The sequence below is a fragment of the Megalops cyprinoides genome, chromosome 25 (assembly GCF_013368585.1).
Source record: "Megalops cyprinoides isolate fMegCyp1 chromosome 25, fMegCyp1.pri, whole genome shotgun sequence".
Lineage (NCBI taxonomy): Eukaryota > Metazoa > Chordata > Actinopteri > Elopiformes > Megalopidae > Megalops > Megalops cyprinoides.
In genome coordinates, this window is record NC_050607.1 from 12584790 (window position 1) to 12709296 (window position 124507).

Sequence of the window (124507 nt, forward strand, 5' to 3'; positions counted from 1 at the left end):
GCAACCACAAAATGGTTCCTCTGTTTCTGTGTGTTTTTGCATTGTGGTCATTGGGATTTGCTTCAGATGTAAATGAGCAAGTCTGAAGCTTGGTTGTGTAAGGCTTCAGCATTAGAGGGCGATTAGTGAAGCATCAAGCAGTACAAGTAAACACACCAATGAGATTTTATTTTCTATGGTTTTACATTCCACAGTTGAACATGTCCAGGAATTCTTTTTTATTTTTTATTTTAGTTTACTCAACAGACACAGTACTGATGTAAAAGTTTTGACAGATCCTTAGTTTTAAATATTCATTGAAATGAATGCTGCAGTATCTTTGCTTATGTGTACCTCTTTTGCTATTTTACATCATTGAAAACAACATATTTCCCAATGTTATGCAGACATGAAATGTCTCGGACTGGATGCGATTTCACTTTAACAGATTGAGAGCAATTTCATGAAGATAAACTCCAATTATGAATGGGATTGAGGAGATCTTTGTCTTAAAGGTGTGGACCTTGGAATTGATTCATGAAATAATCTTTTATCTGTTGTCTCCATGATTTGCTATTTATTTAATGTCCTGTCAAAGAAAGGGTTCCCTCCTCAAGTTAAGTATATTGCACATTAACTGTGTGGTGACAATGAGTATCTCTCAGTGCTATTTTTGTTAGACGCTGATGTCAAACAATTTAGGCCAGGTTTCAATGTCCACTGCGAGAAATAAATATGGATAGGTCATTTGTCACTAACTTGACTTTGAAATATGTGCCTTGCTTCATAGCCCTCACAGGCTGAGCCATTTGTTACAAACAGTTGCTGACGTGCTAGAGCCGTTAGGGGTTCATTTTTTTGGGGGGTATTTTTTGCTAGCGCACCAGCAATAGATGAAAATTGTTTTGATGATATATCTTCCAGAATGTTCTAATGGGATAAGCCTGCTTTTATCTTCTGCAGTTGCTTCAAGGAGGAGGGGGAAAAAAATGCAGTTTGTGAAGTGTGTCCAGTTATGTTATTGTAATTTCACGCCCAATTGCGTTCTCCACCCGCACCCAGACAGGCTTTTTTTTTTTTTTTTTTTAAATACCCAGCCCATGAAATGCAAATTAAAAAAGGGGCCAACTTCTCAAAGTACCTCTTAAATTAATTCCTCTATTTCTGCTTGCCAGATGACACTCACCTTATATGAATGTTATTCACAATTTGTGAACTGAGACTTTGGGGAGAGGTGCTGGGAGTGAAGATATGGTTCAAATGGGTTGAAGATACAGGCTTAATCAGAGAAACCTGCACTCTGAGGGGAAGTCCTCGCTCCTCAGACATTGATTTGATTTTCAGCCAAACACCCATTAAGAATCATTTTTCAGATTACCTTATATTGGAAGCCCAAGTGCAAGCAAGTGCCTTTTTTTTGTATAGTGCCACTCCTCCAATCACAGAAGAGGCAGACATCTGCAAAATTCAGTGGCGAGTTGCCCCAACATTTGTTTTCTCTCCTGGTGTCATAAAACCTAAAAGTGCTGTTTTTATTAGATAGTTTTCCATACATAACCTCAACTGTTTTTGCTATTGTGTCATGGTTTGGAGTGTCAACTGCATATTCCTTTTTAGGGGCATTGTGAAAAGGGGTGTGTCTTAGAGTTTATTTATTCTTTTTTTTTGTGGCTCTTGATTGGATATCAACAGCACAGGTCTCCTTGACCTGTTATGAGCAGATGGCTAAAATGCAGCTCTTTTAAAGACAAGAGTGATGCACACTGTTACATCACATAGGGAAGGAAGAGGCAGCCAGGACAAACTGTCCAATATCTGAACCAGGTGATGAATATTCTTTTTTCAGTTTTCAATATTTAGTCTGTACAATGAAAAATGATCCAAATGGCATTCTGCTTGAAAGTGGCGATACAAATACGCCATTTCCCAGAGAATTGTCAAATAAATTCTGATCATGCTTCATCATCCCAGCTATTATAACCATTTATAAATCACACTTGTCAAATCATAGCTGACGGTTGTATTAGGTAGTGGGCTTTTGGGAGTTACAAAACTGGATTATCAGTTTTGCCAAGTGAACATAATTGATGATGTGATGAAGTGCAAACAAAAGATCACCATGGATGCTATAAAATGTGACGGTGTGCGGTAATGGGATGCCATTGCTGCGTCAAGACGATGGCAGTTTGTAAACATTGGGAAATATGTCTGGAGCAGGCGTCCCCTGTTCTCCAATCAGGAGAGCCGTGCTGTCAGCAGGTCTTCTTTCAGTCTGAATGACGTACCTCAATGGATCAGTCTTAGGTCATGCCATTGTTAGAGTCCTTCCAGCATGAGGTGGTGGGGGAAGGGGCTTTTGATCCAACAAAGAATCTGAAGAACCAGGGAGGTGTCCCTTTTAGACCTTAGTGGTTTTGGGGGCTAGGGTTGGAACATAAACCTGCTACATTATCAGAGGCTGCTTTAAGAGGAACTCAAATTGTACACCACAGAAATGTAAAAGAAAAAAAAAGGAGTCCCCTGTAATACATGGAAACATTTTAAAAACGGTGTTGGCCCACCCATGGTGGAGGGAAAGCCCCATGTTCTGACTGCATGGACAGAGCCGCCACCTCAGCGGTTTGCTTGAAGCAGCGATGCCATTACACAGGTGTTATTTCTCACACGCCATTTCGGTCCCCAAGAGATGAAATGAGAGGTTCTGCTGTACAGCCAGGATACTGCCTACATACTTTCCTTTTCTGTTCATGAAATGACCCTACCTTCTCCTTCAGGCAGGTGTCGATTTAATATTTTATTATCAGCATTATCATTTTTACAACAGGTTTTTTTTTTTCTACAGAGATTGTAAAACACCCACACACACTTACCTCTATGAAATGGTAGTTTGAAAAAGAAAAAAAAATGCCTCATGCATCTCTCTCACACACAGACACACACACGCATGCGCACATGCTCTCTCTCCCTCAGTCTCCCATAGCACACATCCTGGATGGGTTTCATTTTAAAAAGAGAAAAAGAAAATGACAACTGACAACAAATAAATATGATTACACAAAAAAACCCCTGCTGTTCCCAAACAGGAGCAGGAAGAAAATGAGATGTCTTCTGAATGTGAAAATTCAAACATGGAGTTTCACATCTCGATTCTTGGTAGTATTCTGTACAATTTTGTACAATGGTGGAGATGCCCTGGCATGTACAGTGACTGTTCCTGTTGAAGGTAAGAAAGCCCAGCTGTGCACACCGGGGGTTCAACAACAGCCCAGGAGGCTCACAACGGTCTCTTGGGTCCCACGCCTGCTTTTTTGACTCAGACGAAATTAGGTTTTTTATTTTTGTGTTAATGATTTGGAGAAACCCAAATCCTTTGAAACCCTGAGGCTTATCAGTCTGTCAGCACTGGGGAATAGCAATGTTTTGAGCAAGTTATTCACAACCAGTACCACACCTTTTCCCTCTGCCCATTTCCAGCACTCGCCTTCTGTCACGAAGTCTGCTCTGCTGTCAGCTAATTGCATCAATCAGTCGCTATCCGGGGGCTGGGGAGGCGGGAAGGGGGGGAGGAATCACTGCTCAGTGCGCTACCTCCGGCCCGAGGAAAAACGGATGTGACAGAGAGCCTGCCGTAGCTTCCTGCGCTAGAATAGGCGGCGTTTTCCTAAAGACAACTGCATTGATTTCCCCGTCACCCCGCGACAGCACTCTTTCCTCTCACGCTTCCGTTTCTTGTTTAAATTCACGGGTGGCCAAAGTTCTTCTGCGTGGACCGCAGACTCCTCCGGCGTTCATCCGAGTATCTGTACAACTCCCACACAGGCACAGTACCACTTCCCTCCCTCAGTCTCTGTTTCACACTTGCCTTGGTTTCCTAAAGTCTAGTGGGAGGAACCAAGAAATTGCCATTGTTTTAATGGTTTTTTCTTTTTTTTTTTTTTTTTATTTTACACACATTAGAAATATAGTCATCGTCTGTGGCTATTTAAGATTGGAAAGGTTTGAAATGGTTGTCGGTGTACACGAGCGCTCCTCTTCTCCCTCTCGCTGTGCTGTGTCCTCGCCGGGTCTTAGGCAAGGCCTCCCGCGCACAGAGCCGCTGGGCACCGGCGGGCGTCTGCGAGAGGGGCGCTTAGCACACTGTGCCGTTCTCAGGCCGGGACTTGGGGCAGGTGGAGCGGGGCAGGGGCTGGACAGAGGGGGCCAGGGTGCAGAAGAAGCCGGCGATGAGGGTGAGGCCCAGACCCCCCCAAGCGCAGAACATGGACCAGCCGTACCCGTGGCCGATGTCGTCGGGGAGCCCGTACAAGTAGCGCGGGTAGCGGGAGAGCTCGAAGTTGATGCCGGCCACGCATGTGCACAGGGATATGATGCAGAAGGTGCCTTTGGAGACAGAAACAATACATGATTACCAGGGAATAAAAGAGGATGCCCAGTCATCAGAGCTTGTGGTGTTGAAAACACTTTTGCTTATGTTTATGATTATGGTTATGTATATCCTTATGTATATGATGACATGTGCATGATGAATTGTCCACAATGTGGTGGAGTAGAGCTGATAATCAAATTTAGAGGAAGGTAGCATGATGTTGGGTTAATACATTGCTTGACACGTTCAAATTTGGGAAAAGAACTCCTGGGATGTATTGCTCTGTCACAGAAACGTTGATATTGAACTGACAGCATGATTGTTAAAAACCAGTGATTAAATTTAGGATGGGGGAATGACGTGCTGTGATATCACACTTTGCTTGTTCACATGTACAAAAAGAGTGTGGAGACTGTGCTGCTGTTTGTCACAGACCCTGCAAGTTATAATGTCCATTCTACAGGCAAGCTGTTCATGTCCTGAATGCCAAAGTCTTTTTTTTCTTTTTACATTATTGTAATTTTAGAATATTTTTACATTCTGTACAATTCTGTAAAATGTTGCAGATTGGGTTTGACTAGTATAATCTGACCCCTGGACTTCCTATACTTTTATATTATAACTTAGCATCTTCATTGGCTTTTTAATTGCCTATTCATTATGCATACACTGGGAATCAAATTAATTCAGTGCACATCTTAATTGCACCTTCTCTTACTTAGCACTACCAAGCTGCATATCCCACCAGGGTTCTGAATTATATGCCACAAAGGCACCACTTTTATGTATGTTATAAAATGTCAAGCTTTGAGACAGGGAGCCCCATTTTCAAGCATTTACCAAGAGCAGTCTCTGCAAAAGAAACATCCATGGTGCCGCTGCATGAGCCTCTCGGGCTTGTGCCAGAACACTAATGCATATTCCATGCAGTGTCATCTACTGTGTGCCCTATTTGTCATCTTGCTACAACCTTTCCAGCATATCTGAAAATGCCAGATAAATTTCCACTTGACATGCACTGATATAATAATTAGTTTAATGTGTTTGTCCTGGTGGCCACCCTGACTTAGGTAAATATCATGGACATGGCGGTATGATTTTTTTTTTTATCATTTAAGTACTATGTGGGAGGTAAGAGGTTAGCTAATTTTACATGTAGTTTCTCCTGTAGCTAGCTATAGTGCGAGATTGACTTGAGTGGAGCTTGCTCCTTTGTGACATTCCGTTTTCTTCAGATACAGTAGATGGCACAGTGTAATAGGCCATCTGGCGGAGGAAACGGGTGCAGTCTATATAACGGACAGCGTACTGCACCGAGCGGAGATTGGGGTCGTTCTACAGCGCAAGAGATGCGTACTCAATTTAAAATGCACGTGAGCCTGTAGTTGACTAGCTGACGGAATTAAGTTGGCTACATATATGGGTTAATGTTATGTTTTTGAGAATGGCGAGGCAATTATTCAACATACTAAGTTACTTAACTGATAGAGTCGTTGTAAAAAAAATGAATTCATAGCCATGTTTTCTAGAGTTTTGTTAAACGTGTTTTAGACAGCTAACGACATATAGCGCTTCCGTTTGAACAACTGGTAACGTTAACTTAGCAAGCTTGCTAATGCCTGAGGAAACTGACAGCGAGGACCTCAGGTAACATTAACGTCAGTAGACTATCAGGTAGATAGCCGGGTAGTTTAGCTACCGATAACTTTAGCTAACGCTTTCAGTCATTAAAAGTACTTTTGACAGCGAATACGGCACAGAGACTACATTACATCAGATACTATATATGTGCCATTTTGTACCAGTGTATTTATCATAGTTATATATTTATAAATAAATAAATATAAACGATGGTATTAACATTATCCAGTCATGCTGCAAGCTGTTGTTAGTTGAATTGTTTTTCAGGGAGTATTAATTTACGGTCACAGCTAAGCAGTCAACTAACGTTAAGTAACGTTACCAAATGGTTAAATGGCCATCAGGCTAACACCTGTCAGCTATGTAGCAATAACTCACATTTATTTGATCCGTCGGCAACTCTGTACCATTAGACTCACCTCCCATGAGGAAGAGCAGACCGGCCACATACTGCATGAGTCCCCTGTCCCAGCAGCAGCCCAGCACTCCGATGATCCAGCCGAACAGGATGATGGCCACTGCCATGCCCATGAAGCCAGCTGTCATCCGCCGCAGGTCTGTGGGTAGGGAAATTAACTCAGATTTAAAGGAAGCCGTTAACACTGGCTTGCAGATCATAATACAGTGCAGTGACTGAGGAGTCTATAGTTAGCTGTTGCAAGAGTGTATCAGAAGACAGCTATTGTAGGCCTGTTCCCTGTTCCCTAAGATGGTTTTAAAGAGCAACACAATAGGTTTAATGTCCAGAACAGGCATTTTGCTCCGCGAGCATCGACATTCTGCCTTTAGTCCCAAGGATATCTAGCACTGTATTAGACATGGTCTTGAACATCCGGTAAGGGTCTCAGCTTCCACTATAAATCCTATATACATGAAAATTAAGTGGAAAAAACTAGCTTGGAACACCAAACCCTCAATGTATTTGGATTCAGCATGCTTTCATGTTGACACATGAAAGTAATATCATTCCTGTTTCATTTCTGGGTGTTACACCACATATTTAGTCACACAGCACACCTCAGATTGAGGATGTTCCTTTGCTCTCACTGTCGTGTTCGTGTACAATCAAACTCATTCTGTTTTAACTGAGCCACGTCACAGTTAAAAGCGCGGACTGATATGATTGCCAGGCTCCACCGGGTCTGGCCTTGTTTTTGTCCGCGCCAGCTATGCCTGCAAAATGCGATCCAGCCGTCGGGCAGGTCAACAGGAGCCTTGTCACGAGTCAAGAAGGGTTTGGTTTGGAAGGGCTCAGCTTTATTAGCAGCTCAGCCAGGTGTGAGGACACGTTTGGCTCTGGGCCTCTGGTGGCCTCTGATGCGAGCGTGCGGAAGTCACGGGGGCCAACAGGAACACATCCCGCGGGGATGCAGCTCCTCGCGGTGGGAGCTTAATAGCAGCGACAGCGGCGCTGAAAGGCATCGCCGTGGTTACGCTGTCAAAAGCACCACAGGGCAATTTGGAAAACGCGGACGCTCAATGTGTCACCTCCCACAGCGGGTGGCGTGCAGTTGTTACCGATGCCATGGGTGAGATGATCTGTCAGCGCGGGGAGAGGTGACCTGCAGGAAGAGCTCGGAGGTGAGCCAAGGTTTGCTAGGTTGTTAGGTCTATTGCATCAGCCTGAAGAACACAGGCACAGAATTACTAGAATAGACACATACGTGGAGCAGCAGTTGAATGTTGAATAATCGCAAGGTGTACAGCCATATGCTGCAAGAATCGACAACCAAATCTAAAACCTGCTTTTTTTTCATTTACGTGTTCTGATGGACTACTATATCTCATCTAGCTCCCTAGGTCTATATCTGCTTGAGTTCCACAGGGAAACCACCAAAATAGTATCCTGGAAAACTGATGTAGACTCTCCAGGGGGACAAAAATGTCAGCGGTGGTCCCCTCCACTGTGACTAACTTTGTCAGTCTGTTAGGGTCATAGTGCTGGAACCCTCTGGAGAAAATCAAACAGGACGTCATTTCAGATGGAATGGACCTGGATATTTGGCTTGACAGGCTTTGTCCCTCACTTTTAGGGTTTCAACATCCCACAATGCAAAGCATGCTGAGTGCCTGTCATTACTGTTAAACATCTGATCATGTGGAGATATTCCCTAAGTATTGTGATGTGGTTACATATGATCAGTTATGATGCACTGCACTAAAATATACTGTCTTCAAATATACTGTCTTCATAGGAGCATCACTTTTTAACAGCAGTCTATGAGTCCCAGCGTCTCAGATCAAAATCGCCGATCCCTGCACATTGTCTTTTGTCAGTGACATGACAGTGATGAGGGCTTCCCTCCGACCGGGAGGCAAGATCCAGTGGGTACGCCTGTCAAACTGCTTGATACTCTTCAGCTTTTGGGGGCTTGACCTTTAACCCACAGCATATCACACACAGGAAGGGCGAACTGATGACACCAGCAGGGTGATGAGATTCATGCATTTACCGGTTCTGAGAAAACTTTCATGCTGACATAGTGAGAGCACCAGCGGGATAAGTCATAGCCAGCAGAGGTGTAATCCCTGGTGTTATCCTGCCTCTCGTGCATGGCAGCCCTGGCAAAATGTCTAGTTGATTTCCAATTAAAAAAGCTTCCAATTAAATGCCCCCCCCCCCCCCCCCCACCCACCTTCACACTGTCTGACTCTTGGCATCTTGTATTAGTAAATTCACTACTGTTGTTTTTTTCTCATGTTTATAGTTTATTCCTTTTTAAACAGGTGGGGTCTTATGAAGGAATCAAGCACCTTAGCATCTTTTTTACTTGTACCTAACTGATGTTCCACCTGAGATGGGGAAGGATTTACATGTTTTTTCTGAGGAAGACATGTATGTTACCCTCCTTTTGAATTCAAGCATATGACTCCTCATGTCCAACCCAGTTTCTTAAACACACCCTACCTTTCTGTTCTCTAAGCCTGAAGAATTTTGGGTGTCATTGTGACATCTTCCAGTGTGTTGACCTCTAATGAATCCATTCATCAAGTACATTTTCTTAGGTTTAGTGGTTTTGGCAAATGAATGGTCCCAGAGCACTTCAGAATTTCATTTCAGAAACAATTCATGACAGGCCATAAAGGAACACCTTACATTTTTATATATTAAAATGCTGAATAAATAATATTATATAAGTAATATAAGAAGTTTAATTTGAGAGAACATCAACCACAAAAACAATTCTCAAATGTAAGATCGTTAAAAAAGTAGAAAATTCCCTGCGGGTACTCGAGTGGCAACTAAAATAAAAGTTTATGCGCAAATCTGCTTCATCTATTTGGCTGGATAATGTAATTTAGCTGAGTTGAGAGGAAAGTAAGTTGCAACAGATGCAGGCAATTTGCAGCATTAACAGCTGAAGCAGAGGAAATCAGGCACAGGACCCAATCTGGAGCAGGGCCTCAATGCACTGCTCTGAACCTCCACCTGAGAGCCCACCTTAGCTCCCCTGCCCCAGAGGGCCCCTTCAGTATGTGCACCCATGTACAGCCAGATGAAGCCAGAGAGTTTACAGGCTGAGGGAGAGTTATATGGAGGGATAGCTAGAGATCCTTCACAGCTCACTGCAGACTCCTGGGGTAATTTTCCCCCACATCCCGGCGGTGTAATTATTACCTCCCACCTCCAGCTGCACTGGCTTTGTCCGCCCAGGCGAGTGTAAACAGAACGCAGAGAGGTCACTGCAGCCTGAGACGGATTTTCTGCCGGAGCTTCAAAGCTTTACGAACACAGCCTAGCGCGACACAGTAATTCTTTGGGGTGCGGGTCACGTTGTGCTCTCCGTGTGATAAAAAGGCCTGGTTTGAGAACGTCCTCGTGGTTGTGGGGGGTTAATTTAACACGTTTTTCCGGCTACAGTAAAGAGACTGTACACGCTGTGCCAGTAATTGATAATGTAATTTGTGACAGCGAATAAGGGTGGACACAGAATTGTCTGTCTCATTTAGAGTAACACACTGCATGCCTTGTCCTGCAGCTCACAAATTAATTGCCATTACATCATTGAGAGGATGTTTCGGCGATTGGTATTTTCTGTCACGCTTCCCCTCTCTAGAAATGAGCGAGGAAGTAGAGCTGGCACAATGATGACACACAGGTGATAGAGAGCCGAGGTCTTTGTTCCACGTTTTGTCTGATTCAACCTGGCCTCAAATGAAATTGATCGACTCCAGCTGCCGTTCCCCATGAACCGATAATTTACAAATTCCAAAGCCAGTGCTTTCTCATAGCAGACCGTGGTCCTGTAGCTGTCTTTCACTGATTCATGTTTTTATTAAGCTATGAAATATTATGTTTATTATGTGTCACATGATGGTAACACTTTTCTTTAGTGCTTGATGATTAACACTTTATAAACTACTAGAGTAATAGGAGTCCTGTGAATGATCAAATATGCAGACATGGGCAGGTCAAATCCTGCAAAAATAACACACAATTAAATCTGATTTTCCAGCATTTTTCACCTTCAGTTGCAGCAGGTATAGGATAGAAAATACACACTTCAGTCCAAACCCTTCTGGATTTATGCCTCACTTGAAGTGCTTTTCAGTCTCCATTCTTTGATCTGGTCAATATTTGTTTGTATGTCAGTCGACTTCTGGATAAGTTTTAGATTATGCAATGAATAGGCTGTAAAAAGCTATTCGAATTTTACTTTTACGCCCATCAGTTCTGCCTCTCTGAAATAGCTTTTGATAGCTGTTGAAACCAGGGTTTATTTTTTTTTTACTGTCACTTTGTTGCAGCCTTGAGAGGAAGCAGTTTTGCTTTGGGCAAAAAAACAAAACAGAGAAGAGAAAAAGACATCTGCCTGAGTCCCTTTTCACGCGTTGGTTAATGACGTGCCACTTATTAGTACGAAGGCTTTCAGCTCCGCGTTAATGAGATGCCGCTAATTGACAAGCCAGTCTGCGATCCCGCCACGTTTCTTTTCTAAGAACGTCTTAAGGACCCTCGCATGGCTGCAGCTGTTCATCGGTCAATCACTCACGGGTCCTAACGTTGACTGTTGTTTTTTTTTTTTTCCCTGCCTGCCATTCAATTTCCTGTCTTCCGTTAGTCACGATTTCTTGTCACGCTTTTCCCACTCTGCTTGATTGACCATTCGCTCTACCCCCTGAATGCTGTTTTCCAGATTCTACCCCAGACGTCTTTCTGGATGACTGAACTGTGTCAGTTTGCATCACACTGCCTCTGATTTCCTGCCCAAGTCCCTGAGGCGGGAGGGGGAAGTGAGCTTACTAAATACAGTGATGGAATGATCAACCAATGACTTGTCTCTGACTGATTGGCTGTATGCAGAGGTCTGTAATTGCATGTACATACAGCTCCACTGTGGGGAAAATTATTTGTGTGTGTGTTTGTTTCTAAAAACAGGAAGTAAATCTTCTGCTCTTGCACAGTATTACCACTTCCCTTTGAACTCTGCTTGTTCTAATGCCAAGTATATATGTGTTGCACCAAGTGAGTTTGGAGCTCTCAAGCCTTCGTATCAACCTTTTGGATTATTTGTTTACCAGATGGTCTCAGAGCATTTTACATGTAAGAGTGATATAGCAAGCATTGTATCTTTTGACCTTTAAGTGTGGAGAATCACGGAGCACGTTCCCTGATTAAAATAAATGTATTCCTCCTGCCTCAGACGAATAACTACATAAGGGCACATTGTGTATTTACATTTATAAAAAAATGTCTCCATCTTCTGCTCTGTGCCGTTTATCATTGATGTTCCATTGGATAGTCTACGGTGCAGTGATTACCGCCTACAAGGACCATGTTGTGCTCCAGACACTTTCAAACACGGAGGTGTTTCATCACAGCCAGAGATATATGGCATTTGAACAAAAAATTTAAAAAAGCATGACCCACTTTAAGAAAAAACTGTAATATACTGCTTGCTGTTATAATCCCCAGCTATGACAAATTGATAAAGAAGCATGATGTCATTTGAAATTGAATTTTTCAGCAGGCATCATGTTTTGATGTTGCTGCAAATGAACAAAATGGTGGTCGCTAATTGAAATGTCACTCTTGTTTCATGAAAAGTAAAGTTAGTGAAGTGGGAAAGAGTTGTTGGGGGTTTCTACAACTGATGCCCATAGACAATTAGTCATTGAAATGGCCCCTCAGTCAGAGGAACTGTGTGGACATGGTTGGAGCTTCCCACAAAGCTACAAAGCTTTATTGAAAATGACGGTGTTGCTGCAGTTGTTTTGCAATTCAAACCACTGAATCCTTGAATTTTACGCATTCAGAGTTTTTCAGTGCCAACTGCATGATGAAAAGCCTATTTAATCTCTCTTGTGCATGCAGACCTACAAATTTCAAGGTCTTCTAACAAATACTTCTGATTAACTCTTTGTCCATAATAAATTATAATAATAAACATAATTTCAAGTTTGGATTTAAGGTGATTGGATTGAAAAAGACCTTCACCATTGTAGATGCCTCCCAAGTGGTAAACAGTTTGGCCTTGGTAGATACACTGCAGAGTTTAGATAAGGAACTGGGAAGAGCAGTAACTCATTCACTCCTAGGTTCACCACATCATTGTAGAAAGCATTTCAATACAATTGTAAATCTTGTTAATCATTACAGTACTTTTGAATTGGATTTATAATCCTCTCAAAGACACTAATGTATTTAGGAAACTATTGTATCAGCAGAAGGATTATGAGCTGTAACAATGAAGCTGTCTTTTTACTTTGTACTTCGAACTTACAAAAGCCTTTGTTTGTACGTTTTATGCATATGTCTGTTTTTTCAGTTTGTTCCCTTGAAAGCCTCTTTGAACTGAAGCTTGCCATGGAATGAATCAAACTGACTTACAAAAGGATGGCAAAAAAGCATTATTTTGGACTCGAGCCTTAAGGAGACATCAGTGGTCTAAGCTAAATATCAGTGCTTTATCTAACACTTACCATTTAGGCTGCATATCCGGTCTGATTTCTGAGTTTGATGTCAGTTGAATGGAGTAATAGGTCAGTAGACATATTATTACATACTGAATGTACAACAAAAACTACAGAGTAGTACATTTCTTTGATTGAAAAAAAAAGACAATATATGAATATAATAATGAGACATGACACTTAGTTTTCACATATTTGAGATTCATATTTAAATCATATCAAAACATGAAATACGAAGGGGTCCCTTTTTCACTGAACGAATTCGGTGTCTTGTTCTACAGTTTCTGCTAACAATGCCTGCACTTGAAATGGCATTGACATTACAAAAGTACTTATTTGTCATCAGTGTTGTACACAGTAACATGGCCAGGGTCATTGTTATGGAACCCCTACCCACTACATAAGCTGCATGAGGACAGGCAGTAGCTTCACGTGTCTTAATTACTGGGGTTTGCAATAGAAGCACAACAGTATACAACAGTATTTCCAAAAGGTTAGCTCGCAAGCATGCATATTGTAGCTAGCTATAATAGCTAAGGCACGTAGCTCTAGCTAAAATGTAGAGCGTAGAGTGTGGTAGGCAAAACTTTAACCCTGCCCTGGTATTGCCTTAACTGTGACATCTGTGGGGCAACTTATGTTTCAACAGAACAGAGCACAGAGCACAGTGTATTATGACAAGAAATCTTTACGGCAAAATCTGCATTTGCAAGTCTAACATTTCTATAAAGTGAAATTCCAGGTAGTTCAGGGGAAAAATCCTGGTAACGCACATATTTTGCATTTTAGGTTATTATTTTCTCATATATAACATTTTTGAGAAACCTTTCCCCTCAACCTCGTTAGAAAAAAGAACTTGTGTGCAATACAGATTATAGCTAAGTCATTTGTGAACAGTATCAGCTGTTACCAGACTGTTACGTTATTTTTCTTATTGATTGTCGTGTTCTATTGTTCTGGTTTTTGGCATTATTGCCTTTTAATTATATTTCGAAGCTTGAGGATAATTCTGCTAGTGAAAGCTCTTTGGAAGGGAAAATAGCTTTGTGACTGTATAGCAATGCTTTTTCAGATAAGAAAAGGCTTTCGAACAAACGTTCCCACTGGCTGCTCATGTTAATGGTTTCTGACAGCCAACCAAAACCATAACCACATGCTGAATTTTATTTCAAACGGAAAAGTTAGCTTCCACTTGAAGATATGAGAACAGGGAGGGATTATGATGCCATCATCTTGCATTTCTGAGTGTTTTCAATCCTGATTCACACTGACTCAGTACCTAATGGAAAGCCTTTTCTTCCCCAAGGGTTAGAATCGCTGGCTTAGTCAGCCTTTTGTCTCCATGTTGTCAAGGAAGCTCCGTTGTCATAGCATACCAGGGGGAATAGAGCTTAATTTCATTAGCTGTGTCAACCACCACCAAGAGGAAGACAAGAAGGAAAGACGTTTTGAGTTTCAGGCAGTGGAAAGCAACTTTTTCATTGCCTTTATCCCGTTGGGCACATGTGCTCTTTGTTCTCTGAAGAGACCTGATTGCCGTACGCTCTCATCCACCTGACCTATGAGCCAGCCTTTCCTTTCTTTAAGTCATCAGTCTCAAAGTGAAGTCGGCTTGTCCAGCCAGGCCCCCTGGTGAGGCAGGGCATGGGGAAAAGCTTCTCCTAAATTTTACAGACAACCTGCCCAGCCTCTTTGAGCAAAGTCTCACAATTCAGAGAACAGGCCAAAGGGAGAGAGATAACTGTGCCCTTTGTTGACAGCTGACATTCGCTGTCTAAGTTGTCCGTCTTAGGATACACGCCTGCCATCTCACAGGGTGCATCTGAGTTGGGGTCGTGGGGGATGACAGGGTTGGTTGGGTGACGACAGGAAGGTCTCTGGCTTTGTTGGTGGCAAGGGGTGATCTGTCCGTCACCCGTCACTAAGGGGTGCTGGAAGCCGGAACTGAAGGGCACAGATAGGACAGCTGACAGATGGGACCGTCGCTGTGGTAATGCGCTCTTATCCCCTTGTCCATCAGTAGCTCCTGAGTGACAGCGTGTCAGGACACAGTGGGACTCACTACATGGGAGCCCCATGTGTACCAAAGAGCTTTTTTAGGTGGGAAACGGGATCCTAACACTGCAGCTGGCCTTATAGTAACAGCATACTGTACCTGCAGTACTATTTAAAAGTGACAAGGGGCATTACTGCAACGTCTTAACTTTCCATTAATTTTTGTAGCATTACATCATCTCCTGAGGCAATTTTTTCAGTATTACTAAGAAATAACATGTAAGGTATAGGGCAACCAGGGAATTTGTTTCATCTTTGGTAGAGGTGTTGTCAACAGGATAGCATTTTTCATGTCACCAAAAAAAGGCTTTAAAAGTAAAGTCTAACAGAAGCTTATTTCTGTGAAAAGACCAGCTGGTAGTTCTACCACCCTCCCACACAACTCTGCAGGATCAATATAAACACAGGAAAGGCTTTACATACAGTTAGCTGTGCTCTGCACTGGCATGTGTAACTGCCTGACCATCTTCTTGATTGGCCTTCACAAGTTGGCTGTATAAATGATGAAGGCTGTGTCTAGTGGAAGCCTTCATTTTGAATAATGTGCCATCTTGCTTTGGAGTTGCAATCTTAGGTCAAATGCTTTATTATGAAGTCAAGGTGAAAACCACATCAGATCTAGCTATTGAAACTGTAAAAGGATACATTTTTATCTGCCCATACAGAGAAATTTCCACTAGATTGGTTTGTGTTGTGGGAAAATCAGAACCACAGAATTTCAAAAGAGTTCTACAAGCAAGGCCATGTTTGCAACAGAATGGTTTGTACATTATTGCTTGACGATGGAAGTTGACAAAGCATGAATATTATAGTTTTAGCTGCTTTTCAGAATATTTCCTATTCCTAAAACGTTTGCAAATAAGTTTTACTATATCTCTCTGATGAAGCCGTGTTCCCCTTATGAGATCTTTTTAAATTAAATGTAGAGGTTGACTGGTTTTATGGAGATGCTGGTTACACAGATACTGCTGATTGCAGAAAGAGCTGACAGCCTATCCGTCAGGCAACCGCGACATTCTGCATTACATCATTAAAGTGTCAATTTGTGTAACGCTTGCTTAACGATTGTCATTTTCATAAGGACGTGCCCTACGGCAGACACTGCAGTATCTGTGTGATAAAGTACGTGCACACTCAGCTGTTTTCATGTGTTTTGCACTCAAGTGCCCAAGACCGAGGGAATGCTGCAGTGTGAGGGTGACCCTGAAGCAGTTCAAGGAAGTGTGAATGCTGCAAGCTAGTGCCCCTTCAAACTAGCTCACGACACTCTTACAATCGACATACTAGCGGCGGAGATCTTCCACAAGCATTGTGGAAACCATCCTTCTCTATGGAGCAACATGCTGTTGAAAGGGGCATTGACATCTTAGTCACATTTCTGAAAGCAAAAATATTTTGTGGCCTCTTTTGCAGAAACACAGGACAGAAAGGCATTGTGCCTCAGTGCATTAGCCCTTAATTGTAAAGGGGGCATGGGAATGATTCCAAGCTCTCCTGTCAGGGACTGTGAATGTCCTTCATCTGTGTGTGCATTGTAAGCACACCAGTAAAGGAGACACTGCAGTAAATGGACTGCAGCATCAAACTGGACGATCACTCTGTGTCGTTTTAGGCTGCATCTGAGGCAAACCGCTTCGGCGTGCGTGCGACAGCGCCGTTAATTTGTAATTATTCGTCTGCAGGCTGGTTTTTGTGGCAGGGAAGAATCTGGACCGGTGCAGCGTGTTGCGATTGGTCTCGCCCGCATGTCTGGGCTTTTCGCAAAGGACAGAAATGTAAGCTGGGTTCTGTCAGTTGACAGGGAAAGATTAAGCGCCGCGCGTATGGGAGGCTTTGTCAGCCGCGCCGACGTCAGAGCTGGCACAGTCAGTGGATTTGCATACAGAGCAGCAGTGTGCAGGGCAAAAGCAGCCCTGTCCAGTGGAGGGAGATTTTCCCTGTTAATAACGGGATCCACAGAAGACACCAGGGAACCTTTTCTTTTTTCGAGGGAGGCTTAAGCGCAGAGAAAAAATGGGAACAAAAATGAGGTGGGGGTGGGGGTGGGGGCATGGGGTTTACGCTGAGATGAAAATTCCGGGCTGACTGGGAGCATGCGTGCAGGGCCTTGCCACTTTCGTGATGATATTTTAACTCCCTTACCTCCACTGTTTGTACATGTATATGTACCACTCACAGTGCACCAACAGCAGAATCCATTCAGTGATTACCAGATCATAACATGCAGGGTCTTGAGCATTAAGGGACAATAAATATAAAGGTCAGTGCCAGCTCATGGTTTACATCTAGTTAATAACTCAGTTTGATGACACACAGAGTTCAAGAGAGGGTCACTCAAGGGAGAAAAAAGTGCCAGTAAATTTGCATTGTTCTTGACAGAAAAATAGATATCTGTGATATATGAGCTCCAGCACAGCAGCAAGATAGACAGGCTGTTAGCCACTCCTGTCAGTGTGAGTGTATTGCAGTGAGTGATTCTGAAGGTTTGCGGTGGAGATGATGTAGGCGAAGGGGGCGGGGGAGAGAATTCAGCAATGCAAAGGGCCATTTTGCAACAGCCTCATGGTCCCATGGACGGAGCTCACTCAGGCTTGGCTACCCCCCCACCAGTTCCTTAAGTTGTCACCTACTTATTTTCTCAGCAGGGGCAACAACCTGGGAGGAACTCTTTTAATGAAGTCATGTTTGGTGAGGTGGCGTTAGTTGGGGCACCTGGCCTGACAACAGCTTTTATTTAACCACAGGGTGTGCTTATTCATTTTTTTTAGCCTCTCATGGCTCACATTCACTTTCCCAGCTCTTTCTAACACAGAAATTCACAGCACGCAGCCCTTGTGTAAACTGGCGGACATGACATGAGAGGGGATGGGTCGGGAGAGTTGTCTGGTCTGTAAGGTCTGTAAGCCTTTGCACAGAGATGGCCAAGCCGATGCACTGGCTGAGAAGATGTCGGACCCCGGAGTCCTGAGACGCTGGGGGAGCTGGTTTGAAGTTGTACAACCCCTGTCAAATGTTCCTGCTCCTGTTATTACCCCTGTAGACCCAGCCAGACCCAGCCAGCCAGACAGATTCCCTCGGCATGATGGGATCAGTTTTGAATAAGTAAATATGATTGTCTTGCTGTTTATAGGTGCCTGGATGATAAACAACATCTCATTGTGTGGTTTAGTGCTGGTGGAAAACTGTTCCACTCACATTACGTTTATGCCATTATTTGTTCTGCATCACTTTATCTCACATGAAGGTGTCTCTGAAGATGTTAAGATAAATATTTCTTAAAGTTTGTGGGAAAATATTAAGAATTGAATTTTGAAACTTTCTTAGGAACATCATAAATATCCTCACAAGAATTTTTATAAGATCTACCACGCCCCAGGGTATGAGTTTCACATCAGAGACACTGTCAGGATTGTGCTCTGCAGTAAACTGTATCGGGTGTGAACCAGGCCTTCAGGGTCTAAAGCACCTTCTCAGTACATGCTCCCCTCCTCAACTGAAGTCACTGTTTGTATCAGAAATTTAGTCATCTGTATTTTCTTGTTCAAGGTCACTGAACGATTGAACAACATCAAAAAAATCCTTAAGAAGACAGAGCCTTGAAGACTGGGGTTGTCCATTCTTCCGAAAACTAACATCTTCACAGCTTTAACAGGCAACAGGAACACTGAATTTAATAAGCAACAGAATGCTCAATTCAAAAGAGAATTCCACTTGAATAATCCTACCAGACACAATGTACTCATTTTTTTAAAACCAATTTTTAGGTCCATTAATCCACCTGTACCCACCCAAGAATAGCTGCATCCTGCACTCATGCAAGCTGCAAAAGGGCCCGCAATCCTGTGGATTTTCCCATATTACGTGATTACAGGGAACCAGAACTAATGGGACCAAGCTGGCAGAGGACTGTTTAAGAAAAAGTAATTATGTCTAAAGTTTCATGAGGGAGATTACAGGGCCAAGCACTGAAGAGCGAATCCCTTTGGCTTTGCCATAACTTAACGCCCTGGATTTTAGATAGACGTCGCCTTCCACAGTTCATAGGTTGAGCTAATCAAAACCGCGCCATTCAGCTTGCTGATAAGTTTACGCTGCAGAAATGGCATAATTACGCTGCTGACTAATTAATCCTAAGAACGTTATTGGCTCTTTGTGGGCTCTGAATCTGCTTAAGGATTAGAGGTGCTGGGTACACGCCTGCCTGGCGGCAATGCAGAAGCAGGTTTGTCACTTGGCTTGTCATTAAACTCCGAGGCTATGTCACGCTGTTCGCACCCCTACACTCCCCAGCACCCCGCTCCTGCTTTAAGCCTTTGCAGATGCACTCAGAGAATAATAAGCTCTTACATTTTGGAAAAAAATACATGAATGACTCTGTCACTATGATTTGTGTGAGATGTTTCCATTCCTTTTTTGACATAGTGGTGCATTGTGGTGTAATTCATAGCATAAAAGGTAAGCAAGGTACAGTGTTGTTAGCTTTCGCTGGATCTCACTTGAATGACCTTGATTTACAGATTGACAGTGGTAGATTTATGCCATGTAGCATGTATCATGAGGTCACCACATACATGTGATGGTTGCATCATTACATATTGTATAAACATTCATCTGTGTCTGTCAGTCTTTTAGCTAATCAGAGTCAGAGTAGAGGGGAGTCCTTAGTATACAATGACATTTGTATTTGCAAGCAGTCCAAAGTCCATAATGAATGGCACAGATGTGGTGTGGAATCAACCATCTGCACTATTTTGGTTAAAATACCCATATGTGGTCTTCAAGCTGATATTGAAATGCCTTACATTTGACACTAGCTGCTTTTAGAAAAACAGGGCTTAACATTCTCTAAATCCAGAGACAAAAGTGCTAAGTTGGCAACCCTGTCAAGTTGCTTGACTCTCGCTTTGAGTTCTCTTAAGCTACTGGAATGTGGGTTTACGTGAAATGCAAGTACTTTTTCCCCTAGAAGGTCTGCATTTGGCTCTGTCTTTCCAATTCAGTTCTCTTAAGGCCTCATTCTGCCCCCCCCCCCCCCCCCCCCCAAAAAAAAAAAAACATGTTGCTTCGTTTGACAGATACCTGATAGTTGCATTTTATTGTGGCTCAGAGAGCTTAGTCATGTTTATATGACAGTTTTATCCACCACAGATGGTAAAGTGAAGAGCTGAGACATTGATCCTATTCCGCAGTGACACCGCTCTGCCCTTTGTCTGTCACTTGTCTCAGTTTAAATTTGTAAATTTAAATGGCTCGCAGTAAATAAACCATGAGCATTAATATACACTAAAACATCTTGACAGTGCTTATTCCAATGTTTATGCAAAAAATGCATACGGTTTTCAAACGCAAGAATTTTCAGGATTTTTTTTTTTTTTTTTTACATCAAAAGCAGCTGGCTCTCACAAAATGTGTTTTGCTGATCAATGTTTTTAGCTATACCTGCATGGCCATTTGGCCAAGGAACAGAACCGAAAAGCCAGGTCCCTTGCTTTGAAGAGCTTGCGGCTCATGTGTTTCACCCATTCTTGCGGCCGTGCCGGCTCCTCTCCTCAGACTGTTGTCTCCTGAAAGAGTTGCCAGCTGTAGCCAACAGGGGTGCAATACCGCTCCCCTGTCTGACCGGCTAAACACGCAATCTTCAGCTCAGCCTGACACCTGTCACCTCTTCTGGCTACAGGTGGCATAAAAATGCCAGCGGATGATCTCCGTCAGGTCCCGAGTCCTCTTTATGTCTCATCACATGTCAGAAACACAGCTGATTTGCTGGAGAGCTTTACCTGCGCGCCTCAAAATCCTTGACAGATACAGGACTTGCCTCTTTATGAATTCCTTGTTCCACCCTAAACCATTAAGTGTGAGGGCAGTGCCTTCAGGGACCAGAGCGGTCTCTGGGGAACATCTGATGCTCTACAGTTTCCCATGGGTAATACTGCAGGTTAATACTCCAGGGACAAAGGTGTATAATTAACTTCAGTTCTCCATAGCTGGACTGTGGTTATTTCCCTTCCATGAACAGAAACTGAAAAAGGTTTTAATGCCATGAGTATTGCTAATTAGAACATGCTGAATTTGGCCACAGGAAATTGTTTTCTCAAAGGAATTTTATTTATTAGGCCTGTGCATGTTCAAGACTAGGGGTTCCTTAATGTTGGCAGCTCATTTTAGCAACATTTAAAATCCTTTGTACCATAAGTACCATCAGTGATTTGCATGATGTCGTTAGCACCATCAACGACACTTGCTGTTTTATTGAGAAAGGTCTGAAGGTTTTTATAGAAAAGCATTTTAAGGATAATTTAGGTTTAGTTGTACATTGATTTGAGTGGCCCCAGATATTTTATTTTGGCAGACAAAAATAAAAGTGCAGGAACAAAATATACATTTAAGGCTAACTCCCAGTGTAGTGGTGCTCACAGTTTACTTGAATGATGAGACTGCTGTGGACTGTTTGCCAGTGTCTTGCAGCATGGAAAACAAACATTAAATACATTCAAGAGTGAGTCTGACAGAGAAAAGCAAAGGTAGGGCCACGCATTTACACTCCTGAGGCGCCCTGCAGACAAAAAGCTTTTAATCTTTCAGCGACGTGACTGCATCAGTGTCCAAACCAGGAGGCGTCTCTGCAACCCCTGCCTCTGTGATGTGGAAGGCAGTGACCTTGGTTTCAGACATTCCTCCGGACGGTTGGAACATTCTGGCATGTGCAGAGCTGATAAGGAAGCGGCTACGGACGTGCTTGCCAGTTGGTTATGAAACTCGGCTTTGGATAGGAACAGCAAGCCAGGATTTACACCCAAGGAATTTAGGAGAAAGGCCTATATGCCAAGCCCCTCTACAATGATTTTTTTCTATTTTTCATGACTCTGCACTGTATGTGGCCAGATTTCTGGCCATCATTCCTTTATTATGTGCTAGTCTGTTCTTACACAGGAAGAGCTTTAATGGAATTGCACAGTTTGTAATCAAGGTGCCTGAAGGAAATGGCCAAGGCCACTTTTTCAGTGCAGTCGGGCAAGATGGCATTATCTATGGAAGGAAGACCTGTTTGACCCCTGTAAAAAAGAGTGAATGGCAACATAGAGTAGAGTCCAGTGCAAAAACCCAGTGATCATATTTAACACGGTAGTGGGTTGTGGTCTGTAGGTAAGAGCTTTACTAGTAGATTATGGTAGATATATACAGGCTTGGATACCATTACTGCAGCTACATCAGTTTTCTTTTCCACAAAGATTCCAGGGTATGATGAATCCAGTTTCTGTACAGCCTCTCACTAATTGTTGTTAGTATTACCACAGTCAGCAGAAATGTATAACTGTAACCACACTTGCTTTATCTGCTACTGTACATCATTGGATTTTGAATTTGATCTCATGTCCCCTGCAGAGCTTCTGGAAGCTCAGCTTCTGGTCGCTATGGCTTTAATAATGTGGATATAATCCCTAATCCACAGACTGGTTCATGGCCACTTCAGTGGCCAAAGAATTAATATTTATTTTTTCAACAAAAATATATGAACAATATATTTGATCCTGTGCGTCTGCCTCAGACTCAGTGGGCTAACATGATGATCCATGATATGGCACAGATTTCCCTCTCACACAGGGGTCCTTAGCCCACAGCTCTTTCTAGCCTGCTTTGTTTCATGCTGTTAGAAAGACAGCTTGAGAACAATTGAACACCAAGAGGATTAAGCCATGTTGAGACATGTCAGGGTGAACTGGAAATATCAGCATCGAATCAAACAGAAGCCAGACAATGTACATTGAATAATCCTGAGTATGGTTTTGAGAGGGAACTTCTACACCCCCCCCCCCCCCCCCCAGTACTCTGACTGCAGATCCAGACTTTATATTAGGGTGTCACACTGTCTGCACCGCTTGCCTGATCATTTGGGAAAGTGATTCTGGTGTGGAGCAGTGCAGATGTTCCTCTCCAAATGGATCTATTGTCATGTATGCAGTAGACCATCTGGAATCTTTACTCATTTCTTGTCTTTTTTACCCCTGCTTTGTTTCTTCCAAAGTGATGTAATGTCTCTGAGTGGGGCTACTGAACGACAAGTTCAGCAAACAAACCTTGTTTTCGTTCTCAGTGATCTTGATTATTTATTTGCTTCGTAAACACTTTTATATAGGGCAGTCTACAGTGCCACTAGGACAGCTAGAAAATAAAGGGTTCAAGGGGGGTTTAGGATAAAATGCAATGAAAAAGACGGTCCCTTTCTGAAAGATTTTCCCTGCACTTCTCTTTGCTATTAAGCATTATGGAGCCAGACCTGGGTACTGTAAGGAGGGAAAGCTTCAACAGCAAAGATTCAGTGTAGGAAATTATAACTCCTAATTGGGGTGTTATATTTACAATGCAGACTTAAGTGTATTGATTACCTCCTGTAACACCAAATTAGGACTTAATATTAGCAAGTTGGATATACTTAAATTTTTTTCATTCATTCATGAATGTAAATCTATAGTATAGACCCTGGACTGCACTTATGTAATGTTCAGATGCCTTGCATTATATGCCATGTATCATGGCCACTTGCAACACTTGCATTTTATTTATTAGTTATACAGCGGGAAGCAATTCAGTTTTCTATCATTCAGTTGTGACTAAACATGAAACAGCAGCATTGGATCTGGGGTTTGAACCATGCAAAACTCTGGGAACAAACCCAATTTCAAGTGGAGATGCTGTACATGTTCATCCGGGTGCTTCATTTAGCCCTGAAGGGTTAAGCACTATCTCAGCCTTACAGATCCAGCCCTGATTTCTGAAATGTGCCCCTGCAGTTTGCTGTTTTGCACCACTTCTGATTCCCCCCTGTCGATTGCAGCAATATCCTCTTGGATGTAGGGCAACTTCACAAAGTATCCCCACTGAGATATTGTGAATCGAGTTCAAGAAAATCAGACACGGACAACAAGACAAAGTATTCTGGTGTGAAATTTTATAAGACGGTAGGTCAAAATAGACGCTACCATTTCTACCCTTTTAATCCCGTAAATTACTTTCGGATAATCGAGTGAGAGGGAACAGTGGTCCCGTAGTGTGATTATCCAGATCGCCAGCTGGCTTCATGAAAGGCTGAGCATTGTAGAGCCACACAAATTGGTGATCTCAGAAGTTTAAACATGCTCAGTTCAGAATGGATTGGAAGGGGGAACTGTATTCATTTTGCTGTCAAGTGTGAGTTCAACCCATAAAAGAGATATTGCAGTGAAATGAAAAAAAGGGGTTCATTTGGCTGCCATTTGGAGAATGTGGTCTCCTGAATGGGGAGCAACAACCCTGCTGTTTCGCTCTGTGTCAAAGCTTTACCTTTGTAATAGATCAATACAGCACATGAACATTCCACGCAGTGAGGGACTTGATGAGTGGAGAATAATGAGAAGCAACCATGGAAAGCCAATGCTGTTATTAATCACCACAATGTATGAGGAGACAAGTTAGCTCCCAGCACTCACAAGATCAGCGCTTCAGATAGGCAAGGTTCTGCCTATGACCACAAACACCTTTTATTCATAGAGATCCTCTTATCCTTTCATTCTTTCCATGGCAACAGAAAAGAAGCACCAATTCATTCAGGTCCCATCCAATGCAATCAGGTCCCTTCCAATGCCAATGTGTTGGCTAATGGTTTCACCACTGGTCTCAGATTGGTGATTGTTAAGTTTCTTTGATGTATATAAATAAGGAATGACCCCATTTACAAATTTCCCTATTTACTATGTTCATTGCTTCAATACACATGCACATGAATAATTAAATATGCATCCAGGCTAAGATGTATGTTGACACTAATTCTCAAACTGTTTGAAAATTGTGAATTTCTTATGATTGGTCAGTAAATCCAAGGCATATGCTGTAAGCACCGACTGACTTTTTATTTTAAGTTGTACAACATATATAGTTTTCTGGTAAATTTGGTCCTCTGCTCTGGAGCATAATATGCTTTGGTCTCAAACATAAATATAAAAAGTTAATATTAAGTCCAGAACATACAGTTTCTCACTGGAATTCTCCTTTAACTTCAGATTTGTTTGACTGCTGATCTTGAATCCTTGAATAACAAAGCTTTACAAGGGTACATGCTAAGTTCCAGAATGAATTGCTGAAGGAGTTTTGAGAGTCGTTAATCTTCTTAGCTGATGTTTTTATCTGGAGTGATTTACACTATCAACAGACATTTTACAGCTTACCAGTTTGTACCGCTGGACTGTTTTTCACTTGGAGCAATTCGAAGTTCTAACCCAAAACCCCAGCCCATGAGTCTAGGATCCAAAACACTACTCCACAAAGCTGCATGATGGAATTGCAGAAGCAACATCATAATACATCCACTCACCCACCCTTTACAGTAATGTGATGTCAGGAACACTGAGCCAACTTGGCAAGGCTCCAAGTCCCGAGTACTGTGGTGATTGAGGTGGTTTGGCTGTGCTCAGCCTGACCTAAATCAAAGACCTGCCTTTTCTGAGGGATATTATTACATTTGTCTGACGTCCTCACAAACAAGCAGGGGCATTAACCCTGTGTTAAGGGTGTACCTGATATACATCACCTAGAATTGACATTCCAAATTGCAGAGATCCTGGTGAGTCCAAAAATCATTACATTAAATTTGATTAGCAGGCATGCTTATCCAAAGTGACCTAGATAGTTTACATTTCTTTTTACATGTTATTCTTGTATAAAGCTGGATATTTACTGAGGTAATATGGGTTGCCAAAGAGTACAAGGATAGTGCCTCACCAAGGAATCAAACTGGCAACCTTTGGGTCATGAGCCCTGCTTCTTACCACTACACCACACAACTGCCTATCCCCACCTCTGGATGCCTACAGAATCCCACCACAGAATACATTAAGGGCTCTGTGCCCTTGCCTAGACATAGATTTAAAAGACCTTTTTAGGGCCATCTGTTTTATCAGCGGTTTTCTTTAACCCCTATGCAAACTCACAGAGCCATTGAAAATGATAAATTACACCCTCAGGGGACAAGCATATGAAGGAGCAATAGTGACTGGAACATACGGCACAAGCCGCTTGGAAGCTTTGTTGGATTTTGTTGGTAAAAAATGATAAATGGAATGAATAAAAAATTGTTTTTTGATTTTTTTCATACCGTGTAAATTAAACATCTCCATTAAAAATTGTACTGACATTAGCATCTAGAAAATTTTTCCCAGCCCATAGTATCTTGGCCGAAAGACACAGATTCCAGCATAACTTATTACGTCATGCTGCATATTGGTTGTGAATTGGCAGTTGTACAATGATTGAATGATTCTCATACCCTTAACATACATTTTATTAATCTTGACATACAATATTGATAAATAAATAAACTTGCATATTAAAAATCTATGATTTGTTTGCTCATTCCAAGATGTTGCAAAACAGGCAATACGTTGTCAAAAGACGTGATGAAAATGTTCTATCAAGTTTCTTTCAATGTATGTAAAATTGATTTGATATCTATGGTTAATAATTAAGTGGTGAATGGTTAAGGATTCATGCTGTTTCATGGATACCACAGTTGGCACGTCACTGCTCTTAGAGAGTACTACTAATATAAAAGCAGCCCTCATAAATACAAGATGCGACCCACCACTTACCAAAACAGTGCAACAGACTGAAATTCACTCACACAGAATGAGCATGTTTGGGTTTTAAGCAGAATCCTTTCACAGATCTGTGTTACGAATTTAATGTATTGGCCACTGTGAGTCAGAGGCATTACTGCTGGAGAAAGAACCGCAGTAGGATGTATTTTCACATATTCTGGACAAATGCAAAAGGACAGGAAAATGCTATTTTTGGCAGCTGGCAGCAGCAGCTCTGATAGTCAATAGGATTATTCATATGGAAAAATATGGAGCAGCATTTCATGAATTAACGAGCAGATTATGTTCACTGTATTGGTAAGATATCATGTGCATTCTATGCAGTTGTACCTCTCATGTTTTCCATTATTATCAACATTCCAGAAACATTAATTTTTAATATTTTAACATTAATAAAAATACAATTTTTAAAGAATGTATTGTGAACTTCATGTATGGTTTTGCTGGACCTTCCAGTGTTGCATATTATCAAAGAGTGGTTGGTTGAATTTACAAACAGGCAATACAGCAGTAATTATGAAAATATTGTCTGTAGGCTATATCATGTGTCCTCATTCCGCATAACTGGGGCAGTGCTTTTGTTTGTATTCAACAAAATTCATTAATAGAGCTTAATTTTAAAAGGGTACTTCATAAATATTTAAGATAAACACTTGACCACAATAATTGAATTTAACATGCTGCACTTTGGTAATTGTGGCTGGTAGTATATGAAATTATCTAAAAATGTTATGTAAAAAGCCTTTGATAAGGAAAGGCAGTTTGGTTGGTTGACTAACCAGGCATACTCACAACTGTAAAGTGCAGAATGATAAATGTGCATACATGCACAATATGCAGTGATAACAGCAAGGTCAAATATTGATCATTCTTCAATGTCTGAGAAAAAATAACAGGCAAGAGACCTTGCTCAGGGGTTCAACAACAATGTCCCACCTTGGATTTGCTCTTACAGTGGAGCTCAAAACCATAAACACTCCTACACAAGGCTGCCATATTCTGTGCAAAGACATAGGAAATGCTAAATGTAATCTAAATACCAAGGTCCCTAGTGATGGGAACTAACAGGACTAATTGGTCTGACTCCATAGGGGTGATGTCTTCTTCTGTAGTGGACTTTCACATGGTCATTCATGCTGCTGAACCTCACCACACATGCATCTGCATCACCTCCTCAGTGTTCCAAGCATTTTACACAAAGTGAATAACATGAGAGCGTGATATTTTACATACTGGTAGTAACTTGAAGCCTTTCCATGTGCATAGTTTGTTTTTCAGGAAAATTACAAAATGTATTTGTTCAGCATAACTTTGTTGACAGAAAAAGAAATTACAGCCACTTGCTCCAGCAAGTCAGTGTTAGGGTGAATCCCAGGCTGTGGAATCCAAACAGGCTCTAAGAACCAGTCCTGTCCAGAATAACACTGTTTTCTCCATTTTCTCTTCACAGTGTGCAACCAATTTTATGTGACCAGGAGATCAGTGTTTTGGTCAGTGGGTCCAATCTGAGACTAGAGAGTGAACAATACTGTATGTGCTCAGGAAAGAGACATAAGATTTTGTTGAGGGCTGGACAGGTAGTTGTAAATGTTCTGTTTATCGTACCCTGAAAATGGTATTTCATAGACTGTCATTTTGCACGCTTTCTCATGGACATATTTTACATGAAAACACCACTTTTATGAAGTTATTTTGTGTGTCTTAGTCCTGATTGCTGTTTGTGTCTTCATCAACATCACTCATGCCTCTGCCAACCCATGATTTTATAACAGTAAGCTCTACATTTACAAGTCTGTCTTATATTAATAATTATACTGGCTTGCAGGATGTCCAGTTTTTTTACAGAGTAAAAAGGCATTAACCAGAGGGACTTCTTGAGCCCAAACAGATCAAGAAATTCCACTCAAATTTCTCATGCTATCTCATGATAGCTTGTACCAAGAAATACTTTGTCAGGAGTTATCCTGCCAAAAACTCAATGAAAGGATTGCTTGAGAGAAATATATAAGCAAACACAAGTTTTGAGTGGCAGCTGCTACGCGTGCAGGGTGCTTGACCACCCATTGCAGCATAATTGCCTTCTGTGCATAACTTTGGGCAAACTGATAACATGGCTGTGATTAACTGACTGCCACTGAACAGCAACGCGAACTCGGAGCACCCTGGTCACAGACGAGCGAGTCACAGTCTCGACAGAAGCAGTCACGATCACACGGAGCCTTAGCCACCTTTCTTGGAGAACGGCGATTGCACAGGCCAAATCTGCCAGTCTCTCTCTCAGCAGGTGCCAAGGTTCCCCTCCTCTCGGATGGGCCGAAAGGAAGAGGCGCTGTCTGCCCTTCTCCCCTGGAGGTGCTTGGCAAGGGCACCGTTGCGGCCGAAGGGAATGAACCTGATGTGCAGCACATTAAAAAATCCCTCCCCGCACAGATCACAAGCCTGCTGTCAGGCAGCTTGAGCTGATAAGAAATTTAAGGCATCAGTCTGTCTACAGTTTTTAAAGCCAGGATTTTCATGAATATTAATAGCTGCTCGGCTCACTATTGGATTTTTCATGGTGGCCTAAATATTTACTGCATTTTTTTCCTCTGCTTACCAGTCATACCTCAGAAATTATAAGGAATACCACATAAGTTGCAAATGGCACTGGTCTTTAGACTGTACAATTAACTTTAACCCTGTACCCTGTGAGTCTCACTGAAGCACCCATAGATCCATACAGATGTGCTATGCCAATGTAAGGAAAGATGAGAGGAGCCTATGGACAAAGGTATATACTGATTCTGAACCACAGATGGATATAGAAAACTCAACTGTGTAAAGTTAGTGAATTGCAGAAACTTTGTCTTAATTAGTCCGTGTCAATTGATGTGTGTTAAATGTCACCCAGGTCAATAAAAACAAAGCCTCCGGCCTTAAAACCGCTACGCTATAAAACACAGAACAGCTTAAACAGTGAGGCATACAACATGACCTCATTCTTGTCATGTTTTAGGCAAAGGCAATTATGTTGTATCCCTGACTTAATATAATGAACAAATGTTCTGGGGTACAAAAGGGAATCATGACCAATAGCCTGACCCAGTAAAGACACCATAGGCAATTGAATCAGAGAGGACCAAGAAGTAAACCCAGAAGGATTCCTAAGGACCACTGTCTATTATAGAGAAGCTCATCATCTTCTAATTTGTAATTTTGCAATTAAAAATAAACTGTCTGACAAATATGGACACAGATGAATGAATGATCTACCAGCATTTTGTCTCTTCCACAAAATAAGCTTAACATGCCCTTGCCTGCGCAAGCTTCATCATGTCTGAGTTAAGACTAACTAACCTTTATTATTGGATAAGGGTCTCTCTTATGCACCTTCATTTTTAATGCCGGCTATTAACACTGATCTTTTCTGCACCGGAAACAAGGTAATGCAATTAGCATGCAATCAGTTCTTTAAAGCCCTCCTTGACAAGGAGAAGACAGAGCCTAATCCATTAATTCAACTATTTATTTGCAGAAAATGAGATAGAATCAATGTATCTGGTCTGGTTTTGGGAATTATATAAGCGCTGTCATTCAAGGACATAAATCCCACAGCCTGTAGGGGTGGAGAGTTAGGTGACAGAAATATACAGAAGAAAGGCTGAAGACAGTGAGAAAAGAAGGAACAGCCGGTTGAAACTGTGTCAGGAAAGAAATGCACCATGAGCACATTGCTTAAATGCAAATTCATTCAGTGATCTGGAGAAATCAATATGGGGTTTACAACCTACCCAACCACACACAAGCAATTTTATGCTGTCTGCAGCATGGAGAAATTCCAAGATTGCGGAACGGATATCACAGCTGTGATCCAATCGAGTGTGTCGTGGGCATTTGGTCAGAACTGAGGGCCTGACGATCGTTTCATCTCAGACTGGAGATCAAAGCCTTCCTCTGCCCTTGGCCATGTACTTGTGCTTCACTAGCTTCCAAGTATTGGAAGCATGCTCTGCTGATGAATTATATCCCTCCCACGGCAGATCGACCCGATTGTGGCTCATCTTAAATGCTGGGAATGCATATGCATAATGAGCAACATCGATCCGAGCCAGATACCTATGTATTGTTTTCCTGTTAATTACTCTTAATTGTATTTTCCATCAATCATTTACAACAAGGGGGCTTTAATTCTCGCAAGGTCTACTACTCTTTCTCCTGTTACAGGCTTTGAGGAGGATGTTGTCAATAAGCCTGCAGCATGGAACATGGCTTCTGTAAGCAGATGAAAAATGTGCTGGCTATTGATGTCAAACTGGATTTTCCTGAATTTAACAAAATTTTTACCAAAAATAATACTGTGTTGTCAGTATACACCATAGGAAATCTCAGCTTCTCCATTTTAGTCAGTGTATGTATTCAAACGTGCACTGTCTGACCTGTTCTAGACCTCATTTTTTACTTTTAAACCAGCTCTAACCTTGCCAAATGTATCTAGCAAGGTCACTTGTGCAATATTAACGAGCTTGGTGTCTTCGTTAGCCTACTCAGTGGTATCAAGTACCACTGGGTAACATCTATCCTGAAGAAAGGCCCCCAGGCCCCAGTTCGCCTCACCTAACTGATCCCTCTCTCTCTCCCCCATTTCTTCCCTGTCTGCTCCTTAATGGAGATGATCAGTGGAGGAGAGACATGAATACCTTCTCATACGTCCGACATGGAGCCATGGATCTATCATCAATTAAAACAAAACTGAATAACTGATAACCGGAGGGTCTATGGTTGTGAGGTTGCACTCGCAATCTTGTTTTCTTTGATTTTTACTGACCTTTCTGCCTTTTCTGAGAAGGAAAAAATGCACCACTGAAAGGAGAAGACTCAGAGGAATTGTCACTCAAATGTCAGGGCCTATAATTATTGCTGTGATCCTTGCTGTAAGACTTGAAACATGACATTGAAGGTGTGAGGCGGCGAGGCGTGCGTCCCCAAGCGGTTCCAAGGGAATATCATGATTAGGAGTGTCAAATGCTGCATTACCCACTGGAAAGATTTCTGTATCATTGCCTCCATCTCGGCTCCCTGACTTGTTTTTATAGCTTGTGTTGGTTTAGCAAATGTCAGGCTCTGATGGCTTGTGACATTCTGCAAATTCAATTAAAAAGTCACAAGTTAGAAACAAAAAAGGAAAGAGATGGAATAAATCTTTTGGAGTGCACCAGAATGTGGAAATCAGTTATTGGCTGGGCTCAGGCATCAGAAAAATTAATCTGACCATTTATTTCATCTGGTTGTGTGTATGTACATAAACATATGTATATATAGAGAAAAAGAAGGCTGCATTGCTTATAAATTACTTGGAGGATCTGGTATCCAGGAATATACCACTACTGAAACACTCTGGCCTCCAAAAAATCCCCTTGACTTATTTTTCTTTGGTGGCATTATGGTGGGTTGCAAACAAGCTCATTAGGTGCAACTGGCCTCCTACTTGAATGGAAGGTGGAGGTGTAAAATCCACCTTTTCAAAGACATGAATTTTCAGATGCTAGACCTCTGTATAGCTGTGAATTGGTTATGAGACCAGTATTTTCTGGTAGGCTCTTGTACAATTACACAACTACAGTCACAAACATCAACGAGACTGGGTACACAGTGTGTGGGATGCAACACACAGAACAACCTATCAGTTCTAAAATGATTTAGGTGTACAGTTCTTTTGAGGTCATTGTCTGGTGTTTGTTCATCTTGTGGTTTTCCTTTTGATGTTACAGAATCCCTAAACAAGGAATTATTTCAGCTATAGTTGCAAAATACCTCCACATAAAAATAAACAGGTTATCAAGTGGGAGAGGACTTTAATGTATTGTGTGCTGACATCTTATGCTTTGATGTTTCAGCACAATGGAAAATGTATTTTCTTCTCTCAGTTTTTCTGCCATAACTACTCTCCGGTTGTTGATGGACAAAAACCGAATGAGTTTCATGTTCGTCTCGTGTTCCCTGAAGCAGTGATGGATGGTAGTTTTTCACTGCTGGTGCACCAAAACCATCCAACCAAAGAAGCTGTCCTGGTTGTATGCATTTTGAAAATAGAATATTGATTGATGTAGATTAAAAAAAAAACATTATGCAAATAGATACAGTAAACATAAGTGTTTCCTTTTCCTAAAAAACAACAGAACATAAAATGCATATCTGCACTATATCCTCTTCTGTCACCGCATATATACCCTGCAGATCAGTACTCTTCTCTGTGTCTCTTCCCCTGCATGGTGTTTATTTCATGGGAAATGCTATCTCATATATGTGTGATGCTGTGAATTTCCCCCTCAGTTCATAACAATCAGAACATGATATAGGTTGCATACTGTACGACCATGGCATCAGTCAGTGACACCGAATAAAATCAGAAGGAAATTGCTTCCTCACAGTTACCTCCGAAATTATTGGCAACTTTAAAGATGAGCAAAAAAGGCTGTGTAAAATAAATAATACCAGCACGGAGCTACACTATAATTGTCTAATGTGTGAAATATAATTTACTTTATCAATGATTTGGTGGAATTAACCAAAATTGCTAATTTCTCAAATTAGAAATAAATAATCATTATAAATAATTTAATAATTAAAAATTAAGTGTCAGAATTATTGGCAGCCTTTGTTTTCAGTACTTTGTGCAGCCTGTTGGCAGATTGTGCATGCCAGAAACCTTACAAAACTCATATTTAACAGCTTACTGCAGACACAGAATATCTATAATAAGTGGACAACTTCTGTTGTAGGTATAAGGTTTTTAAGTAACAAAGAGCAAAGGTATTTCTCAACCCTGAGTCATTTTCGTGGAAGTGAGAAAAGTCAGACCTATACTGAAGTTTCAGCTTAATTGGAATATAACAGTAGCACTGTGGGACACATATACAAAGGTACGTCACCACTGTCACATGCTCAGAAGGTTAAGGCCGAGACATAATCAAAACGTTGACCTAATGTTGCTAATCACAGATTATACACCTAGCACTGGTGACTCTTTTGCTTGTCAGAGGCTTTCACTCCCCTGAGGGGTTCTGGCGCACAAATCGGTATTAGTAGGTTGGTCAGTTTAATCTGAGCCCTGGGCTTTTATATTGATTTGTTTAATTAGAAATTAAATTTATTGATTTGAGAAAGTGGAAACAATAATGCCGTCTATCTCCAAGTACGATGCTTAGTTTGTTCATTAAAAAGTAAATTTATCATGAATATTTATTTTTTACATATATTACTTGTTTTATTTTGTTTTGTTTGCCCATGTGATAGAATATTGGTGGTGGCAGCTGGTCTTTTCAGACGTACTGTGGGACTCATGCCAGCAGGCCTGATATGATGCATGCTTCACAATTCAGATAGATGGATGTCATAGTGACTGACCCTCCACACTCAGTCATATCATGCATTTGCTTTACTGGCCTCTCTGATCTAATTTCCCTGCCAGCAAAGTGGAAAACAGGAAACATCCTTCCAATGTGTCATTTTATATGATCATTTAGAAAACCGATTCACACCAACACACAAATGCTCAAATAAATACATGCAACACAAGCAGATTGCACGTTATATGTTAATATAATATAAATATCCAAACTATCATTAAATCGTAAACTTGTGAAAATGTACCGTATGTAGTGTAAATATGTAAAATTAAGTGGCATTTGTGTGATGCATTTTCAAATATAATTAATACACTGATAGAATCTGTTGCTAAAATGGTCACACTATTTTAAGGACTTGTTTATTGTTTAGCTACTTACTAGATACTTAATATGTAGTGTGTTCATTCAAGTGGCTGAGATAGCATTTGGAAACTGGCTTTCTTTCAAGCTGAACGTCTCAGCCAGTGTGCTTTTCAAGCCAGTGACATTCGTTAGTGGAAAACCGGTCAGAGGATGCAATGCAATAAGCAAGCCCACCCACGTGTATTTATTTAAACCTGCAACTTTCTCACTCAACAAAAAAATCAAAACCCCCTTAAAATGTTGTGGATGCTGTGCAAAGCATTCATTTTTCATCAGCAGCACTTGACTGTGCTGAGCTTTTTACAAACGTCCATTTATGCTGTAGCCTCTTACGTAACCCAATCTTGGAGCGAGGCCTCCCGAAAGGTTTGGGTTAAAAAGTGCACTTTCCCTGTCACCTGACAGAGCGCATTTCTCCGGTTCACTGACTCACGAATCGCTGACAGTTTCAGGCCATCCGGCATACGGCTTGCTGACTGCCTACACTCCCAGACTCCCCTTTCTCTGCACTTCAAACCTGGGCTTTTTCTTGGAAGATGGACTAGACTGGAATAAATCATAACAGGCGGATATTCTTGTTGTTGGTATGAAGTTATTAGACCGGACACAGCATTGTACGCTGATGCTTATTTCAAATTCCTCTCCAGGATGAAGCTCCTGATTGGAGCAGGTCTGATGTTAGAGAAACATGGATTAAATCAAAGCAACTTCCTCCCTAGAAAAAAAAGATTTTTCCAATCCAGCATGGCTGGTCAGCTTGCATACTTTTTTGCACACTGCTTGCAATGCCAGTTACCCCTCCAATGCCAGTTATGCGGAAAATAACCTCTAGGTCTTGGCCACTGAGCCATTTCAGTCAGTGTTGGGGAACATCATTGGCATATCCCAAACATTAGTGCTAAAGCAGAGGTAACATTTTGCGGTCCATACTGGTCAGGCCAGTGGTCTGGACCAGGTAGTTAGCTAGCTAGTGGTCTGGACCATTTATCTATGCTGTACCTGTTCCTCCATGTAATTCCCTTTTTTATAATCAAACTTTGAGGAAGTCTTTTCGCAAGACTTTTCGTTCTCTAGCATCTGGAACTGTAATGCAACATCTGAGTTCTGTGTCTCACTCACGCAGAGAGTGCCACTCATCCTGTTGAATGGTCTTTGTGATGTTGTAGGAGAGGTTCTTCGGTATTGTGGCCGAGGAGTAATGGTACTTGATGAAGGAGCATCTTGTGATGGCACCTGTAGACAGAAAGAATATGCAGACATTTATTAATCATGTTCTATGTTGTGATTTCAAAACATTCAAATCTATGGGACATAAAAGGGAATGGGGGTACACTGGGGAACACTGTGGGACTCCACTAAAAATAAAAAACTGATTTTTAAACACATATTTCCATATTTTGAATTCTGAAGGTAAAGTTCTTGTTATTTTAAGTAATTGTGAATGAACCTGAGGAAACTGGCTTTTCGTATGTCCAGTCAAAAAATTTACCAAAAATTGTGACCTACTTCTCATGTGCCGACACAGCAAATAACCTACACAGGGTGTTTGCCTGTACGCAATATGGTTTACATTATTTTCCTACAAGGGGAATGCTCCATGAAATGTGGGGCCTCTGTCCCAAACAATGGGCTCCCTGCACAAATCGAAAAGAACCGTAGCAATGAAATAGCCTGTTTAAACCTGTTAGAAGGTGCACCATGGCCCCCTCCACATCATCGTCATGGCACCCTCAACCACGCTGGAGCCATGAGTAAATCCAGTTGTTCTGTGCCTAAGATTGCTCCAAGCTCCCAGCACAAATCCGTGATTACATTACTAAAGGTTAGATAAGATCCGCCTGCTAGATGCTTCATGCAATCTTTTACTCTGCCTTTACTGCTGCTTAGCAACTAAGGTCCCACGAGGTAACACCTCTGAGCCCTTGAGATTTACTTGAAGGGCGATGATCAAATTTTTCCAGGAACAAAAGTCGAGGACTCATCCCGTTTCTCATGCTGTGTGTTGTATTAATCTTCCCCGAGCCGCATTGTCTGTCACTGTACTTGGATGCATGGATTTCCAAGGTCTTTTCTATTAAAAAAAATGTAACACTCACCTTTAATGCTATTACTGTGTGTCATTTCCTATTATGTCAGCCAGGGGAAAAGTGAAAACTACATTGGATCCTGAGACACTCTTCACTGTGTGAACAGAGAGCTGTGATAACCCTATCAACAGTGAAATACACTAGACTGTCCAGTGGCCGCAGGCCGCAAGGGAACGCCCACCGTCAGGGTAATTATTCATGTAGTGCAATCTACCCCAGAGCTGGCAAATTAAAACATCACAAACTCCATTCCGCCTCCAGGGGTTGTCATGCATTTGGTGTAACGGACTGCAGTGCGGAGTGGGGATTAGGGGTTTGGATTTACCAATGGAGGACCGGGGTGGAAATCCCAAGTGGGACAACTACGGTGTACAATTTCTCAGTGCAAGCCTATCCTTGTAGAAACCTAATCAATTTGAATGTAGAGTATTCATAAACAAAAACAAATTCCAGGGAAGGGGGTAGTCCCGCTGTCATACAGCTTGTCAGCTGAGGAGGGGTATGTACCAAGACACGCTGACTCCTATAAAGAATTCAGTGCAGATGGAAACTATCCTCATGAAGCCTATCCACAATATAAGAGTCCATGGCTGCATGGCATGTGTTATCAGGCTGACTGCTACTCTGGCACACCCAGTGCCTCCACCATCTGTGAATTACACTCATGTGTCACATGAAATTTAGCTCATTTCATCTGTGACTCGTTTTTATCTTGGATAATGCAAGTTACATACTTAAAGCTTCCAAAGACATAACAAGTTATATAAATGCAACTCATCCCGCTCTTGCTGTGGGCCCTCCTACTAGGCTATGTCAGGGATTTAATTTAAATGGAAGACAGACTTGGACAACTACATTGCATTTTTGCAAGCAAACAGCCGCAGCCATTCTTAATAGAATTTTTGGGATGATGCTGCAAAGTTGCTTAATTTATCATGAAAAGTAAAAATATCCTTTTCTGATGTCAGCGACTTTTGCAGATAGTGAAAAGATTATACCTTCCCTCAACCACATATTTACGGATCAGCGCATCGGCATTACACAGAGAGCATGTTAATCCATTGACGATCCACAATTTAAAGCTGTATTTAGAGTGAACCAACAAGAACATGCCTTTCTCAAATTTGTGGCTGAATGTCTGGGGCAGGCTTATATTGTATTGGTTGATTATTAATCTGGCATGGTTTTTATGCCAGCCATTGTATTGCATTATCTTCAGTGCCATAATATGTGTTTGCTTATTATGAAGGCAGGACTTGTTGGCTCTGCTGTGTAAACAGTTATAAATATTTGTAAATTCTGCTCATGAAATATGTGCAGGCCTCCTAATGTATGTCTTTATGACTGTCATTAATACAACTCATTTACAACCTTGATGTAATTGAGATTAGGAAACACTACAGTGGAGTGATTGCTTAGCAGTTGGTGGCTTGAAAAGTTGATGAGACCCTGGGGTAAGTCCACCTTACCCCAACAGAACAAAACCATTAATGTTCTACTCCGTCATTTTTGGCAAATGACAATGCCAAGCCTGCATAGCAATAGCCCCTTTACCGGCTGAGCCCCTCCACAGCCCTGAAGTGAAAAAAAACTGCACATGCAAAATTCATGGTCCTGCAGAGACGTTATAGAAACATATCCACACACAAATGACAGTGCTTCAGAATCCCAAACGTCTATAAGCATGATTCTAGACAAGCCCATGTACAGTACAGACTGCTTGTGCAGTGTACTGAAAGCAGTGAGAAAGCACTCTGGGGCAGATTTTGTGTGAATAGAGCTGGACAGTGATCATTCTCCTGCGGTGAGCATGGTTTCATCTACATTTTCTGATGGCAAGAGCGCCTCCACAAGCTGGAAAGATTTCAAATTGGGCGATAAAGCTGAAGACTTGCCGCCGGCCAACGGATTCTTTAATCTGATTGCTTTTCCGAGACAACGTACCATTACAGTATTTATAGGGTTCTTTTTAATACATGTATGTAATAACTAGATTACATCTCAGTTTTAGAGGTGATTATGCATCTGTGCTTCAGACTTATATTTCAGCATTAGAGTGCGGATCATCAGCTGTCCCTGAGAGGAAATATAATTCAGTTCACATTATTGCACCAGGAATGAAAAGGGAATATGGATCACTGCTGTAACCTGCCTTCCGCTTCTGACTCTCCACCACAACTGATTGTTGCGTTAATCATTTGCTTGGCAGTTTGAATTTTACTGAAGAGATTCACAGTTAAAGACCCAGCTGTAAGCACTGATCTACTTACTGGATACAGCCCCACCCCCTTTGAAAGCACAGCTCTAGCACAACCTTACACTGAAAGTGGATCTGCATCGCAAAAGGCATTACTTTTACATAGAGGTGTTCCAGTGATGCATTTCTCTCCTCTCTGATCTTACTGTTAACATAACTATATTTTATATTAGAGAGGGAGTGAGTGATTTTATATTCGAAGTGTGCGTGTCAGACTCTTTTCCTACTGATGCACACATGAAAGAACGAATAAGGTATATGTGCCATTCACAGAGCAAAGCTGGAGTCAATCTTCCTACCAAAAGGAACATTCACAGTCTTCACCCTCCCTGTCACAAGGGGAAGAAGATCTAGGGCTTTCCCAGGTCTTTGCCAGCGAATCAGCTGACATTTGTTGCAGGTTGAGCTCCAGAATAGCTCCCCGAGATCTGAAACCGGCTCTTTGTTCTCACCAACGCACCCCAGACATCTAAATTTCCCGGAACGGTTGTTTAAGTCACCCTTGGATGTGCCTGCCTTGGGGTTTCATCTACCTTATTTATATTTCCAACAGAGACTCCTCCAGTGTCAGTTTATGCACATATTTCCCCATGGGGCTCGGTTCCTGCACTTTGTCAGTGTCGGGATTGCCTCTCGCCCTGCTTTGCTAAGAATATCCAATGCTTGTGCTTTTTATACTTCAAAAATTTTCTCTGAGTTTCTAGAAATGCTGATGTCTCCTGTCTCAGGGCAGGCTGAAGGAAAAGCAGGCCTGTCAGATGACCATGTTGGCTGTATTGGGTTAAAATAAACTGTAGCATGTGCGGACATAACCTTTTACTGGGAGGTACCACTACGTAGTTGCAGGAGAATTGAACTTGTAACCAGAAGGTAGCCTCAGTTAATATCATGCTGTATTAATGGATAATGTTCATAAATTAAAGCTGCAGTATGTAACTAAACCTGTACAGGGGTATCTGTGGTCAGTGATGTAATCTAATCCCAAGGCTGGTGTTTGGCTGGCAGTTTCTAATACAGCACAACCTTAGTGTTAACACCTCGTGTTTGTCTGTAAGCGTTCATACCAATCTCAAGGAGAGTCCCAAGTGTTCAGCATATTGAGTACACAGTGATTACATAACGTGTAGAAAGTCTGGAAGCTTTCAGCTCTACTGGAACTTGTTTGAATAGCATGCTGCATGTTGTCATGAATCCTGGAAATCCCCCTTCTATTATGGATAACAGTGAATCAGTAAGGGTTTTTTATTTTGATTTCATTGTTTGATTTTTGTTCTTTGAGGATTCGTTTTATGTTGCCTCTCTCTTCATTGCAAGCTGCTGCTTGTGAGGGGAATAATAGCCTGACCGTATAATCAGAGAAAAAAAGTAATTGTCTGCACTTCATCATATTCACCATGAAATGTTTTCCAAGGAGCAGGCAGGCGGTTTGCACGTGATCAGACATTACAGTTAATCATCCTAGCACCTTTGTGTTTCTCAAAGTAAGATAATGGCATTATGTTGGGCGTATTGAAATCCCTACGAAAGTTTTTAATAAAGAGGATACTTAAGTCACTGTTTGCTTGGCCCTGGAAAATTACTCCTGCACACTGAGTTATGCTGAGTGAAAATACCCCTTTTCCACTGTAGAGCTGGAACCAGGCTGATTTGCTGTGTTCAGGTTCCAGGTGGTTTTTGATCATGCTTTTGTTTAGCCAAACTGACCTAACTGCGTCAGCATGGCTACACAGTCTGTCAGGTGCTAGCCTGGTTACAAGCACACAGGGGTAAGGATTAGTGACCTGCGTGCCGATGTTGCAACAGTCAGCTCTGACGCTGTCTGGAAAGAGGACGATGTATATGCTTAATATATGTTGGGGTTTGCCACAGATGAACTGGCTTTGGTCAAATCAATTTGTGAAATATGCATAGTTGCAGTGGAACTGGTTTAGGCTGCTCTGAATAGTGCATTTCCTAAATTATATTCAAGCCCCAGGTATATATGACTCCACATTAAAATATTTATAGAAGGATCTGGCAGTTGAAAGCAAGCTTAAAACAAGCACTTACATGGATTGTATGAGTCGTGTGATCAGAGAAATTTCTAAATGTAGCCGCAAGAAAATATTTCCTCATCTGCAATTGTTTTTTAATACCAAAACAAAGATTTTTTTCACAGACAACGAGAACACCTGAAAGCAGTGCTGGTTTTGCATCCTGTTATAGTACCTCACAGACATAGCTCTAATGCCCTCCTAAAGTATCTCGTTAATCACCATGATTACTACCTCTTATTTGTGGGCCATAGAACACTAGCCAAGTACAACCAAATCCAAAGTTTTTGAGTTCATTTACTCACATATTGCATGTATCATCCATTAATGCCAATGTTTACTACCAGTGTAATTAAATGTACCTTTTATACACTTGTTATGTATCTCAAGGGTAAAATTTCTATCTCATGGATCTCAGGATCCAAACCTACAGGCTTCTTTACAGCTGTAGTGGCCTAACCACAGGGATAATACTACTCTAATCAAGAAGCTACAGGTTTTCCAAGCCTACATTAGTTATGCACTCTTGCTTATGAGAGTCCAACTGAAGCCAGAGGAGACAAACCAGTGCCTCAGAAAAGTTGCTTAGTAGACTGGCACACCTAAGTGCTCAGATTTTTATACACACTGAATTGCCCTGAATGTCAGCCACACTATATGATTTTACATGATAATACGATTTTAAGTCACCCCATGCGATTTAAGTCATCCTTTATGATTTTAAGAACACTTAGAAGAGCTGTCATGTCTGACATCAATGCCAATTAATAAGCCATTATGGTTACTACATGACACAGTACAATATTTTGTGGTTGAAAAGCATTCTTGATTGTCTTAATATAATAAAAACAAAATCTTGCCATTTTAATTGAACTGATTTGTAATAGTCTAATTGGAACTTTAAATTATTTTCAAGATCTATTTAAAAATCTAGTAAATATGAAAAGTAAATGTGGGCAAAGTTTTTGGCCAAGGCCTTGCCAGGACCTGCACAGGGCTAATATGTGCATAGCTCCAGCCAAACCCTTCAGTGGGTTTTTTCCAGAATAGTACTTTCTGTGCCCTTGAAACATTTACTGTTTGTTACATCAGTTTTGAGGTAGAAAACGCCAATATAATACCATCTAAGGCTTTATTGTTGGCCTGTGATTACTGGCAGGCCAAAGTTCTGATTTAATCTCACCCCACGCATCTCTGGCTAATTGTAAATTATAAAGCACTACTTGATTGCAGGCTTCTTTATGGGAAGATAAAAGCTTCAGATGGAGACAGACAGCATCATTAGGAATGGATTATGACTTCGGAAAGGTAATGAGTCACTGTTTCAGCTTGCTCTCGAACACATGGTCAAAGGAACAGTGGGATGTCTTTCAAACTGAATAGTGAGGAAACACTGATACATTTGAATTCACTGTCATTGCCAACCACAGGGGGAATTAGGTGATAGAACTTGACTCTCCAGTTCAGCAGTACATTGGACCTCAGGACTTGGACAATGCTTTTTTCCATGATTTCAGCTACTGGGGAATTTTTTTCCTAGGCCATTAAAAACCTGTCGAGCCTTTCATCCATTAATTCATTGTGAAATGCAACCTTCTCCAGGATATTTAGCTCATATGTTTTATGTGGATAAACAACCACTTTGCAAGCAACAATTTAGATTTAAAGTGATAAAACAATTATGCCTAGATTTTCAGTATTCTGTCTGTTGAAATATGGTACAAAATTTGACTATAAATATATAGGTATATATATGCTGAAATCATCAACACTTTAAATGACTGAGGAAACAGAAGGCCTATAAAAGCCTGTAATTCTTCCACCATTACTTAATGCATTGTTCTCTCTTTTCCCTAACAGCCTGTTCCAGCAGTCAGAATGCTTAATGATTCAGTTTTATCTCATGTAAATTACACAATAATGTCTCACACACTCCTGTCACGACCACTCTGACATGATAATGACTCTCAGATGAATGCTGCAATCCTCTTCTGGGATAACCAGCTCGAACAAGAGGCAGCAATGCTCCAGCCTTTTCATGTAGGACACCCACAGACAACTTCTGGCAGCAGTCCATTGTCCATCATACACTCGTTTAACATGCACTGGACATGTATTTGCAGCTTGAAATTAATTTTAAGTTTTCCGGAACAACAAAAAAAAAAATCAATATTCAAAATGAACCCCAAGCGAAGTGTTCAGTCTGCATGCAGCCAGTGAATGGCTCTGCAAAGGCAGGTTTATAGATGCCTGGTGCATGATTTTCTTTGTTTTAATTTGCCAGCACAGGTTTCATTGAAGACACTCCACACAATTCACTGAAACGCAAAGCTGGGTGCTTGCATCGCAGGCAGGGGGAACATCTGTGTGGCTTCTTTTTTTTTCCGCTCTGTGCATTGCAGGCAGATGCGGAGCGTGTCCCTGCCAAACGGGTCATCCACTGCAGCTCCCGTCCCGGGCTGGCTAATTTATGACCCACTTCATCCCCGCAGATTAATTGCCTGAAATGCGCCGGCTCTAACGCCGTCCCGCGGCGTTCCGACAGAGAAGGCGGCAGGCCATTTGCATTCACAACCCCCAGCTGGCCCGGAACATTCCTGTGGTGTTTGTTAAGTGTTTTCCTAACATTGACACAGGGATGTTGTGAGAACATTAAGCATCCACTGGGGGAGATGAGAAGTGCTGCCTCAGTCAGTGTGGATTTTTGTCTTCCTTCATGTGAAAGAAGCTTAGGCGTGTTTTACAACAGGTTGTGGCATACCATTGTGGTCCCTCTGTTGTTGGGGGTAGAAAGTCAATCTCTTGTGGGATACTGCATTCTGTTTTAAACCTTAGCAGTAGTAGTAGTAGTAGTAGTAGTTCATTTAGACCGTGAATAACAGGTCATCTAACCTACTGACAACCGCTGTAATTAAAAACTACCTTGGCCATTTCTATTGAAAAATATCTCTAGGTCTCATGATTGTATTAACAGTTATATATCAGTAGGAGATTGAATGGTCTTTTGGACGCTTTAGAGCGACAAGGAAACCCAAGGAAAGCATTTGGCTTGACAGTACACTCTGCAAGTAGATAAGCCTTAACACTGCAGATTTCTGAATAGCTGGTGTGTCCTTTCATGCTTTTTAAGTAAGATGAGGGGGAGTGAAATCCAGAACAGTAACAGCCCTCGTTGCCTTCCCCCACTCCATATGACCATCTGTGCACACCACTATTTGCTCTCATTTTCACATCCTGTATTCAGAGGGAATTACCAGTGCTGGGCTGAGCTGAGAGTTAAACCAAAGGCCTGAATCATTGGCTCAGACTGTATCACTACCACTGTCCTTATCCAAAGCGCAGAGGAGCTGGAACCTATTCCAGCGCACTAACTCTCTGCACCTTCGTGAGCACAGCAGCCTATTAACACAGCAACCTGAAGCTGCAAACTGGGGAAACCACTCAGACTGCATAACATCATTCTTATGTTTTGTACCTCTGCATGTCTCCTTGTAGCTCTTGGTTGTAGGTATATGATACAGCTGCACACTTCTGGAGGTGGCTGGATTCTGAGTAATCGCTAATTACCAAACAAAACAATGCACCTACTCACTTCTCCCAGTGGGCATTCAGCAGGCTTTCATTTGTTTTGAAGTACTGGAATGCAATTTACAAACATAATCCAAAAGTTAAAAATGTCAATTTTTTACAAATACCATTAATAATAAACAAGCAAAGAGAAACAACACTATTAGTGTTTATTTGACAGCACAATGGAAAGAATTAATGGCGATAGAGGGGCTGTCATTATCTATCAAGGGGAGTTAACTTAGCCTAAAGGGGACCATTATGTTCTGATAGTATCTGAGGCTGGAGAATTGAGCATTTAATTAAATGTCCATAAACAACTGCAAAATGGGCTGTTGTTTGCCTGGAAAGGATTTGGCAGACGCCCACCCAGAACATTCTGGTGTTCTCATAGAATCCATGGATTTTTATGCCTTTGCATCTTCTATTTATAACGTCCATTTTTCTACAGATGGCGCATGTGACATCCAACTGAAATTTTCCCAGACAAAAAGAAACATGCAGACACATTAGGGCTGAATTCTAATGACTGGCTTAAAGCTTATTTTTGAGTTACATTTGAGTTTTCCACACGTTCCGTAATTTCAAGGTTCCAGAATGTCCTCAGATCTAAGAGGGACAGAATTTTGTTCTGGTTGTTTTATGGTCTTTGGAAATTTATGCTGCAGTTTGTCTGCATTCATTGAACACCTTGTTTCACCTCATTGAGTAAATGACCTATATACTGTATGCACCTGCAGGGTAAGCAGCTGTTAATTAAACAGCAGAGCGTAGCTCCAGGTCCTGATTAAAATTTCTTTTGCTGCACATGAGTGTGGAAGCTTTGGCCAGTATTGATACTGTGCAGTTACAACCACGTTTTTTGACTTTGGTGAGTTATACCAGGTTTTTATTTATTAACCGTCCTCTAAAAGCTATGGCTTCTTAAGGAGATTTCAAATAAATGGCACAACACAGAATGATGTTTCATACCTTCAAAAGGAATAGAGATTACAATCATTCCCTTTTTGAAAGAGGGGAATGAAAATGTTGCAGTAACCTTTGTACTAGTTAAAATCATTCTTGTCTGTGGTCAGAGTTCAGTCTTTGTGTCTAAAGGTAATAATACATTGCTGGCCACAAAGGATGACCATGAAGTGGAAAAATACATTTCATTTAACAGCACAAAAGCACACCAAAGTGAAAACTAGAGAAACGAGCAGTTTCAGTTTCCCCATGGCTTTGAAAGGACGTGTATTAAACAAGGAATATGTGTAGACCGAGACCATGGAGTTAATTATGAAATAAGGAGTATCCCCTATGTCATAACTCCAGTGCTGCTGCACTGCTGGGAAGCTCTGAGGTGAGTGTGGGTGCATAGGCCTTGGACCTGCCAAACAGTGACATTTTTTACTTGCAACTAGGAGTAAACTTCACTCTAAAAAAAGTGTATGCAAAGTTTCCTTTTCAAGAGTTAAGTCTTATGAAACACTTTCTTGCATGTTTCCTTCTGATAACACTCCAAATAAGCATTGTGAAACATTTCAAAGCCTCCTTTCAGAGGGGAAAAGTAAACTCAAAGCCCACGGTTTTGTACAATAAGTGAGTAAAACAGACAGTAAACACAAGCGTAAAGCACCCCTTACGTGGAGCAGAGAGAGCTGTTTGACTTAGGAGAGTTGATCCGGTGCTAAAGAAGAACTCGCAGACATAAGAGCGAGATGTGTGAGACTTTGAAGAGGTGGATTCACAGAGCTCTCGCCGCTCGTGTTGGGATGCACGCGAGCGCTGGCTGGCTTTCCGTCTCACCTCCAAACCCTGCCACTGAATCAGTGATGATGGTTTGGAGCGAGTTTCAATTCTTGTTTCCCAGGTAGTATCCACGAGAGAGTGCTCTCGGTTAGAGTGAGCTGAAATGGCCCACCCCGGAGCTGCTGTTTGAGCTATGAATAAAAGAATGCCCAGCAGGCGTTGTTTACTCACACAACAGCCTTTGATGCGGTTGTAGTCGTGCGGGGCTTTGGGATGAACATGGCCTGTTTGACTCTGTTTTCACTGCAGTCAACATGTTCGGCTGTAATGTATCTGTGCTGTTGTAACACAGTATACATTTTGTAAATGGCCACAGCGCCGTGCTTTAGGGAATAGATGTGAAAAGCCTGCAGCAGGTATGTCAGTTGCAACCCTGTTCCTGGAAATGGCCAGTGTGCAGATCCTTCTGCTTATTATGTATGTTGACAGTTGGACAAATTGAAGCAAATTACTTCTTCACATACGGTGTAGATAGATGGCTTGAACCCCAAAACGGTTACGCGGTTTCATTTGATACCAGTGGTTTAACTGTTTGAACAAATCATGATGCTTTGCTATGGAGAGCAATGCATTTTGATTGATTCATGCGATGGTACATGGTATTATAGGGTTGCTGAAGTCTCTCCCTCCCATTGCTAAAACATAACAAGCGTACACTGTGACTCTGGGGATGGGCTTGCCTATCCTATGTTCACACATAGATGCCGTTCCCTCTGTCCGTTTCCCTTTTCAGTAGACTGGTATGTCTCCTTACTGAGCTGTCTGCAGTAGTAATGACAGCACATGTTAACACCCCTTATCAGGAGAACAGCTGTGCAGTGAAACTAGTCTCTAAGAAGCGGTCCATTCTTACAAATGTAGCATCTTGCATCTCTTGGTGTCATGATACTTTAAACACGTCATTCATTTAGCTGTTGTTTTTATAAACAGACCCAGCCTGGCAGTGTCCGTCAGTGAGTCCAACACTGGCAGGCCTCCCAGCCTCTGGGCCTGGGCCTCCCTCCTGTAACCTCAGCAATCATCAGCAGTCATCCTGGGAGGTGTGTTTTATAAATGGGCCCTAAATCTTCAGGCGGGAGTCTGGGGGGGAGAGGTGACGGATTGATTACAGCAAAGAGTCGGTCTCCCCGATAATGGATGCCTTCCACTTTCTACATCCCAGCTCACAGAGGACAAGCTCTGGCGCATGAGGGAAAAACAAGATGGTGGAAAGTGGAGGCTATGTGTCGCTTCTGCTGACTCCCCTACATCTGGGGAACTAAACTCAGAGAAGAGGGGGGCAGTCATTCAGGGACAGCTGGTCATTTTAAGATATCATCCAAATGTGTCTTAACAACGTAAATCATGCTTAGGAGTTTGAATAGTAGCCAAAGTCAAAAAAACAAAAGGAAAAAGCCATTTTGGCTGCAGTGAGCCATCACTGCATAAATAATTGCATTTTCTTGCTGATGCCTTCCAGGTTATCTCCTTCCATCCACAAAAAACCCTACACATGAAACACACATTGCTTTGCACGCTAGGAGCTGTTCGTGACAGTAGTAAAATCTCCAGCCTTTTGAAATGCTGCCCAGATCAATGCTGAGTGTACCATCTTGGTTGACATAGCAGGATACATTTCTTCCACCCCACACTTGCCTGTGCCTGCCAAATTTTAAATGTATTGGTTACATGCTGTTTGACCAAGAGCAGTCAGATACTTAAGCAGAAAAAAAAATAGTGAGAAATTCCCCTGCAAAGGATTTGACAATATATTTTCAGGCATGCAGACTCGGAGCCTGCCTAAATGAAGTGAGGAAGCTTGGCGAGGGTGATTGTCTGCGTTTTTAGACAGGAATGTCAAACCAGGCCCTCAGGTAAAAAAGCAGAGCTTCTGCAGCCCTGCCGGGGTGCAGAGGAGGCCGACTGCTCAGAGGAACATGGGCTTAGCAGAATAAGGAGCAGCACCTCCTTTTCAGGCGTGCGGCTTCCAGATGCGTGCCTTCTGAATTGTTACTGCAAAGTCAAGGTAAACAACCCTGGAATAACTCCAGGAATACTCTGCAAAGGGCATTCAATGAAAACATACTGAAAATGGGGTTTGGCTTTGAGTGTTCAATTACATAAAGAACAGGAACGAGGCCAGTGACTCATCCTCCCTGGTCCCCCCACCCCCACTGATTTCTCAGCTGTACAATAAGGTAGTGCATATTACTGCAGTTAAACATGTGTAATTCTCTCCTCTCTCCTTTCGCCAGTGTCACTTCCTTAATGTCTGATGATTTATTGTTTACTGCGGTATACAAATCCGTGCGCCAGTGTAGCAGTAGTTCAGTGTCACAAGTCCATGATTTGCAGCTTGGAAATGCACAGCTGTTGGGGCCTTTGGTGAAACCCGTTGGGGTTTCAGCTGGGTCAGATCCAAGAGTGCAATTGGAACGAAGTGAATGAATAGCGTATCCCCTCCATTTTGGCACACAGCTGTTGTCTTGAAAAGCGCATCACACACTCCTCTCTCTTGTGCAGGAAAACGGACACAACAAAATACCAGGGAAAATGCTGTGGTTCAGAACAAATGTGTCATTAACAAAGTCAAGTCCTTCCTGACACATAACACATAATATACTCTCAGTTTTTCTATAATATATGCATCATACCGTCACTGGGTTAGCAGCAAGTTTTTAAACCTCAGTGGAATGCAGTGGCATTTGAAGTCCTACCTCTTTGTAGTTTCCCAGCTGTGGGAAGTAGTGGTTAGGGCATTAACACCCATGACCAGGGGTTTGTGTATTCAAATAGTCAGACACTTTACCTGAAATACTCCTGTGATAATATGCATAAGTGGGAGAAACCTGCATGCAGAAATTTAAGGTGTATACAGCAGTGTGAGTCACCGTGGATAGGGAATAGATAAACACTGTAATGTAATGCAAATCCTATAAAGACGCCCATGTTATCAAAGGCTCCCGGCTTATTTTCACAGGAAAATCTGACCGGTCCATTTTCATCTTTCACATATTCAGAGCTTTAAGGCAAGACCCTACTCCCCCGTCCATGAGGACAGAGCTTGGCTGGCCATGACTGTGGCAGTGTGCAAAATCTCCCTGCAGCCCCTGCTCCTCTGCAGACAGCCAATGGGCAGCCTGCGCTCGGGGGCTTATGGAAATCAGGCTCTGCGGTGCAGTGTTGGATCATGGGAGCTTTCCACTGAGCAGGACTGATGGCGAGTTTAGGCCCATCGCTCATAATTAAAATTTAAATGAGAGGCCTGAGGTGTTGAGCGGGCTCCAACGCAAGCGCAAAATGTGCTACCAATTTCACATCCCAATTAATAACGCCTTCCCCTGGAAGGAGGCCACGGGGTCCGCAGTAACAGTGGCCCACAGCAAAGACGGAATAAATGGCAATCCCCATTACAAGCAGGCAAAGATCCGATTTCTCTGTGTGTGCTGCACTCAGTATTTCTGCATCTGGGTTACAGAGCAGCATAGTGCTGAGGGAACGATGCTCGCAACCTGCAGGTTCAAATCCCAGGTGGGACACTACTGTTGTACCCCTGAGCATCCTGCTCAACCTTAAACAAACAGCCAGCTGTGTGAATGTAAAAAATGTATGCTGTGTAAGTTGCCCTGAATAAGGGGCATCTGTTAAGCAAATAATCAGAACCTAACACCCGTGAGGTAAAATGTTTTTATTTTTCAGTGCATGCAATTCACTCTGCTCTGTTTCTACATGTACATGTGGACAATGCTTGGCTGTGCTCCGGGGGGTGGAAACTAAGGGCTAAGTCCTGGGGAACAGTTCCATCAGTTTGGGATGTAACCCTTAACCTGAACTTTGCCTACAGCAAGTGTTTAGAAGCTCATTACAAACTCACCACATCCTCACCATTCATTGACCTTTTGTGTACTCTTGCCTAGGAAAATACCATACTTTAAAAGCAATGAGAGCTGTTCTCTGGAAAAAAAAACTGTCCAACCAAACAGATTTCCAGTGCTCACAGAACGACAGAAGTGCCTTTCATTTGATTTGTAAACTGATACGAGCTTCAGATTTTGATGGCGGTTACTGCTGTCTCGCAGTAGTAAGACGTATTTACAGATGTTCATTTGATTGTATACAGTGTTTGTCTGTTCCAGTGATGGAGGTATGTTTTTGGGGAGCTGCTTTCTCATGGGGTGGGCAGTCTTGCTGGGATTGGTGGAGAGCTGCTTTTCTCCAAACAGCACGATTCCCTTTCTCTCAGATGACTTGGAAAAACTTTATAAATTGATTGTCACTTATTGTGGCATGAAAAGGGTAATGACCCTGCACAAAAAACCAATTGATTTGTTCTATAAACGCAACCACTTTTTGCAAAGCAGATGGCATGTGGGTCAAAGTGTGGATTTAGTTAACCTGATCTTTTACATCAACCTGATATATGACAACCTGTTTTTCTTTGTATGGGTGGAGGTACTGGTTTGGTTCTGGGTCCTTCCACAGTCCTTGTTACTCCAATATGTTACTTTCCTCTTACATGGACAGATTGTTCCCCCCTGCCAGATAATTCATCCCCAGAAATGAAGGCACTTCCACACAACGCAAGGCTGGCATAAACGAATGTCACGGTAATTTCCTTCTTGTGGAAGACGATTGATTCGCTTATGCTGGTGGAGGGAAGGGGTCGTTTCGGGTTATTCTGGCCTGGGTGAAAGATGGCGGTGTATCCGCTCTGCCATCGCATGATTGTATTGTTAATGAAAGGAGCCCTGAGCTGGGGCTACCCCTGCCTCCGCAGTCAGGAAATAAAAAAGCCCTCACTGGCCTAACTGAGGCCTGTCCACTGTGGGAGCTGCAATTGATCGATTCGTTCGAAAATTTCAGGAATGAGAATACTGACTGGGCTGCTCAATCAGCTCTCCTGACTGCCTGCCCGGGGAATTGGCTTATTTCAACAGAGTTCTGCAAGCCCACATACACTGAAGCTATTCCCCTACCCCCAACCCTCACAGACCCCTCCCACCTGGGTCACCCCCATCTTTGCCTGCTGGGGTGAAGGTGTGGGGAGTTAGTCTTACTGTATGTAGTGACAGAGTATTCCAGTAATATTGACTGACTGCGTTCTGGCCCCTACATTTCACTGATGAAGTCACCAATCTTCAGCTCATCACATATATCTCATCTAAGCATGTGAATACAGTAACGACTCTGGCCCTTTGCCCTACATAATTAAGAGCTGTGGCCTTTAAAGGGCACCTATATTTTCATTAATTAATCATGAATTAAAAATAAGTTCATGCTTCTGTTGAGAAATAAATACAGAATGAGCATAATAATGTGAACTAGTGGTACTGTTTTTCAGAAAAATACCCTAGGTGCACTTTAAAAAACATTTTCAAAGAAATACTCTTTGTAATACATCACTGGTCTCATGTGGATCTCAGTACTGTACATTAATCACTGATCAAGCCATTTAAAGTCTGCATGCTCTCCCTCCCCTCTGACTGTTGGAAAAAAACACTCCCCATATAAAAAAGAAAACGAGCCAAGCAGATGCTGCTGTTGCATTTCAGGGCCTGTTCATATTGACTGTAAATGTTAATTCAATCCCAATTATTAAAGCTTTATGCAGTGGAAAATGAAGTTGCTTTTCATGAACCAGGACTGCTTTTTTTTTTTTCATTAGAATCACAGGCGTCGTTAAATGAATGATCCCTTTTAGTACAGCAGCTCATTGGGCCAGTGTTCTGTGGGGGTTGCAGCGGTTTGCGTTTTCCGCCGTCTCATTGGCTCCGTGTTTGCCGTGCTGCTGCAGAGGCCACTGTGTGATCAAAGCAAGGAGAATTTGTCGTCTCCAGTCACCTTCCCTGACGCAGTGCTCCCTTTGTATCTGAGAACAATACAGATGAAAGACGAAACAGACAGCACACAGCAGCGCGATTGCCACGGCTCCATGTTCACAGTGACATCGGTACTCTCCCCAGCATGCCTGGAAAACTAGAATTCCTGAGTCACGATCCTTGTTTAATCTAACCAAAGAGCGACTGGTTCTCGGCTCTAAATCGCGAAAATTAAGATCATGTTGCTCGAATGTTTCTAGCAAAAAGGTTTATCGATAATTTCTGTGACTCCGGAATGCATCGCGTTCTCTGAGAAATGAAAGCAAGGAGTGCTTGCTTAATTTCCTAATTCAAACTGGAGAGAGCGAAACCGCATTGCGGTCACTCGCCCATGTAAGGCATAATGGCACAATAATTGATCCAATTTAATAATTCAGGGTCTGAATCAGATGAATCTGAGAGCGCTGCAGCTTTTGGAGGACTCGGTTTCCTAACTCTGCCCTGCCCTGTCCGTTATGGCTCGGTGTGATTAAATGATGTGCATCTTGAGGAAAACCGACATCTCATGTAAAGCCTGGGCTTTGAAAAATGAAGTCCTGCAGTGTGAAAGTCTAGTTTAATCTTACTGGAAAGTGTTGGATAATTGTATTTTTAATGCTGTCTTCAACAGGTCAGTAACAGAGGGACAGCTTTCTAAGTTTATCAAGCTCAGCTCTTCAAGGCCCAGGTATCACCACTACAAAGAAATACCTGAGCTTGTCTCGGTTCTGCAGATGCCCCCAGTTTTATGCTGCACGGTGCATATTTCCTCCGTTCGCCACCTCATGCTTGTTCAGTGCCCTAGTTGGGTCCGGACCATATTAATGCAATCTTGTCTGCCAAGTTCTGCATGCGTCAGGAAATGAAATTCAATTATATGCACAGTGGAGTCAAGACCATTTAGGCCAGTGGGCTGCAATGTTCTGAGTCACTTCAGGGTTGGACTTAATGAGGCACGCGCTGCAGAAGAACCACTCAAGAAGAAAGAAGGGACCGTAAAAACAGAGTGCACTCTAGCAAGTGGAAAGCCGTGATGGAAAAGTAAGGCTCTGTCAACCCCAAAGTTGGAGCCATCATGTGATTTCACAGGCTTAAACCAATAACGGTACTGTGCTGTGCGCTTTTAAATTGTTCATGCAAATGAGTGATTGACAGTACGTGGCTGCTCCACCCACTATGAGGTTCACACAGCCTCACTTTCCTACCTGTAAGGGAAAGCGAGGCCAAGCAGAACCAATGTCCTGCCATGCAGGATTATCCCATTGTTTTCTGGGATGCGGTGTGATGAGGTCATTTGCCACTTGCTCCCAACTATCGCACGACATTCTCGCAAAATCCCTGCAATAGCTGTGGCAATGCTTCAGCAATGTGGAGACAGATTTGGATCAACATTATGTATTGACTGGGAAGGTAATTAGACCCTAGGGCGATGCTGACACTACAACACTGACACCACTACTATTTGCAGAACCATTCTCTCTTATTACTCCATTTGGAGCCCTCAGAATTAAAGGGGAATGAAATGCCGGAGATCTGGTGGAAAATGCTTCCAACTCCAAGCTTTGAGTAAAATTGTTAGATTGTCATATTTACAATATTTGCTGTCTGGATACCCTGTAATATTAGCTTTGTAGGAGAACTGCTTATCTCTGTTAGAGAATGAATTGTCATTGATTATGGATTCAAATGTTTTAGTTTCAAATGTGAAAAATAAGTACTCTGTGTACCTAATGAATATGGAATATCTATCTGCCCTCCTGTCTTCTAGACAAATTTACATGAAATACACCAACAGAACAAAGGGCCTGCACCCCTCACCCCTACACAGGCATTTTGGAAATTTCAAATCAGACGTCATCACATAAAACACCTCTGCTCTGGTCTCTGCCCAAGATGTGGGAGGCAGTTACCCAGGGGGCAGTCTGGGCCCAGGTGATATTGTGCTTAGAGCGACAGAGGCAGGCCTGGTTTTATCAAACTCACTTCTTTATCCCTTTGGAATTGCAGAGAGAGATGCCCACGCCTTAGAGACTACCCCCTATCCCGTCGTCTCCCGCTCTCTCTCTCTCCCTCTGTTGCTCGTCCCCCCCCGATTTATTGCCATACAGACACAGCGGACGTCGGCAATGCCATGTGACTTTCATCCATTCATGGGTAATTGCTAAATTAGGTTTTAATAGTGGATTGCGACTGATTGATGTTTGTTGGTTTATCAGACTAGGAAGGCTGGGTGCGTGCTGCTGGTGGTGAGGGTAGTCTGGTCCTGACGAAGTTATATGCTTTCAAAGGACATGCGTGTCATGTTTGCTTCCTGGATGTTTATTTATCTACAATAAAGCCACTTCGTCCCTAATGGCTTGTTTAGCAAGCCCATCTTTGATATGCTTAATGAGGAAGGGTAACCATTGTATTTGAAATCATAATATGGTTTTGTGCTGTATCAAGTAACATCCCCAAGGATGACATGACAAGAAAAACTCCCAAATATGACAAATTCCTTCCTCTCTTGCATGAAATGTAAATTCCCTGAGCTGCCACCTCTTTGTAGAGCAGAAAAAAGTAACCATGTGTAACCGTTTGCCCTTCTTTTCGTAATTCACTCATAATAAATTCAATACAAGTCATCTGGAAATCGACAGAGCATTTGAGAGATGAGATAAGCAGTAGATTTCCCCATGAAAAAGACTGGAAAGCAGTGATGTTTGGGCTCGTGTCAGATCCCCAAGACTGGACGTGAGGGGGTAACACGTGATCACCGGAATGTAACCAGACCTGTGCCAGATGGCCAGCGCAGCAGTACAGGGGCCTACAAGCAGAGCATCACCTGGGCGTGTGTCTTATTAGGATGGGTTTAAAGTGCCTGTCAGCTGGGCTTCCTCAGGAAGAGAGACATCATGAAAGAATGCTTCTGGGGGGCCAGTTTTTGGCAGGTCAGAGGAGCACGAGAGGGATGAAGACACTGATATAACACAAGCAGCAATGGAGCAGGGTTGCAGACATGGAACCCGGGCATAGTGGATTTGAATATCAGGCGGGTCACTGCTGTTGAATGTTCGTACAACATATCTTGCCTCCTTTGCTATACTGAAACCCAGGTATCTAGGCACATGATATGTACATCATTTTCTACACATAGCAAAATGTTTGCATTTTTAGAAACTCATAAACAAGATGTATGTGATTTTTGGCTTTTCTTCTATCCTCTATCAATGCTATCCCCTGTTTACATAATAGACATGATGAATTATTTGATTGAACACATTTAGATATTTTCATTTACAGTGGTGGAATGAAGAGAAGACCCAAAAACCTGCCTTCAAGTACACAGAGTTCACAACTTCGTGGTGAAAAGGGAGCTGTGATAACCATCGGCGTTCGATCCACACAGTACTTCCTGTTACTGATACAGAACTTCTTTTCACCCATACTGAACTTCTTGTTCAAGGCTTCGTCGTGCTGTTGTACGTTTTGTGGCCTTGAAGCTTATCAGCCTGGAGAATGGGGCTGAAAGGCAACTCCAATTGCTCTTGAGTGAACGTCCTCATTATACATTGTGTCTCCTCACACTCTTTTGAACAAGGAGACTTCACGGGATGAAGAATTACCACCGAGTGAGACTGGGGGGAGAGGGGGGCATTTAATGCATTCTTTCAAAGAGACAGGGCCCAAAAATCTCCCTGTCTGTTCCCTGTAAGTCTTTGTTGTGTCTCTGTCTGTTCTCTGCTTCCTTCTCTTTGCGCTCACTTTACTGCACAGCTGGCTATTGAGAAGTAGCAGTCGTACTAGTCGATACTTGAAGTAGAGTTTCTACAACAGTTGCTCATCATCTCTTACCCAGCTCCACTTTTCCCTCCATCAAGCTACAACTTCAAGGTGGTCCTTTAAAAGGCTGCTTTTTCCATTTCTGTACAATCCTTGGTTAACCTCTTGTACTGGTATATTTCTGTACATACCCATTTCAGGACACACATTCTTTCTTACAGCACTGTGTAACACAAAAATTACACATGCATTAACAGTATTTCTCACGTGGAGGGCCTTTTGTCATGCAGACTGTTGAGCAGGTAGTTTTTTTTTCAGCTGTGTAAAAACTGACCTGTGTTTTGTTTAGGTTGTATGTTTGCTTTTTTTCCCACCTAGATTTAATTACTTTGGTATGCAGTGAAAATGGAAAAAAGCTTTCCTCTGTTTAATCGTTCATCCCTAATTGCACAGTGCTTTGCCTTAGGCGCTCAATCTCCAAACAAAAAAAAAAATCCATGGCACAGAATAAATTCTGATGCCCGTTTCCTTGATGGAAGAGTATCACTGTTTCATAATTTATTCGGACGACGGAGAGGAGTAGTGAGGCATCCAGCAGGGCGAGCTGTCCTCGTCTCACACGCCATCAAACAGACTGGAGAAGCAGCTGCCGTGGAGCCGAGCTGGGGACGTACCGGAGGGAGAGACCAGCCCGAGCGAAGGAGAGAGCGTCACCGCCGTCATCTCCATCCCCCTCTCGCTCACCATCGCATCACCCTCCGCCCGGCACGCTCGGCTGGCGTCATACGCACGCAGCGGGGTGAGATGCAAGGCCCTTCGCAGTGGCAGTGTGGTTTAGCATAAGGTTTTAAGAAGACTTTTGGAATACCCCTTCTCTTTTCCTCTCTGCACTGAACTTCTGGTGACTAATGTTGTCCTTCTACCAAGTTGGCAAGAGCATGAGCGCTCAGTTGAGCCCATGTCGCCCCCTTCAGCCCAGACCCAAAGGGCATTACCCATACATCTTTCACTTATCATGTCTCAGTCAGGGACCTCACAAGGCTGGATTGGTATGGAACTTCTGTTTTCAGTGGGGTGGAGCGTTTTCGTTTGGAATACTGTGAAGACTGCAGTGAAAACCTAAAATATAAGTAAATGGCCTTTTGTTCATTTTAATATATGTTATATATGTATAATACAATGCATATTTTAAATTCTCTTTTAGACACTGAAAGATCTTGGGAGACTGTTCTCAGATCCTCTCCAGCAACAGTACATAATGTATCTTGCAGTTAAGCAATGAGGAGAGTGGTTGGTGTGTTTTGAAGGAGCATAACGTAAGGTTAAAAATGCAGGCTACTCAAGGTCTCAGTCTTTTTATTCAAAATGTCTACTTTCCCCTTAAAAATAATCGTCTTGGTATTTAATGGTTGATAGTCTGGTTCATATCTATTGAGTGTGTTTGCACGTTCAAGCTTTGGTGGTACCAAAAATCATTTTAGATTCTTTCTCTTGTGTCCCTTATAAGAGAAAGAATGTTGATAACACAATGGAATTATGTAATGTTCTACCGCTGCAGACACAGACAGAATGCACAGCAGATCAACCACTGAACACCTTCAGCAGAAAAAAAATGTAAAGCTCTATCAAGGAGTTAAACAATGGTTCACGCAGGAAACAAAAACGGTATTCATTTTAGTGAAGCCATTTCATAAACGTTCAAAGGTAGCTGAAGGGACCATCTAATTTGGTTTGGAATTCATTCAATAGTTCTGCCGCTAATGCTTGCAGAAACACCCACGAAACATATTTTCAGGACAGAAATAAGTGAAGAGACTCAACACCTATTTCAGGCTGTCTGGAGTGCGGGCTGATCCCATTATTTGAGCTAAAATGGATGTCATTCAAATGTCAATACCATTACAGTGACCTGCTCAGTCTTTGCACATGCTCGCGTTTTAATTAAAAACATTTCACGCGAGTATAAATCAGACTCTGAAAGCAGCGTGTATGCGTGTTTGTGTGCGACGGCGTGTTTGTGTGTCTGTGTGTGCGTGGTGCGTGCTGTATGTGAGATGAATATTTTGTACTTGAGAGAGAAAAGGCTTCAGGAGTGGATGCCACCGAACTAAATGGCTGGTCCCTTTAAATCCCCATCAGGGCTTAGCATTATCTCATACTGCTGGCGCTCTCTCACCTGCAAGTTCATTCTGGCAGCACACTCAAACGCTGTACAATTAATGTGAGCTGAGCAAAGCGCAAAGGGGCTTTTGTCTGTCCAGCCACGGCTTTTTAAGAACTGTTTCCATGCAAAGCCGTTCTCCACTTCTCTATTCTCCCAGGGCTGGGTACTAGGATTTTTTTTTTTTATGGTGGACATTCGACTTGAATATTGAGCCACACAAATTAGCAACGTCTGTGTGAACACAGTTAAAAAATACACAAGGTCAAACCGGTTCTGACATCACTCATTTGGTGTCATGGTATTGGTGTTAATTTGCATTCTTTGTCATCTCATGGTTTACCCTTCCCTCACCTCCACTGTGAACCGCTGTGAGAGGCAAACATGATAGCATTTAGTGTTTCTGTAACACTTCATGGCTTGATGTTATTAATGAAAACCTTGGAGCAAAAAAAAAAAAGACACGTTTGGAGTGCAGAAATAACATCTGTCGATTAGTATCTTTGGGTTGCCATAACAACACAAAGCGGAGAGAATTTTTTTCTTGCTAGCTGACGTAAAACGGCCTCTCGGAGACCCATTTATGGTTTTATTTAAATTGGAAGCTACCGGTAGGAATGTGAAAGAGGCATTAAAGTCTCTCTTTTGGCTGCAGGGATAGTAACATAAGAGCCCAAAAAGCATGCTCAGGGAAATCACTGACCTAATATAGCTCCCGTTTAACCTTTCTGGGTCATAATGCTGCCTGCGTTTTAACCGAACCGTGCAGCATTCCAGTGCCCCCGCTGTTCCGCGACATCTGCAGTCAACACAACGCTCCTTTGATGCCTCGTCACCGTTTCGTTTAACAAGCGGCTAGTCTTCAGCTGCATCAATAGGGAGGAGGTAACTGGCTTAATTTTTCGCAGCTGGGCAGGGTGGAATTCACATTTTCTGATTAGCATTTGATCAAAAGGCATGAAGGGAGAGATGGAATCTGCACACTGCGAAAAAAAAGAGGGCACACTGACACTTCTGGGATCAGCACAGTTTAGAGTTATTCAGAAAGTGCTGGAGCAGGCAGAGAGACCTGTGCAAAAAGCGCTAAGATGCAGCCGTCTCTGCCCGCCAGCCTTTTCCCAGCGCAACTGATTGGTCCTTCGGGAATCCAGCCAGAGATTAAAGAAGAGCCGTCTCGGTTTTGACACTTTGTGAATTTAAGTCCAGGAAAGGTTTAGGCCCGTAGGGGGTTCCACTACGGTAAACACAGGTCCAGTATGACAGCTGGCTCAAAGCAAAAGTTGCACCTCTGTCTGATGGCCTGTTTTTTCAAAAACAGCACTGGAACTGATGTGTCATTATGCTAAAGGGTTAGGAATGAAAAGGGAGAAATACTTAAATGAGATGTCATGGTAGAATCGTGGTTACGGAGCTTAACTCATGATCAGCAGGTTACAAGTTTTAATCCAGGGTGGGACAGTGCTGTTGTACCCCTGGGTAAGGGATTTAACCTGAAATACTTAAGTAAAATATCTGTATAAGCAGGTAACTTTGTTAAGCATATGCTGTGTAATTCTCCCTGGATAACAGCATTTTCTAAGCAAATAAACCCTTTAACTTAGTAAAATGCATTTTCTAAGACAGCTCATAGATAACAAGATAATCAGAGCTCATGGCCTGGTAATGTTACTACAGGGGTTACACCATTGGCTGATAATGCTCCGGAACCACAGCTGCCAATCGGAACCCTGTTCACCTTGTTACCATGGCAATGTCACACTCGCATCTGCTTTTGGTGAAAGAGCTGTAGAGTGAGGAATCGGGGGGTGGGGGGAGGGCTTGTCATGAAATGCTTACTGATTTTAGGCAACGCATCATAGAGAAAAGTAATTTCCTCAGAGGTGCAGCTGCTGTTCCTTCTCCCTCCACTTCTCCCAGTAATTGCACAAACAAGCGATGCCTCTATGCGCGTTGCTAAGAGTCCCAGAGTACATTTTTTTGTTTGCTCAAACCAGCCGCCTTGCACTTTGCCGTTAGTTACCATATGTTTATGCTCCTTCGTTCAAATAACTAATCAGTGGATCGGAATATCTAACGAGGTGCTGGCTTGTAGCGTATAGCCTTTAGAGCGTAGGAGGCTGGAGGTGGCAGCGGACAGATCTGGACAGAAATTATGCCCCCTCTTCTCTTTGAATCATTTGGCCTTTGTCTTAACACAGTTACTTGGAAATGTGCTCTCCCAGGAAAGGATGAACAGGTGAGGCTATTAAACATTTATGTGCATTCATTCTCTGCCTGAGAGCTGTGTGGAACAGCAGCATTAAACGCTGTGTCTCTACCCCTCCGTGTCGCACTCAGCAGCAATAACCCCAACACTTCCCTCTGTGCTCACACAATGCTGGCAGGTGGCTTTTCACTGACAGGACTATGCCTCCACTGGGTATGATGCAAGGTAACACTGTCTATTTCAGTGTACGATGTTAAATGTCCTCAAATAGGTCACTGCGAACACTACAGATGATCGTGAAATAACAATTATACAGTTACATTTAGACTAATAAAGGCATCTTATGACAACATTTACTTGGTTGTCCCTAATGTATGAGTCTTACTTAATTTCAGTGCATGTATGTTTAACAGCGCGCTCTGGGCTTGTGATCCCATCCCTCTAATGATCTAGGCGCACTCTCTTGTAAGCGCATGTTGAAAATCAGGTAACCAGGTTTTGCTTCCCGCTGTAACGTGCTTCTTATTAAGCGCTGTGTACTGAGCTTTGCTCCTCAGCTTCAGCACTGACCCCTGCGCTCTTGCAGCACTCCCACATGCTGACAGGGAAGTCAATATCAGCTGTTCATAGGCTTTATGATTATATTTGCATAATTTCAAAAGCACAGAAGGGATTTCCATCTGTGTTGAGGGACTGGGTGCTGATGTACTTGTGTGATCTTTGCAAACAATGATGTGCCATCTCCAGCTCAGTGTCTGGAAAGGGCTTTAAACGGGCCTTGACAGATTCCCTTTCCTTAATGGAAAATGCTGTTTGATTTTTTTTTATTTGCTGTGGAGCACAGGCAAGTCATTAAGCATTGCACAGAATATATGCAGCCAAACTATGACTTGGCTATTTGTGTGTGCTAGGCTGGTGCTCATCATGCGAGAGTAGAGGCATTAATAATCCAGCACATGCCTATTTTAATGCTGCAGGGCAAAGTAAAGCTTTTACCTTTACCTTTACCTCAGCTGTCTGACATCCCTACAATATATTCCTAGACAAGCATTTTATGTGCATACCTGCATCTGAATCTCAAGGAAAAATATACAAATCCAACCAGCTTTTGAGGAAATAAATTACATGGCAAGACTGAAATACAAAACTTATCTTGGGTCATCTTAAGCAGAAAGCTCACCCCACTAACCACAGCAGTAAAACCAACAGAAAAATCAGAATATTCCTCCCACCAGAGCATAGGCACTTGATTTTTTATCTTCCTGTACAGTTACTGTTAACTCACAATAAAATAAAGATACAGATCTGAAGAAAAGTTCCCCAAAGCTTAACTGGACTTATTTCATTAGCCAGATCATTATGTTCCCGCTGAGGTTTCATTTTTGAACCGGGGGGCTTTGCCCTCCAAAACTGTCCAATTCAGACCTCCAGCAAGGGAGCTGAGGTCCCAGGGAGAGCGATAATCCAGTCTTGGGTTGACCAAAGCACACTCTGAAGCTAGGGAGACCAATATGTCTCTCATCCCATGGTGGTTGAGGGAGGCTTTGCCATGAGATGGATGTTTTCCTAGCAGCGTGGCGCTCTGTCTTATTGGGTTTTATGTTTCAAATGTCTTGCTCATTGGCCCGATAGACGTCCCCAAGGGGGAGGAGGAACAGATGGCAGGGGTGGGGAGTGTGGGGGGGCAGAACAAGGCAGACTGGCGAGTGTGACAGCCAATCCCCTTATCTGTTCCTCTCTCCCAGCGCAGGCTGCTGGCGCAGAGGGCCGCTACGTCCCGGGCTACGGGGCGGACGCGTGTGCGCCGAGCGCCGCTGCTCCTGGGGGAGCTCAGATACCCTGTCAAGTCGCGTCAGAGGAATCCGAACGAACAGATGCCGGCTGTTCATATAACCCCCCCCCCCCCCCCCCAATGGCTGATGACCTGCCTCTGACACATATACACACACACATGCACAGGCATACACACCCACATCAACACGGAGCCAGGCCCTCACCAGCCATCTAGGGCAGCAACGGTCACAGCACAGGATTCATAAAAGAATCACCTGGGATTGGGTCCTGACCTGGGCCCCTTGGTTATACCTTTGGTTGAGGTCTGTGAAACAAACTGCTCCGATAAGCCTCCAGTTGTATAAAGGAGAAACACACAAAGCAGTACGCACAGCAGTCGCGCTTGATGAGGGTTTTTACTCAGCACAGCTCCAGCTAATCTTTGGGAGTGCACAGAGCAACAGCGTCACTGCTATCAAGTGTCCTAGAATGCATGATGACCTCAGAGGCGATCACATTACCAAACACCACTGAGACATCAGAGTCTGGGCAGACGCTTCCTGGGACAGAAACTACTATTGCTGTGAGCTTCCACCCCCCCCATCCCCCCCCAACCACACCCCTCCCCTTCCCAAATCACTACCCATAGAACAGAACACGTACTGTAAGAGTAAGGACTCCGTTGTCATAGATTCACCGTTGGTCAAGAAGCGCAGGGTTTTCATTGGTGAACAGAGTCCTACAGAATGCCCAGCACCTCAGATGGCTGCACATGGAGACCATTCAGCTCCCCTCCACAGCTGCAGTTTGCCCTTTCATCACATCACTCACTCAGAATCAGTCGCTAAAGCTAATCACTGTCTCTATTCACATTCGGATTGGGCTGGGTGGGGGGAGGGGAAATGTTGACTCATAATTGTTTGTAAGAAACCTTGCACTCCACTGATTTGATAACAGGGTGATAGAGGGTAGAAACTGGACCATAATTAAAATGGCTGGAAAAGCAAATGCTACCCCATTTTTTAAAGTAGAATCAATGGACACCCATTGGCAGTATTGCTTTGCTTACTGTATATAAAAATAAATATAACGACAAGGTGTCCTTCCTAAAGGGGAGTCTATGGATCCTGCTAACTATTACACTGACAACTAAGAGGAAGGCCTACCAAATGTTGCAAAAAACATGGAAATCTCAAAATGAAGAACTGTGCATTGTCACAGTTTGTCCTCTTGTGCTGTTATGCATATGATTAAAGCGCCGATGAAATAATTACATATTCTAAACGGCGCTGGTTTTGAGGCAGCGATATATGTACTCTATGCTTGAATCGTGTTACTTATTGTTAAACTTTATATTCTGAGTGATGGTGCGCGATATCAATATCAAACGTGTCTTATTTCTATTCCAGACCAGCAAAATAACCATCGCGCGGGGACTGAATATTTTTAACATGTAGTTTCCTCAAAAGAATAATAACAACCAGTTCACAGCACTATTTTCACTTGACCACCCATGCAAACAGAAACCGGCTCTCCATACCTTTACGAATGAGGTTCTCGATGTCCTGGTCGAATCCTAGCCGATGGCATTTGCTCCACAGCCCCATGTTGGTGGAGTTATACTGCCTGCTGCACTCGTCCGCCGCGCTCATGGCAAACAGCTGCCGCCGGTTCCGTGCCAGCAGCAGCTTCTCCTCCCAGCGGTCCAGCCTCGACCTGCTCGCGCGGAGCGGGAGGCTGTTATTGGGGATGTAAATAAAGCCCGGGTCGTTCCTGCGGCTGGTGAAGCTTCGGCATCGCTCCCTGTATCTTCGCGCGTCCGTCTCGTACCAGTGGTCGGAGCAGATAGCCACCGCCAGCATCCCCAGGGCGCACAGCGAAAGTGAGAGGCCGGCGTACAGCAGCAGCTTCCCGGCAGCCATGCTCGCTTCTCTCAGAGCCGCATCAGCACCACAACAGCACGGACAGCTCCCGGACGTGCACCCGCATTGAATTATTCAGCTTACATCACCTCGCGGGACCAACTGTAATACCATCATCCAGGCGGTAAACATACAAGCTAAGTTAACTCAGGATGCGATCATAAATTTCTGCGTTAGACGCTCGGTAGTCCGTCTACAGGCTCTCTCTGTGTATGGGAGAGAGAGCTGCTGCAGCTGTGCGGATGCTCGCCGAGTGAAAAGATGCTTATCTCATTCCTCGTTTCACATCCATCCGTTGCCCTTCCCTTTCAATTTGTCTGAATGTGGCGAGATGGGAAAATCCAGACGCATAGTTTTTAAAATCTCACTTGCTTACAGAGAACCTTGAAACAAAAAATAAAGGAAAAATAAATCGTTAGAATGCATTATCCATGAAAGCCTGTTATTTTGTTTAAACTATTTTCTCTTCTCCTCCTAAGTTTACACGTGGAAGCTCGTCATATATATGAGCATAGCTCTTCTGACAGTGCATTGAAGTCTATTGTCAGGCGGAATCCCGTGAACGACATAACATTGTGATAGATTTCCGTTTGCTAAAATAAAAAGCTGTACAATACGACCATATTATTGTTCTGGAAACATTAGCTTCGGTCTTGCTGTGCACAAAAACGCTCATGTTTTGCTGTCAGTAGATGCTTGCCCGCCGCACCCCTTGCCATTTTTTGCAATGCAGCCCACTTTACGAGTAGCGCTTTTTCAATTTGTGCAAAGAATATTGCATGAACGCATTCAAGCTGTTGATTTTAATACCTGTTCGCGTTTGCATGAACATATAAAACCAGTGTGGCCAATATGGTGTACAGGACATGCTGTGGTCAGGCAGCGATCATCATGAAGACGTTTGGAATCTATTGTACATGTTTAAATGTTATTATACAGGTTTGAATACCATTAAGTACGGACGAAACAAATTTGCATTTCATATTTTAAGAAGGCTGGCATGAACATATTCAGCGTGGTACCCAGTCTAGAAAAATCTATCAAATGGGTCCAATTTTGTCTATTTTCTTTTGTGCACATGCTTTTGAAATAATAACAAAGGCCGGAAGTGCCGTTCTTTGACAGTATCAACACAGACATACTCACCACCAGCAAGGAGGGTCCCAGTGATGTATTCCAAAATAATGAAATACAGGCCTAGGTATTATATTTTTTAGAACCTCGAGTTGCTGGAATCCATGTCTTTTCACGAGACGTGTATTTTCTATAGGCTAACGTGGAACGTTTCTAACAACAGTGCGTTTCTCTCAAAGCACTTAAAAAAAGTGGTGTCGTTTACTTTAAAATATAATTATGTGAGGGTAATTAGATGCATCCTTCTTGCTAACATTATACTGTAAATGCGGCGAAAAATCGCTTCCACAGCCCCCGCAGAAATAAATGAGCTATTCCTATTTTTGTTTGTTTGTGCAGACAAATATTAGACGAGGATGTCGGGATATCCAACAGCTCCGCTTTGTCGCGCGAAAAAAGAACACATTTGAGAAATACAAAAGAGTTATCATGTAATCGTTAAACCTTGCAGTCAGGCTGCGCGCCTCTGTATAGGTTCTGCTCGGAAAGATACAGTGGTGATGTCACACTGACAACGTGAGATTCATTTTTTATTAAAACACCTTCTTAAAGCCATACTACTGCAAGCAGGGAGGAAGCCCGCTGATGCACTTGTATTGAAGGCACTAAGATACAGCGTTGTTCCGTTGTTTTATACTCATGTGGCATATTGCATGCCCACGCCCATGCAACGCAGCATCTGGTCGCTTTTTATTATTAATTTGTCACTGAAGCCTGGGGGGTTAATAATCCTGCATTATTGGAAACCCTTGGCAACGTGAGTGTGTACCTCTCACTGATAAAAGAGCCACTGAATTATTCATTATACTTGCCAGAGCCCAGCTGTGTCAATAATGCAAGTCGATTGTAGTCAAGTTCACGAGGTCCAAACGAGGAAGCAGCCGAATACGTCTCTCAGCTTAATACATGACGTTTGCCATTTTATGGTATGAACCATGTCTATATCGACAGCAGTAACAATAATCCCTCGCATGTTTTTTTCCTTTTATGGAGCGGGAACAATTCGTTCTTTTGAGAATTGTCTGGGGCACACTGAAAGCAATTCTTAATGCATGGTGTTTAGTCAGCGGGGTGCGATCATGAGCAGGACTAACGAATTATGTACAAATTCAGAATATGACTGACTTTTGCAAAACAATGTATTAAGCACCCTCCAGCTGTCAGCCTGCAAACACGTGACACGTGGTCTTTTGCCCAAAACCATGGGATTTTCAGGCTTTTCATGTTTTGTCCCTTTTTGGCTTGTTGTCAGATCGCTCCAGGGGTGAAATTGGTGATTTAAGACAAGCAATGCTGTCAGATGACTTCAACAGTCAATTTAAAAAAAATGAATTCTGAAGAGAAGCCTTCTAAGAAATACTAAGAGAGGTATAGATGTAAAGATGTATATATATGCTGTTGATTCCTGGAATGTTCCATGTCATTGTCTGGCTGTTAGCTGAAGTTGCAGGTCTGGCAAGTGAAGCCAAATGAAAGGTAACTCTGGAACCTGCAGGACTCAAACTCTTGGACTGGAATCGTCTATACCCGGGCTGTGTTCCAAATCACATAATTGTATACTAAGTGCTTGGTTACTTGGTAGTATGTATTCACAGTCATACAACTTAGCATGTGCCACCGGTTATGGGACTGTGCAGTGGGAGTCCATGGATATCTGCTCTTCCTTATAACCAACTATAACTATAACTATAACTATAACTAACTATAACCAATAAATTAAAAATGGCTAAACTAAACATCATGCTATGCAATATCTTGCATGTGTAAATGCTAACATTAGTACTCTGAATTTACACTTTGTAACAGCATCTGGCAGAGTTTTGCCAATAAATATTATACTCTGACAAGTGAAATGGCCAACTGCAAAAATGCAGTCAAACAGAAGACTTCAGATGGATGTAAAAATGAGTCAAACACCACTCACAGACACTATAAAGAGGAATAATTTGTCTCCCATTCTTTAAGAAGCTGTATTTTCCTTTTTTGGAGCAGAATGTTCACTCTCGAGTGACATGGAAATTCTAAACACATGCGACAGACCCATTTGCTGCAGTCTGCTTCTAAGCTTTCAACAAGCTCTCCCATGATAACCAGAAATGACAAACATTCTAGAATGCCAGAACTAGGCCACAGAAAGATAAACAATATAATTTATGTACATTATGTGTATTTACAGTCGCCTACTTAAAGGAATTCATGATATAATAGTACTTATTTTCCTTGTTAAAAAAACACTCTTTCTGTGACTCTACATAAATTGTGATACACTACCGACTGTTACAGATGGACCTTTACTGGTTCAAATGAAACTCACTCCAAGGGTGCAATTGCTATCCTCCAGTCACAAATCTGTTGACTGAATATCTATCATTCCACATCATGCATTCGGGGCATAAAACATGCCCCACACTCTCAGGATTTCTTGGCGAGAGAAAATAGGCAGGAACTAACCTTTTATCCCCCGTATATCCGGAAAGGAATTAATTCACCTTGGATTACCCCATGCAAAACTGAGCACGGGTTCACAGGAACAGCCTTGCATACAAAGGTTTCACCAGACTGATATAAAAGTGTCATTGCTTTTCTGTCCAACAACTGAAAAATAATAATTCCACCTTTTGCACCCCAGCAAAGTGAGTGTTTTAGATATAAACAGCATAAAGGCAGACAAGACAATGGAACAAGACAGGTGTGTAAAGGTGTGTAAGACGTGTTTCCCTAATAGAATTTACCACAGGATAGCAGTACATTTATTTTGTATCATTCTTATATTTCCATTTGGAAAACACGGAGTGAAGGAGAATCGAATCCAAGATGTTAAAAAGAAAAGTGATTCTTGACCTTATCTTGGAGTAAGTCTTAGAGTTTTAGAAAAACCTTGATCTTTACAAAAGCGAAGGATCTACGGTTGGGAAGAAGATCAGTTATTTATATAAAATGATCTTTTCTTTTTTCAATATTTAGTCTTTATACTCATTGTATGTTTTCCTTTCTTTCTTCTTTCCAGCTTTTGTCTGTTACATATCTACACATTCATGCAAGTGCCTGATGCATGTTAATTACCAAATTGGAAAATGTAATAATTGCAGAAGACCTGAATATATTTTTCAGGCAAGCCGATTGGACATTATGAGGATTTTGTCATCATGTCTTATTTCTCTGTTTCCTGCCTGTCTGTTATGGGTAGTTATTGAATTAGCACACGCGCACTTCCCTTTTTCATGTTAAAACAAGGTCTACTCTTCAGGAAGATTTTACAGTTTCTTGAGGCCTTACATCATGCAGACATTCAGTGCACTCTCTAAATTATACCATTTTTCTCTGTGGTAGATTTGCTAGTTTGCAGACTTTCTAGGTGACATTTCTTCAGCCGAAGTAACTTTTTAATAGCCAGGACCGTGTTTGCAGCTGATTGCTGCTTTCAGTCAACACCCAGCTTGTCATCTCAGAATTTAGATACACAATGCATTAACTTGTCACTTGCTATTTGAGGACGTGTGTTATCTCCTTTCATTTTTATCTTCTGAATTGTGTTAATGGATACATTCTGTGCTTGGAAAGGAAAGACGTGCCCGGAATGTTGATGCGCTGACGGTTGACCCTGACTTTTCTGTTGCCACACTGCCACCTAGTGGAGCAAGATGCGACAGAACAGAAGTTAATGACGTCATCCCCAACAAATCTATATTATAATGGTGTGCATCATTCAGAATGTGTGTCCAGCTGAGCAATGTATTGGAATTATTGTGTTTCCAGCACCCCCTGCATTAAATTGCAAGGCTAAATCTTTTTGCAAATGATTTCACAGATGATTGTGCTCTACATTCAGCCAGTAGACCTACTGCAGTAGCATGTACCCAAGCAAACAGGCCCAGACAAACAGAAACAGGCATAGATGGTAATGGTTTCATCGAGATATAAGATTACACTACAAAAAGAGAACATATATGTATGTATAGGCAATTTCATCTTTTACTTTTTCCCGTTCTCTTGCATTATTACGTAATGTTAGCATTTCCATGTTACCCTCGGCGTCCGACTGGCTGTCATAGGTGCGCTACAGTGGGGAAAAGTCTCCTGACATTTATTTTCAATGTTCAATCACAAGTATCTGGTGAGATGTAACAAGAGTAGTGGACATGTACTACCTTATAAAGGATGTTGTAGGATATCTCTTTATATGTATATACAGCATTGTCAGAAGTGGAAAGAGTTAATGTCTCACACCAGACATATGTCTACTAGGCAAGACTAGGGTAGAGGACTTTCATTGGCACAATCAAGACAGTAAGTTGAATCAAATATCACAAAAAACTCAGTCTGCAGCAAGCCATGGCTGTCTCATTATATATATATATATATATATATATATATATATATATATATATATGTAATTCCCTGGCTTTTTCTTTTTTCCTTTTTATCTTTAGTAGGAGAGGGAGGACATTCTAGCATAAAGGGCATTTTGTTGAAGATTTTTTTTTACAAAACTCCTTTTAGATGTCGCCCCCTGGTGGTATACACCACTCAATACAACGACATCATTTATATCGTGTGTCGATATAAATGTTCGTGACAGAAACACGGATTTCTCTTCCCACCACAGAATAAACTGAAGAATAAAATAATATAATAAAATAGTATTTGTCATTAAATATATAGATTTATGTATCTTTTATATACAGCAAACTGGATTTTCTACGCAATACTTGAATATAACGATATCTTTATTATGGAAAATTGAGAGGTAAAAATAATTTTTTAAAAATCTAGAAGATTTTGTTTGGAACCTTTGGTGATGATGCTGCAATGTGATGAAAATCTCGTTGTACCTGGCGTAGTACTTGTGTTGAGATGGAGTAAATGGAACTAAAGTGAAACGAAAATGTGAGTAGACGGAAGATATACAGCAACGAACCGCTACATGATGAAGACTTGCATAAGGTCAGACAGCAAGCAATGTAGTTGATATGGGTTTGGTAGGATGACTTATTTTAATTGGATGTCCTTGATACCGTAATATTGATACACTTCAGAAATACCAGTTCAACGCGTTGAATGGTAAGTTGATTGCTACGGCACATGGATGCCCGCATTAAGACGTGTTCGCTAGAACATCTTGGCCTCTTCTCCACAATGTTCGCTAGGTCGCTAGCTGCTCTGTCAAAGTAGGAAACAAATTAACCCCGCTAGTTGGTTAATTACCTGCTTTTTAACTCGTTCTTAAGTCTGAATGTAGCTGCTTAGCTACCGTTCGTTCTCTGAGTTGTTTTGATTTACCATGAATAGCAATTTTAGTGTTCTTTCTAATGCACAAGATATCATCAGATAGCACTGACATGTGTTGCTTGAACAATGTAAATGTCGTGCAGGTGCTGCGATACTGTATGCAGGAGTTCGTAGTGAGTGAGTGTTCCACAGTCCTGGTCTTAGGGTACCCACGGCTATGCTTTTTCTTAGTGTTCCAACTGACTTCTTAAACATACCAGGCTTGATGAGCTGTTCGTCGTTAACACTGCACGGGATCTCCTCACATCTGTTTGCCATTTATAAAACAAGTGTGTAAGGAAAGTGTGCAAATAAATAATTGCACTAGCATAACTCCATTATCTGTGCTCTGTGATGTTCCTATGATAGGTTAGTTTATTACCTTATTAATATTAATTATAAAAGTTAAATGGTAATAAGCATAAGAAATACCTTAATATAATACACCACCAGTAGCATTCTGTTTTACAAAGCACTTGGAAAAGACCACAGTAAAGAGAGCCATAATTGTATTGTATACTACATCCACACAAGTATTGTTAATAGCTCAACCAAACCAAGGGAACCAAAAACTGCTCACACACAGATGTTTGAGGACCAAGACTGGGAAAGCAGACAGGTAAAGGTTTAATGTACATTATTCCTCCTGCCAGCATCAGTTCTTCCTCTCTCACTGATGGCCACCCTGTCGAATTACGCTGTGCGCATGGCACGCCTCAGTGCCCGGATCTTTGGGGAGGTGGTGAGGCCCACGGACAGCCAGTCCATGAAGGTAGTGCAGCTGTTCAAGGAGCAGCCACTCGCCAAGAGGAAGGAGGTGTATGACTGGTACCCCCAGCACAACACCTACTATGCCCTCACCAAGAAACTGCGCTTCATGGGCCTCTTCAGGTACCCACCATCCAAGTTCTTTATGTACTTTTATGTTCCATGTTTTACTATGCAGGGATTATTGTTTTGAGGGTACTGATATTGCAGTGTGGTTGAATGAGGGCAAAGGTGCCTGAAATGGAAGCTCATTGCATACGTCTCAGTAGAATGATGATAAAACAGCTGTGGGAAACTGCCTGTTCCTTTTGCCCCAAAGAACCAGTTCTTTCCCATGTAACCATAATTACATGGCGAGAGTGCTGACCTTACACTTTGATGTCTGCGAGACAATCATTCCATCTTTAGTTGAATATTTTTGCAAGCTGTTAGCATAAGGTGTCGGATATCGTGTGATCCTCCTTTTATGTACTCTTGTTTGTTTGCGCTCTAACTAGAGATGAACACGAGGACTTCAAGGAAGAGATGCGCCGCCTGAAGAAACTTCGAGGGAAGGGCAAGCCCAAGAAGGGCGAGGGGAAGAGGGCCGCAAAGAAGAAGTAGACAAGTGTTGATCCCCTGCCCCCTCTTCTGGACCAGGAACTGCCATATACTGCAGCGGGCATCTCCAGAGAGCAACGCCCATATTCAGTCTACCTGCAGTGCTCTTTGGTTTCATAAACATTTTCTGAAATTTAGGGAAAAAAGTAGACTCTGGGCCAAAGTGTGATTCAGAAGTCATATTGTAAAAATAATGGGGGTTTTCACTCCAGAGCCATGGACTGGACATTAAAAGGAATGCAGTGTCAGATGTATCAATCATTTTGGTTGAGATCTGTATTATGTCTTTTGTTTATAGACTCAATGACCATGAAAACCTCTTTTGAGCTATTACCATGTGAGGTGTATGTTTTTCTTCAAAATAAAGGTCTATGAAAATCAATGAGCAGGTTCAAAAGTTCAAATGTATTGGTCTCCTACTTTCCGTGATCACAGAATGTATGGTGTGGTCTTTGATCACACCATATAGAAGCAGAGTGCTGCTTCTATATGGTGCCATTAGACATGGAAATGCTTATGTTCAGACTTGGTAAAATGTCCATAAAATGTTGGATGATTACAAATGGAAATAACTCTTGACTTCAGCTATCAAATAATTGCAATGAATTTTTTATGAAACTATCACAGCCTGTTTCTCAGGGGGAAATTGTGAAATTATAATTGTGCCTCGTGATGCCCTTTTTTAAAATCTGACATGACAACACTTGTGGGAGTACTATGTGTATAGTGCATTATAACACAGTTTCAGTAAATGGACCATCCTGGTGATATTTGTTTCCATGATTTTCCTGAACTATCAAGCACTGTTGTGTAAGCTAAAACAAAAGGACAAAGTTTGGTATTGAAAATTCAACTCAAGAAGCCTTTAACAAGTTTTTTTAATGTATGTATGTGAGATATAAAGTAGTTCCACTAATCTGTATCCTCAGAGGTGTTAAACCGCATTCGTTTACACACTTGAGAGTACCAAACACCTCTTTGAAATCTGAAATGTAAAGCTTCATTCAAATTAAAATGTACATTATCATACTTTAATGGTTATTATGCAGGCATCCATTCTGATTTATATTACATCACTCCCTTTACAATTAAACAAGAAAACCTGGTAAGAAGCCATCCATTAATGCCAACCGTCCCTTTCATACCTCTCCTAGAGCACATGGATGCAATTTTCTTCTTGTTTGTCGTGCCAACCCTGACCTGTAGCCTCCGAACAGAAACATACAAAAGATGGATAATTTATGTTAATAGAAAAAAACAATCGTAATACTTTGTCTAATTTTGTAGCAATAATGTCCAACAAATAACACCCTCATTGTCATGGAGAAACCTTGTGGATCAGGTAAGTACAGAAAAAAAACATAATCATTTCTATTTTTAAAATCTGAGTGGGCAAACAGAAATTGAATATGTGCAGCTCCTTATCCAGCATCTTCTCATAAACTATGTACTTTTAAAGTGAATATACTAATGTGTACAGGAAGTAATGGGTCAAACAGAAATAGCACTGCACCAGGTAATAACAGACCTGAGAATCTACTGTTCTTTATTTAGATTTCTTAATGAATCACTTGGTGCAGGTGTGACCAAGAGACAAGCGTGGCTCTGAAAAATAACTTGAATTGCACATCTGTTCAACATCAGATGTGTTTATAAATTAAAAAAAAAAACATTTTATCTGCAACATAAATAGATGCTCTTATGCAAGTTTATGATGTCAAGATCTGGACTCCCATGTCAGCTCATATACTCAGTGACAAAGATGGCCACCTGCTTCTCCAGTTGGCATCAACTCCATCCAGTCATCCCATTCATTCAGTGCATGAGAAATGGCTTTCTGGAATTTTGCCCAGTGCAGCCCTTAATATGTCTGAAGACAGTTATCAATGGATGTTAAGTGATGAATGGTCTTTTCCCTTTCATGGTGTGCACAGGACAGGTATGCCTGTGCAGAAATCAACTCGCAATACTCCCAAGTGTCAATATGAATTGTTCTGGAAGAGAAGTGAGTGTAGCTGAAACTGAATATCCAGAATCCCTCTTTGTGTCACAGAGACTGATGTGCCTTGCCTTGACTAGAAAATGAACTTATTTCACAAATCTAGTTCCTCTAAATGTCAGTTGTTTAAAAAAACAGTATGTCATGGGGTATATTTATAAAGGTCAAAAGCATTATGTGTTATTCACAGACCGTTTTTATGTGAGCCTGGAAACATGGTAATAATGATTAAGACTAAAATAAATCTACAGTTGATATATCTACAGTTGAAAGGTTGCCGGTTTGATCCCTGCTGGGACACTGCTACCCTTGGGCAAGGTACTTAACCCACAGTTGCCTCAGTAAATATCCGGCTGTATAAATGGATAACATTGTAAAGAACTATAACCTATGTAAGTCGCTTTGGATAAAAAGCGTCTGCCAAACGAATAAATGTAAATGTAAATATGTCGGACGTCACCTTTATTTTGGTTATTGTTATTATTGCTATGCAATGGTGCATTTGGGTAATTGAAAACAGAGGACACGTATTACTTTGCTGACCTTATCATTGGTGATAGTGATAGTACTTTGTGGGCACATGCCGCAGGAAGCACTTTAAAATGATTTTGACCATATTGGTGGATTGGTCCCTATGTCCTGCTGCCGTCTCCCGATTCTCTCTGTCTCCCCCTCCTGTCTCGGACTCTTTCTTTTCTCTATTATTTTCTACTCAGCTTCTCGCAGTTTAAAATGGCGGCGTTGAGCAGCGCCGAGTCTCCACCGCCCGTCTTCAACGGAGACGCCATGGACCGTGATTCCGAGCGGGAGAGCGGACTGGACGAACTGGGTGCCGGGCTCGACCCCATATGTTCCGGAGGGATCCCCGAGCGTCAGCAGGACATTCCAGAGGAGGTATGCAGCGGGAGACAGGGTAGAGAAGGACGGGGGGAGTCGGACACCGAGCGGAGATTGCTGGATGTGTATCTTCAGGAAACACCGGCTGTAATAGCTATGAAGCTAGCTCGCTCGCTGTCGTGGGGATGCATTGCAGGGGGACGGTATGATAATGAAAATGCAAACGATAATATGATATCATGTGCATAGGCATATATTGCATATTAATTTGCTCAAGAAATATAATTTATACCATGGTATTTAATATTTAGTTAATTTCAACTGATGTTCGCGGACCCAATGTTTATTACAGGGCCTAGCTAGCTGGCTAGATGGCTAACTATATTTCATTCTCTTCCCTGTGTTTTGAACCGCTTGCTTCAGATGTAGTTATAGCTAGCTACTTACCTACCTGCTAGCTAGCACTAGGTACAGTATTGGCAAGGGGTGTAGTGCGTCCAACTTGGTCTGCTCATTTATTATTACTATTTCTTATACATTTAATGTGCAAATTTAACTTATTTTCCCTTTTGGATTAAAGCTGACACGTATACATACGGAACTAGACATGTTTCAATATTTCCAATTGATTTACTGTAATGATAACTAGCCAGCTGGCTACGTATGCGCATCATATATTTTCATAATTTTGTTTTGAATCGTTTTAGCTAGATGTTCGAAGTAGGGCAGCTGTCTGGCTAACCAAAGTAGAGTATGGTTCCGCTTTGTTTTGTTTGATTCGGGCATGCATTATTTATTTTGCAGTTTGAAATATTAATAATATGGCTTGTGAATAATAATGTAGCTAGCCATTTAGCCACAGTTATTGAATGTATTGTAGGCTACAGGGCCTGTGCTGGTCTTAGGATTGTGTCACAGGAAATTAACTAGAAACCCAATGAAAATATAGTTTATAAACGGATCTCATGTATCTATGCAGTTGCTACGTATTATGTAGGTATTTTGTTTACATGCGAATCATGTCATGTTTTGACTTGACATAGCTAGTTAGCTATGCAGGCCTAAGTAATTAGCTACAATTGTGTCATATAACATAGTATATTACATTTACTTAAACCATTGTGTGAATGATGTCTAGTTTATGCATGATAGAAATACAGTTGTTGAAAGTTCTGTTAAAATGCTACCCAGATCTTGGAGCAGGAGTCATAACAGCACATTGGAAGCAAATGCTATTCTGTAAAACCGAGTAAGTAGAAGTAAATCGCTCTTGCTTTTGTATTATGAACATTTTCTGTGTATAGACAGAAATTAAACTGTCTTTCAAGGCTCCCTGTAGAAACCATTGTTCTTTTACATTCCAATCATTACTTCCAAAGCAGTTCTATTACTTCCAAAAGTGTCACAGTCTGAAGTTTGTCATCAAGTTTCCAGAGTTCACAGAGCTTAACCAAAACTATGTTCCCTCGTGAGCAGAGTAAATAATTGAATACCACTGTTATGCATAACTTGGCCTTGAAGTTGAATTCTAATTTGCACTTCAGGTTGCAGTGGATAGGCTAAATGATACAGCATCCATATATGACATTGTTTTTTTATGTCCATGGCTTCAGACACTGTGGATGGCATGGTCCTCTTGCCTTAAGATGCTCTTAGCGTTCTCTGATTGTTTTTATTGTCATAGACAATATGGGAACTTTGTTTGTTCCTTTTAAACCTTTTAATTGCTTGAACGGATCAGTTGTTGGCTTTAGATAAGTGGCCTTAATGTGTTCAAGGTATTAAGTAGTTGCCCAAGAGGTACCATGTAAAATAGGTTATATACCATTTCTCAAACTGTGAAATTGTTAGACCGAAATCTATTGCTTTTAGCAGTTATCCAGTTGGAAGAGTTAAAAAAAAGTGTTGACCCTGTTTCCGATGCAGAGTTTCAGGCATGGCAGTTGAAATGTTAGGCTGCATTTTCTTTTATTTAACCAATGATGTATAATATACCAAACATCCCAGTCCAGTCCCGCCTTTGTAAACATCAGTGTGCACTGCAGATAGTGCCTTTCGGTCATGTCATTGCCCTGTCATGTTGGAGTCAGTCAAATGCTTTAAGATTTTACATGTCAGGTGTTGGGCTTTGTGTTGTGTTAGTTTCATTGAAAGTTGTCCATTCTCTACATATTAAAGGCCTTTCAGACAAAGCAGACCTCATCCACTACTGTTTGGCATGCTGTGACACTTGCACTTCTGCTGCTTGGAGCAAAAAACTTCAATTCCATGTGCCTTGGATTTTTACCTTGTTATGCAATTCAAACTCAGTCACTAGTGTGTGCAATTTATTAGGCTGTGAAGATCGTAACATTCTTTCTGTCTTGTCTGTCAAGTTCAGCGTCTAAATTTCGAAAGGAATACCATTTGTGATGTGGCGGGTAGTTCTGAACCACGTTATACCTCTGTAATGGCAACATTTAGCCTGTTCTACAGGGAAGGGTTCTCTTATTTGGATTAATCAGATTCTCAACATTTTATACAGTAAAAACAAGAGAGAAGTAAACTCATAATTTAGTGTGAATTAATTGTTTTCTTCTGATATAACACCTCGGTGATAGTTTCTGGGCAGATAAAGCTTGCTGTATGTCACTGTCCTAGGAGAGTAGCAACACAGATGACAGATCCAGTCAGTAGAGTTTGTCAGCCCTGGTTGACAGCCATTAATCAAAAGAAACAGGGGTACATTTTCATGGAAAGGACTGGTTTGCCATTCCTGCATGGAAAGGGACTGGTTTATCATGCTCAGCACTATTTGCCTCATGCAAGAATGTGTTGTTTCCTTATAAAAGTGTAGTTGCGCCATACTCCACTGTCCCAATAGCTCTCTGCCCAAACTTTTTTGTAGTCCCCATCTTTGAGTTGCTTCCTGACCTTGCAGCCGGTGTATGATTGTTATACAGTTATCAGGAAGAGTGTTGGTGCAGAAAGTGTAAAGTTTTGTGGTTAGGGTTAGTGTAAGTAGCTGGTCGTGTGGTCTACCTCAAGGTATTGGTTCGCTGACGGATCAGAGGTCCCTTTTGAATTTCAGGAACTTGCAAAACACCACAATACCTTGTGAGCTGATTTCAAATGTATCATTTCTCAATTGAAAAAATCTCAAGTTCTCAAATGCGTGATGGGTGTGCCAAGTGTGCATGCTGTTGCAGTGCAGTTTGTGTGCTGTCCTTTACGAGTAGGTGGCACTGTTTCTTCAGTTGCTGATTCAATTATAGTTTCTGGCTAGCTTATCCTCGTAAACTTAGACAACAGAAAAAAACTAAGAGACGATTTACAAGGCCGTTTATTGTGAATTGCATTTGTAATTCTGTCTTTTGGAGAGAGGCATCTTCCTTAAAGATTTGTGTCACACCTTACTTTATGGCAACAGGAACATGATCAGCTTTTGATCATAGTTAAAGCTATAACAAACTATACAAGCAATATGAATCAGTGATGGAGAATGATGGAGAAGAATCATTATGTGTATATTAGTGTATCATATCATATGAATCATAATGTATGTAATTATTGCACTACATGAGTTCCCCAAACACTAACATGCAGTTAAAAATAATTTTACTTCAATACCATGTTGAAATATTTAGCTAGTTAGCTGAAGTTAGTGAAGTGTGTCGGGTGTTCCCTCGGAAAAAAATTATTATGTAATGGAATTAAGTGGGTCCCGATTATTGAGCAGAATATGTTCACATTTGAAAGTGTACATGTATAATTATTTACTTTAATGTGAACTTGAACTTATTTCTCTGAGTTGATGGTAAATGTCGGTCTTTTGCAGATATGGAACATCAAACAGATGATCAAATTGACGCAAGAGCACTTAGAGGCGCTTCTGGATAAGTTTGGCGGTGATAACAACCCGCCGTCGATATACGTAGAGGTGAGCTGACATGAAGGGGTTTACTTAGTTCTGACCTTGAATCTGTTTTCCAGCATCAGCCAGCTGTGATTTACTGAAGAGTAAACTGTGGATAGATTGTGTAACTGTGGGGTAAGCTGTGAGTTGCCCCTCTCCCTCCAGGCTTATGAGGAATACACCAGTAAGCTGGATGCCCTGCAACAGAGAGAGCAGCAACTGCTGGAGGCCATTGGGAACGGTACCGACTTCTCCTGCCCCTCTCCTACCCCCAACCTGTTGGAAGTGAAGATTGGCGGGGCGCAGGGCTTTCCCCAGGCCCCCACCACCCTGGCCGTCCTGCAGACTCCTGTAGATGCCGCCCGCGGCAACCCCAAGTCCCCGCAGAAGCCCATCGTGCGGGTCTTCCTGCCCAACAAGCAGAGGACGGTGGTGAGTGCCGTCGAGAAAACTGTATCTTTTGGGGGGGGATCGAGGGCACTGCATGAAGAATTTAGGCAAATATTTGTGTGTGTTTGTGTGTGGAGGTGGTTTCGAAATCAGATTAGAGCAGGCAGACCTGCTTTTAGGCTGCTGGAAATGAATAGTGCAGTGCGAGGCTGTGTTTGTTTGGTAGCCAGCAAGCCGGTTCTACCCTTCTGCCAAGCCTCATCAGCGTCTTTTTCTTTTTTTTTTTGACAATACTGACCTAGCCAGTTTAAACCACGCTACCTTCTGCAAACACACCGTCTCCCCATTTTGTAGACCTGTACATATTGTTCTTTTGTCGTCAGAGCTAAACTGTTGAATCAGTTTGACCTGAAGCATGAAAGGAAAAAATGAGTGTTCCGCTTCAGGAAGACCACCTTAGCACAAGTTTACTTGTGTTAATGCTTGAATGGTGTTGTGCATGCATTCGCAGATCTGGGAGTGTTGTTAACCACATCTAGCACTGTTGCTCATATAAGTTGGATGGATGCATATCTGTTCTCTTGTGCTAGAAGTCACTCTGGGTAAGGGTGTGTTCTAAATGACTGTAATGTAAAGGAAGGAACACCTTGCTAGGGTGGTAGTCATGAAGCATCCATACACGGGTTGCAGCACTTATACCCAACCAGGTGTGGAAATCCAGGCCCGTAGCCTAAGAGGTTTTGAGGTGTTTTCTGAAGAGAGCTTTGAGCAGCAGTGAGTCCAGGGGAAATCAGAGAATTTAGGTGACCTCCTTTCGCGTTGATTAGCCGCACAGTGTGAAATTGTTGGGAAATGGCAAAAACTGGGCCTGGGAATGAGTGCAGAGTGAATGGTGTACGTCTGTGTAATTACCGTGTATGTGGGACACGCTGGGGCGTCTGCTGTATTCGTCTGCTGTATTTCTTGGGGTTCAAGCGAAAGGAGGCTCCAGCATCAACAACAAGTGTCTTTCCTAAGCAGGCACCCAGATCCAGGGCGACCCCGGTCCTTACTTTAGTTACCCCCATCCTGCAGTTAGATTTTACTCATGGAGCATCCGTTGTCCAGTGTCTCTCATCCCAATGTATTTTCTTCTTCCAGCCATTGATCTAGGATCAGCTTGTCCAACTTTAACTCTAACCCCAGCCATTATTTTACAAGAGAGGCAGACACCTGTCCCAACCTGGGATCTGAACCCATAATCCTGTGGTGAAATTTTCTGACACCACCCTTGTGTGTATGTGTGTGTGTGTTTTTTTTTTTTTTTTCTCACCCCGTGTGTGTTTTGGGGGCTCCCCCAGGTCCCGGCTCGCTGTGGGATGACGGTGCGGGATTCGCTGAAGAAGGCCCTGATGATGAGGGGTCTGATCCCAGAGTGCTGTGCTGTCTACAGGATACAGGATGGGTATGCTTCTCCTACCCAGAGGGCCTTGCTCTCCTCCTGCAACTCTGACATTTGATTGCCATTACAGAGTTAAAACCACTCTTTGAGAACATAAATCCAGGGAAAACACTCTGTTGTGCCCAGCAACCTGTAGGCTAAACTCATTTCCGTTGAGGATCATTGTCAACTACTTTTTGACCTTTTCCAGAAAGCAATAACATTTATTCACAGGTTCCAAGTAGACAACTATTAAGTGATAACTGGAATTTTAACTTTTCACAGAACTGCCCTATGAGGCTTTTAAGATATGCTCATGCATACCTAGTGCTGTCGAGGCATCTGCGCTTCGTGTTAGCCGATAGCGGTTATGTGTCAGGTTCATTGAAAAATGGCCTTATTCAATGGAGTCTATTCCAATGTGTAGGTTTTCTGAAAATAAAAAATGCATATTTTTTCGGTTGTACATCCAGTTATCCAATGTTAAGTTGTGTGCCTAGTGTTAAATACTTGACAACTGCATTCATGTTGTACACATTTGAAAAATATGTATCATTTAAATGTAGAATATTTCTTTTTAGAATTTGAATGTTTACATGACTTAGTGGAATGTAATAGCCCTGGCTTTGCCATTATGTAAATTTCTCACCGAGTTGCACCCATTTAGATCAAAGCCCAGACTTCAATATGTGCTTATCCTCATATAGCCCTTACAGTTCAATGGGGTTGGTATGCAGATTCTGGGCTTATAGAACATTAAGTTACCATATCAAACAAGGTTCTACATCAAAGCATTGCCTCCCTTCTCCTTCTTTTCAGAGAGAAGAAGCCCATTGGCTGGGACACGGATATCTCCTGGCTCACAGGGGAGGAGCTTCATGTAGAGGTTTTAGAAAATGTGCCACTGACAACGCATAACTTTGTAAGTATGATGGCGAGTGCAAAACTGGTAACGTCATAAAGCTTTCTCGTACTGAAAAAAATGCAGTTTACCAGTAACATCAGGATGCATTCCCTTGCTGAAAAAATACAGTTGTTTTTGAAAAGTGCATACAAACTCCTTTTTTCATTTCAGTCATGAGAATGGCCAGGTCATTTTTTGGCAGTCCAGATATATGTTGGTTTTTGTCAATCTTGGCAGGCAGACTTGAGCTGCTTTTGTGAAAATAGGCCATCTGGAAGAGTGTTAGCAATACTGAATGAATCCCATAGGTGGGTTTGATGTGTGTGTCCTTCCTCCGCCAGGTGCGAAAGACCTTCTTCACTCTGGCCTTCTGTGACTTCTGCCGGAAGCTGCTGTTCCAGGGCTTCCGCTGCCAGACGTGCGGCTACAAGTTCCACCAGCGCTGCAGCACTGAGGTCCCCCTCATGTGTGTGAACTACGACCAGCTGGAGTGAGTAACCGCCCGCACACCTCGCCCAAGCCACAGGGCACACGTTAGCACCGAGGGAAGGGTCTGAAGAACTGGGTGCACGAGAGGGAGGCTGTGGTTTGAGTTAGCATGGTGACTGAGGGGAAGGAGCCACCTTTGATGGTGGCATTCCAGCTGAGAATGCTAAGTGTTTGTATGTCCGTGGATGGAAAGCCAGACTTAACAGGCTGGAGTTTGTGTCCCTGCAGCTTGTTGTTGGTGTCCAAGTTCTTCGAGCATCACCCAATCACGCAAGAGGAAGCGTCATCGGAGGGCACCACCCCCATGTCTGAGGTGTGCCCATCCCTGCCCCCCTCTGACTCCACCGGGTAAGAGAGACGACATGGTCCAACAGTGAGTGCTGTGTGCATGGGCCTGTATACCTCTTTTAGAGGGTGATGTAGGCTGATGTAGACCCAAGGGAGGCAGTAGGGAAGGGACAGTGATGCCCCATGAATCTCATAAAGGGTTTAACCTCCATATTCTGTCAGTCACTGACTCATACTTATGAAGCAGTCAAAACACAACTGCGTAGCTGACTACCATAATATTGTGGCCCCCCCCAGATCCCTCTGCCACCCCGTCGCCTCCCCCTCCAAATCCATCCCAATCCCACAGAGCTTCCGGCCCGGGGACGAGGACCACCGCAACCAGTTCGGCCAGAGGGACCGCTCGTCCTCCGCCCCCAACGTCCACATCAACACCATCGAGCCCGTCAACATCGACGTGAGTCACCCCTCCCTTCTGCTAGAGATCTGTAGTAGTATAGGCAAACCAGACGTGATGTGATAATTTACATTAGGCATATTAGGCACATACTACGTACATTGTTTTTATAACGTCGTTTGACATTTGAAATATTATTCACGGTAAATGTTGTGAGTGAAAAATCAGAGTGGATTGAATGTGTGAGTAACTCCGGTCACCGTATCGTCCTCCTATTTCAGGACTTGATTCGAGATCAAGGTTTACAGAGGTCAGAAGGAGGTAAGAGTGACTCCCGCACTGATGTCTGCTTTATCGCCCCTTTCATCTTATCTGTATTTTATCTTAGCGGAGCACTGTCACCACTTATGAAAGGACGAGTTTAACCTGATCAGTCAGGTTTTCCCTCACTCTGTTTCCATTTAGTGTGCCATTTTAGAAGTCATGCATTCATACCATCCTTTTGGTTTCACTCCTGTATCCCAGATTACATGTCTGTCTTGTGTTCTTCACTCTCTCTGCTTGCCCAGTGAAGGCCTCTATTAAATCACTCAGTGCAGATATATGCAGTTTTAAATGGACCAATAGACAGTTCGATTATGGACACTGCCGTCATTTTTAATGAAAACCTTTAGCTTCCCAAGTAATTTTGTTAGTCTGGAAAAGAGTGTATGATACTGAAATTTTATTAGTGGAAATGTTTGCACATTTTTCCTGTGCAGTGATGCAATGGCTGAAAAACTCTGAAAAGAAAAATAAAGGCAAAGTTCAAAATGCATTTGACAGAGCTGCTCTCATGCTGCAGAGTAGTGAATTTGCCCATTGCACATCGTAATCTTGTAGCTTTGGTTAAAGGATATTCCCATCCATTTCCCACACCTTGCATTGTTTAAGACCAGTCAGTCCAGCAGCTGTGATGGACTGTGGGTCAGTAGCTTACATTGTAGACTGTGCCTGGCTCCTGCATTTCCAGGAGGACCAGTACCGTGCCTGTAAAAGGTGCTTCAGTTCCCTGCATCCCCTCTCTGAAGGCTGCCCTCAGCCTGCCCCACCGGGTGGGCGGGGGCGGGAGGGGCAGGGCCAGTCTCTGAGAGGGGGGGTCCCTGGGCGTCCCTGCCTGTGATCTGTGTCTGTCTCTCTCCCCCCTGCAGCCCCCCTGACCCAACCAGCTCGCTGTTTGAGGAAGCACAGAACCCGGACCACAAGTCCCCTCCTATACTCCTACCCCAATGACATTGTGTTTGATTTTGAGCCTGGTCCCGTGTTTCGAGGTAGCTAGGCCTTTGCGTTCCCCACTCCCTCTCTCTCTCTGTGCCTCACTCTCACTCTCACGCCCTTCACGACCACATCCTCACTGTCTTAGGCTCTTCCACTGGTAGCTGCTGCTCAGTTTAAATTTAGTTTAAATGTGAATACATGAATACTACATTGGCTGTATGTTCATGTATTGCTGTGTTGTGAGGGAGATTTTCCAGATCTCACCTTTAGTCAAAGTCACCATTTGTTTACAAGAAGTTGTCTCGTGAGACTGGAGTTGATCAAGAGGGTGTCGGGACAGTGGATTAAATTAGGGAAATGGTTTATAGAGCACTTTTTCTCCTGAAAAATAATGAACCCAGGCAAGGCATTTTATGTTTTTCAGTAAGGCTAATAAAAGGTCATCAGACTAATATGTAGTTTGGATGTCAAAGGTAAGAGTTAACTTTCAAATAGTTACAAATATTTTAATTAAAATGATTCAGTCATTGTAGATCCAGATCAACTTGATGCATATAGTATGTGAAATGGAAAGGTTATGAGATTTGTCGATCGATACAAGTCCTTAATTTTGATTTGACTGGGGGAACAGTTTTAAGTTCATTTGTGACAGGAGTTCAAGGTCCTCAAGGTAGTTTTAAGTGTGTTTTTCAGGGAACGGATATAGAACAAACATTTTTAAAGCCGAAATGTTATTAATTACTGGAAGCGTGCACAGCCTTGAATCTGTAATACCATGCTGTGCCAGTGTCTTGCTTCCTTTAATGGAGTAACCTCACTAAATAAAACCGGGCCAGTATTGTCTGAGCCGCCGCAGGGACCTGGTATCAGCAGCTGATATTGGTCTTAAACCAGAAAGGCTTATGAGAGATCAGCCTTTCTCCATTTCGGACAGTATACAAAAGCACCTTGTTCGTGGAGTATTGTTCTTTGTAAATGTGTGTTCTGTATGGTAATTTGTTGTGTACGCGCTCAGTTGCAAACTGTACCTAACCTTTTCTGGGAAACGGAAGTAGGGCGCGTGAGACTGGATCTGTCCTTTAAGCAGACTTTTCTCCTCAACTCTGCTCCATATTTTGAAGTGAGCAATCTGATGAGATGGATGAATCTGTTCCTGAAGCCATGGTTTTCATGCAGAGCTGGACTATTTGGGGATTAGTGCATGTGTGCGGGCCTTCTTGTCCCCCCCTCCACCCCTTATGCCCCCCACTTCACAGCACAAAGCTGCCATGTCCCATGGCACCACGCCCCTAACCCCCCACCCCACCCCACCCCCACACTGCATGTGTTCGTATGACTCCCCACCTCCATGTCATGAGAGCAGACCTGACGCAATCCTGCCCGACGCTCACCCTCTCTCTTCTCGGACCGCCCTCCATTCGAATCCTTTCCATCCTCCTCCATCTTCCTCTGTTTCTGTCTCTCTCCCCTCTCCCCCTTGATAGGGTCCACGACGGGGCTCTCAGCCACGCCCCCCGCCTCCCTCCCCGGCTCTCTGACCAATGTGAAGGCGCCTCAGAAGTCTCCCAGCCAGCCGAGAGAGCGCAAGTCCTCCTCCTCGTCCGAGGATCGCAATAAAATGGTGAGGCCCTGGTGCTCTTTTTTTTCACCACTGTGGCCCCTTGTAAGACCTAGCTGTTTTTTTTTTATACTGCAGTGGTGAACTCTCATTTTAAAGCCCTAAGTCAAACTAAATAAGACAACTTGTTAAAAATAAATAGAAAAGGTAACATTATTATATTATGATAATGAAAATCATGCTTCCCTCTATGACAATGAAGTAAACTGATGGATGTAGCATAAAGCCAGTGTAGTTCAGGTTGATGGTAGTGTGGTGTGCTAACGGCCCTGCTCTCTGTGGTAGAAAAACCTGGGCCGGCGGGACTCGAGTGATGACTGGGAGATCCCCGAGGGCCAGATCACCCTGGGGCAGCGGATAGGATCCGGCTCCTTTGGAACCGTCTACAAGGGGAAGTGGCACGGTGAGGAAGGGGACCGCCGAGGGGTGTCCACACACTCTCCCCTGGACAGAGAGACTCCCGAGTCCTCCCATCGTGAGCCGTCCTCACAGTCCCACACTGTGGGGGGTTAGGAATTTTGGTTTTTAAATTTAAATTCATATTTAGTTTGGAGTGGATGGTACTCGATCAGGAGGATTTTCCTCAGGTATGCACACAGGTTGAGGCTCTCAAGATGTCCTCACCTGAGGATGTCTGCCTTCCTCTCAGCCGGATGGATATTGTTAATTTGGTGGCACACTCACGCTCATACATCACTCTGCAGATGATATTGTGTTTACATCTTAATAACAGTGCCATTACAAGTAGCAACAAGGAAAAAAAGCTGCAGCATTTGAGCATCTCAGAGTACAGGACAGCGCAGCAGTTTTGACACGTTGCTGTAAGGCAGGAGTGGCACATCCTTAACGCTCTGTATTTGCGCAGGCGACGTGGCTGTGAAGATGCTAAATGTCACCGCCCCCACTCCTCAGCAGCTGCAGGCCTTCAAGAACGAAGTGGGAGTTCTCAGGTACGAAAAAACACCTCACGATCTCTCAGACTGAATGTTCAGCGTTTCAGCCGTCTGACGAAGACGAAACAACAAAACCAGCCTCAATCGTGGCGTACCGAGGTGGAGGTCGGGCTGTTGTTCTTGGCAGGGAAGGCTCTCTCACACCAATTAATCAGTGTTCTGTTTGAGCCCGAGGTCTTGTAATTGATCACACTTCATAAATTGCATTTTTTATGCTTTTCTAAATAAGGTGTGATATTGCACACGGAGCATCCATTTTAAACACCACCATGGCTTCATGCTTAGGGCTCAGTGTTGCACATTTTTGAGGGATTTGGTCAGTGCAGGGAGCAAAAACTGCTGAATTTATCACAGGATCACACACTGACTGTATCCATCCCTAGGCATAATGTGTACCATGTTCACAAAGTAGACGCCTCCATGCTGAGCACTAAAACCATTGCTTGGACCTATTTATGTACTTCAGGCAGATGAGGCAGAATGTACTGTTTTAGTGAGGAGATCCAACTTTGCTATTTCATTTTGGCCAAAACAGACAAACCCTTAGGTCACAGTCGTTCTTACAAAAATATACTTGATGGCTGTATTTTGAAATAAGTACTGGTGCGTTTCACATGGGAGGACATCTTTTGCAATAACAACGTGATTGTCAATATCCACAGTATCGTAAATCCCACACGAACCACACTTTTTAACAATAGAACTTATATAACACGGAGGCCACGTTAAAAGCCTTTTTTTTGCTCTCCACAGCAAAACCCCTGTGACTTTTTAAATCAGTAAGCTTCATGACGTTTTGGGGTTTGTGAGCCCTCCTCAACACCTGCCCCTCCGTTCTGTTCCCACAGAAAGACGCGGCACGTGAACATCCTGCTGTTCATGGGCTACACCACCAAGCCCCAGCTGGCCATCGTCACGCAGTGGTGCGAGGGCTCCAGCCTCTACCACCACCTGCACATCATCGAGACCAAGTTCGAGATGATCAAGCTCATCGACATCGCCCGGCAGACCGCCCAGGGGATGGAGTGAGTGAGCGCCCCACCCCAAAAAAGGGGGACAAAAAACCCTCACAACAGCTACAATCAACCAGTGCCGTACCTATATGTTATTGCAGGGTCAGATCCAAGGTAAAACTGCTTCCCGACGTTATGGGAAAGTCATGTTACCTCTGGCCAAATGATGGCAGAGTTTTGGCCTTTTTTTCTTTTCCACTTGAGTTGAAAATGAAGAGAAGCAGAGGCATTACAGAGAGGTAATTAATTAAACAGGCTAACAAAGGTATCGAAAGGTAATAAAGTGTAAAGGGTCGATAAGGGAGAGAAATGAAGGACCAAATTAAATGTACTCATTTGATTATTCGTGTATTTATTAAACCAATCTTGCGTATCCTTTTAATGAAGGTAATTTAATCTAATAATGGAATTTATTCAGCGATCGGTATCGGCTATACTTGTGGAAAATCTGACAGCTGAGCTGACTACATCCAAGGTTCCTATCGCATATAATTGAGTAAATTCAGACTGCAATGTTTATAAAGTAGAGCGCAATAAACATTCTCTTAACAGTGTGTCCGGGGAAGTCTTTTACAGAATGTGGGTCACACAAATTTCCATTGTGGCCCAGTCAGCGCTTATTGTTATGCTTAAGCTTTGGTGTTTTTAGTCGAAATGCAATCGATTTTATAGTACAGACACGTTCACATTTTGAGGGATTTGTTTTTCCCCTCAGTAAACTGCACACTGTAGCAGAATAGTAGACGCACAGTTTTCTCTTAGTTCACAACTCCTGAAATATTAAAACTGTGAGCTCCGGCATTCATGGTCCAGAGAACGCCTCATCTTAAAACTGTTTTCTCTTTTCCCTCACAGCTATTTACATGCCAAGTCCATTATCCACAGAGACCTTAAAAGCAACAGTATCCTTCCCGTTATGCTCCCAGTGATACAGATCGTTGTGTTTTGTTTATTATTCAGTAACACATTCGCATGCTGAAATAAAGGGTGAAAGAGCATACTTACGACGTGCAGTTGGGGGACGCTGGGGTAGAGCAGAAGGGGTGTGAGGATCCTTAACCCTCTGCACCCAGACATCTTCCTGCACGAGGACCTGACGGTGAAGATCGGTGACTTCGGCCTGGCCACGGTGAAGTCGCGCTGGAGTGGCTCCCACCAGTTCGAGCAGCTCTCAGGGTCCATCCTGTGGATGGTCAGTGTCGCACTCTGGGCAAATAACTGTGTGCTGTGTCACAGTGGCTTTCACCCTTTCACCAGCTGTGACTCTATGTAACCCCACCCCAACTCCTGTGACTAATACCATTGGAATTGTTAGGCGGGTTCATTTCCTATTTGCAGTAGGGTGCATGGACAATGTGGAGGTGTTCGGATGTAGGCCTGAGCTTTGGCTGTATTTGGGGCTCAGGGTTGCGGTCTCGCTCTCCTTCCCAGGCCCCGGAGGTGATCCGGCTGCAAGACAAGAACCCTTACAGCTTCCAGTCGGATGTTTATGCTTTCGGCATTGTGCTGTACGAGCTCATGTCCGGGGCGCTGCCCTACTCCAACATCAACAACAGAGACCAGGTGAGGAGGGCAGGACGGCGGGGGGGGGGGACACACAAGATGGCACACACGATCCCACAGACAGGAGCCAAGACGGCATTGCAGGCTCTTGCACTTCAGTTGTGCGTTTTCCTGCAGCCTGTACACAGCTGGGTTAAGGAACACCGGTAAATGGCCTTTGACACAAGCTCTGCTTTAACTATTTGACACAAGTTGTGCTTTGATTTTATAGATATCATAGTAAGGGACTGTTGAAATACAGGTTGCTGCGTATGCAGTACGTGATTTGACAGGTGTCGACCTCCATTTTTCAGGCTTCTTTAGAGGCAAAACGCGGTGGCTTTATTTATATAAGCCCAAGGAAAAACTGTCTTGATTATCTGTGTATTATACTAGTTACAACTGCCACTCTGGAGAGCTTTTTTGCTAATTTTGTGTGTGCAGACCTTGCATGTGCAAAACAAAGAAAATTTGTAAATGTAACATGTTGGGTCCTGCATGTATAAAACCCATTATAATCTTTGGTCGTCTCCATGTTCCAGATTATCTTCATGGTGGGGCGGGGCTACCTGTCCCCTGACCTGAGCAAGGTGCGCAGCAACTGCCCCAAGGCCATGAAGAGGCTGATGGCCGACTGCCTGAAGAAGAAGAGAGAGGAGCGGCCTCTCTTCCCACAGGTAACTCTACCTCACCCTCTACACTGCACCACAAGGAAGTAACAAGGGTGTCAGGACAGAAACAGAAGTGCAGGCTCTTTCACTGGGTTCATTATCCTCTATCAGGATGTGTGAAGTACACATAGGTCATCCTCTCACATTTGTGTGGCTGTTATCAGTATTGACTTTGGCCAGATATTAAAGTGAGCCCAAAAGGCCATCGGCTGTGTGAAAGAGGGGACTCTCTGGTCAGGATTGACTAGCTGTGTGTCTCTGTCTGACAGATCCTGGCCTCTATAGAGCTGCTGGCACGCTCCCTACCCAAGATCCACCGCAGCGCCTCGGAGCCCTCACTAAACCGGGCTGGGTTCCAGACCGAGGACTTCAGCCTGTACGCCTGCGCCTCTCCCAAGACCCCCATTCAGGCGGGAGGTTATGGTAAGCAGCCTATCGCAGTGTAGTGTTCAGTTGCAGAACAAAGAATTGATTCGCTGCTTTTAAGCACGTCAAACTTAATTTTCTCAAGGAAAATAAATGGTACTCCTCTGGAATGAGAAATGCTGTAGTTGGCTGCGGTACTGCAGTCAGCAATACAACTGAACAATAAAATGAACATTACACTGGATGCATCCTGTTAGAGCATCTGAAAAGGGCAGCAAAAGTATGTTTGTATATTTTGTATGTTGTATCGTATATTAGTATATTATGTCTGTAACTGGTCCTCAGGCCCTACAGGGATAAAATATGTCTGTGTAAAGCATTGCATTTATGAGACATTATGGAAGAAGGCACCATTTTCACTCATTATTTTCTGCTTTTCTTGCTTTGTCCTCACAGGGGAGTTCTCAGCGTTTAAGTAGCAGTGCAGATTCCACCAATACATCCCTTGTCACTTTTTAAAAGTCTTGTGTTCCTACAGTGGGTTCATCCATTACAGAAAAATAGTTACAAAAGAATGTGCTGTTTTCTTCCTCGCAATTTGAAGAGCAACATCTCTCGCTGAAACAGCAAAATAAAGATCTCTGAAGAGAGAAGACACAATTAAAATGAAAAAAAAAAAAACAGATGCTCATAAAGAAGTAAAACTTGAATGAACAACGAAAAAACAACAACAAGTAAAGGTAAAGGAATCCATTAAAAGGAGGCCATGGAAAACCCCATAGGAGACAGAGGTTGTCGCCAACAGCCCCCTGCAGCCAGGCCAGAGAGGGGGAGGAAAGGATGAAAGCGTGGCCACGCCCAGCCGAGGAGACGCCTCATCTTGTCCCTCCCACACAGTGGGGTGGGGGAGAGGGGGGAGTCAGAGGCGGGGTGAGCCAGAGCACGGGATCCGCACTTTGACCAATGACACTGGAGAGCTAAGAAAGGAGCAGCCAGACCTGGTTGCTCATTGGCTGGTATCGGTTGACAGGCTTGTGTCAGAGCCAATCCCGGAGAGGCAACGGAGGGCACAAAGTCAAACCTGTTGGAAGATGACTTGAATGATCCTTTGATTTTTTTTTTGTTTTTTTTTTGCTTTTAAATTATTCTTAGTAATTATTATTTTTTCCTTTTAATGTTTGTTTTTGGGGCTTGAGGAGGGGTTGCTGGGTTTTGTTTTTTTTTTTGGTTGTCTGGTTCTGAGGAGACATTGTCATCAGAGACCTTTTTTCCCCCTTTTCATGTTTGATGGAGATGTTCCAAATACATTCCGCCACATGCAGATCAGCCACACTTCAGCAGACCGTGAAGATCTTTCTTGGGCCTGTCCATTTGTGCGGCTGTTTCCACATCATGCGTGGACCCATTTTGTGAACAGGAAGCTGAAAATACCCAGACTCCCTCACTCCAGTCCAGGAGAGATCCTGCTACAGTGTGACGGAGTGAGCAGTCACAGTCTAGAGGAATGTATGTCCATCCTTATTTGCCGGGGTTGGCATGGAATCAAAGATGTTTAAATGACTGCTCATGTTGACTTTACGTTATCAAAGTGCAGACAATGGTTAAGTTGATTTAACAGAGCTAAGGGGAAAGGGTGGGGGGGGGGGGTGGGGGGGGGTGAAAACGTGTATCCAGACTAGTCCTGACTAGTCTGCTGTGTGGTGATCCAAGCATCGTTCCCTGCTGGGCACATCACATTGTGCAATGTTCGGGTATGATCAGCGTGATCATCCCTGTTAGCCAGGCCGCTCTGACTAAGAACAGCCACAAGTCCCAAGTTCCAAGCCAGAGCGAAACCCACGAGGAACTGTCGCATTAGTTTTGCTACTGTGAGGTTTATACTTCTGTATCACATTGTGCCATAATGCCAGGTTCCTTAATTTAAAGTACACTTACTTTCTACAAGTTTGCCTAAACGGTTGTCGCTTGTCATGCAGTGTTTCTGTCTCTGATATCACTGTAAATATATATATATATATTTTTAGTGCGGTTTTCAGTTTTTGTCAGGAGGGAAAAAAAATCAGCTTCCTTATCTCTCTGTGAAGGAAGAGAATGTCACGCCATCATGATTTTTGCCTTGTGGTTCAGCATTCGCACTTGATGTAAAAGAAAAAAAAAAGCTCTTTCCTGAAGTTGAAAACAAGGTTACCACAGTCTACCTGTTTGAAATCCTGTTGTGTTCCAGGCTCTGTGGGGCTGGGAGGTTTCAAGGCCTCCTGCAAACTAACTCCTCCTTTTTATTTTAAAATGTACACATCTGGCTTCTCATTCCAGTGCTCATGGGTCGTAGGTATTATGTTTTTAAAGTATTTTGCTGTTTTTTTCATGGACAGGCAGGCCTGCAGAGTTAGGATTATTTATGTTAACTTTATTTTAATGATTTTCTTTGAGAAATCTTTATTTTTGATGTTTTTCTTTAACTGCTTGTGTAGTCATTCAGGTGTGTGTACTTGCACTTTGCGGGAATAGATCCAAGCTTATAAGGAATTTGCCTTCTCAGTCATTAGATTTGAGATAAATACATGGATATGTTGAGATGGATAAGGTGCAGGATGGGGAGGATCAGTTTAGAATTTGATTTCTCTAGTAAAACAGCACTGTCTGTGTAGAGGTGGCAAAGGTGAGATCACACTGCTCTCAGCTGCGATATCAGTCACACTTCTGAGAGCGGTGCCCTGGGGTTTCAGATCTGACCTCTCCTGTCTGTTACGCTGTTGACACCGTTAATACCATTGGCAAAGATCTTTATAATTCAACCCTTAACTTGAGGAGTTTTTTGCCTAAAATAAGTTGTTTAAAACCCATCCAACCTTGCAAATGTATAGAAAAATTGTGCATAAGATATGTTGTGTAACTTACGCCTGTATAATAGTCCCTGTTGCCTGTCTCTCTACAGGGTAACATAGTCGAGAAAACACTGGAGGATCATTTTGGTGTATCTGTTACAGAAGCATAACTCGTACGCCGGATTTTTCAGTGTGGCACTGAGGGACTGGCGGAAAGGAAGTGCAGGGTATGCTGAGGCTGACTGAGAGGGAACCACCCCCACCCCCCATTGTTCCATATCCTTTCATATTTTCACCTGCAGTCCCCACCCCCTTTCTGACAAGCTTACTGTGAGGTCCCTTGCGCTGCATGCTTCTGCAAACCAGTAGGGGGCAGTGTTGGCTCTCTAGACATGTTCAGCTGTTACGACTAGTGAGCCTGCATTTGTAGTGTTGTCTTTGTGGAGGGGGCAGGCTCTTTTGTTGGGGCTGTCAACAAACCAAGGTCAAGGTGTTTTAAGCTATTTTATATTAACAATTGTAAGATGTGTATCTTTTTCCTTGTACGTGCAAAGTAATGTTAGGGCACAAAAGTAAAACTTTCACAATATCATATCAGTGTTTTTGAAATTGACTTTGGAATTCAGAAAAAAAAACAGTCAGGAGAAAAGTATGTCCGTGGTCTCGTTGACTCATCGTAACAACTAAGATCGATCCACCATTTACAGGGTCTGAGTGATTGTCACAAAGAAAAATTAAGAAAACAGCCTGCCTCAGACATGTTATGGCACATGATGTGAGAGTTTGCCTTTGGCTGTTAGCCGGCACCACAAACAGAGCAGTCCTGCTGAAGCACGCACCCAGTGAGGCACATTCGGGGCTCGCTCACACTAGTGGTACTTTTGTATTCTCTACGCTTTACTCTAAATATTGTTTTAAATCGGTTCAACTCGCTTCTCAAAGAACAGTGCAGTTAATGTGGCTCGTTGCACTGCCCCGGTAGGTTAGGCTCGGATGACACTGGATCAGGGCTCGCCTGGATGTGTAGCCACGTGCGGCTTTGGGGGCAAAGCCAGAGAGGGCACGCGTGTGAAGTGCACCTTGGGACAGATCCCGGCTCTCCTCCTCTCTCTGAAATTTCTCTTTGATGCGGCGCAGTGCTCTCGGCTGTTGGTTATTCCTCCACGGATATGTACAAAGCTGTACATTTTAAAAGCCTCAGGAACCTTGATGTCTTCGTGGTAGAAGGACCAGTGGTAATGTATCATTCATGTCCCTGGAGGGCGGCGGAGTGCCTAAGTACATTACTCTCGTGTCGAACCGCTGGGGAAAGGAATGATGAAACGATAATGGGAAGGAGAGCAAATGGAGGACAGCATCTTGAAGCAGTATCTGCAGATATGTCAAGCGTCCCACGAGTTCCTGTGTTCTGTACCTTGGTTTTGCTGAAGGCTTGGGTGGGGGGGGGAGAGAGGGGGGGGGGCTCATTGCTTTTCACTGGCTGACTTATGTCTGTTTGTTCTTGTTAAGTTGGTACTGTGTGCCTCATTCACTAAAGAGATTTCTGTCTGAGATCTGTCAGTTCTATATTGTTGAAATGCATTCATATTTGGGTACCTTTTATTCTTTGTCTCCAAGAAGGTTGTGTTCTGTTGGGGAAACATAAGAGATGCAAACGGAAATGTTACAAGAGGCAGGTAAACAACAGCAAGACTTAATTTTTTGTGTAAACCCCATCCCTATTAGTGATGCTGAAGGAATTGCTAAGTAGCAGTCCCAAGCACTGGCTCTGGATCAGTTTTAGCTCGTATAGACATGGTTTGAGGTCGGGTTAGCTGATTCCAGGTCAGTTACTGCTGGCACTGCATCTGAAATGTTTAAGGGCAACAGTAGAGAGCTTGTGTATTTGAAGTGGGAAGTTGATTGGAAGGGTGTGTTTAGTCATATTTTCTTAGCGAGCAAGTGGGTCTAAGCCTTAAAGAGAAGTACGTAATGTGCTGCTTTCAGCTTCCACACATTCGCTGTGTGAGAACCTAGTTGTGGTTCGAAAGGGTGACCTTCCCTTTCGCCAGAGGTCCTTACCAAGCATTCCACACAAAACACAGCTGTGTTCTGTTTTTTTTGGTTTTGCTTTGTTTTTTTTTTTAATGCTGATCGGAACAGCAAGACAAAGAACATTTCATTTTGTCCCAGCAGCGCATCATCAGATTGTCTCTTGGGAGGCTTGAAATGGTTGGACTGGTCTACGATTTGCGAATCCCATTCAAATTAATTTCTGAAAAACGTTGTGCGCACAGAATCCTGAGCAACGTGCTCTGGCTGATATAAATAATTACAAAAGCACAGGAGGAAAGTGCTCAGAGTTGAACTGGCACTTGGCCCAAGTGACTACAAGTTAGAGCTGAACCAGATAGATTAATGTGAAATTAAAGTTGGTGTGTCAGACCAGCAGCTCAGAAGGAATGCCAGCCACGCGTTGAAATAGCATTTGTGATCAAGCGCTTAGTAAGAGATCGGGAAAGCTCTTTGCCCCCCGAGGTACAGAGTGAGGTGCAGTCATACAGGCTCTTTGTTTCCTCTAGCAGTTGCTTCAAGGTGCTGCGAACGATAGTGCGCGGTCTTGAATAATTTCAGCGGTTGTGTTGCGGAGCTTAAGCCGAATCCCCCTTGGCGTTTAGCACGCTGTAAACTGTTACATCATCACGCCGCACGCTGCCGCTCGGCACGCCTCAGTGCTCGGACGCGGTGTCGGCGGCGTGATCCACCTTTCCGAAATCGCCGAAATGAAATAAGCCAGAGAGGGTGCAGCAGGGCACATGCGCTTTTGGGTTCAGCGAAGCGTCGCTCTCCAATCACTGTTTAGGGCTCTGTTCTGAGCTGCTCCGCAAGAGGGTTACAGAAACTGTCCGTGTGCCGTGAGAAAAACCAAGCCCTGACCAGCACAGCAATCCGTTTTCCACAAGTTCTTGGGTTTTTGCCTCATTTTTCCACTACACCTGCTTTGCAAGTTCACATTAGCATGCTGGCATTCCTAGTGATTCAGACAAAACTCAATCAAATGACAGTCCATCCTTCAGAATTTACCACAGCTGAAATGACTACATAAATATAAATACCCATTATGAAGCTATAAATTGGTTTCGGATCAGAAACTGCGCTGTTAGGAGGCAGTCCAAAGAAGACAGGTCCTGAGGGTATTAGCCATGTTTTGTTGTGAACTGAGATTAGTCCTTGAGTCATAATAAACTGGCGCATCTTTCTTCAGCTAAAAACATTTTCATTCAGCTGTCTTTTGATCGCAGTCCCAGTTTTTCGTGACGGTGATTTAAGAAATCATTTAAGTGAATGTTCACCATTGTAAGTAAAGGGCAAAATTGTTTTGCCACGTTAGGATTAATTCAGGAGTGTAAAATGGATTCAGTCAGTTACTTTTGTCGCAGCACCTGTTGGAAATGGAGCGAGCTGTCTACAATGCATATGGGACCTCTTTGTTTTTGAGAACCTCCCCTCCCTTGAGCAACATTGTTTTCTGTTACAAGTTACAAGCCTAAGATATTAAAAATGAGGAACTTTTGGGAGTTTGTGTTTTAATAGTGCTGTATTTATTTTGTAAAAATATTTTTATTTTTGAAGAGAAGAATGTTGTTACAGAGGTATATCTTTTAAAGCATGATCCATTGTAAAGATGGACTAACTTGATTCAGACGTCACTTTCCCATCGTATCGTTTTGCCGCATTTTTTCTTTTCTGTTCTTTCTTTCGAGTAGTTTAACCATCAGACTCCCCCATTTTCCTATCCTTTAGACGTATTTCCAACTACTTTCATCAACTTGCTCTCCCTTCTCTACTACTGTAGCCCCAACCCCATCCATTTAAATACTGCTATACCCCAAACCCCCCCCCCCCCCCATTTGTCCACACCTATAACCCCCCTTTACCCCACACATTTTTTTGTTTGTTTTTTTTTCATCCTTCAGGAACTTTCATTCACCCATCTTTTTGGGAGAGTCAGTTCACTTGTAAATTTGTACAGTGAAAATATTGTCAGTTTGCTAGAAGGCATGGAGACTAAAAAAATAAAAAAGACAAAGTTTAAAACATTGTTTTGATAGAGGAAATTCTGAGAACCTATTTCTGTGTAAAAATATTTAAGACTGTATTATATTAAAGGAGAAAGAGGTAAATGTATTTGTTGTGAATATGAGAAACTGCTATATTAAAGAAGTGCATGACACATTGTCAAAATTGCGTCTTATTTCTCATATGCATTTATCATGATTAAGGTCAGCAGGTGTCATTGTTGCCTATGAATTATCGCATTATGCGGGCGTAGGTGGAGACACCTGTTAAAAATTTGCCATCTGCAGATACATTTCTGCCAACAGCTCCTGCATTTGGTGAGATGCCTTCCTCATCTCCACAAGGTGGTAATGCCATACCCTTTCCCAAAAACATCACGCCTTAATTGAATGAGTAAACACTGATGACATTTAAATAGCCATCTTTTCAAAATTGACTTCAACACCACATCTTGATGCAACAGCAGTGTTTACCATATCGCATGTGGCTGGTCACACCTGGGGACACAGAGACTGGCTTTGCACACATAAGTAGGCCATTCCAGAGTGGCAAATGTAAGAGGGAGTTTTGTGAAGGGTTGCTTGTGAACCAAGGGTGACGAAAAGCAGCCCACATTTATCTAGACGTGCCAAACGGCAAACTTGCCAGATCTGGCCACAAATACCGTGCGTGTCCAAAATGCGCAGTCAGAAATTCCACCTTGTCGTGAGATGTAGAGATGAGGGGAAAATTTCTGTGAGCCCTGCGGAGTCACTTCCGCTGTAGTTCCATTACCCCCCCCTCTTATTGTTCCACTCTGCATGATCAAAATGCTCCTTGCCAGTTCTGCAGCATACTTTATTTTGGAGACAAGGAATTAACCCCCCCTCCCCCATCCATCCCTCCCCTCATCAGCACAAACAGAGTGACGTTCCCTATCTCCCGACCGCCGCAACATTGAACAGACGCACTCCCTGATTGAACCCCCCCCCCCCCCTTTTCTAAGCGAAGCCCAGCCACTGGGCCCTAATGGAGCAGTTAATTCTTTACATTACATTAAGGGCCCGGGGGAAGCATGCGCGTCCTCCCTGCCTCATTAATAAGCAGCCGCTGGCAGCTGGGGAGACAGCGGGGCCTGGATCTCGCCGGCATCGGCCTGGCCCGCATTCTCCTGCAGCAGCGATGGCAAGGCCAGCTGCCTGTGTCGCCTGCATTATCTTAAAACAATATGCCCTGTGATCTGTGCTTATGGATCTGTGCAGTTAGTATTCATGGGGCAACTCTGGTGCAGGGAACTGGCTCAAGAGTGTTTTACTTTGGTATCCTCTGATGGTTATTCAGTAAACATTGTGAGATACCTGCTTCTACTGAGGGCTGAGTTCAATTGACAGCTAGCAAGTTTTTGGAAAGGTGGCTGAGGGAGGTGTTATTTCTCTTGACATGAATAAGCAGGGGCTCCACTTAGCACCTCCGAACTTTCTGAAAGGTTTTACCCACTGAATGGCGGTCTTGTGGTCTGAAACAGGACAACACAGTACATTTCGGCTGTCTTATTATTGCTGTTGTAAACTCTGTACTCAGTGGGCCTTTTTCTACAGTTTAGTATTCATTCACATTTCCGTTGCCCTTGGTCGTAACATTTCACTGTTATGCTGTCCCACGAAGCCTTCTTCAGAATACAATTAAACTTTCCCTCCAGCAGTGTACAACTGTGCCAGCTAAATTGGTTTGGCCTGTGACAGCATGTAAGGATTGATTTCTTGGACAGATTGAAGTACAATCTCAGTACCTGAAAGAGACCCTTATGTCTGTTTAAGGTGTGCAGGTGTTTACGTTTGTGAGCACAATATGTACACAGCCATTGCAAGCAAATGAGGGAATGGAGGTTTGACTGATGTAGCTACAGCACAAAGGTACTCATTTAAATGAAGCCAAAAAAAAAGATTAATGAATCAATTTAAAGGTACAACACCTTACCAAATCTATCAAATTACCGCATTAAATACTGTAACGTTAATTTAAAAAATAATAAGACAGGCAAGGATCATAAGCGTTTCCTTTGGACCATATTCTGCTGTAGCAAATTGCTTAAACCATTCAAGTACAGCCAAAAGTCTTCTATTGTCTGAGATAATTTAAAAAACAGGGATAATCAATTTTCTAAATTATGTACAGAATGCTTGTGGTGCATAGACAATTGTTATTACCATAAATAAGACACCCTGGGCCATGGTTTATTAAGTGCCACGCAAGAAGGGCTCTTTGTTGAGGTATGGGCACGGTATTGCTTACCCCCTGCAGAACCTCAGGTGGGGGTCAACATCTCAAGACTTCCAAATGGCCTTGCAATCCTTTAAAACTGAATAATACAAAAGAATAATGATAATAATGTAGCAACCCAAGACACCGCAGTTATTGCATATGTGGAACTGTAATTTGTGCTACCTCTCCCTTCTTGTCAGTTTTGTGAAGCTCCACCTATCAATCTTCCAGGGGAATGCTTTAAACATTACTTGCCTGGTCATTTTTGTGATTGGTGGGACGGCTGGGAAGCCTTGCCCAAGGCGAATTAACCCTGGAGGAGAATTAATAGCTCACAAATAGCAGGTTTTGCACCTGTGAGTTGGCACAGTATTGCCAAGCTGCCGCGGTAATATTATGTCATTGTATTGCCAAACATACCACAGTATATTGCACAACAACGGTGGTGTTTTAAGAGCCAGCCAAGTACCATGATATAAATGGAAATATCATGATAATACAATGTACAAAAATATATATGCTTGTGGTAAATTTACTGCGCAGAGTTAACAGGGAACCAATTGCCTCTTTAAGTAAATTCAATCGGTGCGTTCGCTGTCATAATAATAATAATAATAATTCCGTTTCATGCGGTGGAAGTTTACTGTTTTATTCGTACTCCAAAATGAATCAGTGAGTTCCTTATTGCAGTAAATTAGCTTACACCTGAAGCAGAACAGAAATGTTCAGGGATGTAATTACCATTGTGGACACAGCAGTAATTTTTCCAAGCGCAATAAATCCAAGTTTAATTTTATGACCGCTGTTGGGATATCTTTGTTTTTAAGAAAATTATTTCATGAAAGACACTTAGCATGAAGAAAGAACACAAACAAAACGACACGTAGTTCCGCCAATCGCTTCCTCGACATCAGTATCAATGATGCAGTTTTACTAGTTTTTGTTGCACGTAATTGGCTAAACGGCTTACGGTAGACGCGCTCCACATGTCGAGCTCAACAACCAAGTCAATACGTTAGTGCAAGGCTGAGGTAATTTATTGGTATTACCGTTTTCATTACATATTATCTGCCTCGATAATGTTCTAAACGTTAAATGAGAGAAAGTTGGTTATTTTAATGCTAATTAATCTGCAACAACGGCCCGCAAGAGTGACGTTAATTCCTCACACGATGAAGCTAACGTAAAGGTTAAACTGGTAAGTGAAAGTGTGTTTGTCTGAGGACATCAAAAGTGTTTCTGAAACAGACGGAATTTATGCTGGTTTCTTGAGATATACAATTTTCATTGCCTTTAAAGTCTGAAGATTTCCAGTTTCTTTGCTCCTTTCAGTTTAGTTTCTTATTCAATTTATCTTGGCAGTGTGGAGAGCGCGGGCGCCAGCGGTGAGGACGCTATGTAGCTGGCTGCGGTGAGTGCAGTAACGCGTATCCATCCTAAATGTGGCACAGCTCACTGCGGTAATTTTGGTGGAAAGTTTTACCCTGTAGTTTACTGTATAAATGGAAAATACCTTTTTGTTGGGAGGTTTTAGTCAAGTCTTTTCTCCTCTTCATCTGAAAACGTCCGGCTCAAGGTTGCCAGGTCCCCTGTATTGGGAGTAGGCGTACCCCAGCTGTATTTCCATAGTATTGACTAAAAAAGTCAATTCCCCTCCCCATCCTTAAAATAACACTGCCACATTTACTGCAGAACAATCTAATCTTCCATAAAATCCTTATTGATTGTTTACTTACTGTTACCTGCACTTAAAGGTTTTCTGTATGTAAGACAATTGGAAGAAATATATGTAAGAAAATACCACTTGATATCAAAAAAGCGGCAATTTTATTTGATTAAAAAAATATACAATAATAATAAGGCTGTCGGCTCAATCAGCATCACTTTGTGCCAGCTGTCTCATCTGTGGCTCGTGCCGTTCAGTCAAATGGTGGAGGTGGGGCGCTACTAAATTGCTGAAAGTGTGACAGAGTGAATGTATGATTGGATGAAATTATATAGTGTGCCAACATTACGTCTTGTGATTTTGACCTGCATTTTGGTTTTCATCAGTGAGCATTCATAGACGCAACCTTAGCAATTCTCTCTGGCAGGAAGATGCGCCAGAAGCTCTATAACTGAACAGACTTTAAAGCACACTTTAGTTTCCCGCAATTATAAAGTGAACCCCCCCCCCCTCCATGGAAACCCCCCACCCCCCCAAATTAAAATTCCCCCCCAAACAGAGAAGTTTTCCCCAACTTTAGCAACACTGATCCTGGCATGTGTCATACAGTGTGAGTGCCCATTCCTACTGTAAAGGCAGCTCAGACTACCCACTAAGCACCAAGCCTCTCAGTGTGAAAGAAGTGTCTCACAGTGTAGCCGCGCTGAAAGAAGCAGCGTGAGAGTCTTGCATGAAGCCAGGAGGGCAGCAGGCAGCAGAGCAGTTTTGACGATAACATCACTCCCGGAGACTTAGCTAGCGTTATTGCCCGTGGAGCTCGGGACAAGCTGCCTTTAGCCCAGCTGGTAACGATGTTGATGATTAGAGTGGGCTGTGTAACAGCAACAGAGGTTGGGATGTCACTCGCGGCGGTGCAGACTTTCACCTTCGTTACAGCAGCAGAAGTGAGTTGTTGAAATTGGGGGGGGGGGTGTCAGGCTAACAGTGACCTTGGTACACACTGGACTATCTAAGCACAACAGGCACACACAGGCACGTACAGGACAGGGCAGGTGTGCCTACAGGGAAACATGGGGCAGTCCAAGGGGAACCACACACACACACCACTCTACCCAAAGCGCGATTTCATTACAAACCTAGAACAAGTGCAGGACGGAGCAGAGGCTCATGGTGGCCGGACACACTGTGCTGCTGGAGGAAGCAGCAAGCTGACTCTGAAGCCTCAGGGCACTGAAGCCCTATTATAGCCTATGACTAACATTTTTTTAGAATTGTTTGAGGGCAGTGTCAGCTTGATAAAATGCAATACGCTGAAAAAGCCCACATAAAAATAACAAAAAAAAAAAATATATTATATATGATATATAAACTCCACAGCACAGATTGGTTATTATGAATGCCAGCGCCTCGCTGTTAGTGATTTTCATCGCCGCTGCACATTCCCTGCGTGTGTGTCAGTTTGAACCCCGAGGAATTGTTTTGCCAAATCCCTCCACTGTGTTGAGTTTGTGTTATATAATATTTATTGGGCAGCTTCAATTATTCACATCCTCCAAGGGGTGCCGCTTTAATTTCTGGCAGACAGCGTGCCGAACTCAGCCATTGTTTTTTTTTTTTTCATGCCTTTCTGTGGTCTGCTAATTACGGGCTTTGATAAGCCACAAATTCGACAAATTGTGGGCCAATTGTTGATACTGGAATCCAGTTTCATACCATGCAAAGGCATTACCCAGCAGTCGTAGTCTGCAGTGATATTTTCTGTAGTTTTGCCTTGCGGAGTCTCTCTGCACATTGTTATTTGGGGTTCCTGTGTAGCTTTGGAAAGTCTGAAAAAGTATGGAAAAAATATTGATAATTTCCAGACCTGGGAAAGTCTTGGAAAAAAAGCATGTAAAAGTTTGTGATTCCGTACTACTGCCATACTTCTTAGGTTAAATAATAATGCAGCATGTTTAGTCATTACTCTTGGATGTGACTCACAGGGGTATAGATCTATGGCTCTGAAGCGAATTAGTCATATGCTGTAACCTACTGTTTCTCGGTGGGAAGGGGTGGGAAGAGGGCATATAAACTAGAAAGTGGGGTGGCTCATTCTGAGTATTTAACAAAGACAAAGCATATTTAACACAGATAAATTAAGAAAATCGATAGCTTCAGTCAAAGGGTACAAGTCCGAACAGTTAACTCACAGTCTTTGCCTTCCATCAGAGCTCTTTTTGAGCCAGATGTTTCCTTGCACAAACATATAATGACTTGTAAACTGATCAAGCACAAGCCAAAAGCTCAGTCAAACTGATCTGCTTATTGAGGTCTGGAAAAAGTGTGGAATTCTGAAATGGGGAAATGCATAGAAACTCTGGTTGTTGATGAAGATGTACTGGCATTAGCGAACCCCGCCCCGCCCACACAGCTGCCCCAGTGCTACCCATTGTGCCCCGGTGGTGCCCCAGTGGTTTTGCCCATTTTTTGTCTGCTCTGAACTTTGCTAGAAACCTTTCCCATTCTAATTTTTGAGGGGCGATTTGTTTCCAAAGACAGTGGGACAGTTTTAGCTCAGTGGTACAAAGAATAGCAGGAATACCATCAACAACTTAAAACCATCTTAAAAATGTATTTGGGGGTCAGAAGAAGTGACTGTTTTTTTTCAACTAGGGTTGCTGTAACAGTCCGCCACTTGACCAAAAGAACCAACACAGTATTTACCTAGTACACTTCCGCAATAGTAATCGTGCATGGTAAGCACACCTCAACATGGCTATCGCTTTGTGATGAATCAAACTGGACCATGGCCAGAAGATACACTCGCTTTTTTGCAACTGGTGACACTGAGTCCCATTGGGCTGACTGGCTTTTTATGAAAGCAGTGGGTGGTGGGGTGGGAGGGGCAGGCGGGGACAGGACTGTCAGGTGTGGGAGAGACTTGAAAAGACGATAAATCACCCAGGGACGGCCGTGCCGCGCGGGGTAGGGGCGGCGGAGGGGCCACTCCGCAGACGGAATGTGTGATGAGAGGGAGAGGCGGCAGGCAGGAGCTCTGTGTGCTGGGTGGAAGCCCATGGGGGAGGCGTGCGGCTCCACTCCGCCAGGCTCCGCGGTTTCCCCCCGCTCCTGCTCAGCGGTGCGGTCCACATCAACATCCACTCGCAGCAAACACAGGCTGGAAGTCGTGGGTAAACACCCAGAGGAGCCCAGCAACCTCTCCTCTCCTCTACTGTACCTGGGCAAAGAAGTAGGGAAATAAGTTGATTTCTGTGGTATGTTGGTAAGAGAATGTCATTTAAAACACTAGTGGAGTAATTCCATGTTATATTTCTTCAACATTTCTGAACACAACAAATATTTTGGATATGAATTTGAAAAATAGGCTATGTTGTGAAAAATAGGCCCTCATTTGTTGTAGTTTAGACTTCCTTTTAATGTTAATAGCTAAGTGTTTATACCAACCTCTTAAATTGTGAGCAATTACTAACTCCACCATACCACCGTACCAGAATGAACAAACAGACAAAATTGAGGACACAATATCATTAAGGTGTTTGCCATTAATTCAACAAAAGTGAAATGAGTACATTGATTCACAAAGTGTGAAATGTACTGCGATGTAAAATAGATTTATCATAACAACCATAAAACCACCAGAAAACAGACAACAGTGTAGGCCATCATCTGTACGGCTGAAATGTTAGGTGCGTTACATATTACTGTGCCAGCCCAGGTTCATTTCACCAGTTACAATGAGCTCTTTTGACTGTTTAACACACAGTAGTGCATTGATCCCTTGTGATATTTAGTCTCCAAAACATGGAGAGATACATGCCAATTGATGCAAATATAAATGAATTACTCCTTAGTGCCTTAATGTATTTCAGATTTTAGTTGTTTAACCTAATTGGTAAATCATTAGGTATTGGGATGTGTGCATTCCTGCACAGCCAAGGTTACCTTTGTGTTTCTGAGCTGTATATGTACCATTTCTGATGGGTTTCCATTCCTTTGTTATAATGTATTAGAAATAGTTTTATTCATAATATTAACAATATGGAAGGAGACAGCAAGAGAGCATTTTTTAAGCACCATTGTTAAAGTTACCATAATGGGTAAATTATGGAAGACAGTTATTCCTATCACCAATGTAGTTCAAGGCACAATGATGTCTTGTTTTGCAGTAGATCTGCCACAAATCAGACGGCAGTACAAGATTTAAGAAAGGAAATAATTCACAAGGTGACTCTATCAGCCATTTGGGCAATACTTCACGTAAATGATTACTGTTCTACTGTAGCCGTTCTCTGCTCCGTTTGCGCGGAGTAAATCTGAATGTTTTACATTGCGCGCGGGTGTGTTCCTGCCGCACTGCACGGGGAAAGCATGTTTGATTTACGGCAAAGCTTTTTTATTGGAAAAAATATATATCTGTGCATAAATAAAGTGGGCTGTTTTGCGGGTCGGGTGGAAAAGTCGCAGAGGGGCGAATCTCGGGGAGCGGGGGGGGGGGTCGTAACTCAGGGAGCTCTGTGGATTTGATAAAGTGGCTGTAAAGATGTTTAACGATTCGCGTTACTGTAAGTCAGCCGTGTAAAAGGCGGCAGTCAAATGGAGATTGAGAAGTGGGATAAGGTTCCCGAGAAACCCTCAGACTCTGAGCAACCATTCCAGCGCCAAGCATCAGAATTGCGATTGTATTTGCACTCAAACTCAGTGTAAGCCTCAACACCTATATCGCTTACACTCAAAATGGCTTTCTTCCATTAGCCACCTTGAGATATGGCTCAAGGGTCCCAGCAGACCCAAGTCTATCAGAAAAGTAGACTTCCTTCCCATCATATAATCCTGAGGTGCAGCTGGCTCTGGAGGGACTTCAGAGGTCAACCCCCCTTCTGCAAAGGGCTGGTAGTGTGTTGCAATAAAAGTTTACTTCACCAGTTATTGTTTGCAGGCTAATGTGATTAAATAGAAAGCACTTAAACGAATGTGGGTGTGTCCCACTGGCTTAAAACATGTTAGGTATTTACTTTGATGTTGTCCTTGGGTCTCAATACCAGCAATCATTTCTATATGAAGGAGATCACACAGTCTGCATAACAGCGTAACATTCTGTTATGCCAGGCTACTTCCTCCCTTGGCACTTGGCATGAAATAAGTAGTTATTTCTGCCAAACGTGGCATAATGGCACTCCGGCCGCATTGACTACTGGGTAGTCAGCTGCACCTGGAAATGCAAACTGCTTTCAACCTCACCTCACCTGCACAGTGTTGCCCCACTCAAGCCCACGGTTTAGCGGAAAGGAATCAAAAAGTTGATACCTTGAGTAAGAGAAAGAGTTTTTGCTGTTATTGAGTTTAATCACTATGCAGTGTGTAGTTCAGTGTGCATTGTGTTATTAATATTCCTCAGATCAGGGCCCAGCGTGCAGGTATGTGACAGGACTCCCTTGGGGGCTCGGAGCGGGGCTGTGGTTGCAGCCCATTAGCCCAGGCAGGTGATATTCGGGGAGTGCATTTAATTAACCGCTCCATATTCACTCCCCCCACTGACAGGACAGTGATCGATGAAGGGGGGGGACGGGGACGAGAGGGATCCTCACTCGCAGCTAAATGTTTCTGATTCCCACGGCAGCCTCAATCGCTCTCCGCAATCCTGCGCACGTCAGCAGCGTCTATAAATAACGCGCTTTCTGTGCAAGCGGTGTGTTTTTTTTTCACTGAATCCTGCCTGCATTTTTTGCAGTTTTGTTTTTAGCTTTCATAAAGACAATAGTTTCAGGGCGGAGATAATGAAAAAAGGACAACTTTTCACTCCTGTTCCGAGGTGAAGTTCCAAAGAAAAAAACTGTAACGATAAGCAATTCTGCTACAAACTGCACTCACTTTTCAGATTGAAGTGAGAACGTTGCAGCATAGGTGTGAATTATGATGCTTTGCACAGGTGAGAAAATGCATATATCACTTGAAACTAATAGTTAGACTATATAATAGCACTTGAAACTAATAGTTTCACAACCTGTGAATTTTGATTCATTGTTTTTAAGATGGGCCATTAAAAACAATCTTGCCTACACTGAGCAAACTAAAATTAGATTGGATCAGAGTGTATCTTAATTTGTAAAGCACGAATCAGCTTGACATTTAAGTACAAACTGATCAGTTGCATGTCCATTTGCTCTGTCTGCCCCCTCAAATGCTGAATACATAGCCGATGGAGTGGTGCCTTTTTGAAAAGGTTGCTGATCTGACCCTGCTGGGGCCAGAACCCACACCAGCCCACACACCTCCACTGCAATAACAAGGCTGTGAACATGCAATAAATACTGCATTTAGGCTGGTAGGATGGGAAAATGATGAAAAGAAAACTTAACTTTAAAGCAGCTTTCGATTCAGCTACAAAAATGATGCAACTCTATTCCCCTGGTGCTTTTTTGTAATGTGAACAGAATCTCCCATCTGTTGAGCTCACTTAAAGGAAGAGCGAAATTAATTTGAACTAAACAGCAACTCCCTGCACAATCCAGTTGATCTTTATTGAGTCTTTTGGATTTGTTTTTCCTGAATGCCTCAGCTATCTCAAATGCGGACTTGATGACTTAATGGTCGCTGACGCTGATTATTTTCCCTGCTTTGAAAGGCTCGGCCTCACAAAATTAATTTTGTAAGATGCCAATTTGAATTTCTTCAGCCCACACTTCAAATAAACAAACAAACAAACGAAAAGAGGAAATGATAGAAATGCAGTTATGTAAGTATGTGTCATACACCTGCAGGTGCACAGCAACCACTGCGGTACTGGAATCCAGTATCCACAAAAAAATCTGTGATCTCTGGGACACGGTATTGATTAAAGGGTGCATTAATGTTTTGGTTCTGACTGACCCGGGCGAAGATGCAACCTGAAGTTTGACTGATAAATTGAGAGAGTCCCCAGTTTGTTTACACTCTTCTGTGCCTTGTGGGGACCCGGCGACCTTGAAGACTTCTCCAGCGTTTCTCCTGTGGGATAGGGATTAGCAAGCCTGACTGATTAGGAATTTCCACCAGCGTCCTGATAAGAAATTGCTGCAGATGAGATAGATCTTTGGGCTCTCCCGCCTGGTCTCCCACCAGCTGTATTTCATCTCCTGCTGTCAGTTGAGATTACCTCCTTCTCTCTTTGTCCTCCTCCCTCTTCCAACTCATAAATACAAACAGACGCGGTTCGGAGCGCGTCTGAGACGCCTGTATGTGAAAGGCAATCACAGACATCTGTAAAAAGGGCCCTGCGAGGGAGGAAGACGATGGCAGGGTATGGCCCGAAAGCTTCCCTCTTGTCGATCTTTATATGTAGCAGGACGCTTCTTTCTTGAAATGGCTCTGATTGTGCTGTCAGAGCCAGGTAGGCTTCTCATCCGACCTAATTTCCATAACAAACAATCCTGCCCTGGCAAGTCATGCCCTGATTGGGTGAAGAATTGATAGGAGGAGATGCCATATAGCGCTTCCGTGTCCTTTTTTATTTGTTTCAAGGGTGAGGAAACGTGTTTGTTACAAATGTTTTCTCCCCTAACAACCTGTCTAGGATCAGCTTTCCCACTACTTCTCCTAGATCCAACCTTCCTGCCTAAAGGTGGATCCTTATCTAGGCTCAGTGCCTGAGGGCAGAATCTCTGAAGAACACTTAACACTCCTGTAGCGGAGTTAAGTATACATGCTTAATAATGTATATACATGCTTAATAAAATATTAATAATTGCATTATATATAATTAAAAATACATTGTTGATGATTTGCCCAATAGATAATAGATATTAATAGACATTAACAGGGTCACCCTGGCCTCCTCCTTAAACGCGTATACTCAAATTTATAACTAATGTTAGACTAAACATCAGCAATATTGTTTGTCATTTTTCCCACTGTTGTGATCACCAGTTGTACACAGGCTCATCATAACATGACAGGGTGCAGTGCAAGGGGAATGCTATCCTCTAACACACAGCTATTTTTCACACTGCAAGTCCCACGGTGTGCTAAAGTGAAGTGGGTGCTAATTGGAGGAAATTGGCACCACTCTACAGACATCATCCGAGCAACTCTCAGGCACCTGACGACTCGCAGGTTGCTGAGAGCCGTGCGACAAGGGGAAGCTGGCTGGAACAAAGCCGATTTGTTCTGCCGCCGTGGGCTCCCGGTCATCGTCGGCAGATTGAGGCTTGAAAATAAACACGGCATGTTTTCTGTGTTATTGAATGTGACTCCCGTGGTTGTGGGCAAGTGTGGCTCCCCATGCACCTGGGCTGTTATTGCGCCATTGTGCAAATATGGAATGTGAATTATCTTTGCTCTGATGTGTAGAATTTGTGTGTGGTCTTTGAAGCTCCCTTTCCTCCGACTGTGTCACTGAATCTCTGGTGACAGCCCTACACCACCAATTAATTCTTGATTTTGTGTGAAGAGGACCTCTTATTGTCAAAGAGCCATTGCCACCCGCGCACCTGCCCCAAACTGTATGCAACTCTTACTCTATCAAACAAGCTTAAAACTGCAGTTATTCAAACCACCAGAGCAGCTGAGGAGTTTTCTGTCAGCGAAAACTATCCAAAGTTTCCTCAACTTTTTTATGTTCCTGTCCACACTGCAGTGGTATAATTTTTAAGCAGGCCTCTCTGTGGGTGCTGGGGTATGTCTTTTCCACAGCATGTTGCCTTAATGACATATCCTGCACTTGCTGCCATAGTCTGTTATATTATTCCCCCTAAAAGATTCACATACATTACAATACATTACAGCGACCTCATAGAGATTCATATGGGTGTACTGCCAACTCCACACTGGGCAGAGAGGAATCGCTTAAGGTTAAGTGTTAATAAAAAAAAAAAACACTAAACCAGAAGTTCAGCTAAGACTGTTAAGACTGGAATGTTGTTAGTTTGGGTTAGAGTTTAATGCCTAGCCTTTTGACCCAGTCTTGTTTAAGCAGTGAAAGTGAAAGCCTGTGTTTAGTAAGGATGCAGGCAAATAAAGATAGATGGAGAGAGGGGGGTTGAGGAGAGGGTGGGGAGGCGTCAGTATCACCTCATTACTCTGATGGGCTTCACGTTATTCTAGTGTCACATCCGAGCTGAAAAATAAGCCAAAGCGTGATTCGCCTTGGACTTACAGCTCGCCCCCATCAATCACGCCCAGGAGCCCTAATGGAAGTGAGGGAAACGGCCGCACACAACACAGAGACACACACACGCACACACGCAGGGTACAGTGCACATCCACGCATTAACCTGCACAGACTTGTAGGGTTAGTTACACGCCAGGCCTCACGGGGACACATGCTGTCTGTTATTAACACGGATGCGTGAGCACATGTGTGTGCGCGTGAACATGAGATATATGTGTGGGATCACGCAAGGAGAGGTGCACACACACAGATGGTCACAAAGGAAGGGCTCACGGATGCACAAAGTTACACGTGAACATGCGCATACATTTGGAGATATGAATGCACAAGCACGTTGACTCACATGCTCGCATGCAGGCTGTTGTAAACACATGCGCAATAATCATGATCACCCGTGAGCAGAGACACAAAAGGAGACTCTAAAGGAGGAAATTGCTCAGACCTGACCCCTGATCTCACAAATTCCCCATTAGAAAATTAGACAATCTGTGTTAGCCGTGATGCACAGCTTTTAGGAATCATTTGAAACCTATCACAGGAGCAGCCTCATTTCTATCCAGAGAAAATGCGATCCCTGCAGATGGAAGGCCAATTACATTTCTGTGCCTCGCTAGCTCATGATAATCTCTCCACCCAAACGGCGCCGTTGTAAATGAAAACTCTTATCTCAGAGTTCACAACACCATTAATTTCAGGGAGAAGGGATGGGCGGGTGGGTGGTTAAGGGTTGGGGTGGGGGGTAGGGGGAAGGGGGGGGTAAAAACGATTTTGCTTTTTGGATCTCAGAGCTAAGATAAAACCCCGCGGAGACGTCGCGAGGGCCCCAAAGTTCCACGTTGCCAAGATGCATCCGTCTCCGCTGTGGTCAGGTGACGCGCCGCTGCCTACATCTCCAGGGCTTTTCTGGCCGTGGAAGTTTATTACAGCGGATCATTCTGTCTGAGACGCGATCGTACAGTAGGTTTGCTCTTGGCACGGGGAGGAAATTAACTGCCCCTTCTACAGTTGGGATTATCGAGTGATTGCTCCCTCCTCGACCGAAACGGGCCGAGCCGGCGCACTGCGCAAGGCGGGTTTTCATTTCCCAGCAACCTGGAAAGGTTGGCACCTGGGACCTGGGGCCTTATCTTGCGCTGTTGTCATGCATACTTAACGAGGCCAGGCAATACCGTTTAACGCTTAACACCGAGGGACGTGTTTGTGGAAGAGATGCGGGAGGCCCCGTATTGCTGGCAGGAGGCAGGGAGTATTTTGCCAGGTTTCGCTGTTTTGGCGGCTTTCTGAATGTCTCCCTGTTTGACAATCACACGCTGGGTTCTGATTTGACTCGGTGGCGTGTCTAAATGAATGAAAAAGGAAGCTGTCAATCACCTTACGGAATGTAGATCTGAATTGTATTATTCTGCAGTATTTGCCAAAAAAAAGCGATTACATCTGTCATGATGGGGCTAGTTTCGAGTTGCTGTTTCTGTCAAAAATTTGATATTTTTATGATTTGTGAAATTGAGTTAATTGAAATTTAATGAAATGATTGAATAATTTGTAACAAAAACTCACCAACTCCACCCCTTTGCTTTTCCTTACCTATTGTGAGTGAAACTGAATGGTAATTCCCATTACAGAAACTGCTTTTAATTTGCTGTATGTGTAAATATTTAGGCAATGGCTTTATTCCTCCTTGGCCCAAACATTAAACAGCATAAAAATACACGAGTAAACCTTGCCTATTTGTGCACGAGATACCATCAGTGAGATAGAGAGCAAAGAAGCACAAAGCACTGAAATGATACTGCGGTAAATGAGGACATAAAAACAGATCAATTTAAAACAATATTTATTACAATAATCTGTATTGCCTGTGTGTAGCTAGTTCATTATCTGTTTAAATAATCTTTATTATCGGATTATTACAAGGAGAATTTGCCCTCGTTCTGAAGTGAGGGCATTACTCAGGGTTGCATCCCATTTCACAAGAAGTTGCGTCCTTGTTGGCTTCGCCCTTGATTGGAGAATATACATGGTGTGATGTTTCTCTGATGTCGCCAGGTCCATACAGGGATTTAGAGCTAGCACATTAATGTAATACACTGTCTGTACAGGGACAGATAAACATAAGCAGGAAGCACCATTACTGCAGACCTGTTCATACAAACAGTGGAGATTCAGTAGTGACAGCTGGCAGTAGCAATGACTGGCAGGTTGGCCATTGTGTATCTGTAGAAGTAGTAAGGGAAATGGACACCATTTAGTAGCATCTTTAGCGAGCTTATATCATTCAGAGGCTGCACATCTAACGTCATATACTTACTATGCATTATGGGATATGTAGTCTCATATGACACACAGCCTACAGTATATGTATGTGCGTGGTGATTGGAGGATATTTATGCATTTGTAACTGATTACATTTTGAGACACATTTGTACCTGCATTTGCTGGTCAGCAAATTTCATTTAATGATATCAGTTTTCAACAAAATTTCAGTGCCACACATACACACATTGTTACAGTGATGTGCGTAGATATTGTGTATATATTCGCTGACCCCAAGTGATAGCGCCCCAAGAGATGACGCCAATTACAGTGCATAACATAAATTTTATCATGGCATGAGATAAAACTAGTCAGAAGGATACAGAGGAAAACAACGTGCAAGCATGATAAATCAGATGTCTTCTCATCATTACTGTTATGCAGAGACAGAACATTCCGGACATGCATTGGGTTTAATTGGCAAAGATGTATCTCTGTAAAAGTATCCTATTATGTCAAAGCACTTACACTTGTACATTTGACATTTCTGTCTAGCTGCTCCATCGTATGCCCCAATTCTGCCAAATGTTTAAAGGAGGTTCTTCAAGTGGATTAGATTTGCTGTGAATTCTGGGATGTCAGGAACAAGCCCTCCTCTGTTGAAGTTTACATCTTTGCAGACCGGACCTGAGGGAGACCCAGTGAGAGCCGGAGGGTTGATGAAGCTGCCCTTACTGGTAGCACTACAGATTGGAGCAGCCGGGAAGATGGCCACAGTGTCATTTCTGGCTCCCAAAACGAGGAGAAATCCAAAGCGAAATAAGCAAGGGAACAGGAAATAATGGATTGGGACGCAGCCCAGATCCAATTTGCCGGGAGAGTGGCAGTGTCTAATGTCCCCGCTTCATCCGTTGTGTGCGTCACCACAAGGTCCCCCTGCAATCCTGAAGCGAAGTTTCTGTGCGGTTAAAACTGTTGGCTCTGAAACCAGTTGACTGATCAGCTATCAGCTGCGTTATAATTAAAACACATTCAGATGGCCCAGGGGATATTTTCTGAGTGGTTAGCTTTAAATATTATAAAAACTGGTTTCTAATTCTGCGTGTGTGGTATTTCTGTTCTTGGCCAGACCGCAGTGTGGTGCTGGGTACAGTGCAAGAAGCAGTGGTGTGTGTGTGTGTGTTTGTGTGCATGTCTATGAGAGAGAGACCAAGAGAGTGTCCGACCAAGTGTGTGAGAGGGGAAAGAGTGTCTTCTTTGTGAATGTGAATGCACACATCTTAACTGTGTGTGTGTGTGTGTGCGTCTTCATGTGAGTGCCTGCCTCCTTAAATGTATTTGTGTGTGTGTCCATACTTGTGAGATGTGTCACTATGTAAGTGTAAGTTTAATTTTGTTTGTGTGTGTGTCTGAGGGAGAGACAGAAAGAAAGAGAAAGAGAGAAGCTGAGTACATGGGCAGAATTTCAAAACATGGTTATTTGATTCCTCTGCTACCTTATTGCCTTCAGGCTAAACTGTTGCAGCCTGCATTATTCTCGGTGTTGGTATCGAATGTGGAAATCGAGGGGCTTAAATGAGACCGTGGACCAGAACGGAGGCCACCTAACAAGGTCGATTTCATAGACACCACAATGCGTCTGGGGGTGGCGGGGGGAGCTGATTTACGGTGATGATTACAGAGGACGTTTGGACATAGTTGTATTTTTCTTTGATTGCACATTGGCATAATCTGGAATAAATTAACTACAGTCCCATAAAATATTGAGTCCAAGCTCAGTGTGGAGAGCGTATTAATGTAGACGAGAATTAAGATGAATTACCAGGAGGCTTTATATTCTTTCATCGATGACGAGGATTGCAAGCGCAGGGCATTTTTCACATGGGGGTAAATGTGCTGGGAGGGACTTTGAAACTTCTATCGCTTTATTCATTACTGTGAAAACGAAGGTGACTTTGCCAGTTTAGATCCTTGCATTACCCCTTGGTCGTGGACTGAAGGCTGCAGACTTCATCTGCAGAACTTTGAATGATTTATCGCGGAAGTTACGTAATTTGCAAAATTGTAAACAAGGTAACGTTTGTGCAGTTCAAACATAAACAGGGAGATTTACTACCAGGTGGAAATCCTCTTGGGTGTTCGTTTTAACCTATTAAAACAGCATGGCAAAATATTCATTTCATTTTGCCAAAATGGTACCCAGTGATGTGGGTGTTAGAAGTGTACCATAGTTAAAGACGCAAAAGTTTTTACCAACTAACCCCAAAATATTTTTCCTCAGAAAACACCCCTTATTAATATTAAAGAAATTAATAATTGCATTACAACAGAAAGTCTCCATATATAGTACCTATGTTAGTCTGGGTGAACATGGATGGGTGTCTGGTATTAACCTGTATAAGCATGCAGGTCATGAAGAGAGCTGCAACATTCAGTACTGCTATGTTTTGCTACATATACTGCCATCTTTTGCCAGTCGCCCATACTTTCATTTACCTGAAGAACACGTAGGACTGTGTTTCTGTATTCACAGGGGAAAATGCTCTCATTTTCATCAGCTGTGAGTGTGGCTTAATGGAATTATGAGATTGCTCTGTCCAGTGTTCCGTTGGAAAGTTCTGTCCAGTATGAATATTTGTACAGAAACCACAAAAAGTTAATGAAGTAAAAACCACTTCTGTCGTAGGTTAAGAAGTCTCTGCCTGTCCTGAATGTGTTTCTCAAACTCTCATGCAGTTCCTGTCCGTAATTTTCCATGAGATGGCAGATCTGGCCTTTCTATATCTGTGGCAGCAGAGACTCTCGCAAAGTATTCCTGAACACCCCAAAAGTCAGTTAACGTCCAGTGCTTGCCTTGGACAGCCAGCGCCCAAAAGAATTTTTAACCTGCTGTTTCCATTGATCTAACGCCTTGGTGGGTCTAATTTAAGCAGCGCCCAGCCCTGAGAGTGTTAACGATCAAAGGAGAGCTAGTAAATGGACCAGGCTACAGACCCTCAGGACCAGCCTGGTGTGCCGCGGGTCCTACGCGTGAAACCAGCCCTCATTAAGGAACACAGCTTGATCGCGGTACACGCATGAGCTGAAATCTGAAATGAGATGTGGGGCTCGTACGCAGCCGGTTTAGCAGGTTGCCTGGATTCCTCCCATCTAGGTTACAAATCATGGGATGTGTATTGCACGTGTGACTTCATATTCATTCTCGGCATGCGATTCAAACAGATAAGACTGGTAGTCAGGGTGAAGACCCTCCCTGAGTCTGTGACCTGATGCTTATGACTTTGAATCCCAGGTTAGGCACATGATTATCTACACAGAGGTACATAACCCGAGCCACTCCAGTACATTTCTGACTGTAAAATATGGGTAATGTGTTTACCTCATACTTGACAATATTTTCTGTGAGGCACTGCAATTTATGGGAAAGTTGGGGGAGTTAAAAAAAAACACATTTCAGTGTAGGTATCCCCAAACTCAGTTGACGTGTCAGTCATTAACTGAAGTGTGAATTGGCTCAAGCCCGGCCTTGCGCGGTGATCTTACGAAACTCCTAGGCTTCTCATCAATATAAAATGAGAAAGGAAAAGCAAAGGTGGATGAGATTCGCTCCCCTGATCAAATTCATCAAAGCAAAGCTCATGATCCGGACTGGGCTCCAGAGCTCATTCCCAGCGCTCTGCAAAAGTCGATCATGCCCCCTCCCCTCCCACATTACCAATTAATATGGCCCGTGCTTTTCCCTGGCTTTATGTAATTGGAGAGACGTGTGTTGTGGATTTTGGTATGAAACCAGTCTCTCCCTCACATCTGAGACCTGGGAGAGTGAGGGTTTATCCACAGAGCTTCCCCATTACAGATGCGTATACGTGTAGGCTCCAGAGGGTTGACTCGGGCTTGAAGGAGTAACAGTGTTTGCACAGAGCTTGGAACTCCTCGCGTCTAGCAATATACCGAGTGCTGTATCATTTCGTGATGGATTAGGTGCATCCATATTGTAGGAAGACTCAGCTCTGCGTCACTGTATTTGTTTGTATAGAGCTGTGTGTTGATGTATCAAGGCGACCCCTGTCTTTCTGGCATATTGTCCATCTGTACAGCTTGATCCGCATTGGTCCTCCATTCATGATAAGTAGCTTAGTGGATAGTGGAACAGCTGGGCTGGTCCGTCCCGGATTTGAACCCTCTGACCTCCTGCCCCGTGGGTGCCCACCACCGATCCGCACACTGGCCATAGATGGAGAGAATTAAATGGCCGCCAGTGAAATCTCTGCAAAGGGAGAAATCAGATTGAGTTAGATTAATTAAGTAATTGATGGTGACGGCTGGAGCGCACACCGACTGTCCCGGGTGACTTTGACTCTACTGCTGTAAAACAACATGTGGACACCCCTCTTCTCTTGCTTCATTCCTGTTTTCTGTCAGTATCGTCCTGTTTTAGCTCTTTTTGTGATTCACTGAGAAGATAAATAAAACAGCAGTGCCCAGCCTTGGCCTGTTCTCACTAGCCTGGGGCTAGAAGTCTGGTGAGCGGAGGGTTTTGTGCCATTACTACACGCTGTGGACTTGATCTGAAGGCCCTCCGGGTGAACATCAATGAAAAGCAGACACAGGTGCTACTGTCATACATTTGTGTATGTTTATTATCCTCTGTAAAATATTACATTCAGAACCATGACTTCTAAGAGAAATGTTAGTTGCGTTGATTGTCTTTAATCATAAGCCTTGATGAGAGACATAAACGCAGATGTAATGAATGGCTCTTTTCAATGACTACCTGACCAGGTGCCTTTAGCAACTATCAATTCAATGATAAAAATATGTTGTGTCTATTACAGTCATGTCAAGGAACAAAACACACACACACATGATATTTCGGGGTTAAAAAGTGTGTAAAACCTGCCCTCTTTACAGTAGCTTACCATAACAAATAGCAACCGTAATAGTGTGCTCTTTAACGATCTCCCACATCTGATACAGTATCAAACACCCACTGGCTCCCTGGTGGGGCTTCCCGCAACCTGCAGTTGCCTGGGTTACCCGCCCCTGATGTCTCCAGAGCTTTTGAACCTCCTCCTGTTCAACACCGATGTCTGTTCGTCAAGAGTGTATGAAAGGGTTTTAATCAAACGTGATTTGGCCTATCTTTATGCACGTCGTGTAGTGCAGTTTGATTGAACTTGCAATGCAATTCCCTCAACAATGTCTGCATTTTCCATTTTCCGTACATCTTGCATTAACCCTCTCATTGCTTGAGGGCACTGTGGTCTCCATTCAGTCTAACCAAAGAGTACTTGGCATGGAGGTGCTACTTCTTTTCATTTGAATATTGTTCCTTGATTTCCATAATTGCCAGTTGCATAAGGAAAAAAATAGCACAATAGCAATTTCCTAAATTCCTTTTAAATGTGATGCTTTAAAGCCTTTTTCCTTTCATTTTTATATTGAAGATCTTTTCTCTTTATTTTTTTAAATGTTAAATGTAATTCTAAATTTTGTAGGATTTCGTTCTCTTTTGGCATTTATGCTGCAGAGGGTGAATGGAGTGGCTCCTCACACACCTAATCAGAGCCTCTGGTGTGGTGAATCACATGCTGAAAAATGAATTAATTAATTTAAGACCAGCGTGCGTGGGCTAGTTCTGAGCCCAGCCATTCCCCACTGGCATAAGGTTGGTTCATTGACTTGAACCAGCATATTTTTAATGTTGTTTTCTCACCAGGGAGAGCTGACCTGTCTTTCTGTGAATCAGTTCTGCTTCGACAGAACGGATTTGCGTCACGAATCTGTAGACGCAAGCTGGAGACCCTGTGCACTGAGGCACCGCAGCACTCAGGAACTGGGTGGTGAGTAGCCTTTGGCCAGTTCACCTTACACATACGGTGGCCAAATTATTTATCAGGGTGATGTCATATCCAGTTAACAAGTTTTAAATTACATAGAAGGAAAAGTTTTGAAGTGTGTCAACAATTGGCTCAATTATCCAATCGAGAGCTGAAGTTGAATTGCACACAGTGGATGTAGGAGTTGGGGTCCCAGAGTGATGTCTACTTCCTTTAATTGTCACTCGCTCCCTCTTGTTTCCTCCATTTCCATCTCCTCCATTCCTTTGCACCTAGCCCGCTTTCTCAGGCACAGAGGAACCGCCTCGTTTACCAATTAATTAAAGCCACTGCTCTCGTTGTGCGAAGCGGTGTCGCGCTCTCCGCCGTAGGCATTGTTTTATTTCGTTTTTTTTTTTTTTTTTTTTGGGTGCGGTGAGAGCCGAGTGCCACATTTTCTCGCAGTGTTTCTGGAGAAGGGGGGCGAGTGTACATTAACTCTCCGCGCAATTACGCCGCGAAGCTATTAATCAGAGCGCCTGGAGTGATTACTCTGAAAGGGAGGCGTTCTCCTCTCACTCCGAGACAGCGGCTCCATCCCTCATTCTGTGACGGGATGGAAAACACCCCGCGCCCCCGACAGAGAGGCACGCGCGGCTCCTCTTCCATCCGTAAACGGGCTCAGCCTGCCGGCTGCGTGCAGACCAAACACACAGCCTTGCTCTCGGGCTCACAGTGAAATCTGATGCAAGACACCTGATATATGTGAATATATATGATTTTTTTCCATTTATGATACAGTATTAATACTGTAAGACATATGTAAAAAATAAAACCTGGCTACTTGTTTTTTGGAGAAGTAACCTGGTATAGGTGATTTCTAAGATCTGTATTTGTTTATGTAGTGATTTTATGGTTAGGATTAGAGTTAGGGGTTCAGGTTACCTTGCTGCTCAGGTAGACACAATGTACCATATGTACCAATGTACCGTGGATGTTCTTCAAGGGTATGGTACATTGGTCTGTATTTGGAAACAGATCCCGTGGCACACAGGGATTGTAAGCTCAGTGCTAAATATCACAGTGTTTATTATCAGACCTCTTCTGCAAAGCCAAGCGTAAAAAAAAAAAAAGAAAAACTCTCAGAACAAGAAGGAAAGGAGTGCCTTTGAAACAGATGACCACACCATCCACACGCCTGCGCTAATTCCGGTGCTTTGCTGTGTGCTTGCCATTAAGGCCAAATGAATATTGGTGTCAGTGGCTTTGAGAGAGGAATCCATCCTGCTTAGAGGGAGAGAGGAGTCGGTACGAGGGGGTTTATGAGTTTCCTGTCCAGGGGTAGGCCGGCCATTACTCACAGCTTGTCAGGGGCAATCGCAGCTCGCAAACACCGCGCTTAGGAGCGGCATCCCCCCTGAATGAGATCTAAAAATAAGACCAGTGGGCGAATAAAGGAAACAAAGCTATTTCTATGTTTATTAAGGCTGTTCTCAGTCACTGGGAAATGAAAGGTGCCGGGAGGCCTCAAATGTCAGCCACAAGACTCAGAGTCACATGGAATGAAGAGATGATGTTGCAGATGGAGGTGTTTGCTGCCACCCCCCCCCCCCCCCCCCCCCCCCAATCACAATTTGCTTTTAATCTGAATGGAAAGCTTTTAGGATGCATTTCATATGCAGCAATTATGACAAATGACAAAATCCTGCAGAGTGTGTCTGAAACAGGACTGAACAGCGCCGGCGGTCACATGGGTTTGTGATCATTGTGATTACTGAACACTGCTGCTGTAAACTGAAAACCTCTGATTGGCCAGATGGATTCAGTCAGGCCGCATGGGGAAAACTCCTTTCTTTAGTCACGGTTAGTTTAAATGAAAAGAAACGGACTTACATGAATAAACCTAAAGGCTTTCAAGGTGCAAATTGTCATGAAGGCTTTCATGGTCACCATACAGGTAGACCCTTCTTGTCACTGGCCAGTGTAACCATAGGTGCACCTCCATCGGAACCCCACACATTAGCAGGTGAGGCAGTTCCCTTTTCTCTCTGTGCACAGGGTACTTTCTGATTAGTATGGAATGGGAGCAAATGGTGGCATTGTTACATCATTAGTATTCTGTGTTAACAACTGCCCCTCCCCCAATCACATAATCTCACGGGTGACGTTTCTCCAAGCTTGATTGTAACCCTTGGAGACATGAGAGATAGCAAGGTTCTTATCCCTTTCATGCAGTGTGCTGTATGGAGATATTCCCATGGCCTGCTCTGTCTCTCTGCCATGTTATTGCTTATTCTATCAGACATGATCATTGTTTTTTACAGTGGCCATAGGTATGGTCAGACTGTTGTTCACTACTTATATTTATTACAGATGTATTTTTTTCACATTATTGGATTACATGTTTGAGTATATTATTTTTTACTGCAATATGCATCAGTGTAACTGGAGTGTGCCTCTGTGTGTTCTGTATTTTTCATTGTAGGCTCAGGAGTATCACACTCGCTTCCTTATGGTCCTCTGCACACGCTGGTTGTTCGGCCCCACCCAATCCCCCAGAGTGTTAATAAACGTAAAAGTTTAATTACCTGTGAAGTTCAAAAAAATGTGGTGGATCAAAACATTTCTCAAGCAATGGGCACAATTACAATTGCCAATAATAGAACCTCTGAGTCAGTGTGTTTAGATTGCCATGTCTGGGTCGTTCGTTCCACCCATTTAATGACCGACACAGGACGGTTGAGTAAGAACTAACTTACAGCACTCCGGGAAGTGGGTTTGACACCTCGATGCAGGTGAGGAATTGTTGACCCGCATTCAGTAGACTACAGGTTTCATGACCGTCTGGATGGTCGGCCTTCCCACATTACGCCCCTTGCCCTCTTTCGTGGGCTCTGCGAATATCGCCCGGCTTCAGCGGGAGTGTTCCCTCGCCTTGTTTACTTGCGCCTGGCCTCCTCCGGTTGTTCCCGCTCCTCTGGGATTCATGTGCAGCGCTGCCCACTGAAACAGCGCAACAAAATAAGCGGGAACAACTGTGTAATTGCTCCCGCAGGGACTTCCTCTGTCTCCCCCACCCCTCCCTACCCCCTGCACCCGCCTCCCCTTCCCCATGTGCTATCTGATTGGTTGTCAGATTGCCCCTGTGACAAGCAAGGTAAACTGAGTGAAGAATAGTGAGGGGGCTGTTATTTCTGCCTCCTGCCTCATGTGGGAATGAGAGGGCCGGACCCTTGGGACGGAGCCAGCCAGATGTGGCCTGTTTTGTTGTGTGCAGTTTTTTTTTTTGAAGCGATAATTATTTTGACGTTATCGGTTGTGACAAGAGCATCTCCCACGCTGCCCCCGGTGGTGAGTCCCGCCCACTGTGATTAACCTGCGAGGTCCAGGGAAGAGCAAGAACAGGAAGCTGATTTTGCTCCCTTGGTTCGGCCGTCCCTTATCGTCCATGTGAGCCTGCGTTGTCCACCACCTTTTGATAGCTGAAGAACCTGGAATTGTGTTCTGATCTGGTCATCTTTCTTCCTACGCTGTGGTGGTTGCAGTTCAGTTCCTAATGTAGGTGGTAGTGTGTGACATTGTGGTTTAGGAGCTCATACCCAAATGGTTTCAGGTTCAGGTAGGGCACTGCTGTGGTATGCTCAAGCAAGGTGCTTAACTTGCTGTGTAAAAGAATAACTTGCATAAGAATACATAATACATGAAGATGTGAGTTTCCAGATACGAACATCTGTTTAAGAAATAATGTAATGTAATATAATAATGTAATAAAAATGTAATAAATTTGTAATGTCCCCTTCCGGCTGAAAAAGGGACAGAGAGTGATAATAATCACCTTGGGTTGGTGTGCTGTGCAAGCTCAGACCCCATGGGAAACATCCATTCACCTGTGCTCATGTGATTGCAGGAAATTGAAAGTCCAGACAGATTGGGTCTGCTGCAAGTTCCAGCAACACTCAGTAAGACTCCAGCAAGGCCTGTTTAATCGGGGGGAGGGTTACCTAGCGCACTGATGATCATTATCCAGGGTGTGTTCCAGGCTGAGCCTGTTCTCTAGTCACGTCTGCGCGCTGTTACCGGCATCAGATGCATCACATCACATCGACTGCCCCGGAGCCATTTGGGGTCAAGTGCCTGTGCAGGGATGGAAGGCATCACATCACCTCGGGGCCCGGATCTCCAGAACCCCCCTGGTGAGATGTCAGACGCCTCCAACAGCGCTCCGCTCGGCTGCTCCTGCCGCGATGCAGATGTGTACCACGCCCTCAGGACGTCTCCCCCTCTCCCCCTCTCCGCCTCGTCTGACCTGTTCCTTTAAGCAGGCCAGGCCCCGAACAGCAGCGTGAGGTGCTGTCTGCTCTTTGATGCCACTGTGAGGGATATGTAAAGAAGGATTAGCTGCTCCTGTTTCCTGGGGGAGCTAGTTTTCCCTCCCTGTCAGAACACTCACAGAGAGAGGGGGAGAGAGACAGAGAGTAGGGGAGAGAAAGAGAGAGACAGAGACAGAGACAGAGAGAGGGGGGAAAGAGAGAGGGGGGGGGGCAGGGAGAAAGAGAGAGAGAGCCAGAGAGTGGGAGAGAGAAAGAGAAAGAGAAAGAAGGAGAGAGAGAAAGAGAGAAAGAGAGGGGAGAGGGGGGAGAGAGAGAGAGAGAGAGAAAGAGAGGGGAGAGAGGGGGGAGAGAGAGAGAGAGAGGGAGAGAGACGCTCTGTGATCCAAACGGGACCTCCGGCCTCTGATCTGCTCAGCCAGCTCCTAAGCCAGCACAGCGTGTGCTTCTGCACAGCACGATCCCAACATGACTCACTGACGAGCCTGCAGTCTGCACACGGTTACCACGCACCGTCAAGAAACCTTCCTCACCAGCCTCGTGCAATCGTGCCAGTAAGCCACGCTGACCTTGCTTCACCACCTTCAGGTGCCTTGCCACTGTTTTCCCTATGACCTTAGTGCCCCACCTTAACTGCTACCACAAAAAACTGATGCCATCCAGAGGTATCCAAATGGAAATATGTAAAACATGTGCAACATAAGTAACCAGATACGGGTGCCTGCTTAATGTATGCAGTGACAAAAGGACTTGGCCAGGGGCATAAACTGGACAAACAGATAAATATTTTCAGAGCCGGGCAAGGGCACACGGCCAGTTTACTGCCTGGACACATTTTCAAAGCCTCTTCCCCTCTTCCAGCTGAGCAACATCCATAATGCACGTTTATTTTAGCTGCGTGTAATGCTTTGCATTCATTAGCATTACATTTCTCATTTAGTCTGCTGGTTCTGAGCAAATGTTGTGTTTGCTTTTCCCTGCTCGTTCTGTGATCACCCCCCTAATGTTGTGTGCAAATGTCCTAATTATGCGAGAGTCCTATGGGTCATTGCAGCCAATTAAAATGAGAGCCTGCTCCAATTTTCTGTTTTTAAGGGGAGAAAAAAAAGAGATGTGGCAGCTCTGTTTGCGGCGGGTGCGGTTAATGTTTCCCTCGCACGGGGGGGAGCACAAGGCCCAGGCTGACCGCCGATGACAAAACAGATCAATAATGATGGCAGTGCTGTTTCTCGCGTGCCAGCGGCCGCCAGTTCAGCTGTCCTGCGGTCAGGACCTGCCCTGACTCCAGCCCGTTGTGGGACCACAGCTTAAACGTGTCCCACCGCGGATATTGACACCCGCCCGCCACAGAGAGATTAAGGACATGGCCCTGCGACAGGCTGGGGTTTTCTCGTGTCTAGCGCTGTAGCTTGAAGTTGGGTGAAGCTGACTGCTCGGGTTCATTTGAGGAACAGGCCACTTCCCCTAAGCCATGCTGTCGCAGTATTCTCTTCCTGCGTCAAACAACTTCTGTTTTAAAATGTCTGTATCTGTACAACCAGGCAGAAGCACTTCTGTGTTTCTGTGTACCTGCTTGCACCGAAAATGTGGACAGACGTTAAAAAAAACAACATCTTCTGTCAATGCCATGCCTGAGTCGAGCCTCCTAGTGCTGCCCCAGTTTGGATCCAACTCATTTCATAACTGTGGATCTGGAGTTGGCGAAATCCTAATTGCTATGGAGTGAGACAACAGAGGCGAATGTGTGCAAGGGAGATCTAGGGATGCTGATAGAATGAGGTCCAGATTTCGACACCTTAATCCAGGGCATCCTAAAACTACCTCTACTCCTCTCGTTTCTCCTGCTGCACTCTTGCAGAACGGTCGGGAGCGGCAGAAATGTCAGAAAGCTCACGCTGGGATCTCTCCCCTCCCCAGATGGGACTGACTTCCCGTGCCCTCCCCTCACGGCGCTGTCACAAGGAGTTGTTCGGCCTCGCAGCTTGTCCTCCGCCGAGCGGGCCCGTGTGTCCGTCCCGGCCGCTCCTCTGAGCCGCCATGCCGTCGCCTCGCATTACGGCCTGGCGGGGGCGAGGTGACACCCCCGAGACGACGGGTCTCCGCGGCCTGCGGTGCCGCTTTCTGCTCAACCCGGTCCAACGTGTTCAGGCTCCTCCATGTCCAGCCACTGCTGTTTATACAGCTTCAAACGGGCATATCCAGCATTCCCATACTTTACCTGCCTGGTTTTTTTTTTGCTAGGTGGATTAAGTGTTGATGTTTCGGCTGGGTAGTTCCCTCACGCATACCTTTGGCACCGGCCAGCAAGAATAACAGTATATTCAACTTTTCATCTGCTATAAACTCACCATGGAAAATGGGAAATGATACTATTCCTTGTGTTGTCTTTAAGCGGTTTGTGTTAATATGGGTGATCAGGATGACGATGGGGCGCTCTGGCTTCTGATTCCTCCGGCCCTTCCTCTTATTCCTGAAACTCACGTCACAACGGATCTGAACACATGCAGTAAATAATGCGAGAGCCGTATTGCATGAAGCCCTGTAAAGTGTTGACTGTCTCCACTTAACGAGAGTGCATTTAGCACTCAGATCCAGGCTGTGCTAAAGATTTCATTGTGATGCGGGCACAATGGAG

General features: G+C 43.2%; 3 protein-coding genes across 4 annotated transcripts; 2 read left to right on the top strand and 1 right to left on the bottom strand.

Annotated features, from left to right (window-relative positions):
- Nucleotides 1–2946: 2946 nt before the first annotated feature.
- Nucleotides 2947–65449, bottom strand: tmem178b (transmembrane protein 178B). Its single transcript, XM_036520192.1, has 5 exons — nt 64874–65449; nt 63346–64110; nt 35451–35564; nt 6406–6543; nt 2947–4359 (listed from the first exon to the last, which is right to left on the bottom strand). The coding sequence occupies exons 2-5, from the start codon at nt 63725–63727 to the stop codon at nt 4109–4111; spliced, it is 885 nt and encodes a 294-aa protein (XP_036376085.1). The 5' UTR covers nt 63728–64110; nt 64874–65449; the 3' UTR covers nt 2947–4108.
- Nucleotides 65450–70392: 4943 nt separating this feature from the next.
- mrps33 (mitochondrial ribosomal protein S33) lies at nt 70393–71881 on the top strand. Its single transcript, XM_036520433.1, has 2 exons — nt 70393–71020; nt 71395–71881. The coding sequence occupies exons 1-2, from the start codon at nt 70806–70808 to the stop codon at nt 71498–71500; spliced, it is 321 nt and encodes a 106-aa protein (XP_036376326.1). The 5' UTR covers nt 70393–70805; the 3' UTR covers nt 71501–71881.
- Nucleotides 71882–74198: 2317 nt separating this feature from the next.
- braf (B-Raf proto-oncogene, serine/threonine kinase) lies at nt 74199–90611 on the top strand. Of its 2 annotated transcripts, XM_036519988.1 has the most exons (20): nt 74199–74390; nt 78151–78252; nt 78394–78660; nt 79959–80062; nt 80858–80960; nt 81284–81432; nt 81660–81779; nt 82017–82176; nt 82398–82437; nt 83307–83426; nt 84858–84994; nt 85277–85394; nt 85857–85941; nt 86793–86969; nt 87813–87859; nt 88031–88149; nt 88389–88520; nt 89042–89176; nt 89440–89593; nt 89993–90611. In XM_036519988.1, exons 1-20 carry the CDS (start codon nt 74229–74231, stop codon nt 90013–90015), a joined length of 2454 nt encoding a protein of 817 aa, XP_036375881.1. In that variant the 5' UTR covers nt 74199–74228; the 3' UTR covers nt 90016–90611. The 2 variants fall into 2 exon arrangements, with proteins under 2 accessions (XP_036375881.1, XP_036375882.1); XM_036519989.1 differs by lacking the exon at nt 83307–83426 and having other exon boundaries at nt 74200–74390.
- The last annotated feature ends 33896 nt before the right edge of the window (nt 90612–124507 follow it).

Excerpts from the sequence above, each read along its gene's own strand:
- tmem178b (XM_036520192.1), bottom strand. The coding sequence starts at position 63,727 with ATGGCTGCCGGGAAGCTGCTGCTGTACGCCGGCCTCTCACTTTCGCTG. Across the intron at positions 35,565-63,345 it reads CGAGAACCTCATTCGTAAAG|GTGCCATCACAAGATGCTCC; the intron begins GTATGGAGAGCC and ends TTCTGTCTACAG. Across the intron at positions 4,360-6,405 it reads TCTGCTCTTCCTCATGGGAG|GCACCTTCTGCATCATATCC; the intron begins GTGAGTCTAATG and ends CTGTCTCCAAAG.
- braf (XM_036519988.1), top strand. The coding sequence starts at position 74,229 with ATGGCGGCGTTGAGCAGCGCCGAGTCTCCACCGCCCGTCTTCAACGGA. Across the intron at positions 86,970-87,812 it reads CAGACCGCCCAGGGGATGGA|CTATTTACATGCCAAGTCCA; the intron begins GTGAGTGAGCGC and ends TTTCCCTCACAG. Across the intron at positions 89,177-89,439 it reads AGCGGCCTCTCTTCCCACAG|ATCCTGGCCTCTATAGAGCT; the intron begins GTAACTCTACCT and ends TCTGTCTGACAG.
- mrps33 (XM_036520433.1), top strand. The coding sequence starts at position 70,806 with ATGGCCACCCTGTCGAATTACGCTGTGCGCATGGCACGCCTCAGTGCC. Across the intron at positions 71,021-71,394 it reads CGCTTCATGGGCCTCTTCAG|AGATGAACACGAGGACTTCA; the intron begins GTACCCACCATC and ends CGCTCTAACTAG.